Here is a 144179-nt window from a genome sequence, read left to right as displayed (position 1 = left end):
ATCAGGCACGGCACCCACCGCCGTGAGCTCTAGCCCCAGCCCAGGGTGAGGCAGAGGCTGATTTGCTAAAGAGAGCAGCAGTGCCAGGAGTGAAGTTTTCTTGGTTACTAAAGGCCTGAACTGGTGAAAGATGTGCTGCTGCCATACATCCTGATTTAAATGCATGTGCCACGTAGCATGCGATGGAGTTTGGACATTTTACCCAAAAGACAGCCCAAAAGCCTTTGGGAGCCACTCGGAAGTTATTTTCCTCTCATTATGGACTGAATTGTGTGCCCCCAAAATTCAAGTGTTGAACCCTAAAACCAATGGGACTGCATTTGAAGATGGGGCCTCTAAAGAAGTAATTAAGATTAAATGCGGTCTTAAAGATGGGGCCCTAATCCAACATGACTGGAATCTTTTTAAGAAGAGGAAGAGACACCAGGGTACACATGCACAGTGGAAAGGTCACTGGAGGACACAGAGAGAAGGAGAGAGTCCTTTGGAGAAACCAACCCTGCCGACACCTTGATCTTGGACTTCCAGCCTCCAGACTGTGCAAAATAAATTTCTGTTGTTTAAACGCCCCAGTCTATGGTATTCTGTTTTGGCAGCCCAAGCAAACTAAAATGCCTCCTGAAATGGATAGAAGGACAGTTCCCAACTATCACTCGGCCCCGTAGCCTCATTCTTTGCTCTCCTCCTGCTCTGTGAGGATCTAGGGACCTGGCTTTGCAGCAACGCTGCCCACAGGATGTGAGAAGCCATCTGCATCCAGACACGGGGCCTCCTGTTGCACAGGCTTCTCAGGAAGTGAGGTCATGGGCAGAGCTCTTTGCACTCAGGCTCTGCTCCCATCTGAGGGTAGATGAGGCTGAGGCTGGGGGACAGAACAGGGGTGTCACCCCCAGTGAGCAGTCAGGGAGAGCTGATTCCCCTGCAACCTCAGCCCAGTCTGGGCCCCTCTGACCTGCCCACTCCCCTCAGAGACAAGTGTGTCCACTGACGCCCCACATTCTGGGGACTCCGGACCCCAAACCCACCCACGAGCTCTGGAGCTGTGGTCCTACTGCAGCTGAGTCCAGCGGGGCACTTGGGCTAGGAGCAAACCTGCTCCGGCTGGGGTGGGGAGAAGATGGGGGCCCAGGGTCCAGCACCTTGGAGCATCCCTTCCCTGGCGTGCAGGCTCAGGGCGCATGCAGGAGGGTCCTTGATTTCTCCTCCTCTGACCCAGCCTCTGCCCCCACCTGTCCTGAGGACCAGAGTGTAACCTTTGCGGTGATACTCTTTCCAGGTCAACTGGGGAGGCAGCCATCTCAAGACAGGAGTACCCCCTGGGGTGTTTCCACAGGTACAACAGGGAGCAGAAAAAAGTTCTCTAACAAGTTAGCTCCGACCTTATTATTTTTATTATTATATAATTGCGTATGTTATATTTTTATCCCATGTTCATTGTATGCCCAGTATGTGTCGGGCACTGTGCAAGGGGTAAATGATTGCGTTTTGTTGATGAAATCAAAACAAGTCATGGGGTCTATAATGGTTATGGATAATTCCTATGCAAAGTGCTGTGCTAATATATGGCATGAGTACCTTATGTCATTAAGATGATGTAGAAGGATTGTTTGGTACAAGCCTGTGTTGGACCAGGGCCAGGAGGCGCCAGTCTGAGTGGAAGCATCTCTCTGGGCAAGGCTTCTTCCCAGTAACCGTGGATGAAGCATTTCCACTCCAACTTAATACACCCTGCTTTTGTGTTCAGAGCAAATGTCCCAGCGTCCCCAGAGCGGTGTGATGCAACCATCGGCTGCTCTCTGTTTACAGATTCTGAGAAACAAAGATGTAATTGCCTCTTACAGTTTGGTCTAATGACTTGTCTGACTCCTGTGGAGGGACTCAACTCTCCTGTCCCCTGGAGGGGCAGGGGGTGGCCGTGTGGGTGGGAGGCGGGGCCTTCTGCAGCTGCGTTTGTATCATAATCTTTTTCTTAGAGGCAGTGTGGATTTCAGATGATGGGTACGGAGTGGGGCTGGGGGTTCCTGGGTCTCTAATCTTTCAAAGCCTGTAATAAAGTGTTTATTGGCAACCATGCTCATCATTATCTTTCCTTCTAGGAGTCACTGCTGAGTCTTCCCCTAAGGGGCAGAAGGGAGGGCCCCCCTCCTCCCAATTCTCCGTCCGGTTCCTCTGATGATGAAAAGTCAGGTTTCCCAACAGGGCGGCAGGGACCCTCTGCCCTCCTGCCCCAGCAGCCGTAGTTTCTAATGCCTCACGGCGAGGGAGGTCTAACCTCACACCTCCAGGGCCCTCTAAGAGTGGCTTTCTGGCAGTTTCTAGCCAGTATCTCACACTGCCTTCCACCAGCTTGTCCATCTGACTATATTTAAGGATCCCTTAAAGCATTTAGAACAAAATTAACAGTAAGGAAATTAAAATTTGTTCACTACCATGTGCCAACCACTGTATCAGGCATTTTTATGTACAGCAACTCATTCGGGCAAGGTGCTTGGCCTGTCTGTGCCACAGTTTCCTTGTCTGTACCAGTAGACCTCACAGAACTAGTACCTAATCAGAGGACAGTTGTAAAGAAGGGCTGAGGTTACATCCATCTGAGGATGCCCAGAACAAGGCCTGGGACGGGAAGCACTCAATAAACGGGAGCAGTTATTTCACCGTCTCCCCCTCCTCACTGAGGTAGTTATTTAGCCCATTTTACAGATGAGAAGATGGAGGCTCAGGGAAATGAAGTAACCTTCACAAGCACCTCTGGGGTGGGGGGGCGGTCCTGCCACAATTCAGACTAGGCCAGGCTCTTCCTTCACATCACACCACCCCTCCTGCCAGGCCACACAAAGCATTTCTAAAGTCTACAAAATCATTATTACATCCCTGGTGTGTGTTTTCATCATCTACTTTCAAATTCTTCTACACAGACCCCGGGCTTTCAAATGGTTTTGATTGCAACACCTGGTAAGAAATGTTTTACATCACGACCTGGAACGGATATGTATAGAAGTTTCCTGAAACAGTGCTTTCGTGTACTGTGTTCTATGCACCCTAGTATTTTTCTATTCGGTTCTATTTTGTTCCTTTTTTTTTTTTTTTTTTCTGTGGTACACAGGCCTTTCACTGCTGTGGCCTCTCCCGCTGCGGAGCACAGGCTCCGGACACGCAGGCTCAGCGGCCATGGCTCACAGACCCAGCCGCTCTGTGGCATGTGGGATCCTCCCGGACCGGGTCACGAACCCGTGTCCCCGGCATCGGCAGGCGGACTCTCAACAACTGCGCCACCAGGGAAGCCCGTTTTGTTCCATTTTTAAGGGCTGGTTGCACCTTGGCCTTGCGTGGCAGTTTGAAGTCCACCAGCAAGGCAAGTGAGAGAGTGAGTTTACTCAGAGCAGCCGTGCCCAGGTGTGGTCCCAAGCACTCTGTCTGGGTTACCTGGGCCCCGGCTCCCTCACACCAGCTTCTCCCTGAAACACCGGAGGCGCAGGGTCCTGGAGCTCCTAGTGGGCACTGGTGGCAGAGTTACCATGAAGCACATGAAGCTCTCCAGGCCCACAGGTGCTTGCTGGTCCAGGCTGTCCAGAGCCACTCAGGCCGTGTCCAGAACATGTTCCTTTAGGGTTTGATCCATTCAGAGCCCCCGTTACAAGGGAGGTGCTCCTTTGCTCTTTGCACGTTGGTGTCCAAGGGGCTAGGACTACAGAGTAGGGAGACTCGAACTCTGACTAGAGACCAGCCGGTGCTTCAAAAAATGGAGAGAAGAACGAAGGGAAGAAGCAGAAGGAGAATTCCGTCTGAGAGGACCTGCCCTCAGGAGCCACCCTGAGTTGCCAGTCCAGCTGTGGTCCTCCCCTGCACTCCCCTCCTCCTCACAGCCCATGGCCACATGGCACTTCCCGGCTTCCTTTGCTCCTCCGTGTGGCCTGTGCCCGCAGGATGGGCAGGGACGTGGTGGGCAACGCGCCCAGGCCTGGGCCAATGTAACAGCCCCCATGTCCCCAGGCCCTTCCCTCCGCGGCTGGAAGCAGACGAGCGAGGGGACCTTGGAACCGAAGTGGAAACGGAAGGACCTGGGGTCCCCAAATCCTGCTCAGGCGGACACCACCTGTTCATCAGGGTCATTCATTCTGAATGTCACATGAGTGAGAAATAGACTCACATGACATAAAGCCACTAGCAGACAGCGGTCACTCTGATACGCAAATGTTCTCTGAATTTCTAAACTATCCAAGTTCAAGGCACTGGAGCAAGAGATTCCTAAATGTAGCAGATATAGGGAATTCCCTTGGTGCTTTCACTGTGGCCCAGGTTCAACCCCTGGTCAGGGAACTGAAAGATTCTGCAAGCCGTGTGGCTTGGCCAAAAAAAAAAAATTCATTTAATAGAGTAAAAACTTTACTTCAAAGCAGGGAGTATTCTGTGTACAGGGTTGAATGGTGTCTCCCCAGATTCAGGCCTACTCGGAACCTTGAATGGGACCTTATTTGGAAATAGGGTCTTTGCAGATGGGATCCGGTTAGTTGACATCATCCTGGGTGAGGGTGGTGTCCTTATGAAAAGAGGAAAAAGAGGAGAAGGCCTTGTGAAAACAAAAGCAGAGATTGCAGTGATGTGGCTTAAATCAAGGAGCACCAAGGATTGCTGGCAGCCACAAGGATTCGCAGAGGGAAGGGAGGACCCTTCCCAGGAGACTGCAGAGGGAGTGTGTCTCTGTCAATTGGGGACTTCTCACCTCCAGAACTGTGTCAGGAAAAAACGTCTGCTCTTTTATGACCCCCAGACTGCGGCACTTCGCGACAGCAGCCACAGGAAACTAACATACTCTGTAATCACAGCGTTGCGTGATTTTAAGAAATTGCTCTATTTTTAGCTCAGTTCTGGGCCATGTGCTCTGAGAAAGAGAACATCCCAAGTCTGTGATTCCAGATGGAGGATGTGAGCTCGGACCCCAGGGAAGAGACCCCTCCTCCTCTCAACCTTCCAGAGAAACTCCCCTGGGGTCGGGTTGCTGGGAGACTTCAGGGCAGACGAGCTCTCCGCTAAGGGAAAACACGGCTACCAGCCGAGGCCTAATCGCCCTTGAAGATGGCCATCCTCCGAGGGGTCTGTGCCGAGGGGTGACAGGGAGAAGGCGGCCTGGTAGATGAGCACCCTGAAAGGCCAGACACACCCATCTGCTATTCCTAGAGCCTGACCCAGTGGGTGGGTGCCCACTTATCAGCCCAGGCCACGTGTACCGAGGCTTGCTGACCAGAATCAGCTCACTTTCCATTATCATCCTAGTCATGTCTTATGTTCACTTCAAGCATTCAGAAATATAACAAATTATGCATTACATGGCTTCCTGAATCAAATTAAAAGGCAGAACATATTGTAAGCACAATAGCTAATCAGGCTACCTCGAGGATGCTGTGACGAGCATTCTTTACCAAACAGGCATCTTTCTAAAAGGGACTAATCACTCCATGTACTAGTTTGCTGGGGCTGCAGTAATAAAGTACTATAGACTGAGCGGCTGAAACAACAGAAGTTTAGTGTCTCACAGTTCTTGAGGCTAGAAGGCCAAGATCAAGGTGTCGGCAGTGTTGATTCCTCCTGAGAATCTGCTCCAGGCCTCTCTTCTGGCTTCGGGGAGTTTACTGGCGATCTTTGGCATTCCTGGGCTTGTGGATGCATCACCCCAAACTTCTCATGCCTGTGTACCCGTGTCCAAGTTTCCACTTTGTATAAGGACACCAGCCGTATTGCATCAAGGCCCACTCTATCCAGTGTGAACTCAGATTCACTAATTACATCTGCAGCGACCCTATCGATTACACGACACTCTGAGGTACCGGGGGTTAGGATTTTAACATATGAATTCGGCAGCAGGGTGGAGGGAACACAGTGCAACCCAAAGCACCCCATATGAATTATTTTTGTTAAAACCTGTACCTTAACACATATTGGGTTTGCATTGAGGGGGTGTAATATAGGTAACGGTAAAATGAAGGGTATAAAAGTATACTTGGTACCATTCTGGAAAACTGTTTTGAAAGTTTTTAAAAGGCGAAATACAGACTCACTCTGTGATTCCCAGACCCACTCCAAGATCATGCTGAACAGAAATGTGAGCGTGTGTTCCAGACACAGGTGCTGGGGTTTAGACAGCAGCACTACTGCTAATTGCCAAGACTCGACAACGTCCCCAGTAACCACCAGTGGGGGTGGGTGACTGAATGGTGGTGGCCTCAATCCATGGAATTCTCAGCAGTAAAAAGCAGTACACACCAGCCTCACACAGCCATACAGAGAGACCTGATGAACTGAATGTCAGCAGGAAAACTCAGACACCGAAGAGAACATACGGTTTCATTCCATTTACGTACAGCTCAAAGCCAGGCAAAGGTGTCAGGGTCAGGAGAGCGGTTACCCTTGGTGGGAGCGCCAGGGGCCCGTGGGACTGGGGGAGCTATTTCTGTTTCTGATGATGTTCTGTTTCTCCATCTCGGTGCTGGTTGCAAGGGTGTGGTCAGTTTGTGAAATTCATTGAGCTGAATTCACAAGATATGCACTTTTCTAAAGACATACATTTTTTGTAAAAATATTATGCTCCACAGAAAGTTTAATTAAGAAAAATGTACCCCATCTCTGTTAACTACTAGCACAATTATTTAGGGACAAACATCTCTGAGCTCTGGTTTCTTTTCACTTGTAGAATGGAATTATCGGGGTTACTCTCCCTCTGATAGAATCAATGTGAGAACCAGTATAAGTATAGTTCCTGGCTCATAGTAATTGCTCAATAAATAACAGCATTTTTTTTAACTTGACAAATGAATCTTTGATGATGGATGGGTAGCTGTCACCTTTGTTGGGTTATAACCGCGGTGGGGCATGGGAGGGCTCTGGGGGGCAGGTGATGGATGTAGCTGAGCGGTGGTTTTACAGGCATGTGCTCACTTTGTAATAATTCTTCCAGCTGTGCCCTTGATATGTGTGTTTTTCGTGCAGATATTATACTTTCATTTTTTTTTAAGTTTGCCAAAAATGAAAATAAATGTATCCATTTCGGGGATGGTAGGGATTAGATGAGAGAGGATGTATAAAGCATTTAGCACGGTACTCCCACAATCTGAGCGCTCAGAATATATCTGCTGTTACAGTTGTACAATCCCTTATCCAACAAAGTACTTCGGGGTTTTGGGCGTTCACTTTGGGGGGCCTCAGGTAGATGGGGCATACCCTGAACTTCGTTTATCACCCTCAGAGGGATGGGATCATGCCTGTTGATAAACAGGTGGCACTATTCACACCACGGGGGATAAAGAAAAGCTAAACGTAACCCCACACTGGTTCAGATCAGTTCTGCCTCCAAATATGGGTTTTGTCTCCAAACTCACCACAAACATCTTTTTAGGGCTTTTTGGATTTCAGAATTGTGGATAAGTGATTAGACACCTGTGTCATCACCATCATGTGTTCTTTTCTGCAGCTGGAAATCAGATCGTTTGTGTTCCAGGCTTGTCCTTTTCAGGATTAACCATGTTTCCCACTCGACAGAGACTGGAAAACTGGAAGGGAAATAGCAAGCACCTCCCAGCACTGAACTAAACAGATGCTGTGGTTCCCACCAGACCACAGGCCACTCCCGCGCCTGTGGTTTCAGTGGGCAGACATGACACAGCTGCTATGCCAGGGTCCCCGGAGACTGCCCAGCCACCAGCCGCTCGTCCAGGCACCATTCTTCCCTCTTGCCTTGTTTGCGTGTCTGGGGCTTGGGCAGCCTGGCGGGGAGGCCTTGTGGGTAAGGCGGGTGGAGGAGATTTAGTAGCTAGAAACACAGGACGCCCTGTTAAATGGGAATTTCAGATCAACAATGAATAACTTTTGTGTATGCCCCATATAATATTTGAGATATACTTATATTAAGCATAATATCGTTTATCTAGAATTCAAATTTGACTGGATGTCCAGTACTCTATCTAGCAACCTTCCGGTGGGTGTGTCTTCAAGACGGGGGCATCAGTTAACAAAATCAACCTTCACCGATCTGCTTAGACAAAGAGGGGAGAGCGCCGGCCTGGAGCAGGATGCAGGACCATCTCCTGACCTGCTGGGCTGGACTGACAGGCAGAGGCTGTCATCATGGAGGCATCGTTCTCTCTCTTTCTCTCTCCCTCTCTCTCTCTCTCTCTCTCTGTCGCACACATACCCGGAGTGCAGATTCACCTCCACTTCCTGTCCACCTGTGACTTGTTTCCAAGCCCCTCCTCCATCTCCGGAGTCACCTGCCAGTCCAGTTTCCTGGGCATCCTGGGAAGGACATACTCTTCTGCTCCCCCCCACTGCTTGCTCAGCGGGAGCCCCACAGGCCCCGTCCTGCACCTCACTTCCCCCGCCAACAAGACCTCCTGGAGCTCCTCTGAGCCGGTCCGTTTGGGGCAGCCTCCTTGTCTTGAATGCTTAGGGGGATAGCATTGGGCAGGAGCGGGTGGGAGAGCCTAGAGCTTGTTCGAACCCTAATCAAAGAAAGTTCTAATATTTTCCTTCTATACCATGACTGTTGCCCAGCCTCTAGGGTGTGTGCACCCTTTCTGAAGACCACTGCCTGACAGCACGAGCTGTTGGTCACCCAGGGCATTGCTGGGGCCCTCCCACGTGGTCAGTCGACATCCCCGTGCATCTCTGTTAAGCTTTCATGGGCCTGTGGAGTCTCAGAGGTCCGTCCTGATTGAATAATTCCTGATTGAATGGCTACAAGAGCAGATATAAACAGACAAATAGAAGCACCTTGCCCTGGGTCTAAAGTAGGGTTCTCAGCACTGTCGACCTTTTGGACTGGAAAATTCTTCGCGGTGGGGCTGTCCTGTGCATTGTAGCATCCCTGCCTCCACCCACCACCTGCCAGTACTGCTTCTCCTTCCAGTGAGGCAACCAGAAATGTCTCCAGACAAACCCACATCACCCGGGTTGAGTACCACTGCCCTCAGAGTTTCCAGACTCATCTCACTCGGTAGCTCTATAACATAGTAAGGAAAGCATTCACTGTGGACCCGCAAAGGTTTTGCTTGGAAACAGTGGTTATAACACCAGAAATTAAACTCTTCAAAAAAAAAAAGGATGCTATAGGTTGACGCAGTCTTCTGAATTAAGACACTCCCATCCTCAAAGTTCATTCCCATGATTAATGTGTTTGCTGCTGGAAATCAATCAAGCCCTTGTTTCTCTCTCAGAAAAATGGTTTCAGCAAACCTTGTTTCCTGCCAGGATACCTGCTTCTGGTGCTTTGAAGCCAGAACGAGTCTAAAGCAGTGACGGGGACTGAAGGAAGCAGCTATTCCTGAGGATCTACTATCCGCTCAGTCCCTTCTCCCCAAAGCCATGAGGTTGGCATTATTCACAAGGACACTGACTCTTGCTGGGTTGATGTGACATACTCGGGACCACTTAACTCGTCATCATCTGAGCTGTGAATCCCACCTGGATTCCAGAGCCCACGTGCCCCAGTCTGCCCTCCTTCATTCTGCAATTAGAGACAATAAAATGTGGATGCCCCAGAAGAGAGAAAACTACTGACTTACTTTCACTCTGGCGTAAATAAATAGATGATGTGAGAGCCTCTCCTTCTAGGGGGTTTCATGAGGTCAGGCTGGAGCACAGGGTAAGGGTTCCTGGACCCCTGAAGGTTGAAGGGAAGCACAGACAGGGGAAACGGGGGAGTTTGAGTGCATGTGTATCTCATTATGCTGCCAAGGGTTGGCCCTTCATCTGCTATCAGCCAGGTCGCGTTTTGAGGGAGCCGGGACAATTCAGGAGCAGCGTCCCATAGACACTTCTGCGCTGCTCAGGTGCCTTTCCTGGCCTCATGTGGCTCAGCAGGGTCACCTGAATAAAATCGATGGCATCGTGGTTGGAACCTGAGGACTTTCCAGTCCAGTGGTCCTCAAGCAGCACCGCGCATCCGAGTCCCCTGGGAGCTGGGACAGTTCCTGATGACCAGGCCACTCCCACCAATTAAATCAGGACCCCAGGGTTTTCAGCGATGCCTATGCGCAGTCAGCTCCCCGCTCTGAGGCGAAGCACAGTGCCCCACGTTCTCACGTGCATTCAGATGGTCCAGGGATCTGGGGGAAATGCAAGCTCTGAGTCAGGAGGTTGGGGTGTGCCTGAGATTCTGCATATTCGGCAAGTTCCAGGGCTTGGAGCAAAGTGTGGTCCTTGGATGGTTATGTGGGAGCCGGTTAGACCTTCAGAATCTCAGGCCCCGCCCAGGACCTATGAATCAGAATCTGTATTTTAACCAGGCCCAGGTGAGTCAAGTACATGTTCAAGTTTGAGACTGTTTGCTCCAACCTAAAGCCTCTATTTGCTGATGGGGAAATGAGGTCCAGAGAGGACAGGGGCAGGACACAGGAACTTAATACAAAAAGTCCTAGGAACTCGTGCTGGGCTGCCATCCAAATGTCTTCTTTCCATCGTTTGAGGACCTCAGTAAAGACCATTTATTTATTTTTTTCATTTATTATGATTTCAGGCAACGTATAAAATGTCCCTCTCCTCTTACACTTAATTCAGGTACAAAACCAAACAAAACCCAACAATGGAGAAAGAAGAGAGCAGAAGTAGGGATTAGTAAAATACAAAAATAGGACAGAAACAGGCGCATTTTTCACCGGCTCTTTGACGAAAAAGATCTAATAACTGGGCGCCTGCAGGTGTGGGGACTCAAGAAACACAGCGGAGGGGAAGCTCGGTGGGAAATTTTGAATCATTCCTGCCGGAGGAAGAGCCAGGAATTTAGCCCATGCCTGGGGATAAAACTTCCTTTGCCTCCCTCAGGATGGGCTACTTTCAGCCTCGTGGTGAGACCATAAAGTAAGAGAAAGGCATCAACCAAAAGGAAATGCAATTGCCTCCATTTCTAAGCCACGCGCTGCTGCAGGACAAAGCTGATACGTCAGAAGCGGTAGCCCTGAGGTGAGCGGGCAGGGGAATGTGACCGCTGTCTACACGTCTTCTTAAAGGAAAGCCTTCAACTTCCCGGTCTGGAGTTGAGTTTTGGAAACAACCAAAAGTCAATCAGAACCAAGTCAGGTGATTGAGGTGGCGACCAAACTCAGTTTCGTCTTAGGAGGTAAATCCACACTGTGGCCACCACGTGACATTCCTGGCTTCCTCGTGCGCATTGTCGCATGGTTCTAAGACAGCTCCTTAGGACAGTCCCAGCACGGGTTCCAGCAAGGACAGCAGCACAGGGGAGAGCCTGGAGCTGCTCAAAAGTGCTTCTGTCAGACCTACTGAATGGGAGAAAATACCTGCGAATGAAATGACCCATAAGTGGTTAAAATCCAAAATATATAAATAGCTCTTACAATTCAACATAAAAAAAAACCCCAACCTGATTAAAGGATGGGCAGAAGAACTAAATAGATATTCTTCCAAAGAAGACATACGGATGGCCAACAGGCACGTGAAAAGATGTTCAGCGTTGCTAATCATCAGGGGAATGCAAATCAAAACCACAATGGGACATCATCTCACACCTGTCAGAATGGCCATTATCAAAAAGACCACAGATAACAAATGCTGGTGAGGATGTAGAGAAAGGAAACACTCCTACACCGTTGGTGGGAAAGTAACTGGTGCAGCCACTGTGGAAAACAGTATGGAGGGTGCTCAAAAAACTAAAAACAGAACTACCATATGATCCAGCAATTTCACTCCCAGGTATTTATCTGAAGAAAAGAAAAACACTAATTTGAAAAGATATATGCACCCCAATAGTCATAGCAGCATTATTTACAATTTCCAAGATATGGAAGCAACCTATGTGTTCATCAACAGATGAATGGATAAAGAAGATATGGTATATAGATATGCAATGGAATATTACTCAGCCATGAAAAAAAGGAAATTTCACCATTTGAAACAACACGGATGGACTTGGGGGGGTATTATGCGTGGTGACATAAAACAGACAGAGAAAGACAAACACTGTATGGTATCACTTACATGTGGAATCTACAAAATACAACAAACTAATGAATATAACAAAAAGAAGCAGACTCACAGATGCAGAGAACAAACCAGTGGTTACCAGTGGGGAGGGCAAGACAGGGGTAGGGGATTAAGAGGTTCAAACTATTATGTATCAAATAAATAAGCTATAAGGATATATTGTATTATAGTGTATGCTGTATATATCGCACAGCACTGGGAATATAGCCAATATTTTATAATAACTATCAATGGAGTATAACTTTTTTTTTTTTTTTTGCGGTATGCGGGCCTCTCACTGTTGTGGCCTCTCCCATTGCAGAGCACAGGCTTCGGACCCAGCCGCTCCGCGGCATGTGGGATCCTCCCAGACCGGGGCATGACCCCGTGTCCCCTGCATCGGCAGGCGGACTCTCAACCACTGCACCACCAGGAAAGCCCTGGAGTATAACTTTTAAAAATTGTGAATCACTATGTTGTATACCTGAAACATATAATATTGTAAATCAACTATACCTCCATAATATCAAATAATAAAATCAAAAGCTTCACGCAAAAAAATAGTGGTTCTGTCAAAAAGCAGGTTCCTAGTCACCACGTTCCCTTTGTCTAATGCCTGCCTTCACCCCATTTCCAACAGTGGTCACCCATTTTCAGACACAGGATAGGAAGGGTGTTGTGAGTGTCAAGGATGAAAGAGGGTCACCACCTGGGGGCCTGGCCATGGCAGATGACAGGTGGCAGAGGGCCAGGCTAACAGGAAGCAGGGGGCCACCTGAAGCTGGAGCAGGTAAGGACAGGCTCTCCCCCAGAGCCTCTGGAGAGAGATCAGCCCTCGGACACTTTATGTCAGATTTCTGGCCTCCAGAAGAGTGAGAGAACATGTATCTGTTGTCATGAGCCACCCAGTTTGTGGTACTTGGTGCAGCAGCCGTGGGAAATGAACACAGCCTCCCTGGGGCTGGTAAAGCCCTCCCTCCTCTCCGCCACCGTCTCTTCCGAGCCAAGGCTCACCTTCATGGTGTTGAGAAGAGGCTCTGGGGTGTCCTGACTTGTGGCTGGACAGGGGGTTCCCCCCGAGGCTCTAATCCTCCTTCCCTGCTGGCTCTCCCAAGTTCTCCGTCTGTCCAGGAGCGGGTCTGAGTGGCCCGGGACTGGTGCAGGCAGAGAAGGTCAGTCTGTCCGCATGGCCACAGCACCTCAACTCTGCCTGTCTGAGATGAGCCACCAGCTGGCCGGCTTGGTGGTTTCCATGACAGCCCGCTCACAGCTTCATCCAATTCTCATCCCGTCCCGAAGAGTCTAGGCTTTTGGTCCTCACGGCTCTAAGCGGGGTGTGGGAGCCAGAGCATCACCATCACCTGGGAGCTCATTGGAGAAGCAGGATCTCAGGCCCTGCCCCAGACCTCCTGGATCAGAATCTGCATTTTAACGTGATCCACAGGGGATTCCTGGGCTCATTACGGTGAGAGAAGCACGGGTCTAAACACCTCTGGGACGGTCCCTTCTCACCAACACAAAAGCTCGTCCTGCCTTTTCCTTCCTAGCAGGACAGTGTGGCTGCCTGACTCCCTAGGGAAGGGGAGTGGCTGGGAAGCAAAACAGTGGGCACTTGGTTTATTTATCTTCCTGAGAACCTATTTTGAATTTTCAAATAACATCCTACAGCTTGGCTTGGGTTGTTATTCTTTTTAAATTTATTTATTTATTTATTTATGGCTGTGTTGGGTCTTCGTTTCTGTGCGAGGGCTTTCTCTAGTTGTGGCGAGCGGGGGGCCACTCTTCATCGCGGTGCGCGGGCCTCTCACTATCGCAGCCTCTCTTGTTGCGGCTCACAGGCTCCAGACGCGCAGGCTCAGTAGTTGTGGCTCATGGGCCTAGTTGCTCCGTGGCATGTGGGATCCTCCCAGACCAGGGCTCGAACCCGTGTCCCCTGCATTGGCAGGCAGATTCTCAGCCACTGCGCCACCAGGGAAGCCTGGGTTGTTATTCTTATAGAGAGGTGGGGCAGGTGCTTTTGTGTTTAACCAAGCTGAAAGACACTTCTCCTGACGAGCCCTCATCCAGGCTCTCAGAGCAGCAGACTCCACCTCCCCATGGCCACGTGCCCAGTAATCTCTAAAACCAATCAGATTCAGGACCTGCCTGCCGAGAACATCTGTTGTCTGTCCACCAGCATCTTCTCCCTTTCCTTCAGCAAAGGTCTCCTCCTGTGGGAGAGGGCAGCCAATCATGGCAGGCTCACTTCCCTCCTTTCACGTGTCACATGACCCAAGTTAAATGGTAATCACATGACTCATATCTGCCTCCGTAAAGTACTCTGGGCCTCTGGCCACAAGGATTGGTCCAATGTTGGTCATGTGACTGAAACTGGACCAGACCAGAGTTCTTCCCAGGGGCTTTTCATACTGAAGCTGGGAAACAGTCTCTGTTCTTGAGGGATTTCTAAACTGGAATGATGTCAGTGAGTACGACTGCACCAGGATACTTCCTTACAGCTGCCTGCCACGCGGAGGTACAGTCATCCCTCAGTATCCGCAGGGGACTGGTTCCAGGACCCACAGCAGATACCGACATCAGGGGATGCTCAAGTCCTTCGTATAAAATGATGTAGTATTTGCATGTAACCTACACACATCCTCCTTTATACTTTAAATCCCCTCTAGATTACTTATAACACTTAACACAATGTACACGCTGTGAACTGATAAATAGTTGCCAGTGCCCAGCAAATTCAAGTTGTGCTTTTTGGAACTTTCTGGAATTAAAAAAAAATATTTGGTGGGGGGGCTTCCCTGGTGGCGCAGTGGTTGAGAGTCCGCCTGCCGATGTGGGGGACACGGGTTCATGCCCTGGTCCGGGAAGATCCCACATGCCACGGAGCGGCTGGGCCCGTGAGCCATGGCCGCTGAGCCTGCACGTCCGGAGCCTGGGCTCCGCAATGGGAAAGGCCGCAACAGTGAGAGGCCCGCGTACGGTAAAAAAAAAAAAAAAAAAAAAAAAAAAATATATATATATATATATGTATTATATATATATATATGTATGTATTATATATATATATGTATTTTATATATATATATATATATATACGTTTTTTTTTCTCCTTTTTTGGGAGGGGACTTCCCTGGCGGTCCAGTGGTTAGGACTCGGTGCTTTCACTGCTGGGGGCCCGGGTTCAATCCCTGGTCAGGGAACTAAGATCCTGCAAGCTGCACAGCATCGCCAAAACCAAATTAATAATAAAAAAATGTTTTGGATCCAAGGTTGGTTGAATCCGTGGATGCAGAACCCACGTATACAGAGGGCTGACTGTACCTGTCGCATGATGCAACCACATGGATACACCTGCCTCGTGGTGCCCTGCCCTACAGAGGTTCCCTGCCACATGGAGAATGCCCATCTGCCGTGGAAGGAATTGCGCCAGGCACAGAGAAGCCTAGATCAGAGTCGAGCCGAAGAGGGGTTCCTGGCTCCACGCCAAAGCCCCCTTCTAGTCCTGAGGACATTAGAGCCACGTCCCCCCCATTCCTTTTCCCACCTAAACTAGTTTGAATTTGGTTTCTGTCCTTTGCAGCTGAAAAGTCCTAACTAGTGCATTCCCATCCTGAAAGCTTTCCATGGCTGCCATGCCAGGGGACAGGGTCACACACCTCACGTTGGCATGGAGAGACCCTCCCCGTCTAATCCGGGTCTGTCACTCACTCCCATAGATACTCAGCCCCTGCACTCGGACCTCTTCAAAGGTGTGGGCACCTGCAGGGAAATTCCAGGCCCTTTGCTTCCTCCCAATATTTCCGTGTCTGCACCTGGACAACAGCAGCATCCCATTGCACTGCAATAATTTGCATCTGTGTTTCCCCTCGTTAGGCTGTGAGCATCCTAGAGGTACACTCGGCCTTGCAGGCCTGGGATAAGTGGATTCCAGAATCATAGAACATACTTAGCAAATACTGTGGGCTGACATCCAAACTCCACTCCACTCCATGTGGCTTTTCAACTCTGTGTCAGTGAACGTTCATAAACAGAGTTAGTTTCCCCTCAGCCGAGGTTTCACTTTTCAGAGTTTCAGTTACCTGTGGTCAACCACAGTCCAAAAACATTAAATGGAAAATTCCAGAAATAATCAATTCATAAGTTTTAACCTGTGAGCCAACCTGAGTAGCATGTTGAAATCTCGAGCCATCCCACTCTGTCCTGCCCGGAACATGAAGTGCCCCTTTGTCCATTGTGTCCCGCCTGTTAGTCACTTAGTAGCCGTCTCAGTTATCAGATCAACTGTCGTGGTATCACAGTGCTTGTGTTCAAAGTAGCCCTTATTTTACTTCATAATGGCCCCAGAGTACAAGGGCAGTGATGCTGCCGTTTGGATATGCCAAAGAGACGCCATAAAGTGCTTCCTTTAAGTGAAAAGGTGAAAGTTCTTGACTTAATTAGGAAAGAAAAAATATCACATGCTGAGGTTGCTGAGATCCACGATAAGAGCGTATCTTCCATCTGTGAAATTGTGAAGGAAAAAAAAAACTTCCTGCTAGCTTTGCTGTGGAATCTGAAGCTACAAAAGTTACAGCCACAGTGTATCACACATTCTTAGTTAATGTGGAGAAAGCATTAAATCTGTATGATGAGGTATTCTGAGAGAGAGGGAGAGAAAGGAAAACCACATTCACAAAACTTTCACTATAGCATATTATTTTAATTGTTCTATCTTATCATTACTTGTTGTTGTTAATCTCTTACTGTACCTAATTTACAAATTAAACTCTATCATAGATACATATGTGTAGGAAAAAACTTAGTACCTATAGGATTTGGGATTGTCCACAGTTTCAGGCATCCACTGGGGGTCTTGGGACTTACCCCGGTGGATAAGGGGGGACAACCGTACAGTCAGAAAGGCCACAAACCCCCTCTGTGCTGCAGACGCCGCATCTGTAAACAGGGGAAAATCATGGCTCCTACATCATGGGCCTGTCAGGAGCTCCTACATCCTGGTGCCCATGAAGCATTTAGGATGGTGTCTGGCCTCCAGGAAGCATCTCAGAGGATTAAAGTGTATTATTTACATCTTCTCCCCACCCACTTCCTCTTCCTTTCTCTCACCTTCTCCTCATCTTCTGTCATTTCTTCACCCCCTGTTCCCTCTCAGCAGAGGGGTTACTGGGTACCACTGGCACCCGCCCCTGACACGGGAAATGCCTGGGGCTGGCTGTCCAGCAGATGAGATCTGCTGAGATGTCCCCTAAATAGAAAAAAGTACCCCTCTGACTCCATTCTGTTTGCTTCATTCCATCCGCCCTCACCACCCCCAATTTAGAGCCTACTTCCGGCCAGGTGACCCAGGGCGCCGAAGTCCTCATTCTCCAGACATAATCCTCGGTTTATCTCCTGGGCTCAGCAGGCCCAAGACCTGCAGCAGCCGCGATGTCCGAAGCCATCGGCATTGGTTCCAGGATGCTCTCCCGGCCCCAGAGGAAGATCCTTTGAAAAGTGAAAAGATGCATTTTCTCCTGCACAGTAACTTTTCTCTCCGATGATTGGATCCCCCAAGCCAGAGTCACTTAGTAAATTTAACATCTGAGTAGTCAGTGCCGACCATCTGGCTTTACTCTCTGAGAGGCCAGGCAGATCATTAAATTGTCATCTGAGTGGACAGCCCTGGACCCCAGAATCAGTGCATCAGGCAGGGAGGGGGCCTTCCCTGGTGGACTCCCGAAGTCAGCAACAGACAGCACATCTGGAATGTTGCTTCTTCACAGTTGGATCATTCAGCTGAATCCCGCCGCACCGAGCACACTCAAAACCACACCCGGTGCTGTCACTCCTGGATGAAAGAGCTGCCATCAGGAGGGACATAGTGGCAGAGAGGCAGAGGACCTCTGGGTCGCACGTGTCTGTTATTTTTGCCTGTCTGTATCCCTCTCTGCACCCCAATTTCCTTGGGGAGGCCCCCTGTTCCTGTGTGGGTCCAAGGGTTGAGTGGGACCCAGGCCTGGGCACTCAGAAGGCCCACCTCCCCGCTGCTGTGATCAGCCTGGATGGGCAGGTCCCCTGAGCTTGCCAAAGTCTCCAGCCAAGTCAAGAGATGGAGAAAGGAAGGTTCTAGGTGACTTTCTGAATGACCCGATCCAGCTGCTTCTGAAGCTGACACCTGCTGGTTGTTTCAAGTACAGGAACCAATAAATTCTTTTTTCTTGCACAACGGGTTAGGCTGGAATTTCCTAACAAGGAGACCGTAACTACAGCCCTTCCCCTCTTCATTCCTTCCTATTCCCCCAGGATCCCAGCCTGCCTGCGTGTCTGTGTTAGCCTCCTAGGGCTGCCGTAGCAGCCGGTGGCTTAAAACAGCAGGAATCTATTCTCTCACAGTTCTGGAGGCCAGAAGTGCAAAATCCAAGTGTCGGCAGGGCCACACTCCCTCTGAAGGCTCCAGGGGGGATCCTTCCTGCGTCTTCCTGGTGGCTCCAGGCGTTCCTTGGCTTGTGGCCGCATCACTCCAATCTCTGTGTCTGTCTTCACATCACCTTCTCCCCTGTGTGTCTCTCTGTGTTCTCTCCTCTTCTTATAGGAACATGAGTTCAAATCCAGATCCTTCACTAATTATATCTGCAAAGACCCTATTTCCAAATAATGGCACATTCACAGCTTCCAGGTGAACCTGAATTCTGAGGGGAAACAATTCAAACCACTATAATGCCCCATTCCTTCCTGTGCCCTCCTGGACCCACCGTCCCCAGCCTTTTTCATGCCCTGAGGGCCCCGGCAGTCAAGTCGGTAAGGTCCAGGGTCCCTGTGCCTCAAAAATCTTATCTCCTATTCCAAGGGCTCCTATAAACTACTTAAAATTTCCCAGAATTTATGGGAAAGAGGTGTACATAATACTGATGTTATCCAAAGGTCCAGGAAGTGACACCTGCTGCTTTTTTTTTCCCCTTTGAAGCGGGTCTTTAATGTAGCAGAAAGAGTAACTGTTTATAGTAAAGACGCATTTGAAAAGGTCTGCCTTTTAGGGGGTTTGTTTTGTTTTGATTTTTAATTGTGGTAAAATACACGTAAAATTGACCATTTTAACCATTTTTAAGTGTCCAGTTTATGCAGTAGTATTAAATCTATTCACACTGCTTTACAGCCATCACCACTATCCAAAACCGAATTTTTTTTCATCATCCCAAACCGAAATTCTATACGCATTAAACAATAACTTCCCATTCCCCCAACCCCGCCCAACCTCTGGTAACCACCTTATACTTTCTGTTTCTACGAACTCCTCTAAGGGGCCTTATGTAAGTGGAACCATATCTCATTTGCCCTTTTGTCACTGGCTTATTTCACTTAGTATAATGTCCTCGAGGTTCATCCATGTTGTACCCTGTGTCAAAATGTCCTTTTAGGGCTTCCCTGGTGGCGCAGTGGTTGGGAGTCCGCCTGCCGATGCGGGGACGCGGGTTCGTGCTCCCGGTCCGGGAGGATCCCACGTGCCGCGGAGCGGTTGGGCCCGTGAGCCGTGGCCGTTGGGCCTGCGCGTCCGGAGCCTGTGCTTCGCGACGGGAGAGGCCACGGCAGTGAGGGGCCCGCGTACCGCAAAAAAAAAAAAAAAAAAAAAAAAATGTCCTTTTATTTTTTTTTTTTTTAAGGCTGACATTCCATTGTATGGAGAGACCACATTTTGTTTAACCGTTCATCCATTGATGGACACTTGGGTTGCTTCCACCTGCTGGCTGTCGTGAATAATGCTGCAAAGAACATGGGTGTATAAAGATCTCTTTGAGATCCTGCTTTCTGTACTTCTGGGTATATGCCCAGACGTGGGACTGCTGGATCATATAGTAAATTCTATGTTTGTTTTTTTGAGAAACAACGAAACTATTTTCCACAGTGGTTGCACCATTTTACATTCCCACTAATAGTGCCCAAGGATTCCAATTTCTCTACACACTCGTCATCACTTATTTTCTGCTTTTTTCACAGCGGCCATCTTCACAGGTGTGAGGGGCACCCACTTCTTCTGTGTGCCTCGAGCTCTGGGAATGCCAGCATGGTGAGTACTGCACTCCAAGCTCCAGGTCCGCATGGGGCAGCCTGCACTGAAAACAAACTGGTCTCTGGGTGCCCTGGGGAGCTGGCAGTGACCTCTCACCAGGATCCAGGGAAGGTGGCATTTCACAGAACCCACAGGGAACTGAGCGTTTGGACATGCAGGGACATGAGAGGATGGTCCCCCTGGGCAGGGGTTTAAGTAACAGACAACCCCAGGAAGTCAGGGCTGCCCAGTCGTGGAGCCAGGAGACCAGCACCTGGGAGGAGGACATCATGATGGGGGCGGGGAACCACAGCCACTATTCACCAGCCGCTGCTGGGTGGCAGGTTCTGCAGAGCCCCCATTATCGAGTCAGTCCCCACAACAACCCTGTAGCAGGTATTCCTATTTCTCTGTTTTGTAGACATAGGAACAGCATTCAGAGAATTAAACCGTGAATTCTCGCCAGGATCCTGGATTCACATCCAGCTCTAACCTTCTAAAACCTGTGCTCTTGACTACCACACCAGGCTGACCTTCGTGGGCAGGGAATTCTAGAACTTTTTATTTTAATATCTTAAGGAAAGGTGAAGCATCAGTTTCAAATCTTACAAAAGGAAAAAAAAAAACCCTACACGTAGCAAATGTGCAATCTACAGAATGACTGGCAAGAGCATCAGGGAGACGAAAGACAGAACTTCGACTGACTTCAGGGGTAACTGGGAGCTCACTGGAAGAGCTCTCAAGCCTTTTTTGGTGCAGAAGAGTCGACAGTTGTGAGCAGTGCTCGTTTCCACGGGAGGCTGTCGAGCACAGGAGGAGTCTGGGTGCCGCGTGGCCCTGGTGGGTCCCCGGCCGGAACCACAGCAGGCTGGACAGTCCAGCCGCTCATGCCCCTGTGCTTCCGGTGAAGCTCATTCTTCTGGAGGAAAGGGAGGCCCCATCTCCCCCAAGCAGAGCCCAAGAACTGCTGAATGGGCAGACAAAATATTTCTGGCAACCAAGTCTTTCCGGAACTGTGCAAACGTTGAGCAAGATCTCAGTTTTGTATCAGTTTACCACAAGGATGAATAACACAACTTTCACCGCTGGCGTTTCTGTTCGGCTCCCCCAGCGCCCTCCGACCCACGCTCCCAGGGGGCCTCGGTGACCCCCGCCTCCTTGCTCTGACTCTCTGCTTCTGCATCTCTAAAGACCGAGGAGGCGCTGGATGCGCTTGAAACCCACCTGCTAGTTCTACTCTGAGGGCTCAGAACGGAGGGACAGCTCCTTTCGTCTTGGAAGGAGGGACCAGAAGCAGGATGAAGAGGAGTGGCTCCAAATACACTTCCTCGTCCGCGGAGCAGGGACACTGCCAGTCGGTGCTTTCCGGCCAGGTGCTGCATTTCCCAGCAACCCTTGCGGAGGGGTGGGGCCTGTGGAATGCGGGCGGAAGTGACGTGAGTCCCCCTCAGGGAGGAAGTGGGTATCCCTGCTGTTCCATCCATACCCTCGCTCCCCTAGAGGACTCCAAGGCCCACGACAGGGGACAGCAAACTTTTTCTGTAAAGATAGTAAATATTTTTGGCTGCCAGAACCATACCATTTCTGTCACAGCCACTGCAGGAAAGCCGCCAGAGAACGATGTGAATGAGTGGCTGTGACTGTGTGTCAATAAAACTTTATTCATAACAGCAGATGGTGGGCAGGATCTGGTCCTCCTGCCCCAGAGAGCAGGGGTTGGTACTCGGCCCTCAACTCACCCATGTTCGTTGTGTTCCCCTGGAGACTCAGAGTGTCTGAATTGCTCACGGGTGAAGGATGTGGACGTCACAGGGAGGATGAAACATCATTCATTTGTTCCTGTATCAAATCTCAGGAGCTGACTTGCGTGCTGGAGACATCTGACACACCCTGTCGGAGATGGCCAATAAGACAGTACTTGGGAAGTAAACAAGGCAAGCCTGAGGCCTGGCAACTGATGCACAGGGAACAGGCAGGACAGTGATGCGGACAGTGCCTGGGGGGCGGTGGGGTCCAAGGTAGATGGGGTCGGGGTGGGCCTCTCTGGGAGAGACATTTGAGCTGAAGCCCAAAGGGTCGGAAAGATCTGGCTGCAGAGAGGGAGCATCCCTGGGGGGAGAGTGACGGCAGAGGCTGAGGCATACTTCCTGGAGCACAGGAAGGGCCAGCCCAGCAGGAAAGAGGCCTGAAGGGTGGGCAGGAGCCAGAGCGGGTCAGGCCTGGCTGCGGGCTCAATGAGGCCTTTAAACCGTCACTAGGCTGCCGTGTGGAGGAAGGCTTCTATCAGTGGTTCTCAACTTGAGCGCGAACCGCAATGCCTGGAGGGCATGTAAACACAGAGCGCTGGCCTCACCCCCAGAGCGTCGGATTCAGTAGGTCTGGGGCAGCCCAGGAACTTACCTTTTGAGAGTATTTCCAGGTGATGCCGATGCTGCGGGTCCAGGGACCACTCTCTGAGAATCATTGGACTTCAGGAAAGCTCGCAGTCACCAGCGAGGCCTTCCCCACCACCCAATCTAGACTGTACCCCCTACCGCTCCATCCCATCACCCGTCACATTTCCTTCACAGCACGCATCACTCTCCGAACGCTCTGTGTCTCCTGTTCACTTGTTTCCCTCATCTTCCTTCACATAAACCCCTGAGAGCAGAGACCTCATCTGTCTTGTCAACAACAGTGTCTCCAACAGTAAGAAAGTGCACCGCATACCGTAGGTGCTCAGTGGGTATTTCCTGACAAGAAATGAACTGAAGGAGGGTGAGAGCATAATTATAGAGGGTATTTCTCACGTACCTGCATCCTGTGAGCAGAGGCACAAACTGCTTTTTTGTTGCAGGCTATCCGTCAAGGATGTTTGTACAGCAGACGGCCTTGCACAAGGAGGGGTAGGAGGATGGAGGCGTCTCCCTGCAGAAGGGTGGCTTGGTTATTGTCTGGTAAAATAATATCATCCCTGGGGCACAGGCTGGGTGTGTTTCTTTACTGCCGATTATAAAACATGCACGTTCCCTGAGCACAGGGCCCCCAGCTGTGGTGCAGACCCACTGCATGGCAGCACCCCCTGAGCCCTCCATGTCGCCCCTGTGGGACCCACGAAGAACCAGTGCCAACACTAAGCTTGTACTAACAGTGTCTTATATTTTCAGGAGTCTGATGCTTTGACATCTGGGGCCTTGCTGACCCTGGAGGGACTGTGCCCGCCCAGGCAGAGCCAATTCCTAGATGTGGTAAGTGGCTCTCCTGTGGGTGTGGTTTTCAAATACAAACCAACCAATCCAGAATCCACACCCTGACCACCTCTTTTATGGGGCCCTCATGCACCAGGCCACTGTCCCCTGCCCTGATCACCCAGGCCCAGGTACCAGACCACTAGGGTCACCCCTACACCCAGAGCCCATGGAAGTTATTCAAGCCAGCCAATCCTAAGCGGCTGCCTTGCCTCACTCGTTCCTGCCTCTGGAGGAAAGGCTTCTGCCCATGTTCCCCTCACTCCCTCTGCCCCGATCAACCCCGGTGCCTCCCCGTGTGGCCCCCAAGGTGTGGTGTGTGCCCCCTCCTCTTGGGAACTGTGCGTAACAAACTGTCTTTTCAGTGGCCGTGGTTTCCCAATCTGTGGGCCTTGCTCTGTCTCAGATATTCTATGAATACCCTCTATTTTACAATCTCGTGCTCCTTGCTATGCGACGAGGAATAAAGCCCTCTGTCCCTGACCCAGGAATCTTGTGTCATCTGGCATCTGTCATCTGGCAGCCTCCATGAAACTGACAGGCTGCCTTGTGAACCTGGAAGTAGGCAAAATCTCAGACCCTTCACAGTCCTGACAAGACCCAGGCCTGCACTGCGTGCGATGGATTTCCTAAGAGCTGTGGTGTTGGAAGGAAGAACTAGAAGATCTGGAGGCAAAGCAGACGGCTTCTCCGGCTCCTCCAGAAGGTGGAGGGAGGTTTGAGGCCAGAGGGGATTTGCCAGTCCCAGCTGTGGAGTTCCAGAGCAAGTCCTCTCAGGCTCTAATCCCCCAGGGGGTTTGTGACAATGCAGCTCTGGTCCCAGAGGTCTGGGCAAAGGCGTGAGTTTCTGCAAGCTCCCAGGTATGCCAGGGCTGGGACCACACTTGGAGGCAAGGCTGTACAGACACACCCAACACGAAGACCACGTTTACAGGTGCGCCTGGAGGATAAGGCGCGGAGGACTTTCTCAGGCCCACCGCCTACACCACCCTGTCCCATGTTGAGTCCTGCTATCCCCCAGCCCACCCCAGCACACACAGCCTCAATTCCAAAGTGTGGATTAGTTCAGCAACCACAGTGGGGTGCTGGAGGCTCGGACTCCCAGAGGTTCTTAGGAATTTTCTGGAACAGAGGAGGGGGTTCTCAGCATGGCCCTGACCTCCATCCTCTCCTAACATCCCCAGGAGGATTCGCCTCAGGCAACCTCCAACCTCTCAGAAATCCCGCTGCTGCGTCACCCTGCACATAGATGGGGTCCAAGAAATGTTTTTTGAATTAACGAAAACAAACCTATCAATCTGTGTTTGTGTAGCTCCAGGGAACAATTGAAAGAAAAGAAAACTTCCGGCAGAAATAACCATATTTGTTTATGGCCTATTTATTCATTGATTTGCTCTTCAGGAAGCTAGCAATTTCCTATTTTTAGCACCTCCCGGGCACAAGCGTGGATTTTTCTTTTTCCCTAGAGCTCTCTTAAAAAGTTGACAGCGCTCAGCCTGTAAACTGCAGAGTCATGGCTTGCATTCAACAGGGGGAAACAGTGGGGCAGCAGCTCAGGATGAGGTCCACCCCAGCCCCCAGGAAATATTCACAAGGCATCTGAAAATTGTAAAGCACTGTAGAATTTAAAGAAGCTTTCATTCAATAAAAAAAAAAAAATTTTTAAACATTCACAAGGCAAGAAAGGCGGACAAAAGTGGCCGGGGAAGTGTCACAGGGCTGTCCCCAAAGCAGCCTTCCAGCAAAAGTGCCTGCTCCTCCGCCTTTGTGGACTCTCTGCTCTCTGAAGCTTCCAGGGAGTCGAGTATGAAGGGCCCTCCTCCGCCCTGCCTGTTCTCTTTCCACTTCCAGAGAGAAGGTGTTAATTCTGGAGCCTCCTCCCTGCATTTGCATCTCTGCCAAGCACACTGGACCAAATGGCTGTTTATAAGCCACTCCCTGAAAAATTTGGGGCGTGTGAGCCGCGATGAACCCCCATTCTTTTTCTAATACTTTTTAAATTCCTTTTTTAAAAAAACTTTTCTCCTGTTTATTTTCTTCTATTTATTTATTTTTTTGGCCACGCCATGCAGCATGCGGGATCTTAGTTCCTCGACCGATGCCCCCTGCATTGGGAGCGTGGAGTCTTAACCACTGGACCACCAGGGAAGTCCCTGAACCCTCATTCTAAGCCTGTAAAAATATTTGAAAGAGGATGGTCATTGCCAACGGGAGTGCTGGGCTCCAGAGTCGTCTAACGCTGACCACGCCAAGGACTTGGGCAAGTCTTTGAACTCTGTGGGTCTCGATTTCTCCGTGAATGACATGGGAGTAACAATTATAGATCCCTCACCACCACCCAGTTATACTCCTGGAACTTGGAAGAGCTACTGCATAGTCCAAGTGACTAATGTATAGCTTAATCATTCGTGATATCTTTCTAAAATATCCAAACCGGTTACCATAATTACAGCAGCCGCCTCAAAAATGGGAACAGTGGGATAGTCATAATAATAACAGTAATAATACAGCGCTAGAACACAGGAGATTTCCAAGGCATTCATCTTCTTAACGCCTCTGTGAGGACGGGAGGCTGCTAATATATGAAAACATCATCACCGTCATCATCACACATCTTTCCAACGCACTGCATATTCTTTCCAAAACTGACAGTCATTTTACCATCTTTCCTCACTCCTGTGAGAAGGGGTAAAACTATTCTTATTTTCTCCAACTAATACTTTTTTTAGACATGAGAATCTAGCAATATTGGGGTAAGGAAATGTAGTGAATTGAATAATGTCCCCTCCCAAAATGCATGTCCAGCCAGAACCTCTGAATGTGACCTTATTTGGAAATAGGGTCTTGGCAGAGATGATTAGTTGAGATGAGGTCATCCTTGAGTAGAGTGACCAGTGACTGCTGTCCTAACGAGAACAGAAGGAGACACACTAATACACACAGAGGGGAAGGCCGTGTGCAGAGGGATGCAGAGGCTGCAGTGATGCAGCCGCAAAGCCAGTGAACCCTAGGGACTGCCAACAGCCACCAGACCCTGGAAGAGACAAAGACAGATTCTTCCCTAGAGTCTTGGGAGCACAAGATTGATTAGAACTTCCTGCCTCCAGAACTGTGAGAAAACACATTTTGTTTGTATTTGTACATTGGCTTGTATTTGTTTTAAGCCCTCCAGACTGTGGTACTGCGTTACATCAGCCCTAGGAAACTAACAAGGAAGAGGGACCAGGACCTGGGAGACAGAAAGCCCGGAAGGGAGCTCATGGAGGCTTCAAGGATGCTCTGGGGCTGCCACTCAGGCACCTGGAGGAGGCTCAGGGCCCCTCTGGTCCCCGCTGATCCATCTAGGAAACAAATGCTATGGGGACCAAGACAAGGCAGCCACGAAGCCAGCTTGATGCCCGTCCTCTCTGCTGGCCCAACCCATCCGGCCAGCCCACCCTCGCACACACATCTCTGCTTGTACCTGTGGCAGGAAGAGCTTCATCTGAGCAGTCAGTGAAAGGCCCATGTGTCCTCCAGCGCTCACGTCAGACCACCGCCTCCTTCAGCTGTACCTTCTTCCCACGGGAGATGATCGAGATGATTAGGCACGTGTCCCTTCCGCCCATTCTTCTGCATGTATGCTCTCCCTTTCCTCTCATTCCAACAAGACTGATCAAGAGAACTTTTCACCATTGTTTTCAGATCCTGTGAGTGCCTTGATTGCCAGTCCAAGCCCTTCCTGCCGCTCCGTGACCAGGTCTCCACGCTGGTCCTCAGCGGCTGCGCAACCTCTTCCGCCTTTTCTAGGGACTCTTTGCCTTCTTCATGTATAAAGTATGAAAGACGGTAATGGGTCCTTCCTCACTGCTGCCCTGAAGGCAGCAAGTTCGTGGAACAGGGAACAGGGCACAGAAAGCGCTTTGCGCAGTGCCTGGTGCTGCCAGCACTCGGGAAATGCTTCAGATCTTCACGATTCAGTAGGTCAAGGTCAATCGCACAGGCACAGTGGGGGGCAAAACAGCGCCTGAGCTAAGAATTGTTGTTACATTTATAAATAGCTGAAAGCAAATTAAAGAAGAATATTTCCTGACATGTGAAAATTACATGAAATTCAACAGTGTCCACAGGTGAAGTCTTATTGGAACACGGCCACGCTTATTTGTCTCTACGTGTCTGTGGCAGCTTTCACTCGTCAGCAGCAGACTTGAGTAGTTGTGACAGAGACCACGTGACTGGCAGGGCTTAAAATATTTACTAGCTGGGGGCTTCCCTGGTGGCGCAGTGGTTGAGAGTCCGCCTGCCGATGCAGGGGACACGGGTTCGTGCCCCGGTCCAGGAAGATCCCACATGCCGCAGAGCGGCTGGGCCCATGAGCCGTGGCCGCTGGGCCTGCACGTCCGGAGCCTGTGCACCGCAACGGGAGAGGCCACAACAGTGAGAGGAAACTTAGTAGCTGATGCTTTACAGAAGAAGTTTGCTGGTCCCTGGCATGGACTCTGGAGCCAAATTATCTAACTTTAAATCCTAGCTCCACTGTTTCCTAGCTGTGTGATTTGGGGCGAGTTATTTCTCCTCTCTCTGCGCTCATTTCCACATCTCTGAAATGGGCAACAAGTTCTCATTTCAAAATATTATTGCGAGGATTAGAGGAACTATCCCTCTATGGTTTAGAACAGCGCCTGGCACAGAGAAGTGCTAGAGATACGTGAAGTTACTTTCAGGTCTCCATTTTAACCCTCAGTCTCCCTAAATCCTACACCATCCTACCCCAGAGGAAAATGAATAAAAATTCCCAAGCCTTCGTTTTACTTGACACACGGGGGTTCTTTAAGCTCATCATTTTCTTCCCTTTTCTTCATTTCCTTCACTTTTCATTATTGCTCCATATGCAGACAGATCCAGGAAGCCTTAGCTCAGACTTCTCAAACACCAGCTGGGTTCTAATTTGTTACGTTGGAGGAAAAAAGTCAGTATTCCCCAGCAGACGCACGGGAGTGTTTCGTTAGGCGCACCTGCCACTTCCTTACTCTTCAGTAACAAAGGACATTCTTGCAATCTCTACAGATCTTGACTTTATTAGCAACACAGAATGATGAGACATGGATTTCCCGTGTGGACAGGATGTTTTCCCTCTTTCACTGTCAGTGGCTGGGTGACACGTGGAGGAGTCTGGAAGAGCTGGCACAGAGGAGGTGGGCATGGATGGTCATCCCCCATCTTCCATGTAATCGGGCTGTGGCTGGACCCACGGCCGCTCCATTGGAAAGCTCCATTTCCCAACCTCCTGTGCAGGTCAGCATGGTCATGTGACCAAGTGCACCCCGCTGGGATGCAAATGGAGGTGACAGCACACTTCTGAGTCTGCTCCCCCATGCTCTCCACCATCCCAGGAACTGCACACACACACAGATGAGGATGGTTCCCTAAGTGATGATGAAGCAACAAGATGGACAGGACCCAGGTCCCTGAGCAGCCCTGCTCCCGTGGAGCAGAGCAGCCCTGTCACCTTGGACCCCTCACGGAAGGACTTATTTGAGAGAGAATAAATGTCTGCGTTCTTTGAGTCGCTTTGTCACGGCAGCTTAGCTCTTACCCTAACACAGAGGCCCTGCAGCCCACTACCTTCAGGCCACAGAGACAGAGGAGGAAACTGAGAGATTGGATGATTCCCCCACCTGCTCCAATCCCACACTTAGCTGTAGAACCAGGTCTGGAACCAATCTCTTAATGTGTAGCCCTGTGCTCCGTCCACTTAACATGGGCATTACGTTTGCTCTTTGGAGACAGGACCATGCCACCTCAGGCCTCTGAATTAATCCACCCAGCTGTTAGCACGTGGTGCCCACGTGCTGCTGGGGAACGGTGCTTCAGTCTGGGGCCAATCAAGAGAGAGAAACGACAGGGTCATTCAATGTAAGAATCTACAAACTCCAGGTAAACTGCAGTATAAGAACCAGGCACTGTGACAGGGTTGGGTATGAGCAACTGGCTGGGGAGAAGTGAAGAGAACTCTAAAAGTATCTGAATAGCAAGTGTAAGGAGCGTCCATGACCCCCAGCACTGGGACGGGGCACTCAAGGAAAAGCGTTCCCCTTCCCACCGCCAGGGCTGAGATCCGGGTCTCGTCGGCTGGGGCTGATGGAATGGCAGAAAAGTGGCTGCGGTTCTGTGCTGGAAGAACCTGGCAGAAACGAGCCGTCTGGGGAATCGGGGAAAGCTGTTCATGGGAGACATCTCCCTGCTCTGAAACCACCCGAGGGGCTTTGCGGGAAGCTGCCGGCCACACAGAGGGTGATGAGCGGGCAACTGCCATGGACGTTTCGAGCACATTTATGAATAAGCAAGGATCATCTTTTGCTCATCTTTTTTCTATGTTCTTTAGAGACTTTCAATTTTTTTTTTAACGAATGTGTGATTCATCTAAAAATACAGCTTAAAAATATACATCCATTTTTAATATGGGATCATTTAAAAACCCCACAAAATCAAGGCGCAGCAGCGCTCATTCGTTTATAATTTGGGAGGAACTTTGGTCAGAAACTGCGTTCTTTTTCTATTGCGTATCACCCATGGTTGCAAAGTCAGTGGCTTCAAACGGTCCACGTTCATTATCTTGCTGGTTTCGAGGATGGGGAGTCCCAGCACAGGCTGGCTTGAGTCTCTGCTCACCTGGCAGAGACACCTCGTCGAGGTGTGGGCTGAGGCCGCTGTCTCGTCTTACACGCAGGGCTCCCTTCGGGGCTCACTTCCAAACCATCAGGGTCATTGACAGAATTCAGTTCCTTGCGGTCATAGGGCTGAGGTCCCCAGTTCTTTACCGGCTGTCAGCAGGAGGTCGCTCTCAACTCCCAGAGGCCACCCTCAGGGCCTGAACACCTGGCCCTCTCGTAATGATAGCTGACATCTGAAAGCCAGCAGGGCAATCTCTCTCTAGTCAGCTACCTCTGAGTCTTATATAATGTAAGAGAACCAAGGCGGTAAGTATCCGATTGTATTCACAGGTCTACCCACACTCAAGGACATGAGACTATGCAGAGATTATAGATTATATGGCGAGTACATACGGGGGTGGGGGTGGGAATCTTGGAAGCCGTCTCAGAATTCTGCCTGCCATGGAGACTCATAGAAAGTCTGAGAAAATCAGAAAATTATCTAGAGCAAATCTAGCTTCTCCCCATTCTAGAAACCTCTCTGATCTTCTAAATGAGCCAAGATTCCCTCACTACTCTTCAACTTCCCCTATCCTCAACCCCTCCCCACCTCTGGAATCCTTAAAGGGCTTTCTTCAGCAGAAAAAAAGGGGTCTACTGACCGCTTCCTTCAGGGGTCAGTAGAAAACCAAATCCAGATCTCGCTTTGGACCATTCCAGAGCTCTGCTCCATTTCTGACACCCCCTCTGGACACAGCTGGCAAGAAAAGAGGTCATGGGGCACATTAGCTTCCCATGGCTGTTGTATCAAATAACCGTACCCTGGGGGGCTTAAAACAACAATAATTTATTCTCTCACAGTTCTGGAAGCTGGAGGTCTAAAGTCAAAGTGCTGGTAGGACCGTGCTCCCTCTAAAGCCTCTGGGAGGGCTCCTTCCTCACCTCTCCCAGCTCCTGGTGGCCCCAGGCGTTCTTGGCTTGTGGCTGCATCGCTCCAGTCTCTGCCTCCACCTTCACAGGTCTTTCTCTCCTGTGTCTCAAATCTCCCTCTGTGTTTCTTTTATAAAAACCCCAGTCATTGGATTTAGGGCCCACCCTAAACCAGGGATGATCTCATCTCAAGATTCTTAGCTACATGTGCAAAGGCCCTTTTGCCAAACAAGGCCACATGCACACCTTCCAGGGTTAAGACATGGACATATCTTTTTGGAGGGCCACTATTCAACCGATTCCATGGGGAAACTGATTTAGAAGTCCGGCTGTGTCAATTGCAAGGACCAGATATCCCCCTTGGTCTTGCTGGAGCACGGCAGGTGCCTTGATTGGTGAGTTTAACGGAGCTGAGAGCCTAGCCGAGGTGGTGTGCCCCTGGAGAGGCATAGGGCCAGGATCCGAACCTCTTGGGATGCTGCCGCTCTGCCTGTCCTCTGCACCCCAGCCCCCAGTGCAGAGAGGCTCCTCTACACTGGGGCGCGGCAGAGGGAAGGCAGGGAAGCACCAGAGTCCTCTGCAGCCTCGCAGGAAATGTCCAGCCTCTCTCCTCCTCAGCCGTCGCACCCATAGGAGGAGGTTAACAACGGTAACACCCACTTTATGCGGGTGTTGTTATGAAGATTAAACGAGTCAGTGTACGTAAAGTGGGCAGAATTCTAATCGGCTCCAAAATTCCCACTATGCTGGTGAACCTGCCCTGCAGAGCCCCCTCTCCCGGAGGGCCTGGCGTGTACTAGTTTAAACTAGCTGAAACTGCCATTCGGGGATGAAAAATGGAGTCTATCATCTGTAACTTGCAGGTTTCAACGGAATGTAAGTATCATGTAACTGTTAGCTACTATTACCACCTACAGCTCTAGAACGACCTCCTGATGACTCTGCAACCACAAGAAAGGAAAAGGACCTCTCCCGCCCGGCTCCAGGATGAAAAGCTCTGATTGGCTGAGCTTGGGTCATGTGCCAACGCCTTCCACGAGTCACCGTAGCCTGGTGAGGTGTTATGATTGGTCTAGCATAGGTCACAGGCATGCCCCTACTGGCTGCATCCCAAGCCCCAAAACATCAATTCTTGTTAATGATTGGTGGATGGCTGGATTGAATATATAATACACACACGGGATAAAAACCAAACCGTACATAAAGTTACACCATGGAAAGTAGGCCACTTCTTCTCAGAAGTTTCTACCAATCCCTTTTGTGTGTGTTAACATTCCAAAAATAATTCATGCATCTATAAGCAAGCATATGAATGCATAGACATTGATACAAGTCTCTCGCATCTGCTTTTCACACGAGTGATCGTGTGCCGGATGTTTTCCACTTCTTTGACGCTGCGCATTCCTCTCCTCGCTTTGCCCTTTTCCGGAGCCAGAGACACTGATTTCTGTGGCCTGGGGCCTTCCTTGCCCCTGCTTCTGGTTGTGCTTGGCCAACTTAAGGCCCTGGCAGAAGATCAGAGGGTGGGAGGCAAATAGAGAAGGGGATGTTTATTCCCCCAGCTGCCCCTCTACCACATAAAGCCGCCACCATGGCCGGCCCAGGGCCCTGCACCCTTCCCTGTGGGTTCCCCTAAACCCTGCCCGCACTGGTAAACAGTCTTCTGTGAAGCCTTCCTCTCCAACCCTCTTTGTGTGACCCTATCAGATGGCACACTCTACACACTTTTCCAACAGAAAATCAAGAAGCGAATTCTCTCCCCATTACTGTCCCCTCCCCAAGAGCCTCATTCCCCTTCACCTTTTATTTAGAGCAGGGGCTCCCCAGACTCTGAAGTCAGACTGCCAGGGTTTAGCCACAGCTCTGCCACTTCCTACCTGAGCCACCCTGGGCAAGGTACTGTCCTCACCTGTAAAACACGGGCAATGGTAAGTACCCACTTCCTGCAGTTGGTGTGAGAATTCACCGAGCTGTGAAAACAACCCGTTAGCACAGTGTCCAGCACTTAGTAGGTGCTGGTTAAACGCTTTCTCATCTAAGCCAGGTTTTACCCCAACCCAAATGTCCCTGAGGCCCCACTGGACAACATTTGCCGGGGTTCTTCATGTCCTGTCTGGCCATCCTGGTCACGTTGATTCAAACCCGGGTTGGGTTTGGGATGGTAACTGAGTGGAACGTGTGCCCAGAGGGGAGACATTCTCCATCCCGGGTCAGTGCCTCCATCTCAGCGCAGGAAAGTAAGGGACCCCTGCCCCATCTCAATGGGGTTACATACCAGCTGTCCACGAGGCTTCTGGGAGGACCCAGCCATTCTGGGGAAAACTTTTCAGTTTACTTTTCCTGTTGGGTCTTCTGACCTCATGGAAAGCCAGCACCAGAGAAATGGGGCAGATATTAGAAATGCTGGTTGATGTGGGAAAAGTTGAGAGAGACAGGGGCCTGAGAGAGAGGGACAGGAGGAGGACCTGGGATGACCCTGGCCTCTGAGTCCTAGGGCTCAGTCCCCTAGAAAAGGGGTTATTTATGTTTTTGCAGCCCACCTCATGGGCTTCTCGAGAGAATCCACTTTGATAACCAAGGAGAATGAATTCTGCAGAGTGACATAATGGAGTTGGGATGTTCCTTAGGGAGTGTCTGAACCGCTTTCATTCCAGACGCTGAGGCACAGAGCCTCAGGTAACCAGGGTTTCAAGGACCTTTGAAAACATTTAAGTCTTGAAAAAAGTTAGAGGCTGCAATTATGGAAATAGAAAAATCAAACTCAGCAAATGATTAATTTATATATTCACTCTTCATTAATTGTTAAATTGAGTATACATCAAATTCTCGCTACATTTGAAAACCATTTGTAAAGCTAGATCTTCTCACGTTACAAGAATTCACAAGTATGTCAGTGACTGCCAGGAAGTAAACAGCTAATCTTAAGTAAGTTAAATGAGTGAGTTGTAGTTAAATCTTTTTTTTTTTTTTTGGCCACGCTGCACAGCTTGCAGAATCTCAGTTCTGAGACCAGGGATTGAACCCAGGCCATGGCAGTGAAAGCCCAGAGTCCTAACCACTAGGCCACCAGGGAACTCCTGAAGCTAAATCATTTTAAGAACAAAATCACTGGTCCTGCCCAACGGCCTGGAAACTCCATCCTGCCAGGTGACGGCCTATTTCCAGAATTATCTCCACTTCCACCTTTTCTCTTTCTTATACATCATGAATACCACCCGAAAGAAAACCAAACCAAAGCAAACCCAGTTTCTTCAAAGGTGAAGAATACAGAAGCCGACAAATAGGTTGAAAACCAAGTGGTTCGCCAGTTGCACTACAGGGACATGCATTGCAGTGGGACAGTTTGGAAGTCCTAAGGCCGGAGTCACCTTGGGCTGATTTGAATCTGAGGCTTTTCCAATCCTGTTTTCCCCCAAGCCACTCCCTTGAAATCCAGGGAGAGCAGATTTTTTGCAAACCCACAGCTCACAAATGCCAGGGATTGTTGTATTTTTCTGAATGCTGCGTCTCCATCATTGTCAAAGTCTCTTTTCTAAGTGACTTTAATTGGAAACATCTTCTCTGTCTCTCGAGGGGCTGAATCCAGGTGGGGCCGAATCCAGGTGGGGCCATCTGCCTCCTCAGCCCTCAGCCCTCAGCCCTCAGGGTCCGGGCCCTCCTGGACCCCAGCCCAGGCTCCTTCTCTGTCTAGAGCTCCTTAGTTCAAAAATTCCAGTCGCTTGAAGAGTTTATTTTATCCAACACGTAAGGGTATTTGCAACAAAGCTTGTGGTTATTAATTAAACCATCTGAGTGAGCCCTCCAAAGACCGTTAACAATCTGATTGAAAGCTAACCTTCCTATGGCTGTTTTAAAAAAAGAAATAACTGCAGGGCATGAAGGAGAATAATGATGATTCAGCTGTGCCATAGTTAAGAGTCCACATCAGCCCGAGGACAGGAAATGAGCTGAGGCCTGCTGTCTGGACTCCAGGAAGTTGGGCGCCGAGGAGTAGACCATCCGGAGTGGATGCCCAGCAGCACGTGGCTGGATTAGGTGCTGGAACATGATACTTGAGGCTCTCAGCAAAAATGGGACAGAAAAGTGGCTTCCCCTTATGCTTTGTTAAGGGCAAAGTTAGTTCACCCTCCACCTTGATGGGGCCCAGCCTTTCTGGGCACTTGGGACCCCAGCGGCGGCAGGCAACCGAGGGGCCCAGCCTCTGAGGGGCTGGAGCCAGGCTGAGAGTGACCCAGAGGAAGACCCTACAGCCTGATGGCGGAGGGACAGGGGCACAGCGCCATCGTCCGGGTGTGGGATCGGCTTCAGTATCCTTTGCTGGGACATCCTATGGACCATCGTTAGAGGGATATCCACCTTCAACTCTGCTGATCCAGAGTCAACTCTAAAGAACATTCTGGAAACCCAGCTTGGGTCTGGCTATTGAGATGTGCCTTTACCCTCAGAAACAGAACTTGCATTTTGGTCGCAAAACTCCCCCCGCCCCAGCCCCTGCCCCCAGCAGATGACCTATGTGTTCAGGTGGCATCAACTAGACAAAGGCAAGTTCATATCTCTGGGTCAAGTTCTTTTTGTTTGAACTTTAGGGCCCTGACAGAGCCTTAACTGACCAAAACCATTTCGGGGACTGAAAAATTTTTGAGGGAACGCCATTTCCAGTTCCACGACAAAGTCATTCTTAAGAAAGATCTGCTTTTTAAGACCAGGGACAAACCCCAGAACCTGTTCACCAGCAGGATGGTTTATGGGCATCCACGCTGCAGCAGGAGTCAGTACTTCATTCCGTGTGCGCCCTGCACAGACGCACGCCTCCTCCACCACTGACGTCCCCACCAAGGTCCGTTTGTTCCACTGACACATCCTTATCCCCCAGAGGCTACAGCTTACCTTAGAGCCAGTCTTGGTGGTGCACAGTCTATGGGTTTGGACGTGTAGCCATCATTATAGTATCATACAGAGGGTTCTCACTGCCCTACAAATCCTCTGCGCTCCACCGGTTCATCGCCGCCCCCCTGCTCCCCGCCCCGCCGGCAGCCACGGATGTTTTTAGTGTCTCCGTAGTTTGCCTCTTCCAGAATGTCCCACATACAGCATGTAGCCTTTGCCGATAGGCTTCTTTCACTTAGTGATATGCACTTAATGTTCCTTCATGTCTTTTCATGGCTTAATAGCTCATTTCTTTTTAGAGCTGAATAATACTCCATTGTCTGGATGTACCATAGTTTATCCAATTTACCCACTTCATTCTCTTTCATTACTGAAACACATGATTTTTATTTTAACATCTTTATTGGAGTATAATTGCTTTACAGTGTTGTGTTAACACATGATTTTTTGGTAAAGTGAAACAGTATCCCCTGATTTATGTTTTTTGAGTTCAGATATCCCCATTAGCAAGTTTATTTACGGCAATATTCACCTATTCTCGGTCTTATAAAATTCCACCCAAATGTATCTTCTTGACCGAAGCCAGTTTGGCTGGTCAGCAATCTGATTAGCTCTCTTGGTGAAGGGGGGTGGCCTCCAGCGACAAGAGGAGGTGCGGGCTCTATGTCCCCCCGTAGCCCCTCCCGACTAGACAGTTACAGTGAAAGCAAGCCTCTCCCCCAATTCTGCCCAATGGACAGACACTTGTTAGCAAACAGGCCCCAAGGTAGTCATGGGCCCTGCCCCTGTAAGCTTGGGAGGGGCCCACTCTTGGTCCTCAGGCCCCTAGAAGAGCACCTTGTTTAAGCAGCTCTGAGAGGCCAACTTGGTGACTTTCTGATGGCTGAGCACCTGCCTTCCCGCTGGGCCAGGCGGCAGGGTCCTCTGGGAAGCAGCAGGCCTGGCTCCTGGGGAGCGACCGCACAGGAGGGGCCCTCTCCTCTCTGACGTGGAGTCTGTTTAGAGACTCATGGCCCACTCCAGAGAGCACATTTTTAGAGGGAAATGGAGAAAACGGTGTAACCCCGGGGGGCCAGCCAGAGTGGCAAGGAATCTTCTGTATTGCTGGAGGACGGTCATAGGGGTGGATCCCTGAAGAGCTGGGCAAGCGGAAGTTCATTCAACCTGACTTTTGACACGAACCCGAAAGTCCATTACAGCTTGTTGCTAGTACGACACTTTGTTCTGGGCTTCACCTCGAACATTCCCTGCCCAAGACCCGGATCAGTTCTGCTTCAAGGAGCCCCAGGTCCTTTCCATGGATAGAGGGATTTAAGCACCACACCTGGCTGTTAGGTGTACTCCCCGATGACTGGATGCATCGCTGCTTCTAGGCCTTTCCAGTGGACAGGGATGACGATTTCATACAGATGCTCCAGTTCTAACTCAGGACCACAGGATTTTGACTTAACCTTATCTTTCTTTCTTCATTCCTCCATTCCTGGACAAAAATCCGGGTTCTTACTGACACCGAAATACTCACTTATCCCATTACTACCAACGCTGATCACTGAAAACAATTTGGGATTTTTAACTGTTTTGTAACTTTTGTTTGTTACTGTATATCCCACTAGGAATGTCCAAGTGACTTGCTGTAAAGTCACTTGGAATAGTTCCTGTGGTTACACCACCAACTTGACACACAGCCAAGTTCATTGGTTTCATTTTACTTTCAATTTTCAGGGATTTTTTAAAATGTAATTTTGTTTTATAATTATGTAAAATACGTACAGGATTCCAAAATCAACAAAAAGGGACTTTCAGAGAAGACCAGCTTCAAGCCTCCTCCAGCTGTTCCCTGCCAGCCTCCCTCCTAGAAGTAAACATTTTTTACTTTTTGGTTCAGCTTTCAGAGGTTCTCTTTTTTTACCTACCCACCTGTCTATTTATACTGGTATTTAGGAAGGCTTGTATTTCTGCTGTAATGATGACCGTACGTATCTCTAGATAATATCCTTAGTCTTTTCTTTTCAGGCTATGTGTGTTGGTTCTCTACAATGATCAGTATTGAAATGGGCTAGAAAACTCTTCTTCCCTCTCCATCCCCCAGATATCTGATATGAATGTTGGCTTACTTCTGGTTAATAATTATATGACAATCAGACAATCAGCCGATTCTTGTCATATAGACCCCCCAGTCTCCGATATTCGATAGATGTTATGTCCCTGTGTTGTCAGCACGCACAGCCATTATACACGATAGCACATCCTTTATCACCATCATTTAGTCTCCGTTCTATGGAGAAATATACATTCCGTATACACTGGTCCTTCCGTATACACTGGTCCAATCTCTTTGCCTGAAACTCTCTAGCAGCTTCCTCAGAAAGGGTTCATTGGAACAATACTCCCTGAGGATGCTACTTTGTGGCCTTTATACCTCAATGTTCCTTGTCAGTTCCACACCCAACTTGGACGGCAGTCTAGCAGTTTGTTCACCCAGGTACCCTGCCGACCTCCAGTGGGTCCAGTGACACTCCAGGCAGCTCAGTCCCTGCAAACCCCGCAGGCAGGTCACTCTCCAGAGCTGACCCCCGCCCCCAGTTCGGGTGGGGAGCCTCTCCCAAGTCCTCCATCCGTTCGTGGTGCCCTCTGAAGAGCGGTTATGAATCCATCATATTAAGTTGTCCCTTTTCTGTCCCGATAGCAGGCCAACATCTCTTCTCTTTGTCACATGCAAGCGTCCTGTGCTCTCTGCCTCACGTGTGCCTCCTGAGGTGGCTGATCGTCTGGCTAAAAAAAACACAAAACCCTCTGCGCCTTTGTCAGGTCTGTGTCAGGTGCACGGGATGTCCAAGCACCATTTCTGTGTCTTCCTTTGCACACCCCTTCCTTTGCATGCCCCTTCCTGCTGCAGTGCTTCCCCTGCACACATCTGGTCACTCCACACGACTTACCACTGCACTCATACAAAAGCTAAGGTGTCTTTCCACTTATCCCCGTGCATGGAGGCTTTATGATTAGAAGGAGAAAAATACTTAAATTCTTTGGGGAAATCAAACTTTGAGAAGGTTTAAAGCAACTCAAAAATTGCAAAAGCTCTTAAAACTCCAACTCTGAAAAGTTTCTTGTAATTTTATGAATAGTCTCTCTATATCGTCTGTTCACTGCAAGGGTGACTTGTAAGTCCAGGAAAACGATCATCTCAAATACAGTAGCTTAGTGTCCAGATGAAAAATATACTTCACACCTTTCAGTGCAAAAAATGACACACTTCTTTAGATAACAACTGCATCTCCTAACTTTGGGTTTTCACAAGTCTTTGAACACCGATAAAATTTACTAGCATGGTAACAAATCTGCGGAGAGACAACAAGCCAAACCATTCCCAAGTTCTCAGAAAAATAACCTGAGATGTATTCATTGACACTGTCATTTTGAGGACTTTATATCAAGAGAGCAAATAAAGGATCTCAATGCTTATCTCTGTCCAGTGGACCAAGTGCTGGTCCAAGTTGATGGTCCAGTTTGCTTCCCAGCCATGGATGCTCTTCCAGCCAGTGAGCCCTTCAGGCCCTCCTGTCACAGAGAAGACCCAGCTTCAGCGGAAGGCTCTTCTCCCAGGGAGCCTTAGGTGTGGCTGCCGGGGAGCAGAGGGCATCTGCCTTCCTGATGCTCAGGAGTTTTGAAAGAAGAAGAGATGCAGCTGATTTTAAACTGCCCATTCCCCTTCCTACTCTGCAGCATCCAGACATGGTTTTACTCAGATCATTTCACTGCTGTGAATGTTTTGCATTTAAGGTTCTTAGGAGAACACAGTGAAGAATAATCATTAAATAGGGCCCCATCATGCACTGGCCGCATTCCATTAAAAGGAAAACTCACACTACATATGCGTGTGGTTAATGACAAGTTGTATTTGATGCCAAGATTTTAAAAAGCACTGTTTTGACATTAAAATGTGTTCTTCTCTGTATTAACGGCCTATGTCTTCTATGTTTTCTTTTCCAGGTTTTCTAAATTTTCCTCTTTAGAATGAAGAAAATCTGAAAGTCCTATCATGCCATTCTTTCTAGAGTCTCTAAATTGGAGACAGATAAAGACGCTTATTAGCAATTTCTTACTGCACACAATACAATTTTTATGGAATACAGTATAATTTATAAGTTTTACCTTAAAAAATGGATCATTTATGGTCTCAAACCAGTAATTCTTACCTCTAAAAATAAAGCACTCTATTCTCATATACAAAAAAACGCACATATCTTTCTAGGTGAAAAACTCAGTACTGTGTTTGCAGTTTTTTCTTTATTGACAACTCAAATTTTAGTCACTGGTATAACAAAAGTATCTTTCTATTTTAAGCGTTGGTCCAGTAAAACTCAAAGGACTGTCTTAAGTCTATGAAACTTTGGCACTGATAAGAGTATATCTTTTGATTTTTTTATCTATAGATAAAAGATGGTGAACATTGGTAAATTTCTACCAGCAACTTAGTAGATGTAAAAACACTGAACCGTAACAATGCTGATTTCCCACATCAGTGGGAAGATTAGAGCTGTCTTGAGGGCTCATATTTTAAAGTAAAAGGAACACAAGTTAGCGGTTCTAAAATATATTTTACCGTAAAAAGGAACCACCTCTTACGGGCCCAGGGGAACCACACCTGTGGGAGAGCCTCCCACTGTGGCCGCTTGGCAACGGGCCCGGGAGGATGCGGATTGGACCATCCTCTGCTCCGGAGCAGGGGAATCCCGTTACTGTCTGTATTTTCAAACACCAGGTTATAGACCCCGACCTCCCAGCCGGCAGTTAAATGCCCTTCTTTTTACCTTCAGCCCCTCCCTGTGGAGGTCAAGCCTACCTCCCCGTTCCTGGGAGTGTGAGCTGTACCCACATGGGTAGATGGAGGCCACACTTCAGCTCCTCTGTCCCCATCACTCCTCGGAAATCACCGGTGCCAGGGGCACAGTGACCTCTGTGGCCAGCGTAAGGGACAGCTTTGGGGTCTGCCGCTCTGGACAAGGCCCCTCACTGCCCGCCCCCTCCACCAAGCCTTTCCTGGCGTCACTTCCCCCGCTTCACTCTTCCTGCTTCAGGTCCTCCTTACTCACTGCCCCCGCCTCAAAAAGGCTGGACTCCCGCTGCCGCACCCTTGGTGCTCTCCTCATACTGGGACGCCCGGCGTCCCCCTGGGAGGATCCCAGCCCGGGTCTGAGCTCCCTGACACGCCCTGCAGCACCCCCCGCCCCGACCCCGCCACAGGCCCATCAACTCACAAGTCCTGCCGCCCCCAGGTCCTTCCTGGGAGAGACACAAACATCCACCCGGGCGGGAGCCACTTGGGCATCCTGGAAGGCTCTCTCCCCTCACTCCTCACCTCCAGTCAGCCACCCAAATCCAAGCAGCACTAAAAAGCCTCTCCCTTCTTTGTCAGCTCTTTTCCAGACCTTCGCAGAAACCTCCTAGCTAGTCCCCTTACATCTGCTGCTCAAGGGGTCTTCTAACCAAAATTCACCACCACGCTCCCTAAGACCTTCTATGGCTCCCTAGTGCCACCAGACATAACCCGAACTCCTTAGAGGCTCCCGTGTCCCGCCATCTCCACCACCCGTGGGGTGCATTCACCGATGTCCACCCAGCACCGCTCCGCGTGCAGACGCCACCCCAGACTGCTGAACCCGCCGCATGGCTGTGCTCCACGCACAGCACGGAGGACGGCTTCACGGTGGGACCCAGGGCGGAAGGTGCTGCCTCATGGGCAGAGCCCCTTAGGGGAGGCCTTGCTGAGCTGAGGACCCTCGGCAGCCGTGCAGATGGGCGGGGTGTCTGAGGCCAGGGCAGAGGCCTGGAGTCGGGGCAAGCTTTGTCTTCTCCAAACCCAGGGCGGCGTGTGGCTGAAGTGCCGCGGGCGGGAGAGACGCACTGGCAGCGCTCACCAGGCAAACGGTGGCGGGTAGGAATCAGCCCCTGGGCGCGAGAGGCAGGGAAGGCGTGGCGGGGACGTGACTCGAGTCATCATTCCCGGGGACGGTGGCCGCCGTGTGGGGAACGGCCGAGCTGGGGAGGTGCAGGCGGGAGAGCCGGTGGGGCCAGAACCAGGGGCAGCAGCGGGTCCCGGGGGGAGGGGGAGGGGGGAAGGGGCTTCCGTCGAGAGTCACCCACGTCTTGTCCTGACCTAGTGGGGCGGACGGGGACGCGGTCCACAAGCGGGGGAGCAGAACTGCGGAGGGGAAGGTCCGGGGGATATGGAGTTCTGTTGGGACGTGTTAATAAGCCTGACGTGTGCCGCGGACCCACCTACACGGCCGAGGAGAGGGTGAGGGGGCGCTGTGACATCCGAGTGTGGAGGTCAGCGGCCAGACAGGGGCCGCGTGCCAGGAGGGGCTGGGGTCCCCGCGGGAGGGGACAGGAGAGGGGAACGGAGGGCCGGGCTCGGAGGCTGGCCACAGGGAGGGGGACAGGAGGGCTCTGGTCAGTGCGTGAGTGTGAGCCGCTCTGGGGCCTGGTCGGGGACGGCAGCAGGGGCAGGGGTCGGTCCCCAGGTCAGACGGCTTTAGGAGGACGCCAGGCCCCCCCCTCGGGCTCGTCCTCGGTGAGCGGGCGGCACGAGCGGGCGGCACGGGGCGGCGGGGCTCAGGAAAGAGGAGGATCAGGGAGGGGCGACCGCTGGCAGCGGGCAGATTCCCCTGCGACGGGCGAGGAGAGGGCCAGGGAGTCGTGGTGTCTGGGGAGACGGGGAGGCCCAGGAGGATGAAGGAACCGCGGCCGCCAGACGGAGGTCCGAGAGGTCAGAGTGCGGGGCCGGCCGCAGGTGTGTGGAGAGGCGGAGAGAGACCGAGGCGCGCAGCTTCGAGGGGGAGGGGAGAGGTTGCCACGTCGGTGGATGACGAACCAGAGGGAAGAAAAATGGGAGGACGGGGTCTGGAGGCCCAGTCCGGTGGCGGGTCCTCAAGGGGGTGCGCTTCTGAAGGGAGGAGGGGAGGAAGGGACAGGGAGGGCTGAGAGGTCGGCTCCGGGGCACCCCAGACGTGGGCGGTTGGGGACGGTGGAGAGGACCGAGCCTGGGAGGTTGTGATGGGCCTGGCGGGCGTGGGCTCTCAGGGGCCAGGCGGCAGAGCTGTCACCGTCACCGTCACCAGCTCCCAGCGCTGGCTCTCTCGTGATCTGAACCCCCGACTACATCCCGGCACAGAGGCGGCACTGGGAGGCCTGGCGGCACTGGGAGGCCTGGCAGCCTGGGGCGCTGCCCTTTCATCACAGGGCCTCCTCCTCCCGCTTGGCTTGCCTGAAGCAGCACCGTCACCACCCTTAGAGGGGCGGCCCTCCCCCCGCGTCCCCCCCTCCTTAGAGGGGCGGCTCTTCCCCCGCGTCCCCCCGCCCAGAGGGGCGGCCCTCCCCCCGCGTCTCCCCCATTAGAGGGGCGGCCCTTTCCCCTGCGTCGCCCCCCTTAGAGGGGAGGCCCTCCCCCCGCGTCCCCCCCCACACACAGGCAGCACAGCACGGGGGCGGGGGAGGGCAGGGGGCACGGGGTCTCTCCTCACTCACGCCCTCCACCTGCAGGGACCCATTCGGTGTTTCATTGTTGAGAAATGAATTCTTACTTTTGAACATGACCCGGTTTTAAACCATGTGACATCCCGTGTTTAAGAATCAAGATGCGTTTTGGATACATGTTTCTTAAGGACGGGATAAGTTGTCTCCCTCTGAAGTCTGCAGAGACCGGCACAGCCTCCCGAGGCCCGGGTATCCTCAGCATCACTAAGTGACACATCGGGGCACAGCGTGTGCCGCCTTCCCTTCTACAAAAGGCCGGATTCGCGGGTACCACGTTATCTGAGAGCAGAGAAGAATGGGAAGAAGGAAGTCGTCCCGCCACCGAGACACCTGCGTTCCTGGGCCCTCGAGCACTTACACGCTGTGCTTCAGAGAGGAGAGGTAGGACTCCGTGTCTGATGCAGGTATATCCCAGTCGAGTCCCGACAGGTAACGGTAGACGTAGGAGAAAGTCTCAAAGGGAATGCGCGCAGGCCCCCCCTCGGGGTCAGCAGTCAGGATCTCACACAGGTGCTTCATCGCAGTGTTCAATGACTAGAAACACCACAAACCAGGTGGAGAAACGGTTACTACCGGGATTCACTAAACTGAAAGGAAAGACAGCAGCAGAATAAACACCTGACTACATTTTACAGAAGTTCTCTCAAAAGTACATTCTCGGTGTGAATTAAGAACTAGGGGAATTTATAATTGCCTTAAGAAAGAAAATGAGAAGGGTTGATCGAGATGTATTGTAATTGGCCTGAAAAAAATTTGATTCCCAGATTTTATTTTATTTATTTATTTTTTAAATAGAGTTAATTATTTTATTTATTTATTTTTGGCTGCGTTGGGTCTTCGTTGCTGTGTGCGGGCTCTCTCTAGTTGCGGCGAGCGGGGGCTACTCTTCATTGCAGTGTGCGGGCTTCTCATTGCAGTGGTTTCTCTCACTGCGGAGCATGGGCTCTTGGCATGCGGGCTTCAGTAGTTGTGGCACATGGGCTCAGTAGTTGTGGCTCACGGGCTCTAGAGCGCAGGCTCAGTACTTGTGGTGCACGGGCTTAGTTGCTCCGCGGCATGTGGGATCTTCTTGGACCAAGGATTGAACCCGTGTCTCCTGCATTGGCAGGCGGATTCTCAACCACTGTGCCACCAGGGAAGCCCCCAGATTTTATCTTATGTTAAATGGGAATGACTCTTACAGCAGAAATTAACACAACACTGTAAATCAACTATACCTTAATAGAAAAAAATCTAATGGGGAAAAAAATAAAAGAATTAAAAAAATTTTTTTTAAATGGGAATGACTTGGGACATCCCTGGTGGCACGAATATCGAGCAGCTGCCACTGTAGGGAGGACAGAGCTCAGACAGCAAGCCTAGGAGACAGACTAGAACCCTCCAGAGAAGCTCCCGTGGGAATGAATCTGGGCTGCACTCACAAGGAGAAACAGCAAGAAAAAGCCAGTGGGATGGCTACAGAGGACAGTCCCCAGGGGAAAGGTGCAGGTTTAGGGAAAGTCACACGCAGACCTGCTTGACCAGAACAGCGACTGTGGGGGAGATACATCCCATGGCCTCAGGGACACGCAAAGGGCTGGAGCCAGCTCTGTGTAAATTTTAAACAACACATTCATTCTCTCTCAGTTTCTGCGGGTCAGGAGCCTCGGCACTGCTTTGCCGGGCCCTCTGTGAGGCTCCAATCAGGTGGCAGCAAGGATTTGGTTCTCATCCAGAGGCTCGACTGGTGAGGGATCCACTTGCAGCCGCCCTTAGGGAAGGGCAGAACTCACTCCCTGGGGCTGTAGGACTGGAAGGGGGCTGGACCCTTGCTGGCTGTTGACCGGAGACCCCCCTGAGCTCTGAAAGGCTGCCTGCAGTTCCCGACACGGGGGTCTCCCTGAGGTCCTCTTACAACACGGCAGCTTGCTTCTTCGAGTGCCAGGAGCTGGACCAGGTTCTCATGGTCAGTATCAGAGAAAAACCACCTGTGCTTCCGGCAGAAGGAGAGGAAAGGCAGGGGGACTGAAACGAGGTTCTTGCACAGAAGTTGCGAATGGCTGGCACCCTCCACGTCCCAGGGACCCTCTGAGAGCCTGACTTGGCATCTCATTTACTCGTTACGGTAACCTCATGAGATGAGGCCAAGGGGGCCCAGAGAGGCTGAGTAACTTGTCCCAGGTAAGCCAGCTGGGACGGGACGCAGGCAGCCAACCTCCTGAGCTTGGCCGTGACCACCACATTCCACCACTGCCAACAGTCCCTGGGCTGGCTCGGGGAGCGAGTGACAGGGCTTACACATGCCTGGGTTCCAGGCATTCGGCTGGACCATAGGAGCACATCTCCCCCATCGCCATCAGCTGGGACTCGGGGCGTCTGCAAAGCTACCAGCCATGCCCCACCCCGACCGACAGCCCTGCTGAGACAGAATGCACTGGAGCGGGGTTGGGGCAATGGCACAGTCCTGACAGTAGCCCAACTCTGCGGGCAGAACGATGCTCTAGTTAGAAAAATGACGGCATTCATTTCTCCAAGGAAAACTGCCCACGCCGGGCCCCCGACAGGCTGTCCTGAGGGAGGACTTGGTGAAAACAAAATTGTGTATTTTACTGGCTCCTTGCTTGAAACGTCTCAGGGACGCACTGCTACGTTAGATGCTGCTGTTTTAGCCCACACAGCGGAGGGCAGTCGTCGCGAGGGCGGGGCCTGGGGCGGTGGGGGGAGGTAGCTGGTGAGGAGCCTGCACAGGAGCGCTGGGTGACTGACGTTCCAGCGCTTCCGAGGAAGAGCTATTTAAGGAAAAAACACATCAAAGTGTTCTGGCATCACTTCCCTCTGCAAGGGCGAGATGACATTACCAGTGTTGACGTTTCTGACAAAAAGATTTGCAGCAATTTCTACACCCAAAAGGATTCATGAGGCACCTTGCCTGGTTTGGAGACTTTGTTTCCTACAACAGATTTCTCACTTCCAAGGGTTGTGGGCTGTCAGGCTACTTGCTCACCAGCCACAGGGACGGACCCCTCCCTGGCCAGCGCCCCCTTCTCCAACCGCCTGCCCATTATTCCCTGGTTGGAAATTCGTCCAGGAGGAGGTGGCTGCACTTGTCAGCAGCCCGGCGTGCACGCCTGAGCCGGATCCCAAATCCAAGCGGAGACGCGCGAGAAACACGGGCGCTGCGGCCTCCTGAGCATCTCCAGCGCCAGTTCCGTGGGTTTTTCCAGTTTCAGAATTACAGCTGCTCTCGTGACGACACCATGAGCCACCTCACAGCTCCCATCACGTCCCTTTTAGCTGCAGGAAAATAGCAATGTGGACAATATCCTGACTGACCCTTTGAACAGAGTCAGGACCATGGGGGGTCTCTCTCCTGCCCTGTGGCCTGAGCTCAGGGTCACACAGCAGCACTGATTCCAAATCTCAGTTTTTAAAAGCCTACAACACAGAATTAAAATGAAAAAGGGGAAGTAACAACTGACGATGCAGAAATACAAAGGATCATGAGAGGTTACCACAAGCAACTCTATGCCAATAAAATGGACAACCTGGAAGAAATGGACAAATTCTTAGAAAAGCACAACCTTCCGAGACTGAACCAGGAAGAAATAGAAAATATAAACAAACTAATCACAAGCATTGAAATTGAAACTGTGATTAAAAATCTTCCAACAAACAAAAGCCCAGGACCAGATGGCTTCACAGGAGAATTCTATCAAACATTTAGAGAAGAGCTAACACCTATCCTTCTCAAAATCTTCCAAAATATAGCAGAGGGAGAGACACTCCCAAACTCATTATACGAGGCCACCATCACCCTGATACCAAAACCAGACAAAGATGTTACAAAAAAAGAAAACTACAGGCCAATATCACTGATGAACATAGATGCAAAAATCCTCAATAAAATACTAGCAAACAGAATCCAGCAGCACATTAAAAGGATCGTACACCATGATCAAGTGGGGTTTATCCCAGCAATGCAAGCGTTCTTCAGTATATGCAAATCAATCAACGTGATACACCATATTAACAAATTGAAGGAGAAAAACCATATGATCATCTCAATAGATGCAAAAAAGCTTTCAACACCCATTTATGATAAAAACTCTCCAAAAAGGAAACATAGAGGCAACTTACCTCAACATAATAAAGGCCTTTTATGACAAACCGAGGGCCAACATCGTTCTCAATGGTGAAAAACTGAAACCATTTCCACTAAGATCGGGAACAAGACAAGGTTGCCCACTCTCACCACCCTTATTCAACATAGTTTTGGAAGTTTTAGCCACGGCAATCAGAGAAGAAAAAGAAATAAAAGGAATCCAAATTGGAAAAGAAGAAGTAAAGCTGTCACTGTTTGCAGATGACATGATACTATACATAGAGAACCCTAAAGATACTACCAGAAAACGACTAGAGCTAATCAGTGAATTTGGTAAAGTTGCAGGATACAAGATTAATGGACAGAAATCTCCTGCATTCCTATACACTAATGATGAAAAATCTGAAAGCGAAATTAAGGAAACACTCCCATTTACCACTGCAACAGAAAGAATAAAATACCTAGGAAGACAAAAGACCTGATGCAGAAAACTATAAGACACTGATGAAAGAAATTAAAGATGATACAAACAGATGGAGAGATATACCATGTTCTTGGATTGGAAGAATCAACATTGTGAAAATGACTCTACTACCAAAAGCAATCTACAGATTCAATGCAATCCCTATCAAACTACCACTGGCATTTTTCACAGAACTAGAACAAAAAATTTCACAACTTGTATGGAAACGCAAAAGACCCCAAATAGCCAAAGCAATCGTGAGAAAGAAAAACAGAGCTGGAGGAATCAGGCTCCCTGACTTCAAACTATGCTACAAAGCTACAGTAATCAAGACAGTATGGTACTGGCACAGAAACAGAAATATAGATGGATGGAACAGGATAGAAAGCCCAGAGGTAAACCCACACACATATGGTCACCTTACCTTTGATAAAGGAGGCAAGAATATACAATGGAGAAAAGACAGCCTCTTCAATAAGTGGTGCTGGGAAAACTGGACAGCTACATGTAAAAGAATGAAATTAGAACACTCCCTAACACCATACACAAAAATAAACTCAAAATGGATTAAACACCTAAATGTAAGGCCAGACACTATAAAGCTCTCAGAGGAAAACATAGGCAGAACAATATGACATAAATCACAGCAAGATCCTTTTTGACCCACCTCCTAGAGAAATGGAAATAAAAACAAAAATAAACAAATGGGACCTAATGAAACTTAAAAGCTTTTGCACAGCAAAGGAAACCATAAACAAGATGAAAAGACAGCCCTCAGAATGGGAGAAAATATTTGCAAATGAAGCAACTGACAAAGGATTAATCTCCAAAATATACAAGCAGCTCATGAGCTCAATATCAAAAAAAAAAAAAAAAAAAACCCAATCCAAAAATGGGTAGAAGACCTAAATAGACATTTTTCTAAAGAAGATATACAGATTGCCAAGAAACACATGAAAGGACACTCAACATCACTAATCATTAGAGAAATGCAAACCAAGACTACCTCACACCAATCAGAAAGGCCATCATCAAAAAATCTACAAACAATAAATGCTGGAGAGGGTGTGGAGAAAAGGGAACCCTCTTGCACTGTCGGTGGGAATGTGAATTGGTACAGCCACTATGGAGAACAGTATGGAGGTTCCTTAAAAACACAAAAATAGAACTACCATATGACCCAGCAATCCCACTATTGGGCATATACCCTGAGAAAACCATAATTCAAAAAGAGTCATGTACCAAAATGTTCACTGCTGCTCTATTTACAATAGCCAGGACATGGAAGCAGCCTAAGTGTCCATCATCAGATGAATGGATAAAGAAGATGTGGCACATATATACAATGGAATACTACTCAGCCATAAAAGAAACGAAATTGAGTTATTTGTAGCGAGGTGGATGGACCTAGAGTCTGTCATACAGAGTGAAGTAAGTCAGAAAGAGAAAAACAAATACCATATGCTAACACATATATATGGAATCTAAAAAACAAACAAACAAAAAGGTTCTGAAGAACCCAGGGGCAAAACGGGAAAAAAGATGTAGACTTACTAGAGAATGGACTTGAGGGTATGGGGAGGGGGAAGGTAAACTGGGACAAAGTGAGAGAGTGGCGTGGACATATACACACTACCAAATGTAAAATAGATAGCTAGTGGGAAGCAGCCCCATAGCACAGGGAGATCACCTCGGTGCTTTGTGACCACCTAGAGGGGTGGGATAGGGAGGGTGGGAGGGAGACGTAAGATGAAGGATATATGGTGATACATGTATACGTATAGCTGATTCACTTTGTTATACAGCAGAAACTAACACAAAAATGTAAAGCAATTATACTCCAATCAAGATGTTAAAAACAAAAACTAAAAAGCCTGCGACCCTTTGTTTCCTTATCCTCGCAGCTTTCCTAATTTACAACGTGGTCCTGGGGCTTATGGCCGGTGCCGCAGGGAGACACACATTCTCCAGTTGGCCGGACATGGTGCTGGAGTGAAGCCAGGCCATCAGGCTGAAGGGACGGAGGGGCTACCAGGCCCAGCATCCGCCAACCCCACCCCCCTTCCCCACAGAGGAGACGCTCAGCCTGTGGGGCAGTGAGCCCGGGGGCCCACGATCAGCTGCTTGGCCAGCAGAGGCAGTTCCTAAACGTGCCTGCGGCTGGACGCCTGCACTCACGTCAGGGCCACATCTCTGCACTGGCCGCAGGGGTGGGCGTCTCAGAATGGACTCGAGAGGCCCAGCGGGACCCTGAACGGGGGGCCCCGGGGAGAGCGGCCGGGAGCGAGCCAGGCGCTGCCTGCAGCGCACAGGGCATCTCGACGAGTCACAGACAGCGGACCCAACAGGCGGAGTGGACGCCGTGGAGTGGATGGGGCAGCAGGAGTCTCTGTGGTGCGTGCGGGCAGAGCGACCAGACTGCAGCTGGTCCAGAGCCAGAGCTGTTGGGAGGCTGACACAAAGATTTCTGGGGTGCGGATCACGTGAGGATATAAAACGGTATCAGTGGGAAGGCCTAGGAGATGTTACTCTCTGACACGGTGTCCCAACCTGAGGGCGGTGCACTCCCTGGGCTACAGGGGTATCCTCAGGGGCCCCTCCACCCCCCGCGTCTACCGGTGGCGGCATCTCCAGAGCCCGTGGTCTGAGTCCGAATCCTGCCCGACCACCTCCACCTGCGGCGCCGAGCCTCTGCCCACAGCTCGCCACCCTGCGATTCGGAGAACAGGACTCTCCTCCAAGGGCTGCTGGGAGGACTAAAGAGAAAACAGACAAAGGGCTCCGAACATTCCCGCACCTGGTAAGAACCCTAGAAATGCTGGCCGTTCGTAAGCAGTACGTTCTGATGGGAAATTACGTGACACACGCATATGTTGGCAGCTGTACACACGGAGGGATGCTCTCGTGAATGACGTGCAAAGGCTTTTCAAACCCGAACCAGAGGCAGGTGGGTAGTTTGTCATTACGGGCTTTGTCAGTCGTGTGTGGGTGCAATGGGGACTTGGGCCACAAGTTTTTACATTACAAAAAAGATGTCCATACTTAAAAAAACAGATGACAAATGTTGATCCACCTCTTAAATGCTTAGGATCCCTGATGGGGCTGCAGAAACCTAAGGTGAAGATCACAACACAGACTTGTTTTCGCTTCGCCCGGCAAGGGAGAGGTGCCCACAGACACGGCCAGCCCCCGACGCTCCCCCACCCCGTCTGAAGCTTCGATGTGAAAACCAGAGCAGCGCTCAGGGCTTCGATGACGTACCAGACATCCCTCCACGGGCAGGGGGTGTCGGGATGCTCGGCACTCGGTGAGGCCCACAAAAAGCCACACTGACAGACATCCGTGGGAGGAACAAAGGGTGAACGACGCATGTGGTTCAGACATCTGAGGTTCCAATCTTTGCAGAGAACTCGGTTCATCTGACTAGAGTGGCTCCGAAGAGCAACTGAAGAGCCACAAGCCGTGAGACGCCGTGGAGTGGGCGGGGCAGCAGGAGTCGCTACGACACGTCCAGGCAGAGCGACCAGCGTCCAATTTCACAGCAGTCCTGTGTGTGACGAGGTGGACAGCAGTGACCCACGAAAGATTCCTCCTCACCTCCCTTCTTCATCTGCTCCTTTTTGAAGGTTTTCTTTTTGAAGCATAAAGACAAATGCTAAGATGCCAAACTAGATGAAGCAGCGTCTCCCAGAGGTCACAGCACCGTGCTCCGGAGGCATCTCCAAGCTACCCCGCCAATGCGGGCACTCGGTGCATCAACAAAACAAGTGTCGCCTTGGGCCTGGCTCCTCCTGGCCCCCGGGGACCCAGAGCATGGCTGTTAGCCCTGCACTTGGGGTACAGGGGGTGGGCAGGCCAGGGCAGAGCTGGCACCTCAGGCTGCGAACTTCACCTGGATATGAAAGTATGAAAGGTTCCCCGCTTTCCACAGTGAGAAGGGGGCCACTGGCACCAGGAGAGAGTCAAAGGCCAACAGCAAAGACTCCTGGCAGAGGTGGCTTCCTCAGGGGACAGGGCAGGGTCCCACGCTGGCTGACGGGGATAAGTGACACGTTATAGGAAGAATAGAGAAGCCTGTGTGTGCTGTTTCCCTGTCCCTTCCTCAGTAGTCACTTCAGAAAGGAAGCTCCATCCTTAACAAATGTCTCCATCTAGTGTCACACCTCACACACAGTAAGAGGTCTTATCTTACAAAACAGGCTTGGTTTGGTTTGAAATCTAATGGCTGATTCTCCTGATTAGGGAGGTAGAAATTACAAAGATGGATCCCCAAATATGAAATAGTGTAATTTCTCATCATTATAAAAATCTAAATTTCGGGGCTTCCCTGGTGGCGCAGTGGTTGGGAGTCCACCTGCCGATGCAGGGGACGTGGGTTCACGCCCCGGTCCGGGAAGATCCCGCATGCCGCGGAGCGGCTGGGCCCGTGAGCCATGGCCACTGGGCCTGCGCGTCCAGAGCCTGTGCTCCGCAATGGGAGAGGCCCAGGTACAGAAAAAAAAAAATCTAAATTTCACAACTAAGTTTAGAGGAGCAAACCATAAAATCAAATATTAGTTATTAATTTTATATTATTAAAATCTTGCTTCCAGAGTTCCAGATGAACAAAGCAACAAAAAATTTCCTCCAATAGGGCTTCCCTGGTGGCACAGTGGTTGAGAATCTGCCTGCCAGTGCAGGGGACACGGGTTCAAGCCCTGGTCCGGGAACGTCCCACATGCTGCAGAGCAACTAAGCCCGTGCGTCACAACTACTGAGCCCGTGAGCCATAACTACTGAGTCTGCGTGCCACAACTACTGAAGCCCGCGCACCTAGAGCCCATGCTCCGCAACAAGAGAAGCCACCGCCATGAGAAGCCCGTGCACCACAACGAAGAGTAGCCCCCGATCGCTGCAACTAGAGAAAGCCCGCGCGCAGCAACGAAGACCCAATGCAGCCAAAAATAAATAAATATATTTATTTTTTTAAAAAATTTCCTCCAATGAAACCCCGCTGGGATTCTCCCTGGTGGCCTCTGAGCCTAGAGGAGGGAACTTGGTCTGAGGTGTCCAGCCCAGGGCTGACCGCTCTCTCTATGGCTGACCGGAAACACCGCCTGTGGGCAGGTACACAGCAAAAGGGAGCGACCAGCCTAACACCCGGCTTCACTGGGGTTTCAGAGGTTCTCACTGGGACCACTAACAGAACCAGTAAATTTCACTATATTTACAGAGTGCAGAGGAGATGAATGAACCACGGCGTCTGTAATGATACAGATGAATAAAGAGAAATCTACTTGGGAATGAAAAAAAGTTCCAGAAGATTAGTAACAACATAAAGTTAAAACCAACTAAAATTAAATGATGTATTTCTTGGGGTCCATATGGGATCAATGGGAAGCGTGAGATCAGGGGAGCTGATGCTTCAGGTGTGGGCGGCAGGGGGATGGGGTGGAGGTTAGTTGCAGGCAGTTAGTTGTGTTAGTGGTCACGCGAGGTAGTGTTACATAAAGTAATTCTTAAAAGTTAAAACAGAATTAAGGAGGCTGATGCGTGGACCCGAGATGAGGGCACCCCATGAAGTGAGGACTAAGAGTTAGCCAGTTACGTGCTCTGGGGTCCAAAGACTGAAGGGAGAGGGTAGCAAACTTTGCTCGTCTCTGCAGTAAAGGGAGCTAGCTCTCTTTTCTCAACCCCTTTCTTCACAAACTTAAAGTGGTAACTTTCCCTGCACTTGACCCCTGTGTCTCACAGGGTGACTCAAATACTAAGGCTAAAGAGAGATTCTAGACTTCCACCCCCTCCCTACCACACCCACCTCCCTTAAGGAACATCTGTGTCTTCATTCCTTTTTCTTCTTCGTCGTCTTTTTTTTTTTTTTTGGCCGAGCCACCTGGCTTGTGGGATGATCATAGCTCCCCAACCAGGGATCAAACCCATGCACCCTGCAGTGGAAGCACGGAGTCTTAACCACTGGACCACCAGGGAATTCCCTGTGTCTTCATTCCTAAGTTGTATGAGTTATACTTTTTAACATCAGCAAGGTATCTACAGTATTAGTTACTAATAACAGATTTTAACTAAAATAGAAAATAATTTTATGCCTCTTTGCACAGATGAGGGCAACATATTATCATTTACCAAGTGACATGTAGTTTAATAAAAGTCACTGATGCATTCTCTTCTAAAAACTAAACACATTTTAACAGTATCTATATGGTTTGTCTACTGTTAACATGTTTTAAATTGAGGCATTCATAAGTACTTAACTTCTGTAAACTAAAGTAACTATAAGCCTAAAATTCAATAAACATCTGAAAAAAAAATGGCTTTCTAAGACAAGAGATTACTAAAGTAATGAAAGTGTTCCTTCAGTTACTGAAACACCTAAATTATTTTTAAGCCAGGCCTATGATCACACAGAATTATTAATATGCTATTTATAGGTACGTACCCCACCAAGCATGCTGCATCCAAGTGCTAAAAATTTTATCTCCTCGATTTTGTTTTCGCAAGGATCCAACTGCAAAAGAGCTCTGAATTTTTCTACTGGCAGGCACAGATTTTTCCATTTCTGCTCAAGATCTGCTAATTCCACATATTCCTTGTGGCTACACTGTTTAGAAAACACAGCATGACACAATCTACGTTAAGTTTAAAAGCCCCAAGAAGTAATACAACTCTCTTGAGGACTTAAACAGAGCACCCATCCCCTTTCAAAGATGAACTCTGAATTCACTGCACCATTAGCCCTGGGGAGGGGAGGGGGGGATGTGTGTGTCTGGGGACAGGGGATGCACAGGCAGAGAAGGGGGCTGGGAACTAGAGACTGGCAACAAGTTACTTCTCAAGAGAAAAAAGGACTGGGAAACAAACATGGCATAAAGTTATGACTTAATAAAATGGGCACACAGACATGGCGTACATGATTCTCTACTGTCTGCCTGAAATACTTCACAATACAAATAAAACTCCAATAAATCAAATAAAATCCAACCCTGAAACATGCTAACAGTTAAATGGGATAAATCTCAACACTGAAAATCAATTTATTCCTTCTACTCTTTTAGACAACTTCATGAAAATTGGTAACTCCTGTGATCTGCTAGCAATATTCTGTATGAAAGAGGTTTGAGCAACTTTAGCATGTCTTTTCCCAAACTACCCCTTGCAGTGGTTATTCGTTTTCCCTTAAACTAGACATGGGAAAATCTAGAAAAACTAGAAATGGGAAAATCTCGTTTCCAGAGGTCACTGCACCCCGAAAAGGAACACAGGACTTCGAGATGTATAATGGGGACGAGTCGCTTTAAAACTCAGGGTTATACCACTGATGTTGTTTTTAGCAACACAGCCCAATCATTCAGATAAAATACACTTTCTATGAACTTTCCAAGTGAGATGGTGGGTCTCGAGGGCTCTCAGGAGGGCTGGAAGCCAGACGCCCGAGGGCAATCTGTCTTTCAGATGAAGAAGGTGGCGTATTATCATGTTAGCATAGTTTTTATAAACACGTATTTCAAGAAGGATCTTGCAACTCCCATGTCTAAAATTTCATAGTTTCAGATATTTTTCTTAGTCTAGCAGCCTCTTGCATCTTAATTCAGTATTTGAAAGAATTTATATTTCTATATAATCATGAATAGCTATCTTGGGTTCTTTAAACCAGAGAAAGGCCCTGAATCCAAGATTCCTTCTTTGAATAAACCTTGAAGGTTTACTGCAGGGAAGGCAGGGCTTGCATGGAGCTTTCTGCGGCGTTTTATCTCAAGTTCAGCTGACTGATAGCAAACTCTTATACCTGCTTGTGCAAAACTTTAAGGAGTCCTTGAGTCAGGCCTGTGTCTGTTTTCTGAGTGGCCATGGGCATTTCGATTCTGTCTTTTACAGGAAGTGGATCTCCTCTTGACAAAGCTGAAAAATACCTATAACAACGACAGACATCTCTGAAGGCTCACCAGCACACAACCAGCCCCTGAATTCATGTACTTCTGTCAATGAACCCAGAGGGCGACAGTGACGAGGGAGGACAGTGCTGGGTGCCCTGGCCCAGCTCCTGTCCCGGCTCCTCCACTCAGCTCTCCGACTTCACCTCCACCCGTGCCTCAGTTTCTCTGTCTGCACCGCATGGACAATGGCAGCCCCGATCTCAGGACCCCGGTAACAGGTGCTACACTTATCCAGCGAACGCCATCAGAGTCCTGAGACTGCCAGGGGATGTGGAGGTCGGGGCCCCGCATGACCCGAGTGCAAGGTCATGGTCCGTCATGCCACTTTGACAGTTGGGGGGCTTGGCCTTGCTTTTTGAGGGGCTTGATTTCAAGCACCTCTGCACCTATTCAGCTCTAAGGCACCCGGAGCAGGGAAATCACTGTTTGGCTAAGTCAGGTGCGGACCTCCCCCTACCCTTCACTTTTCCTGCCTGGTTTTTTTTGGGTTTTTTTAGTATTTTTTTTCCTTAATTGTTCCCTTCTGGGACACAAATATTACTGCTTAAATTGGGAATAAGCTGGGGCACAGAGACAGTTTGGGGCAACAAGTCAGGAGAGGGTGTACACCTGGGCTCTGGCTGGAGGGGGGCAGGGTGCCAGGCAGGGTCCTTCTGTGAAACTTACTCCCCTTGGGCACGTGTCAGCCGGGGCTGGCGGCTGAAGCCACATCATCTGCTGCCCCCATGACTTTACCTCCATCAAAGAAATGACATATCCAGGAAAACAAAACACTAAATCATCCAGGGCCACAGGTAATAACTTAAAAGATATGAGTAGGGCTTCCCTGGTGGCGCAGTGGTTGAGAGTCCGCCTGCCGATGCAGGGGACACGGGTTCATGCCCCGGTCCGGGAAGATCCCACATGCCGCGGAGCCGCTGAACCTGCGCGTCTGGAGCCTGTGCTCCGCAACGGGAGAGGCCACAACAGTGAGAGGCCCGCGTACCGAAAATAAAATAAAAATAAAAATAAAAGATATGAGTAATGATGGTTACCAAAGGGGAAATGGCGGGTGGGGAGATAAACTAGGAGCTTGGGATTAACATACACACTGCTCTATGTAAAACAGATAACCAACAAGGACCTACTGTAGAGCACAGGGAACTCGGCTCAATATTCTGTAATAACCTATATGGGTAAAGAATCTGAAAAAGAATGGATAGAATCACTTTGCTGTACAGCCGAAACTAACGCAACACTGTAAATCAGTTCTACTCCAATAAAATTTTTAAAAAAGATATGAGTAAATAGAGACATCTCTGATGTAACAAAATGTAGATAAATAGGTATTTGTTAGGCTAACAGAAATGTTATATCTCATCCCCTTCTTCTCTCTCCACCCCTCAAATTCGACTTTGTTTTCACGCTTTTAGGACAAGTCCAGTCATATTTTGTGAATTTAATAGTCTGAGAGAAAGCTAAAAGGCAGGCAGTTAGACAAACGTGGACCTCAAGACCTACAGGGCCAGGTTGAGGGGGTGCTTCACTATGCCATGTTCCAAATTAGGGTTTTCAACGATTTCGCGGACTTTACTCCTCACCACGCGTCAAACCACTCACCAGGCTCGGCCCAGCCTCTAGCGCAGCGCCCCTTCCCCCAGGAAGGCACTGGCAGCGTCTGGAGACACTTCTGGTCGCCACAACTTGGGGTGGATGGTGCTTCTGGCACCTGGTGGGGGCAGGTCAGCAGGCCGCCAAGGACCCTCTAATCCACAGGACAGCCCCACGCCCCCCAAAGAGATGTCACTCCAAAGCAGCCATAGAGCCGAGGTGGAGGAAGCCTGCCTGAGTGTCCAGGCCAACTTGTGTCACATGCCCTCCAGTATAAGGCGCACGTGAGCACAAGCCTTCAGGACTCAATGACAGCATCACGTACAGCCAATTAGCCGCTGCGTCGTGGCAGAGGCTGGGGGTGAGGCTCGTCTGAGAAGAACCCTCCCCTGAATGCGTGCTGGAACCTTCCACAGCAGTCTCTTCCAGACGCACCCTGGCTTTCTGCTTTGCTTTCCGCTGCTTTTCCCTTCCTGTCGTGGCCCTCGTGTTATACGCTGTTTCCTCTTCTGCCTTGTCTTAACCCCAATCGCTACAAAATCTTTCAAAGACCAATTCACCCTCTTCTGGATGACATCTCTCCCTAACAGATTCTGTTCTGAGAGAGTTGGGATACATGACTAATGCTTGCTTTTTCTCCTAAACTCCAAAACTGCTCTTAAGAGTAATTAGCTGCATGGAACATTCAGAAACTTCTCGATTAAGCCTTTTAAATTAAAATGAAGCTTAAAATAGTTGTCTCTAAAGTGTTACCAAATATAATGTTCCAAGAAAAAAAAAAGATTAAATCTTGGAATGTTTGGTAGAGAACAAATAAACTCTTATGAATCAGTTGTATCTCTTATTTAGGCTTGAATAATGGTTAATACTAGAGGCCACAATTTTGGGCAAGAACCTTGAGAGAGTCTTTCAGAAGCAATAGACAGAAGCATTTGTCAGAAGGCAAAGTGCTGGATTAACCAGTAGCCTCTGGTGGCAGGTGCAGTAAGGGCCCCAAAGATATCCTCATCCTAATCCTGGAAGCTGTGGATCTTCTTTTACACGGTAACAGGGAGTTTGCAGATATTGAGTGAGGAATTTTTTTTTTTTTTTTTTTTTGCGGTACGCGGGCCTCTCACTGTTGTGGCCTCTCCCGTTGCGGAGCACAGGCTCCGGACACGCAGGCTCAGCGGCCATGGCTCACGGGCCCAGCCGCTCCCTGGCATGTGGGATCTTCCCGGACCGGGACACGAACCCATGTCCCCTGCATCGGCAGGCGGACTCTCAACCACTGCGCCACCAGGGAAGCCCGAGTGAGGATTTTGAGATGGGAAAATCATCCTGGATTATCAGGATGGTTCCTAAATGCAATCACAAGTGTCCCTAGAAGAGGGAGGCAGAGGTAGATGTGAGGATGCCACAGTATTGACGATGGAGGTATGCCAGGAGCCAAACAAGGCAAGGAATGCAGCTCTAGAAGCTGGAAAAGGCAAGGGGAGGGATCAGACTCTCCCTAGAACCTCCAGAGAGAGCAAAGTCCCACCAATATCTTGACTGTAGCCTGGGGAAACTGATTTTGGACTTTTGGCTTCCAGAACTGTAAGAGAATAAACGTTTCTTGTTTTAAGCCAACATGTTTGGTGGTTATCTGTTAACAGCAGTCATAGGAAACTAATTCACTTTGGTCACACGGTTTAGGGAAGGTCAGCAAAATTTGACAGGCTAGTTACTAAAAAATATTAAGTTAAATTTATACTGATTCTTGGGACCACAAAATTGAGTTTCCGAGTCTGAATTTGTTTACTGAAAAAGGACAAAGAGCCTTCCTATAAAATCAACAGGGTTTATTTTAATGGTTGTAAGGTCGGTTGAGTTGTGACTTTTAAAGTATTAACGTCTGTTCCTGGAAATGGTTAGAATGTTTGCTGCAAGAAACTGCGAAGATTCATGTGTTGTGAACTAAGCTGGGCAGTTTGACCTTATAGCAGCCTTGGGATGGTTACCCCAACGTGAACCAGCCCTTCTGGTTCCAATAAACTCAACAGGTACCTAATCCTGAAGGGTTCTCTGAAGACAAGGAACATCATCATAAGATTCCTCCTTGTAAAAATCATTTCACAAATAAAGAAACTGTGATAGTTTGCTTTGTAACACAATGCAGAAACTTTTTACTCAGTGTAACTGCTTTATAAATTTTAGTCTACCTGCATAAATACCACTCTCCAACAATGGAGCTGTCATTGCTTTGTAGATAAATGAGCATTTTGCAGTAATTTCTGGTCTCGTGGTCAATAAACCAGGATGTTTCCTAGATGATACTTCGGTGTAGATACCACCAATGCTAAAGTGAAAGTTTTGCCGGTACCCTAAGTGTCCCGAGCGTTGGACCACTGGTCCAGGAAGGAGGATTCACTAGGCACGACTGGGCACGGGGACGGGCCAGCTCTCCCAGGCGCTGGCCCTGGGGCGCTTACCCCGCGGACCACTGCAGCACGTCGGCGGGCTGGGTGCGGATCGCAGCCTTGGTGAACTGCTTCAGGATGTCCGGCAGTTCCGGGGGAATGTGGATCTGCTGCGCGCAGAACATGGTGTCGGGAAGAGGCATCGCTCTCCGCAGACCAGGACCAAGCTGGGAAGAATCAAGCTGTGCTGCGGAGCGAGAAAGGGAGGGTTGGTCAGCCTGGGGCGCGGGGGAGACACGACGGCCACGGGGCTCAGGGGCCGGGGTCCCGGGTCCGGAGTTTGGAGCCTGGGGGAGGACGGGAGTTTGGGGCGGGACCGAGGTCCGGGATCCTGAACCAGGTCGGGGTTCCGGGTTTAAACTGGGCCAGACCTGGCCTCCCGCCTTTCCCCGGGTTTGGGGTGGGGCCGGGGCCAGGGCCCGGCCGGAATCCTAGGTTTGGGGGCGGGCCGAGAGGCCGGCTTCGTGAGGCGCGGACGGCCGACGAGGGCTCTTACCCGTTCCTCCTCGGGCTCCTTGTAAAATGAGGACCGACCGCCAGTTCTAGCAACAAACGCGACGCGGCAACTAGAGCGCAAGCCGCAGCTACTGCTTCGCAGCGGTATCCAGGCAACCGAGACACGCGCGGGCCCTGCCCCTCTGGCGTCGCGCACGCGCACAGGCCCCGAGCCGAAGCCGGCCTCAGGCCGGTGCTGGAGGCGGGGGCGGAACGCGCCTGACCAGTGTGGCTTCGGCGCCCCCTCTGCTTTAACAGATAGCTCACAGCTGCACGAGCGGAACATTTCTCTTAGGAAAGGGCCTTTTGATAGGTTTCCCACTGCCAAATGTGAGCGGCGAATTCACAAAGGACCCCCCCCCCCTTTCCTTGGCAAGGCCTCCGTGAAGCTCTGGAGCGAGATACCTCGTAGACTGCAAGGTAGGAAGCCATTAAAGTCCTGGAGGCTGGTGTGTGCGCGCAGCACGGGCCTCCCAGAAGGAATCTGGCCCCTGCCTTCCCAGACTGACGTGTCTGTCCTAGACGTGTCTGACCTCGACGCCTTCGCAAGTGCTGTTCCCGTGGCCCAATCGGCACCACTTAGTGAACTCATTGGCAGTTCAAAAGCCACTTAAGAGTTTAGACAGTGGGCAGTTTCCAGCTAAAAGAAGATTCTATTTAACTTGTTTTCCTAAGTAAGATAGGACGGTTGAGCCAATCTAATCGGGTCTAGGAGAAAATAAGCTACCTTTTCCGATACAATAGTTTTGGGTCCAGGGGTAGGAGAAACTGTTCCCTTCTGGTGGATGCTGACCAGGGCAGCGTACAAGGTGTGAATCCTACCTAGTTTAGGGGTCTCCTGGCTGGCTGCTGCAGCTGCCCTTAACACCCACACTGAATGAAACAGGCCCTGAGACCCACCTCCCCTTGCTCACCTCTCGACACGAAGGATGAGCTGTCTTCAGGAGGGGCCAGTGACAAGCCCTCCTTCCTTCCCTAGAGGTATCAATCCCCAAACACAACAACTCTACTGGGCAACTTACCTACCAAATGAAGACACACACGTTTCCAAGTTAACAGCATTAGCAAAACTGAAAATAGGCACTATTTAATGTTGATGACGATATGGGAAAACGAGGAATCTCATACACTGATGAGAGGAGTGTTAATTATTACATTTGGGGGCAATTTGGCACTTTAAATATGTTTGATGATTTAGCAGTCTTACTTCTAGGAATTTATCCTACAGAAATACTAGTAAAGTAATATGGACAAAAATGTTTACTATAGCATGTAATAAAATGGGTTAACCAATTGCCTTTCAGAAAACTTAAATCATAATCTTATCCACACAATGGAATACAATACAGCTAAAAGTTTAAAATGGGATAGCTACTTATGTACTGACATAAAAAGATGCTCAGAAATATAAAGTGAAAGAAGCCACCTGCAGAGCAGCCCAGGGCACGTACCACCCGTGTTGATAAGAGCATCAGTGAACGAATGCTTATGCAGAGCACAGTCTGGAAGCAAACACCAAGCTACTGACAGTGCTAACCTCTGGAGGATGGCTTTCAGGTTTTATTTTAACCATATATACATTATTCTGATTCATTCATTTATTTACTTACCCAACAATATTTATAGAACACCCAATATGTCCCAGGACTGTCCTGGAATACAGTAGTAATCCCCAAATAGTTTTTTTTTTTTTTTCAATCTCTGGAGCTTACATTCAAGTGAGGGAAAAACATGCAAATACAAACAAGATAGGTAAACTGTACAGTACGTTAATATGAAAGAGAAAAATATAGCAGGAGACAGGAATGCCCAAGTAGCTACAATCTCAGATAAGCCTCCCTAAGGAAGACATTTTAGTATAGAAACAAGGAGGTTGGGGAGAGCTTGGAGGAAGAATATTAAGGCATGGCAAACAGCAAATGCAAAGGCCCTGAGGTTTGACCTGTTGTGGAAAAGGGGAGGCTGCCTGGAGCACAATAAACACAGGGGGTGATGGGGCAGAGGGTGTGAACTTGTGAAAAGTTCTGTTCTGATTGCTTCTATCTTCTAAGTGAAATAGGAATAAAAATCATCAGCCAAAAGTCAGGAAGGTAGAGAAGGTGGCACTTTGAGGAAGAGGAAGGTGTGAAATGGTCAAAGACAATGTATGAACATAATACTTTTTAAAATTGAGGTGTAATTAACATTCAGTAAATTGCACCAATTTAAACTGCAGTTTGGCACACCCTGACATGTCAAACCAGAACTCCATCAAGATAGTGAACACATCTGTCACACACATGCGTCCTCTCCGCCCCGTCTCTTCACATGCCTGTGAAATCCCCCCACGTCCCTACCCGCAATGATCTGCTTTCTAGATTGCTGGAGGTTACTCGGTATTTTCTAGAATTCTATATAAATGAAAAGTACACAGTACACTTTTTGTCTACTTCCACTCAGCATCATTTTGAGATCTGCCCAAGCTGTATATACGGATAGTGAATTGCTTTCTGTTGCTGAGCAGTATCTCATTATATGGATAATCATTTATCCATTCATCAGTTGATGGGCACGAGGATTGCTTCCAGCTTTGGGTTAGTACAAATAAAGCTACTATGAACACGCACGTGTTTAAGTCTTCATACGGACTTACATGTTTTCTTTTGGTGAAGACCTAGGAGTGGTAAGTAAACAGATTTTAACCTTTTAAGAACTGCCCAGCTATTTCCCAAAGCAGCTGTACCATTTTACATTCCCTCCAGCGGGGCGAGTTCCTGGTTCCTCCACATCCTCCCCACCACGTGGTATGGTATTTTTAGTGTTAGCCATTCTCATGGGTATGAACGGGCATCTCATTGTGGTTTTAATTTGCATTTTACTTATGGCTAATTCTGTTGAACATCTTCGCATGTAATTTGCCATATATATATATATATATATATATATCCATATCCTCTTCAGTGAAGTGTGTTAAATATTTTGCCCATTTTTAAAATGGGCAAATAGGTTTTCTTACTACTGAGTTTAGAGACTTCTTTATTCCGAATGCATTTTATCAGAAATGTTCTGTAAATATTTTCTGCCACTCCATGTCTTGTCTTTTTTGTTTCTCTAAACATTGTATTTCAAAGAGCAGACGGTCTCAATTTTGATAAAGCCCAATTCATCAAATTTTTCTTCTATGGATTGTGCTTTTGGGGTTACAACCCAAGGTTGAATATTTTCCCCTTGGTCTTCTTCTAGAAGTTATATAGTTTGGGGTTTTAACATTTAGCACTGTAATCCATGAGTTATTTTTTACAACTGTTGAGATACGGATCAGGTTTTAATCTTGTATCTGGACGTCCAATTACTCCAGCACTATGTTTGACTTCTGCACCTTTGTCAAAAAGCAGCTATCTGTATACGTGTAGGTCTATTTCTGGACTCTCTTTTCTGCTCCATCACACCTTTGGATTTGTGCAGCTAGCAGAAGGGATTGCTCCATTTAAGCAAAGAAAGGAGTGAATGAGTGGGGTTCTCGTGTATGAAGCTTCTTGTCCTAAAGAAAAGTTACTGAACAAACATGGAGAAGCAGAAAGACATGGCACTGTTACATATGTAAAGGAAGAAATTTCAAAATGACCATTAGACAATGTAAAGTGGGTTACTGCTGTCGACATACAGACAGTTGTAGTGCCATGTGGGACTGAGCAGAAGTAGACTGCAAGAGGGTGAAAGAGGAACTGTGGTGTGGGTGTGTGGGAGGGGTGCCTGTATACACAGAACAGGACCTGAGCGCCACCAGGTCATCACAGCCTCGCCCAAGGTGAGTCCTTTCTGTGTTCCTTGTGGCATTTGACTCATACCTACAATGGAAACTTCGGCTCATTTTTTTGTTCTTTTCCATTCTAACTGGGCTCCTTGAAGGCAGACCCCATACCTCATTCTACTACAGTACTAAGTACAGTGCTGGAAACAAAAGAGACACCAAAAAAAATGAGAGTGGGGCTGGGGAGAATTCACCTCCTCAGACCCTCATTTCACTCGTGATGTTGGCTCTGTTCGCAACAAGAGTGGCTGCAAACTGCACAGTGGGAGGAGGGAATTCATGGCCACTTTCTGAGATTTCACTGTACAATTTCCTTTGCAATAAAGTTCAACTTCACAGATTACACATGCCCTATGGATCAAATAGCATTTCACCTACCACCACTGCATTTGAAATAAATAAAAATGCATAAATGATTTTTCAAAATCATAGAAAAAGTTTTGAACCTAGAAACAAAAAATAGAAACAAAAGGATCTCTTCACAAAGAGCACTTTAAAAACCTCAAGCAACCCTTTCCTTTTTCTCTGATACATATGATCAGTACGTGAAGTGGACTTTTACTCTATCCAAATCTCCACCTAAAAGACAACCTGGTGAAACTTTACACTCAGATCTTGTAGTGGAGGCGCAGAGCTGGGTGGCATCCTGCCTGTGGCACAAGAAGAAGGGCTTCGCTCTTCCCAGTGAGGATGGGCTGTAACCACAGTGGAGGGAGAGAGGGGCAAGGTGTGTCTTCTGCAACTATACTTTCAAGTTCCTACTTAGAACGGAGTAGCTATAGTCATATGTAACTTGAGTTTTTTCTTCCATAATTATTATACTTTTAACAATCTGGATTATCTGCCTGTGCCAACTAATAAGGCACATTTCATAATTCTGAAGCAATCTTGCAACAAAGCAAAAATAAACCAAAAAAACTAGGCTACAACTAACGTTTTTATTCAATTTTTCTCTCAACTCAGAAGGCAACAAACAACCACATAAAAAAGGGAGCACTTTAGAATATATACACATAAAGTTGGTCTGGGTATCTAAGGTATTTAATAGAAAACTAACATCCCAACTAAGTAAATGTTCTATTCATTGAGCTTCTACAACAGTCATTTCTAGGCCTTATGGTCATTACGTTTTCATTTAAGGTACTATATTAATTTCATGACTACAAAATGAGGCACTCATACAAAATAGATGGGAATGAAAACAGATGTATCCTGTCTTATCTTTATGTTGTATTAAATGCCAAAGATATTGTTGGGGATTACCTGAAAGAAGCCCTTACTCGTGATGGCTGTTTTATTGATTAAAAAAATGACACAGGGCAGTAATGGACTGAAAGGAAAACATCTGATTGAGGGGCACGTTAATTAAGTAGATACAAGGAAGTTAGAGAATCTCCACAAGTGAGGCTTCAGTAATACCTTTGTAGTAAGACAGTCGTTTTCTTCTTGATGGCAACTGAATAGGTAACATTCTAAAGGAGTATTTTAAACATAATCATTTAATTTTACAATATAAAAAACTTACCACAGTAAGTAGAGAGCTTTAAAATACTCAATCCTGAAAATGAGAGTAAGTAGCTCACTTGCAACGTTTAAAAAAGTGCCAGTGTTCTTATACTGGTGCAACATGCTTCAGAGTGAGTGAGTGGGTGAGTGTATGAGTGTGTGTGTGTGTGTTTGCAAATGCAATCCAATGTAGCAATGTCCAGTGCTTCACTGTTTTGTTTTAAAAAGTCATCAATTCAACCTAAATTCAAGAATTACACTTTAATAGTAGCATTTTGCCAATACAGAAAGGACATATCATCTAAGATCAAATCATTTGAGAAAAAGTTCTTCTCTATTACTTGAATAAGGGAAAGAAAAAACACAAGACAAGAATCCACAGTAATAACAGTTATATTAAATGTTGAAATAAAAATTACTTTTCATTTACATCTGGAATTGAGATGTCCAATCTCCACTGTTTCTCCAGAGAACAGGAAAAAAAATCACCGGAAAACATGGAGCTTTTTTAAGGCTAGCTATACACAAACTTCACATTGGCATTTTTCTTCAGTGTTCATCTCAACTATTAGTACTTAATAGTTTAAAAATCAAACAGAATTTGCTAATAATGAACAACTGCATACTTCGTACTATGACCATTTGATAACTGGTCATGTAAAACTAACCCCAAATGTTGATTTGTCTTCAATTTATAAGTAGTAAAAATAAAGCAAAAAGGTCTTCTTTCCTAATTAAATTCCTTGAAGACAGTCTTAGCCCAATGTAAAATGAAGCAAAACTACACTTATTTTTTTTTAATTCTACATGAAGAAGGGCAGCAATACTAGCACTTTCTGAACTAGAAGTTTTAAATATTTATAAGACTATTGGTTAATAATAAAATCTTGATGCTACCCAAGTAAATAGTATGCCAGCAAATGCTTTCCTTATGAAAGTATTCACCTTATTGAAAAAAACAGGACAAAGCACAACTGAAAAACCAGGGGAAATCCTTAAGTAAGACAAGATAAAGTTATCTGCCAGTGAAATGGAGGGCAACTTTTTGGCCATTCATATATATATATATGTATATATATATATACATATATATATACACACACATACACACACACACACATATGTATATTATATGTTTTTTGGTGTTTTTTTTTTTTTTTACAAAATATCTGATAAGATTCACTTAAAATTTTGTAGAATAACAATTTTTAATCTTTTGTAATATCTGCCTAGATCTCTTTCTGGTAAAACAGATAAGTGTGTTCCAATAACTTTATATCAAGATCTACAAATTCTCTGAAAAATTAAAAAAGAAACTTAAATTAACACGATCAAGTTATATGCCCAATTTGATAATATTTTTCTCCCAAAGAGAACAACTGATATAGACATACACCATGACAGGTGGCATTATGTTTAAAATGCTCCTAATTTTTACAGTAGGACTAAATTTCTAAGTAAAGGTAGGGCTAGCAAAGACCTTATTTCAAATATGAGAAAGGGCTACTACAAAGTGCCAAAAACTGTAACACTGAATCCTATGTCGAGTTTTTTTTTTTTTTTTTTTTTTTTTGATACTGATGTTTTAAAGTAATCACTTACCACTTCAGGAAAAATTGTTGAAATATAAAACAACCAGAACGTGTTGCTTTTGATTTTGGTAACTTATGTTTGGCTGACTCTCATATTTTAAAAATTCTCAGATTTAAGCCTATGGGTTTTAATACTATATGGAAATTCTTTTATGGTTTCTTAAGATCTATGCTGTCCATTTTCTCTGAGAACTAAGTTATCATTCAAAAACAAACACTACCCTTACAATATACCATCACCATTAAAAACCTGGATCACATGCCCAACCATTCTATTTCTCTAAACTTCTAACTTGAAGCTTTGGTTATAAAGGAAAACCAAGTTTCTAAGTGTTCTGCTTTCTGAGATTTTTACAGCATGTTTCCAATGAAATACATTCTGTACTCCTATGTTAAAAGGCCAGCTCAGTCAGCTTCCTTCTGGTCAAATAAAATCAAGTTGGTTTTATTTATAGTTTTATTCTGTAAACAAAAAGCTCTGGAAACTTTGGAGAAATGCACTGCCCCTAATCCTCACCCAATGATGCACTAACCAGCAGGACCAGGGGTTCTAACCCGTCTTCTCTAACGCTGTCAATCTAAGACCACAAACCCCATCTACGTTTGACAAAACATTTCAGTATGTCCTTATTCCAGGAAGATGCAGTATCACTGGTGATGTTATCCTATGAGATTTATGATCTTCCATGACTTTGGCCACTGCTGACGAAAAGACAGCTGTGTGTGGGAAAAGGGGGCTGGAGGATCTAAGGAAAAACCTTCTTTTGGACTTCTTCTTTTCTCTAAGTATAGACACGCCCCTAACAAACACAAAACCCAACTCCTGATGCTGATCACTAGGAATATTAAATTATCAAAATTAAAAATAATTTCCTCACCTAGCACAAGATACTATACAATATTACAAACACAGACACATGAAAAAAAATCAGGCAGTAGAAAATGTACAACAGCTTTGGTGTTATACAAAATAACTTCCAAAAACGATTGACAGTGAAGCACAAGTTCATGTTTTCTTACCACAGACACTCCACTGTTGATTTCTACTTGCTTCCTTTTACGTTCTTGGTAAGGTCTGAACAGCCAAGACAGAATGTACAGTTCACTTAATAAGAACTGCTAGGAACACCAGGACATTGCATTCCAAAAGACGTCATTAAGAAGTCTTGCCTCTGCACTATGGCTCTGTGGCACATTTCCTGTCAAGATCACAGCAGGTCCAAAATAAAGTGACAACTAGATTTAATAAATTAATATACATTTTGTTTAAAGATGTACAATGCACATTCTGTTTAATCCAATGTTTTAGGGTATCCAGGAACTTCTATTTACACATATACAGACCTCAGACAGCAATGATGTCAGAAGATGCAGGAAGGGCAGCAGAGCCTCGCACTGCTGCTTGCTGAATGCTGAAAACCCAAGTCAAATACCCTTAACTTAAAAACAATGCTGAGAGATCACTGGGGAAAATCTCCAAAGAGAGAAGTCCACAAAAAAGGACACGTAAAGGCGGGGGGAGGTCAACGTAGTTGAGACAACCACTTTATTCTTGGGACGACTGTGGAGGCGGCGGAGATGTGCCTTGTTTGCCAGATTTCCGTTCATAGTTCACGAGGCGTTGGCCCACAAGGTACCTAGGTTTTTAAAAACAGGGTGGTTACTCTCTTATGTGATCTTACTTACTAAAACATTCTTCCTTAGAGCAGCCAGTGATACATTTTTTAAAATGTAAATCAGATCACTTCACTCCCACTTAAAACCCTTCAATAGTTAGGTAGGTAGAAGGGGAGTCTAGAATGAATACCGGCAAACAGCACAAAAGCAGGCATCTCATAGCAAAGGTATGGATTTATGGGAAGATATGAGAGCAGCACATGTCAGAAGGCCTCAGATGCTGTGCAGTGGAGTACAGGCTCTGGTCCATAGGTGAGGGGCCCTCATAAACTGACTCTTGGAGGCCAGAGGTAGGTAAGGTAGAATAAACTTATTCAGGGGATTTATCTGTTATGGATCATATTTTACAAAACAGGTAAGTGGACAGATCTGAAGAAATGGACTGGAAATATGATAATCAGAAAGCTGGGTAGGGAGGAGAGTAAAACCTGAAAAGCTCTAGTTCTAAAGAAAAGGAGAAATCAAAGGACAAAGATTTCAAGGAGGTCAAAGGAAGAGGGCACAGAAATGACTGTATGCAAGTGACTGACAGAAGGTAGGAGGTTATGGTCCAAGAAAGAGTATTAAGTGCTCCTAACCTATGAGAGGTGATGGCAAAGGGAGCAGGACTGCAGAAACGGAGACAGAAGTGCCTATGGATGGGATGACAGGGCTGGAGGTCCTCCACCAGGACACAGCGTCCCCATGATGCCAGCAGGAGCTGGGGGGAGCAGTAGTGGTGGGCTGCAGTGACCGTGGGCGAAGGGCCTGGAGGCTGACCCGGGAGAACAGTGGGTGACAACGCTGACAGCAACAAGCTGCGGGGGTGGGGGCGGTGTGGGTGATGGTTTCAAGCGGGCACGGGGACCCACTTGGAGCCAACAGTGCAGACCAAGAGGTGCCCGGTAGGACTTTACACATCTGTGTAAGAGGAGGAGAGAGAGGCCAGCACGTGACAGGGCTGCCAGGGAGCTGGGGTCTCTGAGGCTCAGTTTGCTCTTCAATAAAATGAGAACAATAGTCCTATGGTTGCTGTAAGAAACAGAAAGCAGGCAAAAGCCTCAGTAACAGGCCTGGCATGTGTGGAGGGCTCCGTGTGGCACCTTTTATTTTCCCCGTGACTTCCTTCACCCTGACTTTCATCTATCCCTTTTCTGTTGGCAAACAGGTCTCATGAGGTACTCTGGCAATTTACGCCAAGAAGCCTAACATTTCACTTTTTAAAACGTTCCACTAACCCTACTTCTTCTTCATCACGAGTTCACTGTTTCACCCCTTTTCTTTTTGTCTTCTTGATTCTCTTCCTGAAGTTAATCATTCCTTATCCCACTGTCCCCCAACCAACCGGTGTTTTTTCAACTTGTGAGGAATTTGTAAACGCTTTGAACAGTGACAACTGAGCAATATCTGACATGATAATACACATGGCACTACCTGACACACATGTCATCACAAACCACATCAAGATAGCAAGCACAGAGAGAAAAGCAAGGTAAACTTGCCCCAGACCGAAAAGTAACTCAGGGGCAGAAAAACGAGACTCTGAACCCATAGCCAGTTCTATTACCCCAGCAGCCTCTCGTGCCCCTAGCGCACACGCACACACGCACACTTGGCACCTCCTCGGGATCAAGCCCTGTGGCAGATACACTGTGGATGTATAATGGTGAACAAGACACGCCCTCTGTCGAGTCCGAGTTCAACGGTTTTCTGCACGAAGCAACGGTGGGGAAAGATAATAGAGTGCACTGGGCTGCAGGCAGCTCCCGAGGGTGTGTCTCTTTTGCACTGGTGCCGGACTGACTGTGCCGCCAAAATAAGTGAGGTGAGGAAAAAGGGCTTTCATCGCTGAAAGCCCCTCCCCATTCTTTCGTGGTTGACAGAACTTAATACTCAGCCTGCCTAAGTGTTCTAGTGTTTATTACCATCAGTAAGTGCTTTGGAGAAGCCCTGAACACTCTCTAAATTTCATTAAACATATTACTCTTAAAGAGCCCTCAGAGTAAACGAGGTGACCATATAATCTGTCGCCCAAAGCCGGCACTCACGAGTAAAAGGGGGCGCTGTTAGTAATGACACGCAGGCAGCCTGTGTAAACTGGGACTCTCCCGGGCAAACCAGGATGGGTAGTTACAAACTTACTTCCTCTGTGAGGCGCCATTAAAGCAGAAGAGGACTCAGCCTTCCATTAGGACATGGAGGGTCAAATGGCTGCTACCCCAGAAGGTGTTTTCCTTGGCTGTTCTCAATTTCTCAGAGGTCAGGTCGCAGAGTTTCCTCAAAACAGAGGGCACCACAACGCTTCTGCAGTAACCTCACAGCTTCTCTCAGCAATGGTCAGAGTAACCCAATGGCCCTTGGCTGCAAGAAGGGCTTAGGCAGGCACTGCTAATTCCTAAAGCAGGCTTCTTATTTTTATCTAAAACTATTTAATATATTGTCAGACCAAAACATTTGAAAACAGACTGAAAATTATTTCAAATGGACATTAAGAACTCTTCCTCCCCAAACCGGTTTCTCCCAGTCTTTTTCATCTCCGTAGATGACAACTCCGTATTTCCAGTTGCTTGACCCAACCAAGTCCTGATAGCCCCCTTTTTCACATTCTACATCTAATCTGTTAGCAAATCCTGTCAATTCTACCTCAAAATACGTCCAGAATCTGAGCACTTTTCCCTCCTGTGATTTATCACAATAGACACAATAATTAAGAAATGAGACATCTTAACAAAAAGCAGCTAGACAAATGAAGTCTAGACTTACTTGTCATTTTTAATATGTTCATAAAGGCGCTTAAACTGGCGGACCTGGAAGGACAAGATTCCCATCAACACCACGACCATCAGTAAAAATGGATAAATCCGCCGGTGGACCAAATTTTGCATTTCCGCAGTAACACCTGGAAAACCAAAAAAGAAAAACTCTAAGTGTATAAAGGCTGACAGTGAAATGAAAGTATGTCCTTTTCCTAAGAAGAGGGGAGGGACGCTTAACTGAAACTCATCCTGTATGAAATGGAGTGAGGCAAGGAGTGCCGTCAAGCTGGAGTCAGCCCCAGCTAGAGGAGGAGCCTCGTGAACTACCCCGAGGAGCTGGACTGTGTTCTAAAGGCACAGAGGAACCAACAAAAGGATGTTCACCAAAAAGGTATGAACGAGATTTATTCTTCTGAAAGGTCATCGTGGCCGCAGTGTGGAGAATGAATTAGCGATGGAGAGTTCAAAACAAGGCAACCAGATGAGAGGCTGCTGAGAGGTTGAGGTTAAGGTGAGAGCTGATGTTCATCTCAACGTGAGCTGCAGGTAAGGGCTCCAAAGATGAGAGAATGGGTTCCAGAGGTCAGATCAGAGACACTTGGAAACCAGCTGAGTATGAAGAGCAGAGAGCCTCAGGTGACACGGATGACCTTCAAGGTTTCTGACTTATACACCTTGTTGGATGATAATGCTAGTAACTGACAGAGGGAATTCAACAGAAGCAAAAGTTCTGGAGGGGAAAACTTGGTGCTTATAATTCTGAACATATTGCTGGCTTTAAGGTCGTGTGAAGATTCTTCAGTACATAGCTGATAATATCTAGATGTTAAAGTGTCACAAATTAGCATCTCCTCTTTGGTTTTTCTTTTACGCTAAAGGACATTTTTAAAATGTCAATACTTTCTCACCTGCCTAGGGAATAAACTGTACCAAAGCGTTTTATGATCCTCATCTTGCCCTAACCAGTGAAATCTAAGAAAAACAGTCTTTTAAAATCACTGTTTTAGCTGGATTTATATTTACAATAAAGCATTTGGAGCCAGGCAACCTTTGATACCATAAGTGACAAGAATGTAATGATGTGAATAAAGGTGCTCTCTGAAGCTCTCAGCCAGCATTACCCACCAAGTAAAGGAACGACGCCGGACGCGATGACATAAGGTACACACAGGGAAAGCAAGAGCACAGAGATCACTGGCGCTGCCAGTTTCCGAATGATATACTGAAGGTCAATGTTCCGGATGCCATTTGCGTAAACCTGAAACATAGGGGTAAAAAATGAGAATAAGGATACAGGACAAATTCCTCCAGGTTAACAGAGCAATCTCTGCTGAATTCAAGCACAGGGAGCTGGATCTACCAGCCCAAAAGATTCAAACTTGTTATTTTTTCAGAAGTCAAGGCAAATTCTGGAACACAAACATAAGTATGGTGTCCATAAGTTTTTAAAGAAATGCATTTACTTCCTTACACTTTGCAGTTAACTCTGCTAAGAGATAAAATAATAAGATGCTAATCTAGAATAATAATTACACTAGCCTTGTACTATACGATACCAGATGGCATCCAATAACATTAGTTGAAGACTACACAACTTGAAGTAACTTCATACATAATTTGTGTAAGAGTGACCTGTGTTACTACTCAAGATTTCATTCATTTTATCTGAGTATAAGAAAACATTATAAACAGGAAGCATGTTTCTAAAAAGCCTGTATACATCAAATTTCAACAAATCGCAAGGTATTTTATGGAACAATTTAGTATGAAAGAATTCTACAGTGAATTTTTTTTTAATTCAAGAATTTCTAAAATATTTCATCTCATCTAGAAAGTTCTACAGGATAGTACTGCAGAGGAAAGAATGGATGGCAGTGGGGAAATCTTGGGAATAATGGAAAATAAAGATGGTATACAGAAGGGGAAAAAAGAGCAGAGCGTTGTTTGTGTTCTTCCCCCAGCACTTCAACCTCTCCTGGCCCACAGTCACACAGTGTGGTGCAACTCCAATCCCCAGGTCCCTCGGAAGTGGGCCAGAGCATTTCAAGGTGAATGACAACAGGCTTACTGCTCCACAGGTCCCCTCTGGCCCACCAAAATCCTTTTAACCCAAATGCATTTAAATTAATGCAGCAAGGCATCCCGGTGTTTCTCAATCATTTTACTTAAACTTAGACACGTGTATGAGAAAGAATGCATCAGAGAGCAAAATATTATAGAGATCAACAGTGTTTCACAGCCCCCAGGTGTAACTTCATGCTTATTGTCCACAAGGGTCAGAGTCTCATCTGGAAACTCTAGAGTAGACTGGTCTGTACTCCTATCGTGAATGGACATGTTGCCACGCAGCCCGCAATCCATCTCACTTCAGAATCAGCCCGCACTTGAGAGATGCATGCAAACACACACCAACTCCCTGGCTCTCCCCACCCTCACAAATCTCCAGGTACAGAAATTGTTGGGTGAGTTTCTTGTGCATACTGGGCTGAGAACTACTGTATTTCCTATACATCAAAAGGAGGTATACCTTCAGTGCTACAAAACCGTAACACCTTATTAATTTGATGCTGCCCTAAGGACAAAAGGGTTGTCCGTAAGTCCATTCTTTAGGTAACTAAAACTTAAAAGAAATAAGTACCAAAATCTACTATGTTGGTTACTTTGGAAGAAATCTTCCTAAAATGAATTATCCTACTTCCTAGCCTTATTATCAAAGTACAGAAGTACGATCTATTTTTTTCAAGGTGATCACCTCAATGACCAAATTATATGATAGCTCCATAACACAAAACTGTCTTAGGTGTTACGTAGCTAAAATATTCTCAAAGAGCTCTGCTTTTTTAAATCTATTTTTTTCCTGCCATTTTCTTTATTTATTGCCTTGAACAATAACCTCTTTTCCTTACTACAGGCTTACAAAACTGACTACCAAGCCTTCATCAGAACTCCTGCTCTAAAAAAAAGCACATATGCTAAATTTTGCCTTTACTTTAGTCAGGGTTCTAGGCACTTTACACTACTGGTTAACTTTCAGATAAGGGAAGTGTTAAGAGTAGTTGATAAAAATTCATGGTGTAAGAGTAAACTGCCTTTCTCCTTAAAAAAAAAAAAAAAGTTACATATGCTCATTAAAGAAAATGTATAAAACTTAGAAAAGTGGGAACGTGGAAAATAAGAGTCCCATAAGCCGAACTTGCTTACCTGCTCAATTACAGTTTTCAGCCACCACTGAGGACCCATCAATGTTATAGCTGCAATGATTTTGGCATGCAGGACTCCAAGTGCCCAATCCTAGGATAATAAAAATCATTTAACAGATTTTTGTTTGTTTTTAGCAATAAACCCAGCACAGAGGCTATTTCTTGCATTATTAACTTCAAAACAAAAATTCTGTTGGATTAGTAACAATTTCACAGAAGAATAAATACGCTGGAAAATCCAGGGAATTTTTCCCCCAACAGCTCAAGTTCAATGTTTCTATCAAAACTCATTCTTGTGTCTTAAAAAAAAAAAAAAAAAAAAAAAAAAACTACATTATTTTCCCAAGAGAACTAAGAAAAGTGTTTAATGGAGATCTGAACAAGCAAATAAATAAAACAGTGTCCTGATTTTATTTCAGCAAACCATCCTTGGGCTGTTTTTCCGGTTGGGCTCCTGAAGGCTCAGAGCACTTCCAGCCGGGTGCGCTCGCAGTTCTGCTGAGCTGTTACTAGGACCTCCCCAGTCACGCCAAGCTCCCTGCTGTGCCTCTGGCCTGCCCACCTCACTATCCACCAGGCAGCCAAAGGGATCACCACTCCCACTGCCCAAGTGATCTCTTAAAGTGCAAGTCAGATCATTTAAGAAGACCTCCGTGCTTACAACCCTGAACACAGCACACAACGTCCTTCATAACCTGTTCTGTTTATCTTAAAAATATATATATATACATGTATGTTTTAAAAGTATCAAGTAACATTTAAATCTATTCTTACATTAAACTGAAACCTTTCCAGAGAAGGCTGGAGTCCTCTGTGACCACCAGCCCAAATCCTGATCCCTCCCCAGCAATAACCACTGCTAACATTTGGTATGTACCTTCCACGTTTGTTTCCTTATGCACCGATCTATGTCTATACATGTATGTCCCACAGGAAATGTGTGTATCAGTTTTATATGGGTTTTGCTCATACTGTTCTGTTCCGATTTTCTGGTTTGGTTGGTTGGTCTTCCAAAACATCTTCAAACAGGGTGGGAGGCTGATGCATGCACTGAATTCTCGCATAACCTCAAATATCACTCTTCATCCTGACAGACGAATGGGGGAATGACATTTTTTCTAGGTATAGGAAGGTTGGGTTTTGTCCCTTTTATCTCAATGGTCTCTAAATGCCCTTCTACCTTATGGTTTCAGTGCTGCAAAGTCCACTGCCAGTATGCTTTTTTTTTGAAGCTTGTGATTTAATTCAGAAATTTTACCAAGATGTGCCCAAATATGTGTTTTTCTCATCAATTTTCTTTTCACCAAACCTGATGAGGTCCTTCAACCTACAGATCAGTTCTTTCTTCAATTCAGTTAAAAATGTCTATTTTTGTTTCAATGCTGTCTCCTATTTTTGTTTCAATGTTGCGTCACATTTTTGCATTGTAGAACCCTTATTATGGCTATATTAAGTCTCCTGGGTGTATCCTCCAAGACTCTTCCTCTCCCCTCAATTTCCTATTCTTCAGTTTTGCTCTGCATCAGTCTTCCAGGCCTCCAATCTGACTAGCCACATCTTTAATTCATTTACTGAATTTGTTTGAAATCCATGCTATGTAACATCACGACGATTTCACTCTGTTTTATGGCTGCTATTGTGTGTGCATGCCCAAATACCCCTGTGTTTTTTTTATTCTATTTGGATGCTCATGGCTCTGCAAGCAGTTCTCCATCACCGGGCATATGTTCTGATGGCTCTGCCTGGCCTTCCTTTCTGTGGCTGCTGGGCCCCCCTTACATAAAACATGTGTTATTTTTCTCTGTTGACTCAATGTAGTTCAGAGGCTCGGATTGAGAATATCCTTAAGGGCTGCAAAAGGATCTTTAGCCTGTTAGACCTCTGGGATAGCAAGCCAACAATTCCCAAATAAGAACATGGAGAAGTCCTCCTTGCTTTTTCTCTATCCTTCCAGGCTCACAAGCAGGGAAGATTCAACCACCAACTCAGCTTTCTCTTGGCCTTTGGGAGTCCAGAAGGCACCCAAGTGAGGTTAATGTTCACCTGAAGAGGTCCACAGATCACTGAGGTTCCAGCTCTTTCAAGATCCACTGCTTTCCAGTCCTTTCCCACAAAAAAAGACATACCACACTAGCTCCTCTGCTAGAATTAAGAGTCCAGCCTCCCATAGGTCTGTAGTCACTTGACGCAGGAAAGGCAAGCAGCTTAGAGTCAGGGATGGACAAAAAGCAAGCTGTTCTCTCAAACTTTGGGATTTTATCCAGAATATTAAGGATACCATGCTGCACACTCTGTTTGCAACTTGTGTTTTTCCCCTACTCAAAAACACGTGAGGGCTCCCCTGGTGGCGCAGTGGTTGAGAGTCTGCCTGCTGATGCAGGGGACACGGGTTCGTGCCCCGGTCCGGGAAGATCCCACATGCCACAGAGCAGCTGGGCCCGTGAGCCATGGCCGCTGAGCCTGTGCGTCCGGAGCCTGTGCTCTGCAACGGGAGAGGCCACAGCAGTGAGAGGCCCGCGTACCGCAAAAAAAAAAAAAACACGTCTGAGAGCTATCTGTATCAAAACATATAGCAAAACAAAAATACAAACAAGCAAAGAAACACACAGCTCTACTTCCTTCTTTTTAACTGCGGCACTGGATTCAAAAGCAAAGATATATCACATTTTATTTAGTCATTCTCTATTGATGGACATCTGGGTTGCTTCTAATTTTTTTGACATGGTAAAAAATTATATAATAGCAGAACAATCCTGTTCATGTCTCCTGCACACATGTAAATGTTTCTTTGCAGGATATTCTGAAAAGTGATGAGTCATAACATATAAGCATTCTTAAAATTGAATAATTTCAAATAATTCTCCAAGGTCACAATGTCGGGCACTGTCAAGACCACCAGGAACACAGGCATAAGTGAACAAGCTGCATCACTACTCAACGCAGTGAGGGAGAACACACAGTATGGGGAAGTTGGAGCCCTTAGTAAGAGTGTTAGAAAAGGCTTATTACAGTTTCCTGGCTTGTGTGAGATGATTTGGGGAGGATTTCAGGAAGCACGGCTTTGCTCTATTCCAGATGCTAAGTAGAAAGTACAGGTAATTTATAATTGGGTATCTTAATAAATCTTATCCAGAAGAAGGGACAGGCTGAGGCTAATCAAACTGTAGTAGCAAACAAAGGAGCAGCCAATCATGTCAGCCAGGGTACTGGCATGTTGGGGCATTTTTGTGGTTTGAACAGTACTCATGTCTTGCCTGCGTTCAGACACGATTATGGAGGGGTCCTGAGTCTGTCTTGATCCATCACGGTCACGGAGTGGCCTTGTGTGATGCTGCTGTTCTGTCAATTGTTCACTTTCAGCAGGAGGCCTAACTCCTGGCCCCCAGGGGCTGTTTTGCTCGTTTTCAGTGCCGTGTACTGCACAACCTCAGGAGGCGTATACCATCTGTTTGCCACATGTGCAGTGATCTCTTGGGTTACGGTAGCATCTGCCTGACCCCTCCCCTATAAAGTTGTGTTTCCCTCTGAGGTAGCAAGTAATCTGTAAGGTGACACTTTGTCACCATGCAAACAACCACTTCTGCACTGTAGTGGCATCAAAACATGACTGCAAATCCTTCTCCCGTGGCGTGGTAGGGGTATATATCCCCTTCCCTTAAATCCAGGCCAGCCTGTGACTTGCTCATACCCAGCAGAATGTAGTGAAGAGCAACGCTGCAGGACTTCTGAGAAGAGGTCATAAAACGTGATGCAGGTCTGCCTTGTTTGTAAGAAGCCCAAGTGCCTTGAGGCTACCAAGCTGTAAAAAAGCTCAAGTACATCCAGGGGCTCCAGCCAATAGCCCAGATACGGTGCAACCAATAACCAGCACCAACTCTCACACATGAGTGATGACGTCTCCAAATGATGCCAGCTAATAAGGCTGTCAGATCACACTCAGCCACTGAGCCTTCCCAGATGAGACTCCAGATAACATGAAACAGACACAAGCCAGTACACCCTGTCTTAATATCTGATCCACAGACTCTGTGGACAAAATAAATGGTTGTTTTATGCCAGGAAGCTGGAGCTGCAAGGTAACTTGCTATTGCAGCACAGTAGCTAAAGAACATCGACTTTCACCTGATAGGTTCAGAATCCATTGACAATCCTCAGAATCAATTATTTTGTTAATTATTGCAAAACAGTAACTTTCCTAATTAATTGTTAATTCTTCTACCTTTATTGCTGGCATTATTCTGTGAAAAACAGCCTTACTTCAATCACTGATGCTATCAGACTACACTGCAATGCAGCTCCTACAGAAAGGTGTCATATATGCTTAACGATTCCCCTTTCTTGCTCCCTTTCACTCTGATTCTAATCTGTGAGCACACCGGATGAGAGGAGGTCCCCTATGTCGTATGCTCTGTCTCACTTCAAGGTCTGCCCACTCGCTCCCTCCTGGAATACACTTCTTCCTTTCTCACCCACTCCTCCGCACTCTATCGTGCTGTCCTAGACATTATCTACTGCAGAAGACCGCACCTGAAGCCCCCAAGTTGGGTAGATGCCTCTCCCACACGATGCTGCGCTTCTTGTGCTTGCCCCAATCACAGCACAGTAACCATCTTTCCCACCAACCTTTAAGGTCCCCGAGAAGTTCCTGCATTAGCCTCATTTCCATCTCAGTTATACAGTACAGGGTTTGGATGTACATTAAAGCATTCAAGTAAATATTTGCTGTTAGATGAAGTTTATGGGGGTTCTTCATCTGGAAAGTGGAGGACAATTTTCATTTCTGAAAAATTCACCATAATCTACTAAAAGGAGATTTTTAAAACAAGGCTGAAAAGCCTTTGAATGACTGAAGTCAATACCTAGCTCTTTCCCCTAACATCTCTTAAAAACTTGAGGTCTATGACGTTAACTTCAGGCTCTAAGTATGACAGAAAAGTTAAATTTCTTTTTCCGTGAGCATTTTAAGGCCTTTGCTGTGACCTGCATAGGTTCCCTCAGAATGCTCTTTTTAATAAGCCTGTGACTTTGTGGGAAAAAATGCTGCAATTTTTCCAAAGGGTAAGTTATTACTTCGAGTCTCAAAGCCAAAAGGAGCAAGATATCTCACCCTAACTAAAAGTGAAAAGTTCAACACATTAGCTTGTATCTTTAAACACTGGTGAAGCCTATCGTGACATTTTAAACCTATAAAGTAAGGTATTTTAAAGGTGTTGCATGACCTGCATATTTCAAAAGCTAAAATGCATTATCTAATCGATTTTATGAGTTCCTACAATAGAAAAAATTAAGGAATCTTCCTAAACAAACTGCTTAAAATCACTCTAAACAATTAAGAATTTTTCTGATTCCAAATACATAAAGAAATATCATGAGCAAAAGACACACACTTACCTGCCATGGGTAAAAAAGAGGAGTCTGATCCAAAGGAACCCTCAGGGGGGCAACAATAACCAGCTCAAACAGAAGCCCCAGAAGAAGCGGGACGACTCCAGCCAGCAGCACTGCAACTATCACGGTCTTCATTATCTATCAGGGAATGAAAAGCCTTGTTATTAGAGACTCTATGACTTTTAAGCCAAGCTCTTTATCTCATGTGGATATTTACTCTTCTTTGACCTGATGCCTAACAGAACGAATATATACCTTAAACAACTTACATTTTATGTTATATGTTTAAATGAAATCTGAATGTGTAACTATAAAAATTCAAGCTATAACAAAAACATGAAATTACTATGCATTATTGCTACAAAATTATAGGAAATTCATTTTATTACATATATTAATCAGGTGGCTTTGCTGCTTTTCTCAATCTCAGTCTCAGAAGTAGGCTTTTGTTTGTCCATGAAAAGCTACTGGTTGTCCCAGGCCCCTGATCCAGTGGTGGTCCACCCACAGGCTGACCTGTGACCCCTGAGATGGACTGGTATAGTTGAAGGGCTCTGCATAACCCCAGTTAAGGTAATTACCAAGTTGATCAAATTAGCTCCCCTGAGAACAGTACAGTCCAACAGAACTTACTATGATGACAGAAATGTCCTGTATCTGTGTTGTGCAATATGGCAGCCATTAGCCACAGGGCTATTCTATTAACACAGCTCTAGAATTTGGACAAAGTGGCAAAATGAAAATAAAGTAGACACAAAGAGAAGAGATAACATGCAAGAGCCACTATGAAATCCTGACAAAGAAATCAATTTTTAAAGTGGCCTTGATGTCCCTTTTTCTTCAGGTAGCCTCAGTAAGTACATCCATTTCAACAGCAAGAGATTAAAAATGGTGTGCATTGAGGCAGTACCTACTTCTTCACATGGCAACATGATATGGAAGAATATCAAATGAAAAGTGGTACTAGCTAGTTTCTGTATTTTAAATATAGGTAAGTGTCTCATCTTATGGATTACACAGCAATCAACTCCCTCCATTCTTAATATACAATGAATCTCCTATGTTTTTCTTTCAACACTAGCATTAAACAGCTATTAAACTTTCAGTGAAATCAAGATATAAATTCAGATACAAAACCAGAGTTGATTATACAAATGAAAAGGCATAAAGCAGTGACCTAAACATATTTACCAGTCATAGCCAACATTATGATCAATCAGTAAATTACCACACAATTTCCCATTTATGTGAAAAACACTGACTTAATCCTGAAGTCAAGATTTTATGTATTAAAAAATCTTTTTTCAATCAGATTTTAGAAAAAATATCATTAAAGGAAATTTCTACTTAAACAAATTGATTTTAAATTCTACAGAATATCTTATTACTCAAGGGCCTTACCAGATCATTTAATAGCATGATTTTCTTTTAACCCTCAAATACATCTGACTATATTTCTCAGAATGAACCAGAAAACTACTGTCTTAAAGGAACACTCTTTCTAATTAAAAAAAATCAACTCTCTTGACTCTATCAACACAGTGAAGAAACAAAAGTGAAAAGATTAAAAGAAATTACTGGAAAAATATTCACTACTCCTGTCAGACAAGATCAGTCTGTATTAGGAAAACCTACCATAAGGGACCACTCCTTAACCTTCTGGAAGATCACTCTGCGTCCCTGTGGCATCCATGCCACCAGCACTGTCACCGCCCTGATGGTTAGCCAACAAACATAGAGACCACAAGCAGCTGTGTAGAGCTCATGGATTTTGGCAGTCCCCGTCCAAAATGACATTAACCAACGGCCAGCAAATACTGAAAATAGAAAAGCTGATATATTAGACATGTAGTCATGTAAAGAGAACTCTAATCTTGATGTCAATGTTGTACTACTAGTATTTTCAAAAGTTTCAGTCATTTTAAGTCATTATTAAAAAGACATCACATTTTGATATATCAGTGTCTTTGTTAAAAGCAAACAAACAAAATAAAAACAAAACCCCCCAAATTCAAAAGAATGTAATTATTTGACTAAGATACAACCAGACCACAGTAAGTCCCTGGGGATGAGCTCTCCTGTGACATGCATTCTGACTTGCCAGGCCAATTACTTGTTCTTTGGGGACTGAAACGACTTGAGGGGAGTGTTATTTTTATTGTCTGTATTATCAAATGAAATCATTATGCACATAACAGGCCAAAAATGGAAAATTTACTTTCTATTATTTGTGTTGTCAATACTTTTAACATTTAGGAACATTACAAATAATTTAGAGTAACTTTCTTTCAATTGGGTCATTCATTAAGATAGAAAACTAAGCTTATTTTAATCAGAAGTGGGCACATTAACAAAGAATACCACACTAGCTTTTCTTAGGAAAAAAATTAAGATCTAAATATTAGGAAACATGTGAAAGTTGTCTAAGGGACTGCCTCACACAAAGAGTTATTACAAATAAACTCCACAATGTACCCACAAAAATCTAACTATCAGTCAAGATCATTTATATAGTAACTTTCTTTACATGGTTACTTATCTTAATAAGGCTGGAGAAAAAAGGAAGACCCCATTTCCAGTGTCTTTTTCTCCTTAATACAGTACTTACCTGTTACCTTTCAATGTCTAAAAGGAGCTTGTGGCTGTGCTGAACATGTTCCATACATTTTCTCATTAATCCTCCCAACAACCCTGCAAGCAGCAATGGCCTCCACTCTGAAGACTAAGAAACCGAGGCTCAGCAACAGAACCTTGCCCAAGCAAGGTCACACAAGGGCGGAGACTGAATGTGAACTCCTGTCTACAGGACAGAGCTCATGCTCTTGACCGCGGACCCACACTGCCTCCAGTCAAGCTAAACCACCCCAACAGTCAGGTTTACAAGCCACAGTGCCAATAACGTTACACACTTCTTTGCAATCTCACAGACAGCTTGGATATGAAGATAACTCATTTTTTGAAGACAAATACATGTTAAGTATTTATCTACATGAAACAAACACACGTGCACGTTAAAGATATAAAAATACCACTGATAATTCGGTAAAAATGTCTAGCATTCTATATATACATATTTCTACTCCAAGATTCTTTGTTGTTCTCTTTCGGTTGGTTTTTTAAAATTTAAGGCTTCCCTGGTGGCGCAGTGGTTGGGAATCCGCCTGCCAATGCAGGGGACACAGGTTCGAGCCCTGGTCCGGGAAGATCCCACATGCCACGGAGCAACGAAGCCCATGCACCACAACTACTGAGCCTGTGCTCTAGAGCCCATGTGCCACAACTACTGGAACCCGTGCTCTGCAACAAGAGAGGCCACCACAATGAGAAGCCTGCGCACTGCAACGAAGAGTAGCTCCCCCTCGCCACAACCAGAGAAAAGCCTGTGCGTAACAATGAAGACGCAACGCAGCCAAAAATAAAATAGAAAAAAAAAATTTAAAGGCTGCTTTTCATTCCATACTTCACATAGTTCTAAAGTGTTTTTGAGAGGTCAGGGCTAGTTTCTAGTTTGCAGTAACTTGACATTAGCTAAAATGCAGCTACAAGAAAACAACCTATGGGGAAAACAGCATCCTCACCACCTTAAACGTGTACTATGACAAAAGCATTTCTATGATTAAACATAACTGCATTCCTTCCACTAGATGGTGGGACTGGATTAACAGGGAAATATTTACTTAACAATCTTTAATGAAATTAATGTACCTGTATTGCCAAATTCAAGCACTAAAACTAGGTTTCCTTCTTTTGTTAACTTTTTAATATTTCTGATAAAAACATGAAAATGGAACATAAAAATCACAAATGTAAAGCTGTCCAAAGTTCAGAAACTGAGTTTTCTCAACAATGTTTACTACACTGCACCCAATAGTTAACTAGACTTTGTCTTTTTAACAGCTGAGGTCTGAGTAGTGAACTTAAGAGCAAAGTTCTCACGGTCAAAAATCATTGTGCAGAAACAGTGAAAAACAAAACAACTTTATTTTTACCAGTTTAAGGTGAATCACAACTCTTACCAATTAGAAACTATTCTTTTTTTTTTTAAGAAACCTCACTTGAAATTAACTAGCTGCTCTTCCCCAGCCTTAGCCCTCATGGGAAAACTCAAGTATTTAATACAAATTTGATTTATAAAGTTATACTGAGTTAGTGCTATCATCAAGACACTAACTCAATAACATGTACAGGCTTGATAAGACCTGAAAATTATCTTCACTTGATTATTTAAGTGGCTAACACATATCAGTATGATTCAGAATCTTCTGGCTTGCTATAACACTAACTAGGAGGCGGGGGGGGGGGCCGCAAGTTGTTTCTGACACTTTGTCACTGGCTTTGGACTCCCCCCCCCATCTACCCCTGACCTCTGCAGAAGATGACAAACTACTATATTCATCGACAGCTTCTTACTTGTTAGATGAAGAAACCCTGTTTAGCTGAAATTTAGCGATTAGTATTTATGATTACCAGGTGATAAAGGGAAATAGCCTGGCTTCATAAAGGTCTCTAGCAATAGCATGCAGTGGACTGGAAAGATAATTACATAATGAAGGCAAACATAATTAACATCAAAGCACTGGCTTGAAAAAAATGACTTAAGCCACACAGATGACTTTTTTTTAATGCATACATTTTTATTTTAAAATGCTAAAAAAATTTTTATAAAAAAAAGTTCATGAAAAATTTCAACATATACCCAAGCAGAGAAATTCCTATAATAAAATCCTTTGTACTCAATCACCCAGTTTCAAAAATTATCAATTCACAGCCAATCTTAACATCTTCTATAGTTTTGCCTACTTCCCCACCCCCAGAACGCTTTGAAGCAAATCCCAGACAACAGATGACTTTTTGAGAACCCATACTGCAATAAGAAAATGTCTATATAAAATGAGTGACCACAAGTACTTTACTTCCAAAAATTAATCATAAATTGTATACTACTCTGTCCCCCTCTGCTCCGATACAAATGAGTCCAATGAAACGTAGAGCCCTATAGAGAACAGTATCCCATATTCAATAAAAATGGGGATAACTACTTCAAGTTTATATGTGATGAAAGATCACATGTCAGCAAGACATACCCTTTTAAAACAAAGCATCTTTTCATGATGTCATTAGCGGAGAGCTAGGATAACCTCATACCTGGTAGAGTAAGGCAGATGAGGCTGGCGATCAGTAAGGTTATACACATGAAGACAATCAACAAAAATATCTGCAAGGCAAAACACAGCAGTGCATAAACAGAATTCATCTGTGCTCAATGCATTTTATGACACTCCTCAAAGAATCAACACAATTCTCCCAGTAAAAACGATCTGCTTATATTTGTATCTCCAGGATTCCTTCCATTTCACATAAAAAGGAAATTTTCATTTTAGGTAATATTAACTATAATTTTGGCCGAAAGGAAACTGTGCCCACTTTCATATAATCAGATACATCAGCAAGTACCAATATATTTTGAATCAGAGAGCACAAAAATAAAACATAATCAGCTTAGGGCTTCCCTGGTGGCACAGTGGTTGAGAGTCCGCCTGCCAATGCAGGGGACACGGGTTCGTGCCCCGGTCCGGGAAGATCCCACATGCCACAGAGAGGCTGGGCCCGTGAGCCATGGCCGCTGAGCCTGCGCGTCCGGAGCCTGTGCTCCGCAATGGGAGAGGCCACAACAGTGAGAGGCCCGCGTACCGCAAAAAAAAAAAACAAAGCAAACAAACAAAAAAACATAATCAGCGTAAATTTTCCCTCACTATTAATTAAAACTAACAATATTTGCTTATTTTTATCAAATTCTCAAAAACAACTTCTCATGAAAGGAAAGCTTATTCCCTAACAGTGCTATCCAATTAGAACTTTCTGTGATAATGGACATGTCTACTCCTGCACTGCCCGACACAGGAACCACTGGCACAGGTGGCCATTAAGCACTTGACATGGGGTCACAATGAATGAGTAAAGGAATTTTAAATTCTATTTACTTTGAGTGTGTGTGTTGTCTACAAGAAGTGTACCTTCTTTTCTTTTTTCAGTTTCATTGAGGTATAAATGACAAATAAAACTAATATATTTAAAGTGTTCAATGTGATTTGATATATGTATACACCGTGAAGGGATTCCCACCATCAAGGTAATTAACACATCCATCACACCACATATTTACAAACTGTATTTATTTTTAATTAAGTTTAAAAGTAAACAGCCGTTGTAGCTATAGCTGGTGGCTCTCAGCTACTGAGAAGTGCAGATAAAAAGGAAATACACTGAGACAAGAGGGAAGTGGCTACCCTGGACAGAGAGGGTGCTGCTTGCCTTGACCTGACTAAGCCCAAAGGGCAGAGCTCCAGCAGGAAGACTGGAAAGCACTGATGATGATAACACTCCAAGAGGGGGCTGGAGCCTTGGTCAGCTTTCGCTGCCAGAGAAATCCCTTAGTGATTCTCTCTCTAATCTAGGCCAGAAGTACCTTCTGCTTAGAAAATACCTTTTGTCAATCCGAAAGCCTCAAGTCTCACAGCTCCACCCCCATCTCTGAGAGCTCCCTCCCCAGCTCTTGCAGCTCGCCTGCACCTCCCACCCCCTACTCCACACATTCACCTCCCTGCAGGTTCCATACCTACCATGGCTAACCTGCCTCTTGTCCTGACACAGGGCTGGAATGCCCTTCCCACTTCCCATTTTTTAATCTGCCTGACCCCAAACTTTAAAGACTTAAAGGTATCAACTCCTCCACGAAGCTTCCTGAACAACTTTCAAAAAAGTGTTTTGCGGAGCAAGAAGTGAGCAATCATATGACACGCTACTAATATAGCAGGTGACGTGAGGACTAACACCTGGCCATTGAATCTAACCCCCATGAAGGTCACTAGGGACCCTTGACAGGAACAGTTTTGGTGGAGTTTGGGGCTAAGTCTTGCTGAGCCAAGTACTTCGTTAACCAATCTGGTCTTCAGTTTTATCAGATGTAAACAAGAGATTACTACTCATACCTTGCAGCATTGGGATTAATACTACAAGGATTAAAGAGAGGAAAACACTAAAATACCCCCTCCAGTTCCTGACACACAGGTGAAATGAATCAGGAATGGCAACTTCTTATTTGATCTAGGGTCTTCTATCTTGTTCCTTTCCAACAGCAGGGACCAACAGCACATGGACTCCCAACTCCACGGCTTACATCTAAAATTCCATCAGCTTATCCGACATTTACATATATTATGTGTTGCAGAATGAGAGGCCTGAAATGTGGGTTCTTGTCAGGAAGACTGCAAGCTGCGTCTACACAGAGGACCATATACTAACAGCACCGATAACAGCAGAAAAACTCCTCAACAGAAGCTGGAAAGCTCAATCCCTGCTAAGTCGGGGCAGCACCTACCCTGAGTGGGAAATGCGGGGGCCGGCGGTAAGGCTGGAAGCCAACAGGCCCGCCCTGCTGGAGGATGGCTTGGTGGGCTGCATGCAGGCCCTCCCCCACCACGGGGAGGGCGTTGTTATTTCGAGCGTGCTGGTTATTGTTAGCTTGTTGGTTTGCACTGTTCTCATTTTCTTCCTGGTCTCCCAACAAATAGGAATGAAGATCCCTGTGTAAAAATTGCATCAGTGAAAATGCTCACCTCAGATCAGAATAAACAGAAGACACGAGACGCGAGACTTACTTTCTTGATAATTATTACTTAGGGGAGAAAATGTATGAGTAGAATCTATGCACAGCACTGCTATTATCTCAATCAGCTCTAAATGTTGCTGCGTGCTTTAAATTAGACCTTCCCAAACATAAAGTTAATTAACATACAAAATACCCATTCAATCTATTTTATGTTTTCTCCAGCCAGTATCTGAGAAGAATCAGTAACTGAAAAAAAAAAAAAAAAAAATGTTCAATGCCCAAGATACTCTATGTGAAGAATTTTAGGGAAAAAAACTATCAACTTCTTTTTTTCTCTGTAGATGACTACTGTGTCTGCTGTGACACGCAGCTCAACTAAAACATCAAGCCACAAATCAGTTAAGGCACAAATGAGATGGGGGGAAGGAGGGGGCTCACGGTAGGGCACTGAGCTGTTAGACAAAGATAAATGTTCAAATACAACCAAATGCATATAGGCATCCGTTGGAGATACTGTGGGTCTAGTTGCAGACCACTGCAATAAAGCAAGTATTGCGTTGCAATCAAGTTTTGTGGTTTCCGAGCGCATACAAAAGTTATGTTTATACTACACTGTCATCTGTTAAGTGTGCAGTAGCATTATGTCTTTAAAAACAATGTATATGCCTTAATTTAAAAATACTTTATTGCTAAAAAAATGCTAACAATTATCTGACAATACAAGGTTGCCACAAACCTTCAATTTGTAAAAAATACAGTATCTGTGAAGCACAATAAAAGCAAGTATGCCTATATTTCACATTAAGGTATCTACAGGATGCCACATATTTTCTGAAAAAATGTTTAAACTACCGAGATTAAACTTCTAAATAAGTATATAATATATGAAGCTTGAAAAAACATAAATGCATCATGCTGACTAAATGACTAAGAAACCAAATCTGAGAAGAGCTAGCTCACTTATCAGGTTAGGACTTCTAAAATAAGGGTAACTTGGTTTGTTTTTAATGCACTGAAAAGTATTTTATTTTTACCCTGTGTAATGAAATGAAAGAACCTGGGCCAGCAGCAACCCTCTGTGAGAGGGTAAAAACATGTACACATTTCTCCATAAAAGGATACACAATGATTAGAAAAATAAGAAAAATTTAAAACTTTAATAAGCTTTAAACAATACACCTGCAGAATACACTAAATTGTCTCTTATTAAAACTAACTTTTCCTGAGTGGGGCATACTTTTTCAGAAAGGTTATTAAACTGACACAAATGACACACGTACGAGTCACCTGCCTATACTTACAGCAAGTATCCAGCAGTAACAGTCCACGCTCGCACCAGTCCCTTCAGCCACTGCCGCGTGTGTCCCTGTTCAAGTAACGCTGGTAAGACAACTTGAAGCAGAAGCAGCTCAAGGGACAGTTCACTCACTGGAGCATCACTGAGAGTTACGAAAAGCCATATTTTACCATGTGAATTCGATTTTCCCTTATAACTGTATCATATTAGACGTTTAATGGAAGACAGCAAAACTCCTTGAAGAGTCAAATGAACTCACTGTCTTTATCACCTCATATCCATTCTTCCTTGAAGAACAAGGAACATCCCTCAACCAAAAACTGCTCCCGACAAGGGTTGCAGTGACCTTCGTGTTGTTAAAGTGGCGGTCAGGTCTTGGTCCTCACCTCATGTGCCGGCTTAGTAGCGTATTACACAACTGGTCGCTCACTGCTCCTTAGAACACTTTCTCCATGAACACCTTTCCAAGACACGCTGAATGCGACCTCCTGTGGCTTCGAATAGCACCTTTCTGTAAATTTCTACATACTGCTCAGACATCTTCCCTAATTCCTAACTTATACATCCAAAGTGCCAACTCAACGTTTCACAGTACACACGAGACATCTTAAGTTGATCATGTTCAATATCAAATTCCCACTCTTCCCCTTAAATCCTGCTCTTCCGCAATCTTCCTCATCCTAGTAAATGGCAACTCCATCCTTCCAGGTGCTCAGGACAGATACTTAGATCCCTGACTGCCTTTCTTCACCCGACATTCAAACAAGCCAGAGAATCCTACTGACTGTACCCTGATACCCTGAATCTAACCACTTCTCATGACTCCACTGCCACTTCCTCCCTCTCAGCCACCGTCGCCTCCCACGGGGATCACGGCATTACCCCTAGCTGCCCTCCTGCTCCGGCCCTGGCCATCCCAACCCTGGCTCTTGTCACAGCCTCCAGAGTGATTCCTGTGAAACCTCTGTCAGACCACTCTTCTGCTCAACCTTTCCAAGAACCCCCTAAATCACTCAAGTTAAAGCCAAAATGCTTACTTACAATGGCTTACAAGGCTCTCTAGGACCTGGCTTTCCATGACCTCTCTGACCTCACAGCCAACTACTTTTCTCCTCCTTTTACTGCAGCCAAACTGGTCTCCCTGCTGCTCCTCAAACAGACCTCAGGCCACTGCATGTGCCCGCCTCCCCTGCAAGGACATTCTGCCTTCAGGGGTTCACATGGCTCCCTCCCTCATCCCCTCCTCCTTCAGGGCCTTCCTCACCTGTCACCTCCTCAGGTCCTCACTAGTCACTTCCTTGCTTCGTTTTTTCCCATAGCACTTACGACCCTTTGACATATTATGTATTTTATCTATTTTATTGGCTGTCTCCCCAAGTGAAATATAAGCTCCACAAGGGCACAGATTTTTCTTGATTCTGTTTTGTTCACTGTTACATCCCTTGTACATAGAAAAGAACCTGTTATATAATGGGCCCTCAATTTTGCTGAATGGAAGAACAGACTAAACACTGTTACAAAAACTTAGCTAAAATTCTAGGTATAAAGAACTACCAAAAAATGGGTCTACGCCAACAATATATAAAGCCAGAAACCGTGCTTTCTGGTTCTCACTGTGACAACCCAAATACATAAGGAGGGAGAACCGACTTTCTCTAGGTAGGGAAAAACTCAGAATAAAACCTCGATTTGGATTTTGACGAAAAGACAGCAGAAGCATGCCAGGCAAACATGGGGAAGAAGGTCATTCCAAACAGAGAGGGAAAGACCAGGAGCAGCTAGGCATTTATGGGGAGACTCAATGGAGGCTGAGCGTGGCTGGAGAGGAGAATTCAAGTCAGACAATGGTGGACAAGATGCTCGAAAGGCAGTGTGAGATGCCGAGCCTTGGATGTCATTCTAAATGACCCAGATATTATCGTGTATGTTATGGAGGAAGAGGCAGGTGTGTTAAGGATGGATTATAAATGGGAAAAAAACAGGAAGGACTAAACTAAGGTATTAAGTGTTAAATCACATTGAATTAGATAAGAGACTGTAAAAAGAATTAGAACTGACAAGATTTAAAGACTAATTACAAGTAAATTTGAGGAAGAAATCCAATTTGCCTGGCATATTTAGGTGACGGAAGGGATGAGGCAAATCACTGAAAAAGGGATTGTAGGAGGAATGGTGGAGACTAGGTTTCCAGGTTACTTAAGTCTTTAAGTCAAAAAAAGATTTTCCATTTATAAGCCATACAGCCTATTTTAATCTACAATTAAATGTGTATCTATGGCTACATTACTTATGATGTGCTTTTCATACAAAGATGATGCTACTAGGTATCTCTCATTAGGAATGTTAATCAAAGGCACACTTCATTTGCAGAAAAGTCAGTCCTTCTTTGGAACATGTAACTGCTAAACTAACAATTATGTGATTTAGAACATGGCAAAATTTAGTTATCAGATGATTTCTAATATCTGTAAGAAATGAATGTTTTAAATAAATGTACTCTGAATATCAAATCCCTACCAGAGTTAAATTAGTAAAGCTTCCGAATTTCAACAACTTACCTATAGAGCATGACATTGTATGGAAGAAAATTAGGCAGCAGACTCTTAATTATCCGTATAGGTAGCCAAAGCATCAGGAGTACAATGGAGCCAAAGACAATCTGCAGCAAGAAAAAGGGCAGGGGACCACTGTAATCACTGTAAATCTGAGAGACAGGCAGACTTCTGAACGTACACATCCAACACACCATCCAAGTCTATACGCGCCCAGGCCACTGAGTGTTCTCATTCAGCACACTATACTTGGCTCACTCTATGTGGAGACTGCATACCTGGGACAGCTGCTCCTCTCTCTCTCTAGGACACGAAGGCTCAAACAGGAGCCACAAAGGATAATCACTGCATGGTATGTGAAAAGAGAGCTAGAAACTCATAATGAAGGATCAAAATTGCCTGCATCTTAATAAACCACCTGTAACAATAAGACATGACCCATACTAATGGCTACAGAAGTTTCCAAAAAACACACATCATTGCTTTTAGAATTTTATCTTGGAAAAACTTAGATTTAACTAGGCAATTTCTTCTTCGAGGCAGGGAAGAAACTTTGAGTTGCTTCTGTTAAGAGTTTAATTTAGAAGCTATTAACAAGTCTCCATTGCTTCAATGCAAATTAAATGTAATTCAGAGACCCATAATTTGGCAATCAATTATACTACTAAAGAACCAAAAGGCATTTTTGTTTACTTACATTTTATTTTTATCAAAGTAACCAATAAAACAGCTATTTGATAACCAACTTCCACAGGCTTAGATAAACTTAATTCAATCTACTCTACCAGTCCTCCTGACCAAAAAAAAAAAAAAAAAATCTAAAGGGTAGCCCATTTTACTTCAAAAACAAAAAAAAGTATGCTTACCACTGACAAAATAAATCTTCGGAGATGCCTATAAATAGGCAAGTGAATCATTTCTTGTACTGGATTAAAATCTGGATCATTCAAATTCCTTAGAAACCATAAGACACCAGGTCGAAGTACCTGCAAATATATTTTAAATGCTATAAATACTTACCAATGTCTTTAGGCTCTGTATATGAGCTAAAACATTAATAGAGAAATAAGCTCTTAAAATTATTTTGGCATCTTATAAAATGGGCCCTAGAAAACCCATATAGTTTTCCTGGGAAAAGAAGTTCCTAAATCAGAATCTTTATTAAAACTATCCTGTGTTTGATGTCCTTTGATGCTTTTAATCATTCAGTGGAAAAATTTAAGTACAATTTGTCAAGAAATCTAGATCTCCAAGATGAAAAATAAGTTTTGTTTGTTTGGTTTTTTGGCCTCGCCACGTGGCAAGAGGGATCTTAGTTCCCTCATCAGGGATAGAATCTATGCCTCCTGCAGTGGCGGCACAGAGTCTTAACCACTGGACCGCCAGGGAAGTCTCGAAAAATAAGTATTTTTATAAAAATTATCACTATATTGTATAATCTGGAAAGGATTAGGTTACAATTTATAAGTGTCCTAAACGGAAGATGTGATTTCAGTCTCACACTTCCCAAAAAGAGTTACATTAATTAAAAAACCTTCAGTTTCTCAGTATCTTCATTTTACCATCTACATCTTTTCCCCTTGCTCAGTAGGAATCATCAACCCTAAAGGCTATGGGCGATGGGCAATGAATGGGTCTAGGGATTAGTTCTGGGTGGCTCACACTCACTGAGCTACCCTGTATAAAAAGCATCTCATCTGCTCAAATTCTATTTCTCCACCTTCCAAACAAAGGGGTTATGATATGTGAGCTTTAAGGTTCAATCTAACTCTAAAATACTAGGATTCTGTATCAACAAAAAACCACCACATTGATAAAATGAAAAAATTCAGTATAAAATACTTAATCACTGAACAACGCAATTTAAAAGTCAGGTATAATAACAATTTAAAAAACACATTATTAATGTAGTCTCAATCACTAATTTCAAAACAAGGATACAAGCTTTGTTTGCAAACAAACAGAATTTACTGAACTTATACTATATGATTCAGGAGAATATTTTGGCCCCCAGGTTCATCCCCAACTCCTCAAATCTCTCAAAGAGCAAAGTAACCAAGAACTGCATTAAGCCTTTGTGCTTCTGTGTTCCATTCACACTGGATTAGTCGTCAGCCTGCTCCTTTGGGCCCTGCATATCTCCATCAGCACTCTCAATGGAGTAAGCTGACTTGTTCCATGGCTGTATCCCTTCCCAGGATGCAAAAATCAAGGAGAGTGGAGACTGTGTCTCTGTTTCTCACTATTACCCCAGCATACATCACAGTGTCTGGCACAGAGTGAGCATGCAGTACTATTTGGGGAAAGAATGCACAGAGGAAAGTACACTTATCAGAATTACTCAAGTTTTATACTTCATTTTGTAGCAGATGACTAAGCATGAGATGTATACTAGTCAAATACTGACCCTATTTTCACTGCCCCCAAATCAGTAAGGACTGTATTCTGAAAACAGGATTAGTAAAAGTACCCATCTGGTGAGTGAACCAGAATCATAAAGGACCCTCACTACAATTCTATACTTTAGGTGTCTGCTTCAAGACCACTTTACATATTTGATCCTGCAAAACCATACATACCTTTTGGGTATTTCCAGCATTAAATGTCCCTGGATGAAGTCCAAGACAGGCTCACATCACATAAAGTTCCAAGAATATGTATTTGAGGATGGTTAAAATACCAAGTAAAACAAGTGTTTTAATTTAATTTTTATCCCTCAGTCTATTCATCTTTCAAACTCAAAATTAATTAGACAGAAATAATAAAACTTGTCAATTTTTGAGACAAGTTACTAAAAAACAGTTCAAAGCAACTGAGCCAAACTAGGCTATTAGCTGTTCCCTCTTAGAATAAAATAACAGAGAAAATGATTTAGCTAGGAAACCATCATAGCCTTTAAGGCATGACTTATGGTTAAGGCAAAAGTCCTTTTCGTAAATGTACAGTGTTGGAACTTCCCTGTAGAACTTACCTCTCTCAGTAACAGAATGAAGGAGGCAAAGTAGAACACATATACCATTCCCACCAGCCAATGCAGAAACATGGTAGTACCTGGAGCCGACTGAAAGCTCAGTTCTCGATCTTTCAGAGTAGCATCAAACATTTCCTAAATCAAAACAGTACACGTGAGAGAGATTTGTACTGCTTACATCTGCTGAATTAATATCTTCATATTCTAGGAAGTGAATGAATCACTATGCATGTAGGTTCTGATGTTTCTAGAATTACAGTTCTCTTAAAGCTATTTCATCGTATCACAGAAATACAAATGATATAGGTTGGATACCATTTCAAAGACGTATATGACACTTCAGAAATTTTACAGAGGCAATACTGATAAACCAGTTGGTGAATAAGAACTTTACCAATATTGCTATTGTGAAAGAACCATTTTTGGTTAACATAATACTTTCCTTTCTTGGTTACACGTATGAATTCATGACAAGTTTTAATAGTAAGGTATGGGAGAAAATGTTATTTCAGAACCAAAGGCAGCTTTTCTACATTTAATTTTTTTTGAAAAGTGGACTTCCCTGGTGGCACAGTGGTTAAGAATCCGCCTGCCAATGCAGGGGACATGGGTTCGATCCCTGGTCCAGGAAGATCCCACATGCCACAGAGTAACTAAACCCGTGCGCCACAACTATGGACGGAGACTGCGCTCTGCAACTACTGAGCCCACGTGCCACAACTACTGAAGCCCACCCTCTTGTGCTGCGCAACAAGAGAAGCCACCGCAATGAGAACCCCACACACCACAACCAAGAGTAGCACTGCTCTCTGCAACTAGAGAAAGCCCACGTGCAGCAACGAAGACCCAATGCAGCCAAAAATAAATTAATTAATTAAAAAAGAAAAAAAACTGATGATCACTGACAGTCATTAAAGATTTTAATCAAGACTAAACACTTTAGTTAAAACAAATGGTATGGTTGATTACTACAGAGGCAGTCTTCTTTTCAGATTACTCTTTTTCGGTTTTTTTTTTTTTTGCACCGCATGGTGCTGCCTGCGGGAGTTCCCCAACCAAGGACTGAACTCAGGCCACAGCAGTGAAAGCACCCAGTCCTAACCAATAGACCACCAGGACCTCCCTCGAATTACTCTTTTTATACACAACGTCTTGGCATCTTCATAGAGTTAAACGAGGAAGAGAACTCTCCACTGGTTATCAGGAAGGTTCCAGTCAAAATACTCTAACATCAGAAATGTGCACAGAGCCTCACAAAAATCAGGTAGGAAAAATTAGCAACATTAAGACTCTACAATGATACATTCTCAGAAAAAACAAACTATTATCAAATACTGACTTTACATTAAAGGAACACACCCTAAAGACCACTTTTTAAAAAGCCTTTAAATTATTAGATTGTATGACAATGAATAATAAACTCACCAGGGAACAAATATCCAGCCACCAGCCACAAATGAGAGGGAACACTCCAATTTCTACCACCACTAGCAAAGAGACCTTAAGTAAAAACAAAGGTCATCAACATCACTCAAATGGGAGAAATCATTTCCAGTCTTAAGTTATAACAGGAATTACCTTCACAACAATATAGCAGACTCCCAGCAAGCGACGAGACCTATGAAATTTAACAAGAGTTGCCAAGCCCTACAGCATGTAGTCAAGGAAAACCTGAACATTTAAAGAAAGATACAGAAAAACAACAAGGTCCTACTGTATATAGCACAGAGAAACATATTCAATATCCTATGATAAATTATAATGGAAAAGAATATTTAAAAAAAGAATGTATACATATGTATAACTGAATCACTCTGCTGTACAGCAGAAATGAACACACTGTAAATCAACTATACTTCAATAAAGAATTTTTTTTAATTAAAAAAAGGATACAGTGAAACAGGTAACTATTTAGGTAACAGTTAATATTATTTGACAGACAGAATTTATTCCATATTTTTTCTGCTCTCATCCTCACTACAAATACCTACAACTTCTACTAAAAGGACAAGTAGAGAGAAATAGTTTTGTCATTAATAAGAACAACCCTTGGGTAAGCACAATAACATTACTGAACACTAAGCTGGTTCATTAAAGGATACATGACAAATTATCAGTGTTATTGCTAGAAGTATATACCCAACTATGGTCGTGATTAGGCCTTCAAAATGGGATGCTTGGACCTAGAAATAAGAAAATAAATAAACAAAATGTAATTTCACCACATGGCCTACACCCCAGTTTAACAATGTTTATTAAACAATCCAAGTAGACTAAATGTGAACTATCTCAGGAATTTGTAACTAAAAAACAACTACAAAATCCCCTCTGGATGACACCTCTGCAAACCAGATTCTCCCATGGACTGCTATTTATTACGAAAAGATGAGGTAAAATGAAAGAATAACACTTTACTCAAGCACACAAAATAATAAGAGTAGAGTGAATTAAATTTTACAAAAATAAGAAAGAAGTTGTAACCATCTGCACTTCAGTCCATTCTGAAGCGGACCTGCTAAAGGCTGAGCACTGAAAAGAGCAGCACAGAGTCCAAGCCATCCTCTGGCCAAGGTACATCTTAGCCACCCTATCTCCTAACCACAATGTTTCAGTTTCCCTTGCTCGCCAAATCTGTTTCATTATCAACTTACAAAGAGTTAAGAGTTTGGATAGTGACATATACTGCCCAAGATACCATCACCTTTTGGTTCCTGAATTTCAGGTAGCAAGTGATGATAGTTTATAAAGTCAAAATTTATCAAAGCATTTATCTGAACTTTCCAAGTTCTTGCATTTAACTAGTGAGAATTTGGAGATCTCTATTAAATATCAGAACATGTCTCTTTGCCACTTCAGAAACTTCAGAATGTGATCTCTCAGGATTCACATATACAAATTGACCAGAATATTCCAGCTATGTCAGCTTTTCTTAAAAGACTAAATATTTCTGGGGACCCCCCAAAATAGTAGTAGTTGTCCATCCAAATATTTATCTAATTCTGAAAACCCACAATAAAATGTCAAAATTAAAGCAAATTTCTTTAGAAAACACCACAGTTCATCATTCCAACACAGATCAACATTTTAAAAAATTAATATATCATTACCTTTCTGAATTCACTATGGGGCAACTAGGGAAAAGAGAGAAAGGAGCACATAGGCTAACAGAGCAGGTCAAAAATCAGCCTGTAAGAAAACTTTCCCACAGTATGTCTCTGGCCTGCCCAACGGAAAGGAAGACAGTGCATCATGGGGCTTAGAGAACATCTTCCACAGCTGGCAACATGTCCTACTACGTCTTAGGCCACTTCTGGCTTAGAAGAGGTGAACGAGATGGTGCTGTATAACTATTCCTTTGTATAAGGCAGACTGAGAAATGAAGTAACTCTTTACAATATTATTACTTAGTCAACATATATCAAATTTGGGGTAATTAATAAAATTAAGTTTGCAAAAGTATCATACTCACGTGTTCTTCAAATCCCAAACCAACAAGGGAGAAGTGGCCAATGTGGTACGGGCAAAATGCTAAAAGGGGGGGAAAACTCAATGAAAACTTCAAAATCAAAACAACGAACACTCCCAGTACCAACCCCACTAAAAGGAACAAAGGCTTCTTGGAGAAATGGAAGATCTCAGAACCAAAAATGTACTGTCGGGCTTCCCTGGTGGCGCAGTGGTTGGGAGTCCGCCTGACAATGCAGGGGACGCGGGTTCGTGCCCCGGTCCGGGAGGATACCACATGCCACGGAGCGGCTGGGCCCGTGAGCCATGGCCGCTGAGCCTGCACGTCCGGAGCCTGTGCTCCGCAACAGGAGAGGCCGCAGCAGTGAGAGGCCCGCGTACCGCTAAAAAAAAAAAAAAAAAAAAATGTACTGTCTGTGACATCCTCTACAACCAGAGAACAAAAAAGTTACCAAGCTCCTAATAAACTCATGGTGAAAGGACACAAGAACTATTGTGAAAACAGTCTCACAGGCCTGTGGGAAGAGATGATGATATGAGCATCCAAAAAAAAAACCCCAAAACTGATGTAAACACACTGAATACATACAGTGAAGAAGATATGAGCATCCAAAAAACAAACAAACAAAAAAACTGATGAAAACACACTGAATACATACAAATTCATGAGTTCATAATACTCAAAAAAGGGAAAGCCAAAAACAAAAACCACAAAAGGAAAAAAGCAACATAACAGAAAACACTTTTATCACTAAGGAAAGTTGTTAGAACATCAATTCCTTATCCTGAAAACTAATAATTTAAGGAAAAAAACTGCACATCTGTCCTGCTTCTTCCAAACAAACAAATTCAGGTTAACTAAATAGTTCTAGCTGATAAGATCAAGCTCTTCTTTACAGAAAAGCTAGCCAATAAATGCATAAAAATGACAGAATTTGAAAATCACCATTTTGTAATGCCTAATAAAAATAAATTAATTCAGGCAAGTATCAATGGATAATAAACATATTCAGTAAAATGTTGATGGAACACTAGATATTTGCATGATACTAAAACACCACCTCCCACAGATTACTTTCTGATGTTTAAAGGGAAAAATGAAACCTAACAATAGAGGCTTCAAGATACTATCACCTGAACCACAGACAAAGGTGGATAACCAGACATCATGTACCTCCTGATATGTCATAATAATAGGCAAAGCATGACCAGTGAAAATTCTGTCCCAGAAGTACTGAACCTGAATCTAATCAGGCCTCAGATTTAACTTCCAGTTTAAAAGAAATATGGAGACAAAGGAACAAGGTAACAGAATCAACAGGAAGTCATCGGAAGAAAGTAGAAAGTGAGACACGTAGAAGACAGCTGACCTAGTGTCATCAACAAATCAATGGCAAAATAGGGTAGGAGTAGATGAGGGGAGCAAATAAAAAATATTCTAGATCAGAAAAACTTAAGATTTAACAACCAAAAGTAACAGTAAACTACCAGGTGTAAGATAGGCTCACGGATGTACTACTGTACAACAAGGGGAATACAGCCAATATTTTATAGTAACTGTAAATGGAAAGTAACCTTTAAAAATTGTAAAACAATAAAAAAAAATTTTTTTAATTACTGTAGGTTTAAAACAATTTCAATATCTGGGTAAGGTAAACCTCCCTCAATATACTTCTTTAAAATGTCCTTGACGATTCTCAGCTCTGTTTTAAAAACAGATGAACTTTAGTGCAATTTAATGAATTTTTTTGGTCCAAAACTGAAATAAAAAGGTAACAGGTAGACCTTATTTGAATTCTCATTCAAACAAAGCAACTATAAAATGATATTTAAGGAGACAATCTAGAATTTTTAATATGATCTATTATTAGGTAGTATTAAATTCTGGTAATTTTGTAAAGTGTCATGATATTCTGGTTAAATAAGAAAATAGCCTTAAGACAGGAATAAAGACACAGATGTAGAGAATAGACTTGAGGACACGGGGAGGGAGAAGGGTAAGCTGGGATGAAGTGAGAGAGTGGCATGGATATATACACTACCAAATGTAAAATAGCTAGTGGGAAGCAGCCACATAGCACAGGGAGATCAGCTCGCTGCTTTGTGTCCACCTAGAGGGGTGGGATAGGGAGGGTGGGAGGGAGATGCAAGAGGGAGGAGATATGGGGATATATGTATATGTATAGCTGATTCACTTTGTTATAAAGCAGAAACTAACACAACAATGTAAACCAATTATATTCCAATAAAGATGTTTAAAAGAAAATAGCCTTAAAATTTTCATATTAAGAATTTTGATAGTCTCTTTTCCTCAAGTCTTTCTTTCCATGTTAATATAACTGTAATTCATTCTCAGTTAATAAAATTTAATTACCTTTTTTATGGCAAAAATAACAGAACAGTATAGATTATTAGGAAAGGGGAGAGGGAGACTCAATCATAAAGACAAAAGTCAGAGTGAATCTACAGGGATCTGGCTGCCAAACCTTTTTAACCAAGTAGACATTTTTTTTAACAGGTATTCCCAATACACTTGAATTTCTTTATAAATTATACACATATACTATTTTATTAATATATTATGTGTATTATGAAGCACAGGCAAATTTTAAAGCGTGCGAAATAACAAATGCAGAATTTTTCCTATTTTATTCTCACACCCAACTCTGAGGACGACTCAAGCAGGCCCTTGGGAAAGGCAAACTTTCAAATTTCAACTCTATATATATAAATATTAACCTAAAGCACAAATTTTAACAATCAGTTTCTATCCCATTACACAGAAACTACTAGACAGGTACCCTGAAATTAAGATCAGTTTCTTAGGACTGTTCCCTTCCACTGAGACAGCAGCACGCTAAGGTTTTATTTCTGCAAAGCATAATACACGACCACAAAGGTCCGAGAATGCCAGTGGAAACTGCAGTACAGCAACCCAAGCAGGAAAGAAACATGAGTGTTGCTTAATCCCAATGACTATGTTCATCTAAAAGGAAAAGTATATTCCTAAAAAAAAGAGGAAGTTTTCCTAAAAAGAGGAAAACTTCTTGTTTCATTTCAAAAGATCCTAAGTATAATGTGCATACTAAGACAAGAAACATTGTTTTCATAGTATAAGCTTAGGAAGTTGGATTAGAAAAATTTACTTAGTTGAGATTTGCTTTACATAAACAAGAGTTCTTATTTCTATAATTCATGCTTTAAAGGTGACTTATTCCTTTAAACATTAATTTAGCACTAAGCTTTTCTTGCAAGAACAAAGACTAAAGTCTACTTAGATCATTTTTTCCTCTCAAAGAAAATTTGGTCAAGATCAAAAGAGTTTCACACTCTATACAGCAATTATTTTACATAATGAGAAACAAATGCAGAATAATCTGCAGACACATTTTCACCCCCATATGCAAGGGAAAACAACAAAGAATGGGCTTCCTGTTAATTTGCACCATCTTAAATATCTACTAAAAATTAAGAATGAATGGAACTTTTAAAAGACATTGTGTTTCAACAAGATACAGATAAATTTCTTTTGCTCTTTTATAGATAATATTCAGAAAACAATTTTTTTGTCTCATCCTTGATCTATTTATTCAGTGTCTTCTTTGACCATATGGCTTCCTATTGAAGACAACTGTTTCCTGATGAAAACACTGCTTTCTAGTCCCTAACACAGAGCAAATAACTTGGAATTTAGTGGAAGAAACTTGGAAAATATTCCTCCTTCTTAGGAGTAATTCATATGCACTAAGGAAGGAATTTCTCAAAGATATTCCCTATACAGAGATCTGCAGCCTGAGATCTCTCTATGAGACACCAATAGTACAGTCTAACAATAACCCAATTCTGTCAGACTACACCTTGAGGAAATGAATTCTAAAACCTTGGTTTACTCAACTGTTTCCCTTACCTTTCCCCAAAGCAGGAAAACCTGTCAGCTACATCTCAACCCTGCCTTCCTTACTCTCATGACTCCCAATGGGAGGGACTCTTAGTGTTGTCACTGAATCCGCATAGCTACAGTTGTTGAAGTGTTTGGGAGTAAACTTTGCTGGAATCTGGTTCTGAGGGGAATTACACTTTCCTCAAGCCTATATCCATCTCTGCGACAGATCCCAAGCCAAGGTCTCCGGTAGGCCTTGGTCAGGATTTTAACAGATGAAAACAAGATCTTCTGCCATAGGGAAGAACACACAGATAATCAGCACGAAATTAATTCCAGATGTGGAATATTATATATTCTCAAGTCAGTCTAAAATTGGCTTCTACAAAGAGAGACAGAAGTGCGCAACAGAAGCAAAGTTGGTAAATAACCGCAGTCAATGTTGCTTAGGAAAGAAAGTAACTGTATACCTGGGGTCTTCCTATACCAGATGACTGTCTAAAACTGTTTCATATATTCCTAAGTTTAAAAACAAAACAAAACCTGTAACAAGACTCCTAGAAAACTAAACTCCTACTGTAATACCATAAATAAAAGCATAAACGCCACTTACCAAAAACAAGAATGAACAGTGTGTTTAAAGACACCACCCAGAAGACATGTTCCTAAAGGAAAAGAGCATTAATAAAACATATTCATCTCCTATTTGATTTATGTTTAATCCATTTATTTAGTTATAAGACTGATATTTTTACTATAATTTTGAGATTTTGCTCAGAAATTATGTGTAACTTCATTTTTCATTAGACAGCTCATAAAACTAAACCTAATGAAACTTAAAGTTCATAATGTCCACAAGAAAAAAAAATCAAAGAAATCAATCCATAAACATTTCCTCTTCAGAAATTAATAATCTACCACAAACTACACAGATTCTCATAAATAATCGCCAGGTTTAAGTCATATGACACTAAAAAATTCTAAGTAAAGAAAAATTTGAAAACCACATTATTTCTGAACAACAGATCAATGTAAACCGCACAGCACTTCTTTCAGTGTCCAGTGTGTTCTCATGCCTTCTTTAAGGTCACCTGATCTTCTCTGGTCCCTTCTGTCCCCATGGCTTTCTTTGTTCAAGTCTCAGAATATGCGCTTTCACCTGGCCACTGACACACTCCATGCTTATGTACTACCGCCTCCAACATGAGGCCCACCCATCTATTCCTCCGCGTGTGCTCAGTCATGCTCCACGCTGACTATCGGGACATCCAAGCCTGTTTGCCCAGGCCCACTACCTCCCCCCACAATCAAGTTAAATGATCCTTCCAAGGGGGCCATGGAGAAATATTTCCATGAATCTTAACATGGTAAGATTTTCTTTTTAGAAAGATTATTCTAATCAGGTTCCCAATTTGCCATAAATCCAAGTGGCAAGAGGATGATAAGTCTGTTTAAGAGAGGACTACTATTGTACATTCCTACTTAGCATGTGGGCTCATAACACTTGAATTTTTCAGCTTCTTTGCCTTAAGGGCTCCCAAACTGTCCTTATCCTCAATATCTTTTGTGCCTCAACCTCTAGTTATCTTCTATAAAAATTCCCTGCTGACAACTCCCCTCTGCTAAGAAAGGCCTGACTAAGCCCTCTTCTATGCCTCTCGTGTCCTATACACACTGTTTGTCAGAGTCTTTACCTAAAGTTCCTTGTTTACATGTTCATTTCTCTCTACTAAACTATAAAGAGTCTTTGAGAACAGGTACCCTATTTCATTCATTTCTGAATCATCCAGTAACTATCACAGCTGGCACATGGTACATATTAAATAATTTGTAACAAATGCATGAAGTCATCCTGTGGTTTTTTTCTAAAAATTAGAATGGATTTGAATTAACACCACTGCCTCAATGACTTCTATCACTCATCTATGAGGGACTGATAAAGTACAGAAATGAGTATACAGCCAAATAATACCTTCTATACTGACCATACTCAAGCCTTGAATAGGAGCTCACTAATATCACATTCTTACTAATCTGTGAATTATCATCAGATACATTCCTCAAAATCCTCACACTACTAACCTCAACTTCCTATTCTGGCCTGAGGAGCCAGCCTGAAGAGGAAGCCAACACTGTGGAAAGCAGAGGAGACAGATGGAAATTATCTGACTCTTCAATGACATTGCTGAGCCCCTGGATCAAGCACACCTGAAGCCCATCCTTCCTCTGGACTTCCTCCTGTATTACTGGTTTGGTCAGCTGGGGTTTGGCTACCTGCAGCCAAAGTCATCTTGATACTTAAAGCTATTTAAAAATCCCAAATGGCAAGTGATTTTGTATTACAGAACCTGAAAAGAGCATCATTTCTCCTTAAAGAACAAGTTAATTAAAGAACTGTTCTTCACCTTACAGTTGTACTCTTTACTATTAAGGTAAAGATAAGAGAGGCGCAACAAACAGGGGGTTCTCTCTGTGAATAGTGTAAAACTGCGCTGTTTTCACCAATTCTGGCATTAAACATTGCAAGGTGGGACTTTTTTTTTTTAATCATTAAAAAAATTTTATTATTATTATTTTTTTTTAATTTATTTTATTTATTTATTTTTGGCTGCACTGGGTCTTCGTTGCTGTGTGAGGGCTTTCTCTAGTTGTGGTGAGCGGGGGCTACTCTTCATTGTGGTGCGCGGGCTTCTCTTGTTGCAGAGCATGGGCTCTAGGCATGCAGGCTTCAGTAGTTGTGGCACATGGGCTCCGTAGTTGTGGCTCATGGACTCTAGAGCACAGGCTCAGTAGTTGTGGCGCACGGGCTTAGTTGCTCCACGGCACATGGGATCTTCCCGGACCAGGGATTGAACCTGTGTCCCCTGCAATGGCAGGTGGATTCTTAACCACGGCGCCACCAGGGAAGTCCCACAAGGTGGAACTTTAAAAGAAAGCCAAGTATTCTTAACTACCATCAACTCTGAATTTCATTTTCTAAAAATCAAATATGTTTAATAATTTCCTTTGTAAATAATATTACCTTTATGCTTTGCCAGTTATTTTCAATGCACAAAACAGACTTTCTTCAACATATTAAGTAATCAAAAATCACAGGGCATTTTGACCTTTAATATAAAAAGCCAGAACATACTGTAAATCTGAAATCACTGAATCACTAAGACAAATAATTAAGTCGCAATTCTGTTATTAAAAAAGATTAGCCTGGACTTCCCTGGTGGCGCAGTGGTTAAGAATCTGCCTGCCAGTGCAGGGGACACAGGTTCGAGCCCTGGTCCGGGAAGATCCCACATGCCGCAGAGCAACTAAACCCGTGCGCCACAACTACTGAGCCTGCGCTCTAGAGCCCATGAGCCACAACTACTGAGCCCGTGTGCCACAACTACAGAAGCCCTCATGCCTAGAGCCCATGCTCCGCAACCAGAGAAGCCACCACAGTGAGAAGTCCACGCACCGCAATGAAGAGCAGCCCCTGCCGCCGCAACTAGAAAAAGCCCACGCGCAGCAATGAAGATCCAACGCAGCAAAAAATAAATTAATTAAAAAAAAAAAAGATTAGCTTTACTTACCAGAAAAACGAGTGATCCATCAAGTCCTAGCATCTAAAATAAATAATATGCATTAATTTAAGATGCAACAGGATTTTTTATTCTATTTTTGAAAAAAGCTCATTTTCCTTTTAATATTTTTAAACATAATATTTACCCACTACTTTCCAATACAGCCTATCACTTTCAGAGAGTGAAAAACTTCAGTTCATGGGAGTTTTATATTTTGTATCTTCTTTTAATCCAAATTATATGATTATAAAGTTAAAATTTTCTATCTTGGGTTTCAACTCATTAGATATGGAGCCAGTCAAGATTTCATGATACAACAGTATTACTTTGTCAACTGAAGCATCAGAATAATACTTAAATTTAAATTGTTACTTCATTTTCAAAAGTCCACAATTTCAAGTTAAAGATTTTGTAAGTGGAGCAAGGTTTGTATTAAAGGCCAGAAGATAGAAAAAGGTATCAATAGACCTTTATCATAATATTTTTAATATTTTCATCACAAATAATACATTACTTAATTTTCCCTAGAAATTAAAGTTCTGGTAATTGTTTTCATTAAATGTAACTGGAAAATTAGTGTATACATCTAAATATGGTCAACTTTAAGATATACGTTAGGATTAAAACACTAGGATACTTGATAGAAAGAAGTCTTACGCACTCTTTCCCATGTAAGCTCTTCTGCAGCTCGGTCCCACTCTAAAGCATTCCAGTTCATGTCGTCTGGAAATATAATTGTAGTTTAGAGATTACTGATAGAACTTGAATTATAAATAAATATACTCTTTTAATTTGGTGTTTTATAACTGTTGTTGAGAAGGTAAACCACACTTAAAATATTTCCAAACTGAGTATTTGCTTGTTAGGCAATTTTTTAAAAACATAAATAAATACAACATATAAATTAAGATGATTCTACATTGTGATAAGTGCAAGAAAGAAAATAAGCAGGGTTATGTGAAACAGAGGAATTCAACAGCTCTAAATCAAGAATGAATATGGTGGATTTGAGAAAAGTGAAGAAGCCAGGGGACTAGAATTCTCTGGGTGAGGAGGAGAGGGTGGCAGAAGATGCAGTATGACAGACAGACAGGGATCAGATCATATAAGAGGAATGTGAAGGCTGAATTCTGTTTCGTTCTTTAACATAATGGGGAGATCACTGACAGATTTTAAGGGCAGAGAGCAGTACAAACACTATGTGGAGCGAGAATGGAAGAAGGAAGACCAGGCAGGACCTACTGCATCAGACAAACAGAAGGAAACAAAGGCCAGCACTAGGGTACAGGAGCCGCAGTCTCAGAGCCTTTGAACATATACCCACCTCTCCCTGCAAAGGCCCCCTGCTCCCATTACACAACTGCCTTCTTCTCATCCTTCACGTCTCAGCTCCAATATCACTTACTCTGAGCTACCTGGGGAACCTTATTTAAAATAGGTCTCTCCTCAGTAGCATCCTCAGAGCAACGTGCACATTTACCACAATGTGTAATAACAAACTTGTTCACTTGGATATTTCTACTTCATCACTAGACCAGAAACTCCATGAAGGCAGGGACCTGGTGTTTGAGTGCCTGGCACACAAGAAACACTCAGGTATCGGCAGTGATAAGTGGACCCAGAGACAGTGCAGCGCTTGACAGGAAAACTCTGGGGCCAGAGGAAAGAAAAGAAGGTGGTGACCTGCTGACAGCTGACTGGCAGGCTGGTCCCGGAAGTTCTTTACCACTCTGGAGTTATACTGCCAGAAAATGAGAAACTGGTTTCTTTGGGTGCTATCTGGCCTGCAGAGTACACTTCAAGAATTCTTCTTTGATAATAAAAGTTGTTCTGACTCAATAAAAATGGCAAAGGAATAAGATAAAACTGTAACAAGTTCCATTTTAAAAAAACAGGACCTATTCCAACTTACAAATAATTTCTTCCTATCCATCCTATAAAAAGTCCTGTGTAAAGTAGAATTTTATTTTATCTCATCTAATCTTATTTTATTTTATGGCCGCACCATGCGGCACTGTGGGATCTTAGTTCCCCAAAGAGGGATTGAACCCATGCCCCCTGCAGTGGAAGCTCGCAGTCTTAACCACTGGACCACTAGGGGAGTCCCTAAAGTACAACTGTAAAACTCAAAATGTGCCCTGCTTCATAGAAAAAAAAAAAGTATGCATATGTATATCCATAAATGCAAGTCTGCCAAAATAAAGTAAAAGCAGGTTAGAAACAGAACTTCAAACCCATTAAATTTTGAAAACTCCAATGCTCCCCAAGGTGAGCTGGGAATGGACTCATGGTCGCGAAGGAAGGCTGAGCACAGGCCGGCGGCCATTACCCTGTGCCCCATTGTTGGCATCAGCTGCATCTTCCCCGCCCGCGTCGTCCTCCTCCTCATTCTCCTCCTCCTCCTCTTCTGCCTGGTCATCCTGGGCTGCAGGGTTTTCCCCCACCACTGCGTTCTCAGCTGGTGGGTTAGCAGGCTGGTCGGGGGCAACATTTTCAGCACCATTTCCTCCTGCTGGAGCCTAAAATGACAGAGGAGACCAGAAATTTGGCTAACTTGCCTCAGTTTTGCTCTATTTTCAAATAGCACCCTCCCTTCTAAAAAAAAAAACAAAACTAGCAAACAGACACAAACTCTATTAAAATTCCAAAAAAACCCCACCTCTCAAGGGCATTTCTTCTAAATGTATCTGAATTTGGATCAACTTGGTATATAAGAACATAAACTCATTTAACAGTGTACATATTCATTCAATATAATTTAGAGATGAACATTTCACAAAGCATTACAGGAAACAGGTTAACAAATCTGGCTATCTTGAATACATCATTCCGTAATCCTTCTTTACAAGGCATCTCTTGTCTTTACTGACCACTTCAGGGATGAAAATATATTTATGTATCTGTTTACACACATACTGATATATAACTTAATTCTCAGTTCACACTTGAGGAAAGGTTTCTCATTTCTGCTCAGGAGGGTAAGCCTGTCCATATGAACTTTATCAGTTTCCACAAGCACCCTTCTCTGGCTCTTCCTGAATTCTGCTACCTACCAAATGCAAAGACCTAGTTGTAGTTAATTAAAACACTGAACTCCTATGGAGTTAATTAAGATTCTAAAAGAACTGTATTAAAATGCTTCAAAATATGAGGTACAATGATGAAAGTATTAACGCTAGGTAAAAACTTGCTTAATAGTTCCATTTTTCATATGTGTGGTTTTCAAAGGCGAAGTTGTACTCTTAATTCTGTAGAAAAAAGGGTATGGCAGAATTTCATGAAATCAATCTTCACACTAAAAAAAGCCAAAGGTCCTTAATTGAAAAATTAAGTCGTTAAGTATCGTTAAGTTTTATTTTGAATTAATTTTATAGTCAATTTTTTCATAATAAAATTTTACAAAGGGCAAATTGTTTTTGTATTGTGAGTAGCCAGTTTGGGTTTTTTTTTACATTTTCAGCCCTATAATTTCTCAGTAAACAAGATAATAAAAATCATTTATCATAACTTCCTCTTCTTAATGTCTCTAGCAGACACTCTTGTATCTAAGCATGTCATCTCATAAATAAAAAGTAAAACTGTACAAGACTGTTATCAACAGTACTCCAATTTTTCTACTTTTGGTAATGTTTCTACTGAAAGCAACAAAGGTGAGGCATTTTACACATGAAGAAACTAATGAACAAAGAGGGTAAGGGGGCTTCCTTAATGTTATGCAGCACGTCAGAAGCCCATGCAGGAGGTTTGTATATTAACTGCCAGGCCGGCGGTAAGCTGTTAACCCAGGCAAAGGGAATGAAAGAGCATGTAGTATACCCCCAGTACTGTTCCCAGTCTCACTAGAAAACTAAGAGGCAAAGTAACAACAGCACTCTTTTGATTTTTCACATCTCCTTTTATCTTCTCCCAAGCGTTGTCACTGTCCTGCTTTGCAATGAGGGACACGGGAGTCAAGGGTTTGGGTCTTAGAGGGTGACAATAATTCTTATGTCCTACCCAAATAAAATGAATTTGGGGATAGAGGGAGCTACCTCATTTTGGTGATGCCCAGCAGCGTTGAAGGGCGGAGCAGCATGCTCCAGCCAGATCGGGGCTCCCCCGTGGACTATCTGCTCTCGCAGCCACACCAGGCTGATGAACGCACACAATGTGCACGTCACCACAAAACAACCCTGCAAACAATCCGCCAACAAATTGTCCCTATTTAAAAAAAAAAAAAAGTACACAGAATTACTCCAAAGAACACTTAAAATTAAGAAACCAAGGTAACGACATTCACTTTACATAAAAATCTCAGAAAGAACAAGAAAAGTAAGTCATAACTTTCTGGTGAAAAATCAGTCTCTCAAAAAGAATTATTTCTGAGGATGGTGGCAATTTATCTATCTTATAAGCTGGCCAAACATGTTTATTTACATATTTGTATTATATGTGTTCATATTATAGAAAGCAAAGAATAACATCAGAACCACATAAATTGGCTATCCAGCCTCTCTTTGAACATAGCTGAGAAAAAGGAAGGCAGCAAGCAAAAAACTGAAAGTAGCCAAATACTTGACAAAGGTCAAGTATTAAATACATGTAATTTCCTAAAGATACATGACTCTGTACAACCCTTACCAAGAATATCCTTATCCTTATTTTATACACAAGTTGAACCAACTTAGTTAGCTGATACTTAAACCCATATAAATGAACAGAATCAGCAAATCAGAAAGGTGGAGAAGGGCCCCTAGAAAGGCCTAAAGACAACATAAAGGAAGGCTGAGAAATACACAGTACACAATGCGTGAGGCAAAGGAGCCTGTGGTACATTTTACAAATGTCTCATTTAGAACGCAGATTAAATTTTGATGCCAACTGCAAATACACCAAAAGTATATTAGTTTCTCAACAAATCCAGACAGATCAAGTATGGTTCACATGAAAATACACGCAGTATAATAACACTGAAGACCTCTTTGTTCTTTTCCTCTCTGAAGGAGCATATCCTTCCCTGGTCTATGCCTGATTTCAGAGTAATTCAAAGGTAACTCAAGAATCTTGGTAGCCTTTGGAAAATTCACTACCATAATAGACATCTTTCCCTCCATGGAGAACTTAAGGAAGGGTCAATTTGGGAGACCTCGGCCTGGTAGCTCCAAATTGAACTAATGTGGCCCTCAGATGTTATCTGGAATATACCTTAATCAAAAGAGGGATACTAATCACCCCCTTACTAAGGACCCCTCCAGACCATTAAAATTTTGATAGGCTGGGACTAAAATACCCCTTCTCTATTCCTTCCTTGTCATCAGCAATAAGAACAGCAACTGCTTATTGTAGTTATTGTAGATTTTTAAGTGGTGACAAACTCTTTGTAGAATCCTTTCCTTTTCCCTCACACCTTGAATCTGGGCTGATTTGTGAACTGTCTGGACCAGAAGCGAATTTCCTGAGTTCTAAAGCCTAGAAGAGAGCTTTCAGGTAAGCTTCACTCTCACCCCTTTAGAATGCTGCCCTGAGGCCACCATGTAAAGAAGCCCCACTAGCCTTCTGAAGATGAGAAGCCATATGGAAGAGCCAAGGTACCCCATCTTAGACTACCCAACCCCAGTGACACATACGCATAATGGAGGCGAGCCCAACAGATAAATGGATCAGCTGAGCCCAGCCCAAACTGCTAACTCCCAGAATTATGAGCAAATGTGTTGTTTTAAGCCACTAAGTTTTAGGGACAGCATGTTTTGCAGCAATAGTTAACTGATAGACTGTGCCTAGAGATGCTGAGGAACTGAGCTACAGAATATGTAGCAGCTGCTAAGATATTAAGAAATTTTAAGTAAAATTTCAGAAAATGGATTCTATAGAGAAAAATGAAACATTACTCAGAAAAAATAAGTGATTTACTTATAAGTGCTTTCAGAAAAACTGGCTCAATTCTTCAAATTCTAAAAGGCAGCATGAGATTATAAAAGCAACCCACGCTTACAATTTCTTTCCACTATTCCCACCAAGCTTTCAGCATTCTTCCCATGTCAATGAGGAAGCTCAAGGCAGCTCAGGTGTGGCCCACTAACCAATCAGGTCACAGAGAAAAGGAGAGTCTGCCAACATAAGGCAAGCAACAGCTCTGAGTTTTGGTGATAATTTTGCTATGTATTAACATAGTGCTCAAAATTCACATATAGTTTTTACATGTATTTGTGAATTTAATCTTTGAACAGCCCACCCAAATCCCTGAGGCATGATCTTCCTCATTTTACAGATGAGGAAACAGGGGTTCAGAACTGTCCAGTGATTTGCCCAAGGTCACCAAAAAGTTGCAGCACTTTTAAATTGCAATGTCAGGGTTCCTTCTGTTACAACCAGCTACATCTTTGCATCACCTAAGTGATCACACTTGCCAAACAACCAGATGTTTAATGGTTCCGCCAACAAGAAGTAAAGGTGGTAGGCAAGTAAAATACTGCCTTACTTGAGACTAAAATACTAAATTTTCACTGACATGGCTTCCATAAACACCTGTTTTTCACAAAGCCAAAGCCTACCAATTTAAGCTTTGGTAAACATTAACATATTTAGCCACTTAAAACAGAAACCATTAAAGAAGTAACACACCCCCACTTTACTGAACAGCACAGATGGGACCTCAAGTCACCTCTTCTAAACAACTGAGATACTGACTGGCTGCTACACTGCTCTCTCAAAAATTACAATGATAAATACAACTCTAGCCTCAAACTAAATGGAACAAGACTGCCCTGTTTAGAACGGTTCTTCTATTCGTTCATAGATATTAAAATATAACTTCCATCACTCTTAGCAGTCACCCCTTGCTTTTTTCTGACCTCCCTCGCTACTTCTAATATGTGCCTTTATTTTGTATACGATTCCTAAATGAAAGCCGGAGGTGAGCTACATCATATACGTGGAGACATATGAATGACACTTCAGCCAAGACTGATTTTTCTTGCCTCTATACTAAGACTGTGTTCTGGATGGCTGATATAAAAATCTGATGTCCAAAAATAGTAGCACTGTCCTATTTGTTTCACTGAATCACTTCATAGAAAGTCAGTATTTTCATACAAAGGGCTACCTTATTACACTGTTTCTAAATTCTCAAGTGTGTCAAATTACTGCTTCTCCTTTTTATGAGGGCCACAGCCATTAGTGCCCTATTTTCAAGATCCTTGTCTACTTATAAACATTACTTCGAAAGCTGCTGTAATGTAAATAAAGTTCAAGTTCAAAACCTTTTATCTTATCTATTCCCTATACTGCCAAAGAAACACATAAATTAAATAACTTGCCGGTTCTATCCAAAAAAGGTAAAACTAGCAAGGAGGAAAAACAAGTTGCAAACACATCTAATATTTCTAAGTATTTTCAGCCATGATTCAAAATAATGATGCAAACAAAAGAGACTTAAAAGACCTCCTCCTTGATTTCTTTTCTATCAGAAATGTAACATGCTCTCCTGCTCTCTTCTATTGCCATTTAGCTTATTTTTATAATATATTCCGCATGCTTCTGTTCCTAAAGACAGTCTTATATTGTTCTTTGCCCTTACTGACATAGGGATCAGAAACCTAAGGTCAATTGGGTACAAAAGATTTTAGCAAACAGAGGTGCAATCTTTTGCAAGCTTAATATTCTAATGATCTTGATACAGTTAATCATTTACAGCATTTCTAACATCAATAATTTTGAAAACACATATGTCTTTCCCAAGAAACTGCAATTACAAAGCTTTATGTCAAATTAAAATACAGTAAAACCACCACAGTGAACAAGTTTTTACAGTCCATCTCCTAACAATCACAAAAAACATTTTAAAAAGAAATTTGACTTCAAATGTCTGTGCTGTTAAAAACACATGTTTAAATGAACGCCCAGCGTATCACTATATGGAACAGTACATTTCTTGCACTACACGACAGCTTATTTAACTAGCTGTCCCACCGTTACCAAACTGTCCTTTAAGATGGGTATGTTTTAAAACATCATTTATATATGTCAGCTACTTCCACTGTAGCTGTAACTTTAGAATAGGTAACAAACATAAGGTATTATTTGTCCTTGGAATAGGACTTTTCAAATTACAACAAACACAAGTATGCAGAAGAAAAAATGAGCACCATTCACAATGTGCAGCCTTCCACCACCACGAGGTTCAATACTTACGTGGACAGCATGTCTAGTGGCAGTGTCAGCAGGGAGCTCACAGAGCCAGTAAACAAGCACTTGTAGATGCGACCTACCAAGAAAGGGCATGAAGGCATACAGTCACAACTCTCATCGTAACTCATACAGTCGCTCAACTAAACAGATAAAGTGGAACACTGCGAATGCCACTGAAATAAACATTTAGTCTTTGCAAGGTTGAGCCTCATAATACTAAAGTTAAAAACAAAAAAGTCAAGCATTAAAACTAGTGACAGTAAAGAATAAATGTTACACAATGTTTAAAGTTTTGATTCTCTCTAGATTTACTTACTTGTTTTTATTAAATGAGCTTAGATGTTTGAAGGGGGCGGGGGGACCAATCTCAAGAAAAGATCTCCAAAATTATAATAAAGTATTTTCTTTAACCTAGAATTCTAAAATTCATTGAGTCTGCTCATGAAAATAAAGTTTGGGGGGTACACATTTTTGACATTAAGAGGACTTTTCAGTAGAGTACATGCTTCAATGCTATGAACAGCAAACTAACAACCAATTTTTGACAAACAGATTCAAGTGTCCTCAAAAGGACAAAATCTTAAATCTGGCCATGAAGGGAAAAGATGAAGTAAGGGCAAATACACAGCCATCCCCTCATCCTCTTAGTCAGAAAAGGCAGAAACAGATTTGGAAATGAGGCCCAAAAGCTGAGGTTTTCTTTCAAACCAGTACTTGTGTATTAGTTTAAGCATTTCCTACATAGCCTTGTACCAAAAATTTAGTGACTTCAATGGCTGTTCTCAAATGCCAAGTCAAAATGGAAAGACAGGAAAAGATTTTCTGTGACAGAAATTACTTACATATATGTATAAAACATTCAAAGCAAGTATGCTTGTAACAAGTAAAAGTGACAAAGAGCCAATTGTCTGTAGATAAGAAAACAGACTCATAAATTAAAGTCCTCCTTACTAGCGTGCTTAAAAATAAGGTAGCTCAACACACTGCTACAGGAAAAGACAGCCACGGGTACATTGCTAACTTAAAGAAAGAAGTTACAGAATGTGTAGTGGGTGACATAATTTAGATTTTAATTGTGTGTGTGTGTAAACAAGTCAGAACAGAAATCAAGCTTGTTACCTGTTACTTAAATCCTCAAAGTCCTTACTTAATTTTTGACTACTTGATATACTGATTTCAGAGAAGTGTTAGTCTTCCACTATAACTATGAATGTTTTACATACTTCTAAGTCCTGTTTGCTGGTGCATAGAAATTCTTAAGTTTTCTTAGTGGACTATGCCTTTTATTAATATGAAATAAAATGCTGTTCCTCATTTAAAGTGTTTCATCTTGAATAATATCTGGCTGGTGAATACTGTTCCTGCGTTTTGTCAGCCTTTGTTAACAAATCCCTCTAGCGTTAACCTGGGCTGTTTCGTACTTATCTCTTGTAGCGGAACACTTTTATACATACACAATTATAAGGCTCTATCTACACCCTATGATCACAGATATTGCAATCTTATCTTTTCTTCTCTTTTACTCCCCTTCCTCAGCCCTCCCTTCTTGTCCTTCCTGTCTATCTTTTCTTCTCTTTTACTCCCCTTCCTCAGCCCTCCCTTCTTGTCTTTCCTGTCTTTTGTCAGACTTTACAAATTTTACTCACTGCTTCCTATTCCCGCTCCCTAGGATGAAAACTCATCATCTTATTTCTATTCTCCTAACAGTTACTTAAATTTAAGTTTTGTTACTTTTTTATTAAGATAAAATGTACATAAATATTAAGTGTGTCTGGGTGAATTTTTATATTCGTATATATCCGAGTAACTGTCAGCCAGATAAGATTCTCAACATTTCTAGCTCCCCAGAAGGCTCCTTCAAGACCCTTTTCAGTCAGTATCTCCAGCAAAAGGTAACCACTATTCTGATCTCTATCATCATAGATCAATTTGGCCTATTTTAAAATTTCACATAAATGCAACCCCACAATCCATACTCTTTTGTGCCTGGCTTCTTTTTCTCAAAGAAGTGAAGTTTATCCATGTTATTCTATGTTGCGTCAGCCAGCTCCTTTTTCACCACTATGTAGTATTCCATTATAGGGATAAGCCACACTGTATCCATTCTACTGCTGATAGTTGTGTGGTTGGTTCCAGTTTTAAACTACTATTATCAAAGCTGCAGTGACGACACTGTTACACACGTCTTTTAGTGGACACAAGGTCCTTATTCCTGTTAGCAACATCCCCAGAAACAGAACTACTGGACCATAAGGTATTTATAATATTTACCACTGATAGATAACATCAAACAGCTTTCCAAAGTGGCTATACTATAATACTCTTACTATCAATGTATGCATGTTGCAGATGCTCCACATCCTAAGAAGGATTTGGCACTGTCTTTTCTTTTAATTTCAGCCATTCTTCTGAGTACGTAGCAGCATCTTCTTGTGCATTTCCCTGGTGACTAATGATACTGAGCACCTTTTCACGTGTGTACTGGCTATTTAATCTTCTTTCCAGAAACACCTGTTCAAATCTGCTGTTCCACTTTTTAATTGGCCTGTCTTCCTTTTACTTACTGATTTATATAGTTCTTTATATATTCTGGATACAAGTCCTTTGCTGGATATGTGTATTGCAAATACCGTCTCTCACTCTGTAGCTTGCGTTTCTCTCTCAAAGCTATCTGAGCATGAATTAAGTTCTTAATTTTAATTAAGTCAAATTTCTCAGTATTTTTTTTTATGGTTGTTCGCCTATACTTTCTTTTAGCAGTTTTTTGGTTTTAATGTTCACATTCAGGTTTACGACCATCTAAAATTAACTTGTGTCAGGTGGGCGGTAATGGTATGGGTCACTTGCTCCACATGCCCATCCAGTTGATGCTGTACCATTTATTGAAAAGACCATCTTTCCTCCCCTGAACAGCAGCAGTGGCACCTTTGCTGTTTATCACCTTTGCCAGTTCTGGACTCTACCTGGTTACTCCTGTATTTTTAATGCATAATTACACTGTATTTTCCTGTTTTATCTAAAGCATCTATAATTTCACCACAAATAAGACAACCTAAAAAGCTCTCAATTCTATCCTCCCCTCACAATTTCTCTCGTTAAGATCATCTAGAATTTTAGTTTCCAATTGATACCTAAAAAATTATTAATTATTGTAGACTAACAACAATTATGATTTAACTATAAGAAGCACTTGTTTCTTTTTCTCTGGAGCTCACACCTTTCCCTGTCTTTGATTTCTTGCTCGTTTTAGTAAAATATATTCTCAAACACTTTTTTCATAAATGATTTGAGGTAGTAAGCTTTCCAAGTCCTTGCATCTATTGAAATGTCTGTATTTTGTCCTTCTATCTGAGAATAAGATTTTGGGTTCAAAAATTTTGCCATGTGTTGACTATTCTGCTGTCTTCTAACATTCAATGTTGCTGACTTGAAGTCTGATGCCAGTCTGATTTTCATGATTTTGTAGGATAATCTGAAAGCATAACATCTATATACCACCCTATTCAGCACTGGAAAACTTCACAATGTGTCTAGGATTGTCTTTTTCCTTTATCACAGTCAGCTCTCTCTCTTTCAATCTCTTTTACCCTCTGGAACTACTTACTAGACAGATACTGAAACAATCGGATGTAGCCTCCATCTCTCAAATTTTTTCCCTCATACTTGCAACTTCCTGTCTCTGAGTTACATCCTGGAGAACTCCTTGCTCAATCTTCTAGCTCACTAATTCACTCTTCAAGTGAACAGTACCTATTCTGCTACTTTCATTTTTATAACTGATCGAGTTTATTTTACTTTATTTTAAGGAGACATGAGGATATTATTATACTTACTTAAAAATATTGTTTGTGGTTAACTTTAAAGAATCCTATCTATATACTCTGGCACCATATACTATCGACCCCTTTCCATGTCTTTAAGAACACAAAGAACCTAAAAAGAATCAACTAAGAATTAGTATACCAATCTCCCAAAGAGCCTCCTATATTTGAAAGACACGCTTCCCAATTATTCAGCACCATTAGACATGTGTTTTTTAAAAGGGGATAAAAAAAAAATCTCAAAAGAACCCATCTTTTGTCATCCTTGAAAGCTCTAATAAACTTCAAGGAATAAAATTCAATTTCCTTCTAATTATGGTTTGATTTTGCTTTTTCAATTCTTTCATGAACTTTCATTATTAGCCTCTGTATGCTGTGTTTTTCTTTCCCACATTCATTCAAGAAACTGACCTGTTAAAAAATGGTTTTTAATTCACACGAATAATGTTTCTTAAATGAGGTTTTCCTAATACATGACATTATAATATCAAATAATTAAATATCATTCAAACAAAACTATGATGCCATATTACTTTATAATATTAAATCGTTGTGCAATGTTTAAATAACTCCAGCCACAGAAGAATGAATACTCACATGCTGTAAGAGGAACAACTCCCAACCATGCAAAGGCCACAAGTGTATAATGAAACCAATATCGTATTGCAGTGCCAATACTTGTAACCAGTCCAGCAAATATGTCTTGGATTGGAAGCCGCGAAGGCATATCTGGGGAATAAACTATAAGGGGAAAACGTTCACATAATTTCATGAAGATTCAAATAGGTTATATTCTAGGCAGGTAGCACTGTCTTAACTTTCAACATTTGCAACTGCGCCTAAATATTTTTTCCTATAAGAAAAATGAATCAAATAATTGCAATAAAATACTACATTTACCCAGAAGTCATTTATGAGAGCAAATCACATAAGAAATGTAGAAGCCAATGAAACAGGCCTCTGAGCAGGAAAAAAGATTCAAGAGAAGTACACATCCCTCACTCATAGCCAGGAACTTTATGGAATGCTAATTTACACATATTTCAGCATTCAAACACTATAATTATCTGGTTTCTCAAATTATAAAAGATCACATAAAGCAAAATGGAGCAAAAGGTGAAGCTGACAGATGTCATCAAGAAAGAACCCTCCCCCCATGCCAGCCTCAGAAATAGCACTCAAAATGCACAACCATCTGCAGCAGAGCCACTTCCTGTAAGAGCCAACAGCCACTGACGTCTGTTAGCCACTCCCCACACCATTTCAGCACAATAATCAACATTCCAAATGGTAAATTAAGGTCTTCCCACTTCTCTGCAAAGTGTGGTTCAATACTCAGAAAAAGAGGTTCTGCCACAGGTAATATTGTGATTTATAAGAAATACATATCTGGTCGTTCAGATGACCAAAATATATTTCTCATATACATTTGGTCTTCGTCCACAGTTCCTGGCTCACAGCTCCTGAAACTCTAGGAATTTTCTAAGCAACTTAAGCCATAAAGGTATCTTTTGTTATGTTAATGAGATGACTTTTGAACCTGTCTGGGGCAGGAGTGGGGAGAAAGAGTATGGCACGGGTTTTCCAAGGGAGCCAACCAAGTAATTAGAGGGTTGGAATTTTCAGCTCCACCCTTCAGACCTCTGGGGAGGAGCGAGGGACTGAAGGTAGAACCAACTGCCAACAGTCAACGATTTAATCAATCAAGCCTATGTAATGAGGCCTTCATAAAAACCCGAAAGGCCTCAGGTTCAGAGAGCTTCCCAGCTGGTGAAAACAAGTAGATCTGGGGAAAATGGTGCAGTTTCCCTTCCCACATACCCTACCTTATGCATCTCTTCAATCTGGCTGTTCCTGATAATAAACTGACGATCTAATAAGTAAAATGTTTCTCTGAGTTCTATGAGCCACTCTAGCAAATTAATCAAATCAAGGAAGGGGTCACTGGGAACCCCTGATTTAAAGTCAGTTGGTCAGAAAGTCAAAAGCAAAAGTAACAGCCTGGGTTTGCGACTAGCATCTGCAGGGGGTTGAGGGACACCAGTCCTTTAAGGACGGAGCCCTCAACCTGTGGAATGGAATGCTATCTTGGAGCAGACAGTATGAGAAGTGGGTTAAACTGTAGGACGCCCAGCCGGTGTCCTGCAGAACTGCTCACTAGTGTAGGGAAAACCACCCCACACACATGTTGGAATTGGTACCAGAACCTATGTACACACATTTTAGAAAGATTTATTTTGTAAACGGTTCCAGTGAAAACCACTGCTCTACCACAGGTTCCTCCGAAAAAACATACAGAAGGAACAAAGGCCTCTTTCTCCAGTAAGGCCAAAACAAAGAGCTATGATAAATAAAGTTTTAAAATCAGTGATGTGAAATTTATGAGAGCACTATTACAAAACTGTTCACAGCTATAGACACAAAGGAGTGAACAAGTAACAAACAGCAACTTTTTACAACATACCCACAAAGATCAGTACTTTAGAGGATTTTTGATACACAGGAGCAAGTCATTTAAACCAGTAAATAGAGTTTTTGAAAAAGATAAACAGAGCACATGACTGTCAAATGAAAACTAAAAGGTACAAACACAAGCTTTTATTGGCCTCAGAATAAAGAAGCTCACATGAGTATTTCTTATCAATCAAACTTCATGAAGATATTCAATTATTTAGTCTTGCAGTTTGCAATAAACCTTAAGCTGTACAGTTTTTATGCCCTACAGAAAATTAAAGACTACAAAATAACAGAATTGACATTTTTTGAGCACTATGAATACAAAGCTTCAAAAGTGAAACTGTAATGATTTTAATTATATACACTCATCACATAAAGACAAAGTAAAACTAACACTGATTTACAGAATTTACACTCAGCAGCTCAAGATGCTTAAAACAAACAAAAACTAAAGCATAAAAAAATCTCGGGGAGGGGGGAGAGCAATATACTAGGATCAGAGAATGAAAATGTGCTTCAAATTATTGATAACCTGCCAGTATAAACCTCTACTTATTTAAGATGAACAATATTAAGTATCAATCAATAGGTAAAGGAGTTATAAATACAATTACAATTTTAAAGATCTGCAAAATATTTACCAAAGCCTACAAAATACTGAGCTTAAAAAGTCTTATTTTAAAAAGTGAGTTAAGTATTTGTCTTTATTATTATTCCAACCAACATAATTTAAACTCAAAAGATGTCCCAAATTTGAACACGAATGGGATATTTGACAAATTCAAGGCATCAATAATTTTTCTGGGTAAATAATGGTATTATAGCAGCATTTTTTTTTAAAAAAACCATTACTCTTTAGAGATACATGCTAAAATATGTACAGATGAAATCATAAATAATGGGATTTGCTTTAATAAGGATGGAGAGGTGAGAACAAGAGCACAGGGAATGACATGTAAAGGCTATGAGTTGAAAATGGATGAAACTGAGTGATGGATACATACAGCTTCATTATACCTTTGTACACGTTTGAACTTGTCTAAAAAAAAAAGAAATATCCCACAAATTAAATCACGTGCGTGTGGTGTGTTAAAAGCTGACGTGTGGTGTATTAGAAGCTGACATGTAGTTTTTAAAAATATTTTCCAAAATGTTATAGCAATACTTTCTATTACCATAAAAGACAAATTAAGCTGAACACAGTTGCTTTAAAACTGTTTAAACACCTTTATGTGGCCAGTTATAACCTAGAAATGCAGTGAAAACTTCAAAAGAACTTACTTGGTGTGAAAGCAAATCTGTGCTTGCATAATTCACAGTATTCTTTTCGACTGTGTTTCAGCCACTGAACTAAACTGCAATTACAAATACATTCATAAGTATAGTGTTTATAACAAAGAAACTTTTAAGGTTTCATTGAAAACTAATATTGCTTTACTAAAATTTTACATATCATAGAACTTTTACAATTTTAAATCTAGAAAGTCCTAAACTTTTTATCATTAATGCCCTCTAAGAGTACAGGATTATAACAGATAAAGATAAAAATGACATTTCCTCTATTAAAAAGCAGTTTCAATTAACTGAACAATTAACTTATCAAAGTAAATTGTAACGTCCTCAAAGATAACTGAATATAGAAGAACCTCCAAGCATCAACATCAGTTCTAATATTGGTCTAAGGATACTGCTACCTGGTGGCTACGTCTATCACTAATTGGCTGGCTGTGTGACATAGAACAAGTTACTGAACCTTTCAATGCTTCAGTTCCCTCATCTGAATAATCATAAAATCATAATCATACTCCACCTTGCAGTTTTGTTGTAAGGATTAAATGAGTTAAAATGTATACAAGCACTGAGTTATTACCTTACACAAAGCATTTCCTAAATGTAAACTATAATCATGTCAAGCAAAACTAGAACACCGTAACACTTCCCATGAACATAAGCTCTCCATGGTAGAAATAAACAAATGGATACTCACGTGCATCTGAAAGACAATATACCAAAATGACATGGCATGGTAATAAGAAATACGGGTAATTTCCAAATTTTCACAAAAAAATTTTAAAGAAATAACTAGTTACAGAGAAAGTTCATTGAAACAGTATCCCTTACATAGATGACAGTAAAGCTCAGACATAAAAATTTTCTAAAAGGATGACTCACCATTCTTGATGGATAAACTTAATACTGCCAGTACACACACAAGGATGATAAAGAGGTTTCTCAGGTGTTCCTTCTGACCGACACACTCTACATATGTCTATTAATGAAAAAGAAAAATTGAATTATCTTTGGTTATAACTTTTAAAAAAAATAATAGGCCACCAAAAACTAAAATACTGCATGTTAAAGCAAGACTCTATCACTAGGTAAAACATTAATCAACATCATGGAAAACTAAAAAGTGTGAACAGGATGATAATCTAGTATATCTGAAACTTAAAAATTTTCTATTATATAAAAAGGTCAACTGTCCCTTTGTATGAGAGCTCTGTAAATAAATCAAAATTGAAAATAACGGAAACTTTACTTGAAACTGTACTTTCTCATAACTAACAGATTATAGATAGAAATATGCAAAATCACTTCACCATTCCTGTCCTAACAGTTTAAAGTCTAAAGTCCTAAGTCCGGTCCTTTTTGTGAAGTTTAAACTTCACAAAAATATATCGAAACAGCAGAGCGGCCCTAGAGGGAGAGACAGACAGGAACAGACACACACACAATAGAGTGTGGAGGGGGCACCCCAAGACCACGAAGGCCAGAGAGAGGCGAGCCAGAGGCCACCTTGAGCAGAAACTACGGAAGCTCAGGGCTACGGGTCGGCCACCAAAGGGCAGCAGCTCTTCCTTCACTCCCTCCACCCCCGCCCCAAGTGATTCTCATGGCACTAGAGTCAGTCTTGCCTGGGGTGGCGGGTGATATACAGATAGCCGAAAGCTATCCCTCAAGCTCGCTCGCTCGGTCCTTAACGCGGTCTTTCTGCAGGACCACCTACCGAAACCTGGTTGCGATTTTCATTTAGACCATCTTCTCGGCAATCCACCAAGACCAAATGCCAACCCCAAGTGGGCAATCTGAGGGGCAATGGGCAGTATGAACAACGGGCAGGGACTTAATGCAAGCTTCTGATCTACTCTCTTACAGGGAATTCCTCATTAATGAGGAATAACTGCAACCCAGAGCCCAGCACTAATGGATTTAATAATGAATCCCCAGCACCTGTCAGACTGGGATACGCACATGCTGAGAAGCGTGGTGCAGTTACAGCCCCTTAAGAGCGTCACAGACTTGTGACTGCTCAATCCTGGGTGGCTAAGAAATATTTGTCGAAGTTGGGGATATCAAGCACTGGGGGTAACCTAAGTGGTGAGCACACTAGTCTCCCGGTTATCAAGGAGCCAGACAAATCGCTCCAGCAACACAGAAAGGCCATGCACCACCACCCACGTAAGAGCTATCAAAGTGCCAATCCTGTCTGTGATAGAGTCGCGTAGGGTTGTCCAGCTTGAGTCAAATTAAGCGCAGACCACACCGCTGTGCCTTCAAATTTCAGCTCTGGAACCAGACACTCCAGCCACCACCATCCGAAGGACTTTGGTTTCCCATAAGCTGCCAGCAATAAACTGCCGGCACATTAGCGGAAATAACGAGGGCAGTCGGCATTGTTTATGGTCAGACAACATGGGATGAGAATCTCTTCAAACCTCCCATTTTCACCTTCATCCTTAAGTAATGAAAACATCCATGGCAAAAGCTTTCACTCTGGTCAGTCTTGCATCAATCTAAGACCTTGAGCTCTAGCGGTGCAGTGCGAGCATCCCAGCCATCCCGTCTAATCAGCCGCCACAATCAAATTCCAACACAAACAAAACAGAACCACGCTCCCATTCCAGGATTTCCAGCAGCAGTGTGCAGGCAGCTCGCGCCTGCTTGGAGTACTTTAATTTCTTCAAGTGCACACTTCAGCCCACGGACACTCGGCTAGAAGCCAGAAGGGCACTGAGAAGTAGGGGGTAGGGATAGGAACGGAGGCTCCCCATCCGTAGACCCACACGGCAGATCACACAGCATTTTAACTGCACCAAATTCAATACCCTGCCACTGAAGCTGGGGATTACCTCAGCTGCCAGTACCAGATTTGCCACACAATAGATCTGCCTTAAAGGATTTTAAATGGACTCATTCCAATTACCGGACCTCGAAAGTGTCCAGTGTTGTTTTTCATCACTGCCTCCCCACCCTCGGGTCGCGAGTGGCAAATCTGCTACCTTCCTAGGTTGGAGTAGTCGATTACCAGGCTTCCTGTATGGAATCGAATCCAGATTTCCCATCACCCGAATTCCCAGTCACGGTGGTTGCCATGGTACGCAAAACAGCTCCTTAATAGGGCCATAGAACATGCAATCCTGGTCATCTAGAATCATCAGAGCAGAGCTGCTGATGCCCATGGGCATGGATTAGTTCTAGAATTACCACAGTTCTGCAGGTAGGAGCCAAACAAGCGCTCAAGGTCATTCTCAACATCAGGGTGTCTAAGCCAGAAGTGCTTAGACAGCCGTGGATTAACTTCAGCGACAGGCATGTGCTACCGCAGGATCAACCACTCAGGGTGGGTTTGAGTGCGAGTGTGGGGAGGCAGCTGCAGTCATAGGGCAAAGTGGTTTCCCGCTCATCCTGTCTCCCTGGCCAGCTCTCAGGCAGCTGCGGGAGTAGAAAGTAGGGCGCAGTAGCCACAGCGCAGCTAGAGGTGTCCCGTAAGCAAGACACAGTGCAGAGGAAAGCGGCAAGAGACACCACTGGGCGTACACGAACGAGGGTCACCACGAGGGTCGCCACGTCACCCTCCACCAACATGATGACTGGTCAGCCACAAGTTATGCGGCGATGGACTGGGGTGGGGCAGGGACAGCCTTTGTGGGCACACCTGGGCTAGCGGGATGCAGGAACAAACACCGGAAACAGTATCAACACAGTGTGAACGGCTGATCGGCAGATTGCAAGCCGGGCGCCTCCTAGACAGGAACCAGCTCCACAAGGTGACCTAGCCCTGTGTGGCGCAGGGAGCCGCGGCAAGGACGTCACAGCGGGAGACTGAGGGATGTGCCCACCCGCAGGAGACACCACGTCTCCCCACACTCCCACAGCACGGCCGCGAGGGGCAGGTGGGGTTGGGTGGGACTGGAGAGACAGCACTTCCACTAGCAGGACAGAGAAACACGTGAATACCACCAGACACCGATCTTCAGTAGACTCCATCCTTCTGAAGGACAAACCAATAAACAGAAAACTAAGCAAACACAACAAATCTAAATCAAGGCCCAGAGCTCTGCTCAACAGTCTAATAGTTTTTGCCCTGAAAGGTCAAAACTATTTTCACCATAACACTAACAGTGCTTTACTCTCATTGTCTTGCCAGTGTACAGTGGAGTTTTCCAGAGGCTACATGAGACACCTGTTTGAATGCAGCTGCCTCCCATTAAACGAGACATTTAAGAGGTATGTAAATATAAAACAAATCCACTCTTCTCACCAATATTTTGGGTTTGGAATATAGTTATTTTCATGAAAAAAATTTTATATTAACACATAATGGGTGTGTTAAGTGAATAAATATTTCTAAATTCTTTTATTCTCTTATACGGCAAATAAAAGTTCTTCTGAATCTTTTAGAAGAATTTACAGGGATCCTGAGACCAAAAGAGTTTGAGAACCACTGCTCTATCGTAGTGGTATGTTTAGGTATGCTGATAGACAGATTTTGCTCATAGAACATCTGAAAAAAAATCAGAGAATAACAATGGCTCTCTCAAAATATACATATGCATGCAATTATCATTATTGTATCAGGGACTTCACAAGCTCCACTGATTATAAAAGGAAAAGGAAAGGGAAGGGAACATTAGACTTCTGAATCACTTTGTTTTACATGAATATATTTTACATAATAATAAATCATATAATAATAATCATATAATAATCAAAATGCAAAATAAACCAAAAACAAATCAAATGAACCTGTGTATATCAAGCTTAATCACAGAAAATAATTACTTTAGACTTTAAAACATGATAATATATCCTCAAGTAGGCTATATCCAAAGACAGAAGGAACTATAAAGAAATCCTAAAGAGAATTCAGTAATCATCATGTTAATAGTAATAATATTGATTGTTACTTTAAAACTTGGAGGATAAAGACAGTAAGTATGATACTGGTATTGTGGTTATTCGCTTAAAAAAAATTATCTCTTAGAATACGTAAGTATTCATGGATGAAAAGATATTGTATCCGGGATTTCCTTTAAAACAATCCAGCAGAAGTGTGGGGAGGCAAGAGGGAAAGGGTTGAGATAAAAGAATTATCAACCATATGCCTGTATCTGTTGAATCCAGATGCTGGTTATATGGAAGTTTATTACATTAATCTATTTGTGAGAGTTTGAAATTTTGTATAATGAAACTTTAAAAAAAAACAATCAAAGGTTAACATGCAATTTGTAAATATCATAGCTGAACTTTCACTTTACTAACACTACCAAGTCCTATTTGTTTGTTTGTTTGTTTATTTATTTATGGCTGCGTTGGGTCTTCGTTGCTGCACACTGTCTTTCTCTAGCTGCGGCGAGTGGGGGCTACTCTCCGTTGCAGTGCACGGGCTTCTCATTGTGGTGGCTTCTCTTGCTGTGGAGCACGGGCTCTAGAGCACAGCCTCAGTAGTTGTGGCGCACAGGCTTAGTTGCTTGGCGGCATGTGGGATCTTCCCAGACCAGGGCTCGAACCCGTGTCCCCTGCATTGGCAGGCGGATTCTTAACCACTGCGCCACCAGGGAAGCCCATCAAGTCCAATTTTATCAGTGAAGTTCTTTAGCAGGAGGTCTTTGCATGTGGTTTATTTAACATACACACACAAATGTGAAAACTCATGTTAGCAATTTTCCTATTTCACTGACCATGTTTTTTAAAATGTGTTAAAACTTTCACTGGCTATATCTTCATCAGGGAAAGAAAGCAAAATAAGATCTAAATAATCTGCCTCAACATTCCTAAAAGCCTACTGCTATGCAACCCACAACCCATTTCTATTAAAACCATTTCATCTAAATGACTCTAATACAGAATCTGGTCCAAGAAACAACATCACAAATCTCTTTTGCAGTACTGACTCTTGTTTTTCCCCACATGATGAAGTTGTGACTGAGTTTTGCTCAAGAGTACTTTATGTGTAAATATTTCCCTAAATGGAAAGGTAAAGATTGTTGCTATAAATCAACCAGAATGGTGATAAGCCTCAGCTATAAAACTCTTCAAGGCAAACACTCAGCTGTTTAGCAGGCCCTGAGCCACACCTGATTCGGTGTGGCTTATCCACCCCTTATCAGGGAAATGGAGGTCAGGAAAAGCTACCTAAGAGATAGGCTGCAACTGCCATTGCTCTATATCCTCAACTCAATTTCCTTAGCTAGTCCGTGGGTATGGAGTAGAAGCAATGGAAGGTTCTTCCCTGCCAATCTATATTCCAGGAGAAAAATCTGAAACAAGGCACAGGTATATAAAGGTCATAGTTAAACATTTATTCTGGAAGAATACATAAGAAACTATTAACAGTTGCTACTTTGGGGGATCAGGGTTGGGGGAAAGAAGTTCTTTCCTTATTTTATAAGTGTATGTTACCTATAGTGCAGGTGTACCTCGGCATCCATGGATGGATTGCTTCCAAGAGCCCCCATGTACCCCAAAACTCCAGGGCACTCAAGTTCCATAGTTGGCCCTCCACATCTGCAGGTTCTGTCCACATCCACGGATTCAAGCAAATTCAGATGAAAATTCTGATCTGCAGTTGGTTGAATTTACAGATGTGACACCCACGAATGGGACAGGGGCCAACACCATATAAGTACTGGAAAAGACCCACATATAAGTGGACCCAAGTAGCTCAAACCAGTGTTGCTGAAGGATCAACTGTATATATTTGTGTAGTATTTTGCTAGTATCTTACTTAAAATTAATAGTTTCCTATATACTTATGTTCAAAGACATGTACAAGAATGTTCATAGCAGCTCTATTCATAATAATGCCTCCAAAATGGAAACCACCCGAATTGCCTAAATTTGGCAAATAAATTTGGATAAATAAATGTTGGTATATTCACATAATTTAATAGTTCATGGCAAAAACAATAAACCAACCAAAACCACAAACCACAATTTGGATTTATCTCACAAAATGATGTTGAGTGATAAAGAACCCCAGACACAAAGAGTACCTACTCCTATACAATTCCACATGTAAAAAAATTCAGAAACATGTAAAACACGTATCATTTAGAAAATAAGGATAAAGGTTCTCTCTAGAGAAAGGCAGCAATAAAGACTAGAAGACGAATGAAGATTCTAGACCAAGATGAAATAGTAGGAGTTTTCTGCCTCCTCCTCCTGCCAAGGACAGCTAAAAACCCCGGATATTATATACAAAACAAACATAAGAAGACTCTAAAAGGTGAAGAGAAGGCAGATCAGCAAAAGAAGCTGGGACGCCAAGGAACCACAAGGCAGTGAGTTCTCTGGATTTGTGTTTTGCCTCAAGTATCCTGGACTGGAGGCTGAGGTGGAGAAGCTGGCAAGGTAGAAACACCAATGAGAACAGACAAAAAAAATTCCCCCCAAAAGCTTGCTCTCTCTCTAGCCAAAGGACCAGGGAAGGGCAACTCAGTAAGACAGAAAACTTTAGCCAGTAACTACTGCTGTACCCCAGCCAAACAGTACAAGAAAAAAATTCGACCCTACCACCACCTCTGACAGTCAAGAACAAGTGGGGAGTAGACTTAAGGTTAGCAAAGTCTATTTCTAATCCTAGCCCAACTATATTATCAAGCAAGTTAATAAGGAAATGAGGATTTAAAACCTAACCCCCAATTCCAAAAGACAACTTTTTGACTTTATCATACACAACCCGGTTATGTGATCAAGTTTCCTTGAATGTTTTATTTTTTCATAATTTAATGTCAATATCTTATATATATCTACTGCTCCAAATTTGTAATTTTCTTCCTTTTGAACAGATTTGCTCCCTCTAATGAAACACATTACTGAAATATAAGGGTAAAACTAACTAGTACAACAGCTAAGTAAGAAATAGTTTTATTACTAGTGAAGCTGGATATTTCCACATTTTGCCATGTTCTCTTTGTGATCTATTCAAATTCTTCGTCCAGCTTAACTAATTCGCTTCTTAACAATAAGAAAATAGTCCAAAAAAATTCAGCAAAGGATTTGAACAGATACTTCAGCAAAGAAGGTCTACAAATGGAAACAATGCTGACTCATTAAGGAAATGCAAATTAAAAACAAAGTTAAGATGCTGATGACAGTACAACAATGTGCTTATATTTAATGCCACTGAATCAGACACTTAAAAATGGTTAGAATGGTAAATTTTGTTATGTAAATTTTACATTAACAACAAAGCTTAAACCACAGTAAGATTACCACTACATACCTATTAAAATAACAAAAATAAAAACATATATACTCTTACCATACATCCAGCAATCCTATTCCTAGGTATTAACCTAGTAAAATGAAAACTTATGTTTGCACAAAAACCTATGTGAATTTCATTCATAATTCTCCCAGACTGGAAACAACCAATCCAAGCATTCCACAACTGGGGAATGGATAACTGTGGCACATCCCTACAATAGACTACTACTCAGCAATAAAAATAAACAAACTGCTGATACAGGCAACAATGTGACTACATCTTAAATGCATTATGTTAAGCTGAAAGAAGCCAGACTCAAACAGCTACATACTGTTTAATTCCACTTATGACATTCTGGAAAAAACAAAACTATACAGACAGAAACAGATCAGTGGTTGCCAGGGTCTGGGGGTGGAGCTGACCATAAAAAGACACGAAGTTATTTTGGGGAGTGAAAGAACTATTCTATATTTTGATTGTGGTGTCTACATGACTATATGCATTTGTCAAAAACTCAGAGACATTAAATAAGGAAAACTTTAAATACACTTTAATTTTAATAAAATCAGGTTTTCTACAGTACTAGTGTCTAAACAGACATAGAAAAAAAGAACAAATGAGAAAAGGTAACGACATGAAAAAAAATTAGTTCCCTCTCTAAAATGTGTTCTAATGAAGTTGTAGATTGAAATATACCCCAATGAGCACATTTATTTCATCCGACCAGGTAGGAATTAATGTTGCTAGGGACTGTGGAAATCATCAGCACTGGTCATCAAATATTTTTGGCATTCTACTTTCTGGGTATGTGGCAGTACTGCACTTCCCTGTCACCTCTGAAATTATACCTGAACATGTGACTTGCTTTAGTCAATGAAATATGAGTTATAGTGATGTGCCATCACTTCCAGATAGAAGTCTTTGGGCACCAATAAACACAATCCATCACACTGCATTTTCTTGCCTCAACAATTGTGGAATCATGTGCTAAGCCATGATCTCCAATCTAGATCTCCAAGTGACCAGCATTATGAGCAGGAGAATCTCTCCCCAGCCACACTGGACGTGATGTCAGTGAGAAACTTAAAGCAACCTTCTGTTGCTCAGGTTTGGGGGAAGTTTGTGACTAAGACATAAATTAGCCTATCCTGTTTTACAAAAGATCTTAGCTGCTTCACAAAACAAAAACTAAAACAAGCACAACCACCACCAACACAGAAAGTCAAAGAAAACTCTTTTCACCATCTTTCCGAGCTACCGCAATGGTGTGCATGAATGACCTGGCTGATGCTCTCAAGAGCATTAACAATGCTGAAAAGAGAGACAAATGCCAGGTTCTTGTCAGGCTATGCTTCAAAATCATCTGGTTTCTAATTGCAATGATGAAGCACGCTTTCATTGCCAAATTTCAAATCACTGATGATCACAGAGCTGGGAAAATTATTGTGAACCTCACAGGCAAGTTAAACAAGCATGGAGTGATCAGGCCCAGATTTGAAGTGCAACTCAAAAATCTAGGAAAATGTCAAAATAACCTACTTCCATTCTTCTAGCTTGGTTTCACTGTACTGACAACCTCAGCTAGCATGACGACCATGAAGAAACAAGACAAAAACACACAGGAGAGAAATCCCGTAATTTTTTTCCCTAGGAGTATATAACAATGTGCAAATAAAATGCCTCAATGGAGAAAAGGGGGAGGGGAGTCAAAGAAAAAATAATCTATTTTGTTTACCAGGATCAATCCCACCACCCAAAACCTCAAGAGAATAACAAGGCCAAGGGTACAAAAGGAGAGTACAGTCTACAAAAGGTGCAGCCTGAGGCCCTTCACTAAAAATGAAATAATGTTCTGTGGTGGAATAAGGCTCCTCCAAATTTACATGCAGTAAAATTACAAATCTTGCTCAGGCCAAAGTAAAATCAATGCACTCTGCTGGTTATGAATGCAAACTTACCTAGAACAATAAAGCAAAGCTCTTCCTGGTTTTCAAGGGTAAATTTCTTCTGTTAACGCCTATGGCAACTTTTGTTGCTTTATTTGAATACTTAATATCTTCACAAAGCATACCTTTTAGAAGTTCCTAGCACAGTACCTAGCTCAGTAAAGTTTTTTTTGAAAGAACCCTTCAAGTCCTTAGTGACTGAATATGGAGGCAGCCCATGAGATGAAAGGGAGGGGGAACACCCAATAGTGTGAGAGGTTATCAAGTTGGTGCCAGCTGTGGAAGTCAACACCCACTCAAGGCTAGCCCATCCCGTTAGTTTTCTTAGCCAAAAATCCAGTTCACCAAATATATTCTAAGTATCTACTATGAGAAAAAATGCAAAACAACTCTTAAAGCTTTGGGTACATCTTAACTCTTAAGCCATTGTCTACCCTGAAAATTGTTTCACATAAGGTTTCAAAATGTTTCCACTTTCCTTCTGGTGATAAACTAGTGATAATTTAATAAACAAAGGGTTTAATACACTTTATTTTTTAGAACAGATTACACTTACAGAAAATGTGAGGAGACAGTACAATGCTCCCCTGTACACAGTACCCGGTATCCCCTCTTATTAACATCCTACATTAGGGTGGTAGTTCTACTACACTTAATGAACCCATAATGACACACTATCATTAACTAAAATCAACGGTTTATTCAGATTTCCTTCATCTTTACCTAATGTCATTTTCTGTTCCAGAATCCACATTACATTTAGTTGTCACGTCTCCTTAGTCGTCTCTTGGCTCTGGCAGTGTCTCACACTTTCCTTGTTTTTGATGACTTTGATTTTTTTTAATTAATTAATTTATTTTTTGTGTGCATTGCATCTTCGTTGCTGCACGAGGGCTTTCTCTAGTTGCGGTGAGCGGGGGTTACTCTTTGTTGCGGTGTGCAGGATTCTCATTGCATCTTCGTTGCTGCACGAGGGCTTTCTCTAGTTGCGGTGAGCGGGGGTTACTCTTTGTTGCGGTGTGCAGGCTTCTCATTGCGGTGGTTTATCTTTGTTGCGGAGCACGGGCTCTAGGCACGCAGGCTTCAGTAGTTATGGCTTGTGGGCTCAGGAGTTGTGGCTCGCGGGCTCTAGAGCACAGGCTCAGTAGTTGTGGCACACGGGCATAGTTGCTCCGTGGCATATGGGATCCTTCCAGACCAGGGCTCGAACCCCTGTCCCCTGCATTGGCAGGCAGATTCTTAACCACTGCACCACCAGGGAAGTCCCCAGAATTGGTTTGATGTTTTTGCTCATGATTAGAGTGGGGCTATGGGTTCTGGGGAGGAAAATCACATAGGTAAAGTGCCATTTCATCACAGAATATGAACGGTACATTATCAACATGATTTTTATGACTGTTAATGTTGACCTTGATTCATCTGGTTGCAGTAACAGAGGATTTTTAATAGCTGATTATCAACAAATATTTTATAATTAGTAGCTACGATTACAGTAAACAAATATTAAAAATACATTATTAAAAAGTATTATTCAAAATATCTGTGGATAACCTATATAGCTAAAACCAGAAGTGTGGCTACATAAATTGTGGTACATTCACTACACAAATGTCTATAGGCCCTTAAAAATAGCAAATATTAACAGTTATATGACAATATGGAAATCTGCATAATGTTAAGTAAACAAAGCAGGAAGAAAAAAATGAATACACACTGTTCTTACAACTAGGGAAAAAACCCAAAACAGCCTAAAAGAGAAAATACAAAAAATGATAGCCATTATATTGGTTAGATGAGAACATGGGTGATTTCCTTCCCGTTTTCCCAAAGTTTCTACTGTTTCATTGCTACTTTTACAATTACAAGAAAAAGAAAATTTTAACTGCTAAAATTCTGTGAAAAACACTTCCTTTTTGACTGTGAAAGTATACCTATTTTTTTTTAACATGGATTTGGTAATTAGGCCTTGAAAGCATACATTTAAATTCCAATTCTCCATATATCCCAAAGCTTAGTTATTTCTTATCTCTCCAGATTACTGATCATTACAAAACTAACATTCACCTATACTATTGCTCCTGGAAGCCTGAAAACTACATCTGCCTTGCTGACTAGGCTTGAGTTACATGCTTTCAATGAGAAGCTCTTCTGTGGGATCATAAGATGGTGGGAAGGTGTAAAGCCATTTCCTACTTCTGGCTCTAAAAACAGCAGTGGCAGCTAACTGCAGGTACTGTGAACTCCTGCAGTAGTTAGAGTTCGTGGTAAGGATTTTGCCAGCAGTGGGCAAATGCAAATTCAGCAGCACAGGCAATAACTCCCAAGTTTTCGCAGGAGTGTGCCAAGTATCAATGTACTGAGTATTTCCTCTCAGCTCTAAATTTACCCTTCAGTACCACCTGTTCAGTGATAAGAGACTGGACTCTTTTAAACAGTTTTTAAAAATAAATTTGTCGGTAGAGGGTGCTGAAGGGACCACACAGGAGGACTGGAGCACTCCTTGCTCCCACTGCCCTGTCAGTAGGTTTGCTTTAGTAACCAACTTCTCACAGCCCTACTGATAACAGCTCAACACACTCCAGGCCTTGAGCCCACAGTGGTACCCTAACTCTGTCTGCATGCCTACCCATCAACCTTGAGTCTCCTGCATCCACCCTGGAGGGCTGTTTCCTGCTCACCCAGAAACTGTGGACTAGCTCTGGCTTGGACAACTCCATACTTCTCCAATGAGGTCTGAACCACAGCTGTGAGGAGGGGCCCTCACCCCTCGCCAGTCTGTCCTTACTTGGACATTTTCCCTCAGGCCCACAGTACACTTTACAGTAGTCCTTACATCTTTATAATTATTCTCTAATCATAGGTTAACAATTCTTTCAACTTCCTCTAGTTAAGTTACTGTGTTTTCTGTCTCCTCACTAGATCCAAAGTGCCAAGGAAAAAGAAGATTTAAAGAAGAACCAAGTGGAAATTTTAGGTGAAAAATACAGAGTGTGGACTCACTCCTGGACTCAGGCTCAACAGCAGTGTTTGTCTCAAGAAAAAGCACTTGTATTATTCTTTGGAGTTACCAGCTGAACTAACTGCTTCCCCACCCCCACCCCCCACGAAACACCATTTTTACTATGGAAAAAAACAAAACAACAACAAAATGACAAACAACAGTTATTCAGACAGATTTGGGTATTCGGCAGGCATTCTGTCATAAAAGAATGAAGTGAGCCTAAGAACCAAGGAAAACACTGACAATATTTGCTGCCACTGACAAAAATAAAACTTTCAAGCAAATATTAGGATTTTAGAAAACCTACATCCACCACAATAAGAACGACAGCTTCTCCAATACCTAAAGCCTTTTTGAGATACGTGGTAACGTTAATGAATGTGACTTTTATGTTACACAGGAAAATGTGTCAAGATTTGGAAGATTTGCATAACTTGATCCAACAGCTACCAAATCATCAATACATGAGGTTAAAAAGCCATGCATGAGTAAAAGACAATGGATTTTTAAAAACAGTTTTACTGAGGAATAACGGACATCCAATAAAATACGCTTACTTAGAGGATATCACTTGATACGCTTGACGCTGGTAAAACTGTCACCACAATCAAGATAATGAACATATCCATCACCACCAAAATTAACTCATGCCCCTTTGTAATCCACCTTCATCTCATCCTTCTCTCGCCCATCTTGTTCCCTCCCAACTAACTGTTCTCCACAGCACGTATAACCATCTCATCATGCCATATAATTTACTACATGTTTATTTTCTGTCCTCCCCTCCTCCTCTACCAAGCCAAAAACAAGAACGTAGGCTCTATGAAAGAAGGGATTTTGTCTATTTTGTTACCAGCCTAGCCCAAGTGCATAAAATAGTGCCTAGCTAGTTAACAGGTGCTTAATAAACACTTGTCAAATAAGTGCACGTATGCTTGCCCGTAAGCATGCCAAAGCAGTGAAAGTTGATCTGTGGCAAGAAGAATGAAGCAGGCATTATGGGAAACAGAGATGAAAGACCATGTGGTTCTAGAAAGACAGTAACTAGCTGTCTGGTTCTGACAACTTCCTATCCTTTTAACTCATTACTTCCAAATCTAAGTCACCTCAAGGTTTTACCATAATAGATATAGAACATGATCAACTATGATAAAGTTCAGCTTCATCCCTTCCCAATGAATATGACTCATAAAGCATAAAGAACAATTGTTTTGGCAGTCCATAAAAATAGGCTGCTAAGATTTTATATTACATTCTACTAGTGTGAGCAGTAATTTAGAAAAATGAAAAACATCAGCTCTATATATCACTGGGCTGAAATGAGAGCACACTACTATGGCAAAACGTTTAATATCTTAATGAGAGTTTCATACATCAATACTTGCAACATTTACTCCAATGTTGCAGTGCTTTTACTTTTAAAAAATGTATATCCTTGAGCAAAGAACAGATTATTTTTTTAAACTGAAAAATATCAGTGCTTTGCAGGATCAGATTCCTAGTCGATAAAATGAGGAAGATCTAAGATCTCCTCAAGCTCTGAAGTTCAAATATTTGATGATAGAGAGCAGTTTACCTAACAGAACTTCTTTCAAAATCGAAGTCAATCCTCTTACACCCTGCCGCTGCCTTACCAACTAAGTTTACATCATATTCTAAATGCTTTGTTGTCATTTCAACAACTTTTCATTTCATCTTCACTAGGAGTAGATTCTGTCTCAAGAAACCACTTTCTTTGCTCATCCATAAAAAGCAACTCCTCATCTGTTAAAATTTTATCATGAGATTACAGAATTCAGTCACGTCTCCAGGCTCCACTTCTAATTCTATTTTTCTTGCTATTTGTACCACATCTGCAGTTACTTCCTCCACTGAAGTCCTGAACCCCTCAAAATCATCCATGACAGCTGGAATCAACTTCCAAACCCCTATTAATGTTGACATTTTTGCCTCTTCCCATGAATTACAAATGTTCTTTTTTTTAATTTTTTTTTTTATTAAAGTATAGTTGATTTACAATGTTGTGTTAGAATCACTAATGGCATCTATAATGGTGAATCCTTTCCAGAATGTTTTCAATTTACTTTGTCCAGATCCATCAGAGGAATCATTATCTATGGCAGCTATAGCCTTATGAAATGCATTTCCTAAATAATAAGACTTGAAAGTTGAAATTACTTCTTGATCCATGAGCTACAGGATGGGTGTTGTGTTTGCAGGCATGAAAACAACACTCATCTTGTTGTACATCTCCATCACAGCTCTTGGGTGACCAGGTATATTGTCAATAAGCAATAATATTTTGAAAGGAACCGTAGGTAGGTTCCTTTCAGTAGGTCTCAACAGTGGGTTTAAGATATTCAGTAAACCATGTTGTAAACAGATGTGCTGTCATCTAGGCTTTGTTGTTCCATCTACCGAACACAGGCAGAGTAGATTAAAAATAATTCTTAAGCGCCCTAGGATTTTTGGAATGGTAAATGAGCAATGGCTTCAGCTTCAAGTCACTAGCTACATGAGCCCCAGTAAGAATCAGCCTGTCCTTTGAAGGTCTGAAGCCAGGCATTGACGTCTCCTCTCTAGCTATGAAAGTCCTAGGTGGCATCTGCTTCAAATATAAGGCTGTTTCCTCTACACCGAAAATCTGTTTTTCAGTGTGACCACCAAGAATTATCTCAGCTGGATCTTCTGGATAACTTGCTGCAGCTTCTACGTCAGTATTTGCTGCTTCACTTTGCACTTTGGTGTTATGGAGACAACTTCTTTCCTTAAACCTCATGAACCAAGCTCTGCTAGCTTTAAACTTTTCTTGTGCAGCTTCCTCAACTTTCTCAGCCTTCTCAGAACTGAAGAGAGTTAGAGCCTTGCTCTGGATTAGGTTTTGGCTTTAGGGACTGTTGTAGCTGGTTTGATCTTCTCTCCAGACAACTAAAACTTTCTCTATATAAGCAATATGGCTGTTTCTTATCATCCATGTGTTCACTGCAGGAACACTTTTAACTTTCAAGAACTTTTCCCTTACATTCACAACTTGGCTAACTGGTGCAAGAGGCCTAGCTTTCAGCCTATCTCGGATTTCAACATGCTTTCCTCACTAATCTTACTTATCTCTAACTTTTGATTTAAAGTGAGAGACATGAGACTCTTCCTTTCACTTGAACACTTAGAGATCATTACAGTTATTAAATGGCCTAATTTAAATATTGTTGGGCCTCAGGGAATAGGGAGGCCCCAAGGAGAAAAAAAGAGATGGGAACAGAAGTTGGTGGGGCAGTGAGAATACACACATTTATCTATTAAGTTCACTGTCTTTGTGGGCACAGTTCATGGTGTCCCAAAACAATTACAACAGTAAATCACAGATCACCATAACAAATATAATAATAATGAAAAAATCTGAAATATTTAAAAGAATTACTAAGATGCGACACAGAGACATGAAGTGGGCAACTGCTTCAGGAAAAATGGCACCTATAGACTTACTCGATGCAGGGTTGCCACAAACTCTCAATTTGTAATAAAAAATTAATATCTGCAAAGCTCAATAAAATGAACACAATAAAACAAGGCATGGCTATATTATGAGAATAGATTATAAAACTGTTGATTTTACAAAAATAAAACAATACACTGAACACTTTAGAGATCTTTAATACCTAGCAAACACAAAATATGAAGGGTCAAAGTCCATCTGGCAAACAACCAATTTTCTAATAGAATTCAGTCTTGTTTACTACAAATATGAAACATTCTGAACATTGTAACATCATATATGGTACCAATAGAGGAAAGCAACATGCAATTTTTAAGAGATGGAAGCGCTTAACAATCTCTTTGCAGGTTGGTATTTCAGATTCGTTTGCTCAGATTAACATATTAAAAAATAGATAAGTAAACAACATCATCAGTGTTTTTAACGAGTGATAAAATTTAAAGATTTTTAAAATTTTTATTTTCTTTATGTTTAGCCATATTTTCCAAGTCTCCTACCAAAAAAAGTTTCTTTTATAATCAAAAACCCAATTGCATTTTTTAATTTAAGAAATAAACTGTAATAACTCATTTAGCAAACAGAAGTTTCCAAGCTTTTTGGTGTCTTCACTTTGTCATTTTTATCCTGAAATCTTCTGTAATCCTCCCTTTTCTTCCAGCATTTTTTCAAGTTAAATTTACATTAACTTTGAAAATTTCAGAAGACTTCCAATTTGGAATTTTGCAAAATCAGGCATTAGCAGTATTAAAATTCACTTTCATTTCATGACTAACAGTGTCATAAAACAAATGCAAAGTAAAGCTTTGTCAAATTATGTAGATGATTCATCTTATAAAGGGAGTGACAAAAATACTGTCATCTCAACACTGGACTCTGGGTATCCACTTATAAATTTAACCACGGACTCTGACAGACCTGAGTTGGAATCTTGCCTCTGCCATGTTACCTGTATGACCTTGGGCAAGTTGTTTAATCATACTAACCCTCAGTTTCCTCATCTGTAAAAAGGGAATGGTGCCTACCTAACAGTCTTAGGAGAGTTAAATGAGATGTGTATAAAATGTTTAGTGAAGTACATACCATCCATCAAGTCCTCGGTAAATGTCAGTTATTTCAATAGAGAACAGTGTTCAAGTCAGTAAATAAATATCATTTGTACCTCACCCTGACTGAGGGGGGTGGGCAGTGCACTAGAAACACTCAGAAAATATTTCTTTCATGATTCCAGCTTTGTGATTCTGCAATTCCTGAATCACCACTATCATACCATAAGTGTATGCAATTACTAAGTGCCTAAGCTCAAAGAATGGGAATTTAATAAAACATGCCAGTATATATCAATTGATAAATCGATAAACACATGCATTACTAGACTGAGTCATTAAAATTTGAATCCAAAAGGATGTATGGATGTAGATGGAAATGTACACACTAGGACCACCTGTCAAAAGAAAGTAATTCCTAACCTCCTCAGCAGTTTCACTTTACTGTTTTTTCCAAAGGAGTCTCCTGTGGTGATTACCTTTCACTCAGGGCACATAATAAAAACAACTGAGCCATAATGAAAGGAAAACTGTGTAATCAGGATACCTAGGTTCAAATCTTTCTCTTACTAGGGTGTGAAACTTGGACAAACTATTAAAACAACTAAACTAACTTCCACACCTATAAAAGATAATAATACCTTCCTACTCCATAGGGATCTTAGATCAAATGTGAAGGCATGTAACTATGCTTTGTAAACTGTCAAGTATAACATGCAAATATCATTACAGTTGAGGTTCTTCCTATCGAAGGAAAGACGTCTTTAAAAAAATGATAAATTGATCCCCTCCACGCATCACATATACAGACATCAAACTTTTCATCACCCATTATTGCACATCACGATAGTCCCCAACGACCTTCATCTAAAATCATCAAAATCGCAACCTGTAAGGTTGCAAGATGCTTATCATATCCCCACATAATAAACCCAAAGCATAAATGTATCTTCACCGATAACCGCAACAACAGGAAAGCGATTAGGAATTTCCTCTATAGACTCACGCAATTATTCGATAAACTCCAAAAAGATAAAACTGCTTAAAAACTACCTTCGCGGGATCAGCAAATGCGTTTCAATAGTCACAGATGTTCAGTCATGTCTTCACTTCTGTATTCAGTTCACAAGAGTCAGCTTGTTCCAGAACAGCCACATCCAAAACACACGCACTCACAAAGCAAAACAGACACACAAAACTCTGCTTATTGGTGCCAGAAACTAAGCACAAAATAAACTACACCGAAACAAAGAGCCTTCCTGCTTCGAATAACCCCGGTGGCCCTGCCTCTGCCTCGCTTAGTAAACAAACAACTAGGGGCCACGCAAGCAGAGGGCAAGGTTTTTAAATACGGAGTCACTCCACCAGGCCGTCACCTGGCGGGGTATTTTTCGCTAAGTTTCAGTCAACAAAGAAGTTTTATCGTGAAAGGGTCGGGCTCGGAGAGCGAGGGGCAAAGCGACATAAAGAAAGACAAAACCGAGTGGGGAAGGGCGTGGAAAACGCCCCCAGACTTCGTGCAGCGACCACGGCGCCGTCCCCCCCACCACCCGGGACTGGCGGGACAGAGGGGGCGGGGAGCCACGCCGGCCGCGGCCACCGCAGCCCGACGCCCCCGGCCCGGGTAGGGGTCCTGCGCTCCGCGCGCGCGCGCCGGCGAGAAACGGCCGGGGGCGCCAAGGGGTCACCTCCTGCTCCCTGCCGCCCCTCGAGCCCGCCGCTCGGCGGGCAAACGGCCCGGGCGCCTCATCCCGCCCGCCGGGTCGCGCCGCCGTCCCCACGCGCCCGCCCCAAGCCGAGGCGCCCCCGCCGCTCCGCCCGCCGCCTGCCTCGAGCGCCGCGGACCGGGCGCGGGCCCGGCCCGAACCCGGTCGCCAGAGCAAGGGCGCGGGCGCCGCCGACTTACCTTCCTCGGCGGTGTCCATCTTGTCTGGGGCGGCGAGGGGGGGCGGCGGTGACGCAGCCGCCAAGCTCCCGCGGCGGAGGCCGAAGCCTTCCGGCCGGGGCGGGGGTAAGGGAGGAGGGAGGAGGGAGCGGAGCCGGGCCCAGGCAGGTGCGTTGCTCAGGTGCGAAAGAGGAAGCTAGAGGAAGGAGAGAGGGGGACAGGGAGAGGGAGAAAGGCTGACAGAAAGCGGGTGAGGGAGGGGAGGGGGAGGGGCGGGGAGGGCGGAGGGGCGAGGCCTGGGCGGGGCGCGGAGGCGGAAAGGGCGGGGCGCGTCAACGACAGGTGCCGTCACTTCCGGCGGCGGCCGCGGCTCCTTGGCTCGGTGGGTGGCGGCTGTGGGGGCGTTGCGGCGCCCCTCGCAGACAGCGGGTGGCAGCTCTCGTGGGTGGCGGGCCGCACGGGCTTTGTCCCGCGGGCTGCGCGGGGCAATGGGGCTGAAACCTTAGAAGGAGCTGAGTTCTAATGACCCCGAGGGAGGCAACAAAGAAGGCGCAGAGCTGAGGGAGGAGAGCAGCGGGAGCGAGCGCCTGACGGCGAGGTGGCGAGCCCAGCGCCGGGCGGGCACGGTGCAGACAAAAGCGGGTCTCAGAGCTGAAGAATTAGTTACCCGGGCGCCTGTGAAAATACGAGTTCGGCGTCCCCCTCCCTCCTGCCCCAAGATACTGGTGCCGCGTGTTTGGAGTCGGCCCAGGGATACGCATTTTTGTTCCCCACGCGGGCACTTCTGAGGCACGTTTTGAGGAAGTACTGAAATATCACTGAAATTCAAAAGGCAAGCTCTAACTGTGCCACACTCCCTCCCAGGGAAACTTCTTCATTTGACTGGAAGGACTGCTTCAATAACCTGCTTAGGCTGGAGGCTGCAGCACTCTCCTCTAAGGGAAATCGGTTCAGATACAGACAGGGCTTGGTAACACTGCGTGTCGGACGCTTCTCTGGCCGGAGCTAAATTGCTTCGGACTGAGCTCTGCTTCCATCAGTACAGCACCCTTCCTCACTGTAATCCCTGGCTTTTTGTCTAAATGAAGAACTATGTAGAAAATAACAAGTTAGAAAGGTCACCACTTTTAGAATCGCCTGAGTAGAACTAATGGTGTCTCTAATCCCAAGGAAATCTATTTTAAAGAATATGCAGATGACTTGCATATAGATTAGATACATGATACATTCAGGAATGCTAGCGGTCTCTTTTCCATCTGTGTGAGTGAAGGAGTTGGGAAGACGCCCTCCCCCAAGCCTCATCAATCAGAATGAGACTTAGAATAAAAATAACGAAGTGGAATCCTCTGTAGAGAGAGCAGCCCTTGAAGACTGATGTCACTGATTTGACCAGTGTCACTCATGTTACCTGAGGTAGGAGAGAATTCAAAGTCTTGACACGATAATGGAGGCCCGGGCTTCCCTGGTGGCGCAGTGGTTGGGAATCTGCCTGCCAATGCAGGGGACACGGGTTCGAGCCCTGGTCTGGGAAGATCTCACATGCCGCGGAGCAACTAGGCCCCGTGAGCCACAACTGCTGAGCCTGCACGTCTGGACCCTGTGCTCTGCAACAAGAGGCGATAGTGAGAGGCCCGCGCACCGCGATGAAGAGTGGCCCCTGCTTGCCGCAACTGGAGAAAGCCCTCGCACAGAAATGAAGACCCAACACAGCCAAAATTTAAAAATAATAATAAAAAAAATTTTTAAAAACCTGGTAAAAAAAAATAAAAATGGAGGCCCGCTGATTTCAAGGGCTGACCTTGAGAACTGAGCATATTTAAGCCTTCTCTTAAATATGTTTAGACTATATTATCTCCCAAGGAATGGAATCTGAAGGAGGCTCATACCCCAGTCCCCACCTCTCCTGCCCAACAGGACAGAGCACTCACATACCCTGTAAGGCCTGTGGCAGACCACTCACAGTGGGTCACAGTTCAGGACCACTAGACCCAGCCTCAGGGGTTGTACAGCAAAAGCAGGAAGGATTCTGAGAGGTAGACTTCGAGATTTACTGAAGGAAGTGCTGATGGTCTTTCCGGGCAGGTATGTGAACCTCCAGGCAGTAGACTTGGGTTAGGATTGGAGGGATGTGGGTGTATGCGGTGTGGGTGGAGGGCTCCCTCCTTTTGTCTTTCTGTGTCTTCCTTTGTGATGCTCAAAGGAAGGTTACTTCTACAGTTGAGAATTGCCCCAACCTTTTTCATTTTTCATTTGGAGGTTAACCCTAAGAGTAATCAACCAATATTTGTTGAGTCCCTACTATGCGCCAGGCATTGGTCCTCACAACAAACCCTTTGAGATACATAAGGCAGTCAGACCTCTCTTGGTTACCAACTAAGCTAGTAGACAAAAGGGAGGAATGGACTGTGGACATGAACAAACTGTGACAAGGGTAGTGGTCCAGTGGGCCCCAGGAATTGCTGGAACCAGAGTCCCCTCTCTGCCCCCATCCCTCTGCTCTGCTTCTCTCTGCACATCAGCTTCTTGTTGTCCCACCAGCTTCCTCCACATGGCTGGAGACAAGGCCCCTATTAGCTCTCAAGGTCATATCTTCAGCCTCACCATCAGACAGGCTGAAGGCGATGATCTCTGGTCTCAACAATTCCTGGGGAAGGACAGTTCATTGGTCCAGCTAAGTGCCCATCCCTGAACCAAATGATGAGGGTCTGTAAGAACATAACGTGTACACCGCCATTGAACTACATTACTGAAGTGCAGAAAGAACATTTCCCACAAGAAAAGGGAAGACAAAACAATAGATACGCATTATAATTAGAATTCTCGTTGTTTTCAAACAAGGGCACCAAGATGATATAGAAATATTTTTATTTGCCACACTTTTATCCAAGGAAACCAGTTAGAATTCATACAGAATTTCAACCTGAGAAAAAGTCATTTTGATCAAAAGAGACACTTAAAGGTGTAGCATACGTGTGGTTCCAGCCTCTGTGTGTGTGTGTGTGTGTGTGTGTGTGTGTGTGTGTGTGTGCACTGTGCCATGAGGATACTATAGCTTAGTAATTCTGGATCTCCATATAACAATCAAAGGAGCAACAGGGGATGTGTGGGAAGACAACAGTATAATTTTTTGAGCACTAACTCAAACTAACAATAACAGTAATTAACCTAACTCCCTATTATGTCCAATGAACGTTAATAGCAATCTTGCAAAGCAAATATTGTAGCCATTTCACAGATGAAGAATCTGAGACAGCTGATAAGTAACTTGCTTTTGGCCATATGTAGAAGAGGAACCAAAATTAAAGCACAGGTCTGTCTTTATCTTCAGACCTCTAATTATTAAACCTCACCTGTTTGCCATTTGCAGCCACACTCTTAACACTGCCACTAAACTCTCAACTTTTTACCATGAGCCCATGTCTAGATAGAAGCCCAAGACTTTGCAACAGTTGCAC

General features: G+C 44.0%; 2 protein-coding genes and 1 pseudogene across 2 annotated transcripts; 1 reads left to right on the top strand and 2 right to left on the bottom strand.

Annotated features, from left to right (window-relative positions):
• Positions 1-39539: 39539 nt before the first annotated feature.
• ROPN1L (rhophilin associated tail protein 1 like) lies at positions 39540-59883 on the bottom strand. Its single transcript, XM_065874945.1, has 5 exons — positions 59715-59883; positions 55524-55647; positions 54177-54338; positions 43558-43733; positions 39540-39723 (listed from the first exon to the last, which is right to left on the bottom strand). Exons 1-5 carry the CDS (start codon positions 59843-59845, stop codon positions 39636-39638), a joined length of 681 nt encoding a protein of 226 aa, XP_065731017.1. The 5' UTR covers positions 59846-59883; the 3' UTR covers positions 39540-39635.
• Positions 59884-68310: 8427 nt separating this feature from the next.
• MARCHF6 (membrane associated ring-CH-type finger 6) lies at positions 68311-141004 on the bottom strand. Its single transcript, XM_065873430.1, has 26 exons — positions 140746-141004; positions 122036-122132; positions 121145-121218; positions 118004-118147; positions 113589-113661; positions 109451-109619; positions 107749-107938; positions 106081-106142; positions 105429-105461; positions 102473-102524; positions 97984-98042; positions 96617-96697; positions 96093-96161; positions 95940-96014; positions 94515-94649; positions 92410-92529; positions 91550-91650; positions 88996-89133; positions 87464-87668; positions 85231-85300; positions 81721-81902; positions 80089-80223; positions 74699-74788; positions 72623-72755; positions 71505-71640; positions 68311-68722 (listed from the first exon to the last, which is right to left on the bottom strand). Exons 1-26 carry the CDS (start codon positions 140762-140764, stop codon positions 68632-68634), a joined length of 2733 nt encoding a protein of 910 aa, XP_065729502.1. The 5' UTR covers positions 140765-141004; the 3' UTR covers positions 68311-68631.
• On the top strand, positions 130619-131007 carry LOC136120719 (small ribosomal subunit protein uS8-like; annotated as a pseudogene).
• Positions 141005-144179: the final 3175 nt, after the last annotated feature.

This window comes from Phocoena phocoena, chromosome 3 (genome assembly GCF_963924675.1).
Source record: "Phocoena phocoena chromosome 3, mPhoPho1.1, whole genome shotgun sequence".
NCBI lineage: Eukaryota > Metazoa > Chordata > Mammalia > Artiodactyla > Phocoenidae > Phocoena > Phocoena phocoena.
Note: the sequence above shows the minus strand (reverse complement) of the source record. Positions and strands in the feature narration are given on the sequence as shown.

Bases quoted from the DNA above. Each gene is read 5' to 3' on its own strand.
- MARCHF6 (XM_065873430.1), bottom strand. The intron at 92,530-94,514 runs GTAAGTTCTACA...ATATATTTGCAG, and splicing joins TCATTCTGTTACTGAGAGAG to GTACTTCGACCTGGTGTCTT. The intron at 80,224-81,720 runs GTAGGTTTTCCT...ATTCCCTGATAG, and splicing joins TTAAGGAGTGGTCCCTTATG to ATAATGAAGACCGTGATAGT.
- ROPN1L (XM_065874945.1), bottom strand. From the start codon at position 59,845: ATGCCTCTTCCCGACACCATGTTCTGCGCGCAGCAGATCCACATTCCC. The intron at 54,339-55,523 runs GTATAAGAGTTT...TTTTCTAAACAG, and splicing joins TTAAAGTTTTGCACAAGCAG to TGTAGCCACAAGGAATATGT. The intron at 43,734-54,176 runs GTACGTACCTAT...TGGTGTTTCTAG, and splicing joins GATGCAGCATGCTTGGTGGG to TCATTGAACACTGCGATGAA.